Source organism: Ascaphus truei, chromosome 10 (assembly GCF_040206685.1).
Source record: "Ascaphus truei isolate aAscTru1 chromosome 10, aAscTru1.hap1, whole genome shotgun sequence".
In the NCBI taxonomy this organism is placed as follows: domain Eukaryota; kingdom Metazoa; phylum Chordata; class Amphibia; order Anura; family Ascaphidae; genus Ascaphus; species Ascaphus truei.
In genome coordinates this window covers 13,645,258-13,789,436 of record NC_134492.1, presented here as the reverse complement: position 1 = coordinate 13,789,436, position 144,179 = coordinate 13,645,258, and the positions used below count along the sequence as shown (strand labels likewise).

Here is a 144,179-nt window from a genome sequence, read left to right as displayed (position 1 = left end):
CCTATCCGCGCGACTATTCTTCCTCAAGTATTGCCCGCAAGCTCGCACTGGTAGCACCCAGTATATGGGTCCCTCCCATGCAGATTCATAATTATCCTCCTTAATGGAAGGAGAGAAGAGGCCTTTTCCATTTTCTGCCTACACTCGCGCATAATCTCTGCCTCCTGCTCAGCAGAATACTGGCCCTCTTCCCACCAGTGGCCCACCTGATTCCCCTATTCCATAACAAACCGTGCCCGGTTCAGGTGTGGCACATACCCTCTGAACAGTAGGCCCTACCAGTTAAACACTTCATTCCCCACAGATGTTACCGACATATATACATTAGCAGCATTACAATGAGGTACCATGGCCATCATAGGTGACTGGGGCAGAGGTGATAAATAACCCGTATAGGTTTCTAAGTCGGGGGTCTCGTGGCTGGTTTCTGGGAAAGCAGTAGGGTCAGAACGGAAGGGGATGGGGCACTTTAATGTCTTCTTCCTGCGGGGCCGCAGGTACCTCCGTGCTCGGAGCAATGACATTGTCCTGAGTACTTATACTTATTTGGTTAACATATTATACCTTTTTAAAGCAGCAGAGCATTTTTTCCCCCATAGGTTTGAAGCCGGGGGTCTCCGGAGCTGAAGCTTTTTAATTTCAGCTCCGGGGACCCCCTGCTTCCCTAGATACTGACCTTCATAGTGGGTGCAGGTAGCAACTTGGCAGGTTTAAATGTCCTGGTCACGTGGGCTGATGAAGCCGCAAGAGATGACGATGTGGTTTCCCGTTGGCCCGCGTGATGTGGGAGCTTTAAATCCGCCATTTCGATTGTCCAGTTGGCGCTGCTACCCACACCCCCTACGGAGGGAAGTATCTCAGGAAGCAGGGGGTTCCCGGAGCTCAAATTAACGCGGTCCAGCTTTGGAGTCCCCCTGCTCCAATCCTATAAGGCTAGAAACGAATAAAGAAAGCACGATCGCTGCTTTGAACATAGGGAGCGTATAACATCTTCAGGGGTATATTAGGCAAATTATGCTGGGGAATGAGTGCGTTGTTTTTCAGGAAGTTCTTGAAGATTTAGGGGAATGATTTTATATACACCAAAGCGGCTGCTCGAGTTATTTTCGGCTGAAGACTTCACTACGCTTCAGCGTATATAGAATCCGGTCCTTACAGGGGCTGTCACACTTGATTGAATTAGTCACCCTGTCCTAAAGAGTGGGAACCATTCTAGCTCAGAAAGCAAAGCACATTTGATACTAACGCCAACATAGTATCTGGCGTGTTCCATTTACCGGGGTGAATCTAACGAGCAATATCATACAAATGGGGCTTTAACCTTTTGGAAGAGCTGCTGAACTCCGTGGAAATGTATTGTGAATCCACGGAATCCCATGTTAGAAAGTGAGCTTCCTTCTCCTATAACAGCAATTAGGGTTTGCTCCAATAATTAGTCTAATTCATAAATGCTGATTTTATAGGGTGGCCACCTAACTCCAGATGAACCAGGGCAGATAATTAATATAGTATGTCTTCACATTATGAATTGAGGATTACAATAAAACATAACATATTTTGTAGTTGTTGTGTGTAATGTGGGTGCTGTATGTTTGAGTGTCTCCTGCCTTTTAAAGTTATAAAGTTCACTTTTTTGAGATGGAAAAATAGCTACTTATGAGAAAATGATCAGAAACATGTTTTGGTTGTACCAAGAGATGTGCAAAAGTTTGGCCTTTTTTTTTATTTTTGCTAAAATGGTGCCAAATCTCCATTTTTAATCCATTGTATTTAATTGTAAGCCTTTTTAATTAACTTCCAGACCCTGAAATAGGGCTTTTGCTGAGAGAGATTCCGTGGGAATAAACCTTTGTTCATATTTAAATTCGCTTATTTCTCAAGTCATCTCTCTCTCTCTCTCTCTCTCCCCCCCCCCCCCTACAAAATCCCTGTTTCAGGGTCTGGATTCAATACCCATTTCACTCAATATCCTGCAAAAATGCAGCATCTGCAACTCATTTTGTGAAATTATTAGATTTGTGAAGCCTGGCAACATTTTTAGTGAAACACTGACATTTGGGGATTTAAAAAATAAAAATAAAAAAAGTGTCACAAATAAAGTTAGTACGTAGAATAAAGATGCACTCACAAGACTCGACTTCCACGTCCATCACCCAGGATGTGCGTCCAATTTATTTATTTATAAAAATGTTTCACCAGGAAGTAATACATTGAGAGTTACCTCTCGTTTTCAAGTATGTCCTGGGCACAGAATTATAACAATACATGGTTACTGTAACAGAACAGGGTTACACAGTCACTTCACAGACATTTCATGGACAGATGGAGTTGGGAAATTGGGTGCAGGGGGTGAAAGGGCTGGTGAGTTTCAGATCGAAATAGAGAAGCTTTAATATCGAAGCAATAGACCCATGACAGGAGAACAGACAGCAGTCTCCGGGGAGGTCTTTGTTCAACCGCAATGTACATTTATTGTGGGTGGTGATGGGGGTCTACTGCGTTGACAAATACAGTTGGGACACTTTTGCACATGTCTAAACATAATGATACTTATTTGTAAGTCTTATGCAGTCATGTTCTTTTTTTTTTTTTATTATGAATGACATCTTTTAATTCCATGAATTGTAAGTTCTCACTTTTTTTTTTTCTCCATATAGTTTTAATATGTGACAGCGATCCATCCTTTTGTGTATTGACAATCATCCCTATTCTCTTATTGTGGGTTAATCATTGACACCAGTTTGACCTTTTTTTATTTATTTTTTTATTTATTATATAGCATTGGTGGCATTATCCTTTAGCGGTGCCATTGGTCTAACCTTTCTCATGTTGGGATGTGTCTTGGAAGGTTACAAGTAAGTATCGCTCACACAAACGAAGCAATCTATCTCCATTCATAAAGTAGAATTGTAATTCTCTGTAGTTTTATCATTAGAAGTTTTCATATAGCATAATCCCTGCTTCAGCACAGGTGTCTCAATCAGTGGCTCATCCTGTGCTGAAGCAGGGATAGCCTGAGAACCTGACCTGTTTGTGGCCCTTGAGGACTGGAGTTGGCCACCCCTGACCTAGAGGGTTGGTAAATAACTATTCATGCCTAGGGCCAACATGAACCGATGGTAGGGGCGCGTTTAAGAGGCGAAATCAGAGATATTGATGCTTTTTTTCAGTAAAATTGATATTTCGAAATGTTCGTTTTTAAATGTGGTAAACAGAGTAGTTTAACTCCCCTTTGTGTGTAATAATGTATGTCAAGCAGGATTGTGTATATGCAAAGTGTCTTCCCCTCTCTGGTTGTTAATGAAAGTTAAATCAACAATCCCCTCATATATAATTTTTAATTTTTTTACCCATATCGGGGTAATTTTAGTGGAGCTCAGCACTTGGAAGCCTCCGGGTGCGGGGGAAAAAACCTTACAGATCTGGCCACGCGTCCTCTGCTGGTGATGGGAGCAGCATAGTTGGGTTTTGCTTTGGATCCCCAGGGACTATTCCCGTATTTGCCCAATTATAGGGCGACCCTGAATATAAGGCGACACCCCCCTAATTTTAGTAGTGGTTGGGAAGAAAAAAAGTTTACTCCCACTCACTCTTCTGCCACAGGCAACATGGCTGCTTCAGGCACCCATTCGAAGCTTCCTCCATTTTACCCTCTTACCTCATACATCCGACTGCTGATTGGCTCGCAAAGTTTGCGATTTATCTACTTTTCAACTTAACTTTATTGAAAAAAATAAAACAAAACCTTACCTTCTAATTGGGCAAAACCGGTAAACCTTTTACTGCCAGAGGCAACAAAAAGAATATTAAAAAAATATATAATAATACTAATTTGACGCTCTCTTTTTTCCTCCCACAGAGTATACTGGCCCCTGTTTGTTTTGATATTTTACGTTCTTAGCCCCATTCCACATTTCATTGCCGTACGATTGAGCGAGGACTCGGATGCCGCCAGCAGCGCCTGCCGGGAATTAGCATACTTCTTCACCACTGGAATCGTGGTCTCGGCCTTCGGCTTTCCGGTTATTCTTGCCCGTGTCGCTTTGGTGAGTGTGATAGAAACGCCGCGTCGGACATGCAGTATGGAAGATAATGCTACGTTACGTTGGCGTCCTGCTACATAGTATGTATAACGTGGGCGGGAGTCATCTGAGCGCCAGAGTCGGCGATACCTGTTAGTAGTTTTAATGGCAGATATCGCCAATGCGGGGACGATGGAGCGAAATGCGCTTTGCTGACTCCCGGCCATAATCGCTACCATTTTTATTGTGCTTTGTAATTCGAGATGTGTTCATCCTCCTTCTGTCAGCGAAGGGATTCAATAACCGTGCGAAATGTGAATGAACTCTTGAAAAGCACAATAACCAATACCACAAACTATAATAGTAGTAGAGGCTGTTACTGAATATTTATTACAGGGTGCAATTCTAAGCTGCAGTTATGAAGAATTATGTGGTTCCAAAAATATATATATTTTAAGCATTCACAAGTACCAAGTACTCATTCTTGAAAGGGCACAGAAGATATTTACCCCAAACCAGTGGTCAAAGTGCTTCAAACACCATGACGCCGCTATACCTGATTTCATGATGTATTAAAGCCGTGAAATAGTCGGGCTTTTTGCGCCGTGTTGTAGATGTTACACAATATGTACGCTGTGCAACCGAAAGGGAGAAAGCGATTATTAAATAAATGACTTTTTATTTATTTTTTTTAAAAAGAAGGGAAAATGTGGGTCTGTAAGTAACAAACGGCGCTTGTGGTATCGGATCACACCAGGGGCATGGCCTGGACTGAGGTAGAGCAGTTTGGGTTGGTGGTGGCACATTACGTGGCGTGGCACATTGCGTGGCGTTGCACACTGCGTGGTATGCCGCAAGAACAACCTGGCATTGCACCCATACAAAAGAAAAAAGTTAGGCGTTCTAGTGAGGGGTGGATAATGATCAAATGATCAAATAAGTGAATATATCAGTAAAAGTGAGATACAGTGATTTAAACAACAAACAACTTAAATGAAGTGCTCTGTGATAAATTGCAGCTCAGAACCCGTGGAGGATGGTCCAATTCCTCAGTTGAATGTTGCAGCAGAAAGTTTGGGGAGCGCAGTAATCACCATATATATAAAAAAAACCAAAATGAATCATTTTCACAGACTATCATTCACGGGTGACGAAGGAGAAACAGGTGCGCAAATCACATCAGGACATGGAAAAGAAAGTGAAAACACCAAATAGTGCAATATTGGCTACTCCAACAAATAGCTTCAATGCTGGAAGTTCTATAAAATTTGCACTCGCGTGTTTAACGTGAAAGGAAAGCGTTGTGGTTATTCAAAGTTACCAACTTATGTCTCCAGACAGGTACTCCAGATCCACATAGAGGGGGGGGGGAAATCCATATACAAAAAAGGGAAAGCAAAAAATAGTGTAGTACTGTTTTTAATGTTAAAAACACAAAGTATTCCACTTACATAAGTGCCTTTGTTTGAGGGCATTCAGACCACCCTGGGTCATAAGGTCAGACAAGGTATTCACAGGAACAGCATCCGCTCCACGTCCGTCACAGCAGGTACTGGGCTGATTAAAGTTGTCCTCCACTCTGGATGTCATCAACATGGGCTCCTTAGTAATCACTGATTCACCCAACGCGCGTTTCCACTGCAGAGTCTTCATCAGGGGCTTATCTGATAAAGACTGATGAAGACTGCAGTGGAAACGCGCGTTGGGTGAATCGGTGATTACTAAGGAGCCCATGTTGATGACATCCAGAGTGGAGGACAACTTTAATCAGCCCAGTACCTGCTGTGACGGACGTGGAGCGGATGCTGTTGCTGTGAATATCCTTGTCTGACCTTATGACCCAGGGTGGTCTGAATGCCCTCAAACAAAGGCACTTATGTAAGTGGAATACTTTGTGTTTTTAACATTAAAAACAGTACTACACTATTTTTTGCTTTCCCTTTTTTGTATATGGATTTCCCCCCCCTCTATGTGGATCTGGAGTACCTGTCTGGAGACATAAGTTGGTAACTTTGAACAACCACAACACTTTCATTTCACGTTAAACACGTGAGTGCAAATTTTATAGAACTTCCAGCATTGAAGCTATTTGTTGGAGTAGCCAATATTGCACTATTTTGTGTTTTCACTTTCTTTTCCATGTCCTGATGTGATTTGCGCACCTGTTTCTCCTTCGTTTGCTGATTGAATTTGGTTTGAATTCTACGTCAGGAGCTGCACTCATTAAGTATAGTATATCATCTGTATTACCTTTGATTTATTAGTTATATTATTTGCGCTTGTTATTCTATTTCACTGTTATATCATTCACGGGTGCTATGTTGTATCATTTTGTTTTTTATATATGGTGATTACTGCGCTCTCCAAACTTTCTGCTGCAACATTGCACCCATACAATCTGGTTATACTCTGTGTGAGTGTATAGTGCAGTCAGGATATACCCACACCGACACGGAGTATAACCTGACTGCACTATACACTGACGCGGGGTATAACCTGACTGCACTATACACTGACGCGGAGTATAACCTGACTGCACTATACACTGACGCGGAGTATAACCTGACTGCACTATACACTGACGCGGAGTATAACCTGACTGCACTATACACTGACGCGGAGTATCACCTGACTGCACTATACACTGACGCGGAGTATAACCTGACTGCACTATACACTGACGCGGAGTATAACCTGACTGCACTATACACTGACGCGGAGTATAACCTGACTGCACTATACACTGACGCGGAGTATAACCTGACTGCACTATACACTGAAGCAGAGTATAACCTGACTGCACTATACACTGACACTGAGTATAACCTGACTGCACTATACACTGACACTGAATATAACCTGACTGCACTATACACTGACGCGGAGTATAACCTGACTGCACTATACACTGACGCGGAGTATAACCTGACTGCACTATACACTGGCGCGGAGTATAACCTGACTGCACTATACACTGACGCGGAGTATAACCTGACTGCACTTTACACTGACGTGGAGTATATCCTGAAATAGTAAATTCATGCAGAAACATTAACACAGAATACATTACTATAACATGCAAGTAGCACATACATGCAGAGATACCAAAAACATCATCCTTGACATGGGGGGGGGGGAGTGTAACACGTAGGGGGAAGAGGGAGAGACACGGGGGGGGGGCAGTGGGTGACAGTTATTACCTTCTCCTCCGTGCTTGCTCGCCAGCCAAGTCCTCCCTCCCTGCTCACGTGGAGCTCTCCTATATGCGGCTGCGCAGAGTGGGAGTGAGAAGCTCTGTCCTGGCTGCCCCGCCCACCCAGCTCCCATATCAGGGGCCGGCTTTAATGTTGGAGTGGGCCCTACCCTCGCTACGGCCCTACAGTACCCCTACATTACAGGCTCAGCCTAACATAGCCAGTCCGTTTCCCTGAGAAGACACCGGAGATTATGTATATTAGTAATACTGCTTTCTGCTCCTTGAGTTTAAATTCGTCATATTTTGCTCCGTTGTCGTCATTTATTATTACTTTTTTTACTTGTATGGCACCAACATATTCCGCAGTGCCGTACAATGTGGGGGAGAGGACAATAACCTTGTATGACAAAAGAGTACATGCATGTTAAGGCAAACAGGCCGTAGGAAGGTCATTGGCCCACAGAGCTTACGCTCTAGACTAGCACTTGGGCTGACCCTATAAAGACCGGGATTTCAGCCCGTACAGAAAATAATGACCATTTTTATATTGAAATCATAAACTTTCAGAATTATTTGTAGGAGGCTAGAAAACTATATCCCCATTCCCTCCCGGACTTCAAATACGTCCTGTTACATTGATGTATGTTCGCCTTTTCCCTGCCACTGTACTGTACTTTTTAATCAAGGCATCACACAGCCCCTAGATGGTGCTCAATCCATCATACATTGATCTCTTCCCTATCTGAATGGCACGGACATCCTGAGAACATACTTTAGAGAGCTCCAGATTTAGCTTTGCAGTTGTTGGAATGAACCCCCGGGGGTTTAATCTGTTTGTGATTTGTTGTATTGGCAGTGGTTCACCTTCATTGGGAACTCCATTCGTCCCAAAAACGCACCACAACAAGCCTTAAATAGACCGTGTGCGCTAGTCAGACTGACACGGCTTGATTCTTGAGGATTAAGCAATCTCTAAACTCATGAGCTGCGCCACGGGTGACCTGGCACATATTACACCCGGCACATATTACACCCGGCACATATTACACCCGGCACATATTACACCCGGCACATATTACACCCGGCACATATTACACCCGGCACATATTACACCCGGCACATATTACACCCGGCACATATTACACCCGGCACATATTACACCCGGCACATATTACACCCGGCACATATTACACCCGGCACATATTACAGCCGGCACATATTACAGCCGGCACATATTACACCCGGCACATATTACACCCGGCACATATTACACCCGGCACATATTACACCCGTGCTCACATTCTGCAAATCTTTTTCGTTTCATCTCTGATCACAGATGAAAACTTGAAGGGCATTATGAACGTTGTAAATTTAAATGTAAGCAGCTAGCTAGCCCCCCGTTAATTTTTTTTTACAGGATTGAAGAAACTGTGGGGACCCTCCGGGGCTGAACCGCGTCTTTTTTGGCGCTGGGTACCCCCAGTTGCTGAGATGCATACTGGTGAAGTGACCAGTATTACTTCCTGGTTTTTAAAGGGGGGGGGGGGTTTAAATGGCTGACCAATAGGAAGCCACAATGGATGATGTTGCAGCTTCCTATTGGCCCGAGATTTGGCAGCCAGGAGTGACATTAGCACCCAGTAACTTCACCTTTGACTGCCTCAGGAACTTCTCGGGTCCCCTTAAAAAAAAGGGGGGGAGGGAGTAAAGAGTATGGGGGGATTGCTGCTTTAACTCCTGTAGTGCAGAAAAGGCAGGTTAGTCAAACCCTCACATGCTGTATGCAATACAATCTGTGCATTGCATTAATAATTACCAATAAAATGAAAGCACTAATTAGAAAATCCAAAGTGCTGTAAGTATTTCTTTATTACCTTTGGAAGGCATAAACAAAACAGCTGGTTAAAACTATGATGGGCATAAAATTGCTTTTGCAATATTCATTTGTGTGTGCATGAATCGGTTATTAATGTATCTGCAGTATTATAGTCCCAGGGATTCAGAAGCAGTCATTTCTCCTCTTATGCACGGTGTATAGGTGTGCTGGGGATAGGTGGAATTAATAGGAATGGTTAATGTCTGTATGACTTCTACCTTTTTAAACATAACGATCTAATTTGTTCCCCACGTTTCCACGCCGAGCTGACGGTGTTCTGTTTCTTTTGTCTTTCAGATTAAATGGGGCGCCTGTGGATTGGTGCTTGCTGGCAACGCGGTTATTTTCCTTACAATAATGGGCTTTTTCATCGTATTTGGAAAAGGAGACGACTTTAGTTGGGAGCAATGGTAGAGAGGCCTTCCATAATGTGCAGACTTCCCAAACCTCTGACTTCTATCTTGTGTATGTATGTATATACATGTGTGTGTGTATGTATGTATATACATGTGTGTGTGTGTGTGTATGTATATACGTGTGTGTGTGTGTCAATCGTAGCCTATTCCAATTTATATCAGAGGCGCCTAGAAGTTTTTTAGACTGCTACTTTACGGCATATTTGTTAGAACTAATCCCAGGGCTTGTTTCCATTTTTATTTAATTTTCTCCATGTAAACAATCATTTTCTATAATAAAAAATACAATTTATTAGATCACCTGAAAGACAAACCATCCCCACATCTCGCACATGATTTCAAGGTATGTTTCAGTCTCTCAAACATCAAACATTACTCCAACTGCGTATCACAACTGGGGACAACTAGGGGTGAGCATATGCAAATAAACACCGTGGCATTTTATTTCCGCTTCGTTACCAGTTTGCAAGCATTTCCCTGAAGCTTTAGTAAGTTTCATTAGTATGAAATGAAATAAGAGCAGCAGAAAAATCAGCATGTCAGTCATGCACTTGTTGGCTATACACCTGCCCTGATGGTGGTACATTGATTCAGATAGTCCACATGCGCTGTTGATGACTTTAAGACTTACCTAATCCTTATTCACCTTTGCTTTCACCAGCCGGTTAGAAACCCCCTTGTGTGATCAGACGTGCATATTATTCGGGTTCCCCTAATGCTATTAACTCATGAGCCTTTTGGATGCAATTTTTAGGGCAAACTTCAGTATTGCTACTGGTATTTTGACGATCATTAAAGGGTAACAAGGTAGCACTAAAAGTGTAAAGTTGCCAGTTTAACTTAAGCATATTCCTTCCACCTTGATAGTGCTGTGCATAACAAGTTAAGTCCCCTGTGCTGAAGCAGGGAGATCCTGAAATACTGACCTGTTGTTGGCCACCCAAGGCCTAAGATATGTTGGCGTAGAAAGCTGGTGATGGGGAGGATACTTGCAGGGAGTTGATGCTCTTTTAACCATGTGCTTCACATGAATACTTAATGCAACGATAGACCATAGACTAATTCTAAGCAAGTTTACAGCTGCACAGAACGTCACGGTGAAGGCTCTTTGCATTGCTTTTATTGCAGATATTGTTACCAAGAAGCAGATGCTCCACAAAGTAAAACTTGCGTTGTGTAGTCTATTCATGTCTGATCAGAGCATCGCAGGAACGTCAGAGCTATATGCTCTGTATCCGTTTGCCCACCCTGCTTTGAAGAGCTGAAGCTGTAGCAGTAAAGGAGGAGCACTTTTTACATGCAACACTCTCAACACGGTTACTAAAAACGTTTTGTAAAGGCCATCTGCAAATAGAACTAGAAGCCTCGTCCAGGACTTTTTAGTGGGCTGCTTAATATTGAGGTCTCAAGGTGCAGGTAGATTAGGGATGCTCAACTCCAGTCCTCGAACAGGTCAGGGTTTCATGATATTCCAGAGTCAGTGGAGCCACCTGTGCTGAAGCAGGGATATCCTGAAGACCTGACCTGTTGGGGAGGAGGGGAGGTTTGGGGACTGGAGTTGAGCAGCCCTGAGTTACAGGATTTGTCTGACCCAATTATCCTGCAAGTTTGATTATAAGTGAAGACACTGTGATTTTAGAGGAAGAGTATGGGTATTTATTATAGCACTGGCCAAGAGGAACTAGATGTCACTTAGAATGTGCCAAGTGACTGAACTTCCGGCATTTACACAGGCGAATAGGACTGGACTAAGATGAATGGCTTGGAGTATTTCAGATAACTGCATGGTCCGGAGGCATAGTGATTAACTGCTCGATCTGCGCCAAAAAGTTTTGATGGGCAAGTGGGCATTTGATAACTTAATACCTGGTAGTTTTTTGTGCTTTTATTTGATCTAATAATACCAGTTCTGTAATATATATACGGAGGATATTAAAAGGCTACGAAAGTTTTTATAATGTAATTATTGCGCTGGTACACTGTCATTTCTTAGGCAATCCTATTCAGCAGTTATAAATATCTTTGGTAGTCATACGTTCCCTTTCCGGATTGGAGCTATTATTTCATTTTTTGGTTAGATGGAATTTTTGGGGGTTCAGCCCCTCTCGAGAGGTCCTGCCCATTAAACATGTTGTATATCTATTTGACGCACATCTCTTCTTGGTTTGAGGTCTGGAGCACAGCCAGGCTTAGCACTGCTTCATGTCAAAATACACTTGGCTAAATTGTTGGTCACACAAGCTCAGTCTTTCTGACCAATCTTTCCTGTGTCTGAGCATGTACATGCCTTGTACAGTCTGGGGTGTATTATTATTATTATTATACACAATCTGCACTTTACACCTGCACTGCTGTGCAAGCCTGACACTTGTTTCTATGTAATGCATTCATTGCCCATCCAACATTTGAAGGGTTAACCCAGTCAGTGCTGGAGGGGCAAGATGTGGTTTGCTGGTATTGCATTTCTGCACCCTACAGAAATGGGCAGGCCCTACAGCACTAACGGGCTGGAAGCGCTGTGCCTTTTTAATAAAGCCGATCCCTGCAATGTAAGCCAAGGCCAACTGGTATTCAATAGGGTTAATTATGGATTGTTAGTCCAGGGGCGGCCAACTCCAGTCCTCAAGAGCTACCAACAGGTCAAGTTTGCCGGATATCCTTGCTTCAGACTGAGCCACCTGTGCCGAAGCATGGGTAAAAGAATGGAGGAAAAAGAACCTCGCAGAAACAGAGCTCAAGAGCATGCGTGTAGGCACTACTATATATCGATATAAAAGTATGCATCAAAAGGTAAAGTAACCAATCCAGTATAGGTTCATCCAGGGTAGGATAGTCTGCATCCTATTATGCTCTGTTATAGGGTTTAACAACCAACAATGAATATGCGGATGCCTGAGAAGATCTCCAACGGGATCAACCAGACCCCCAACTAGCCGGTGAATGAGTCCCTAGAGCTGGATCATAGCTTGTAAGTGAGACAACATAGATAAATGTAAGTACAGGCATACCCCGGTTTAAGTACACTCGCGAGTAAGGACTTGTCGCCCAATAGGCAAATGGCAGCTCACGCATGCGCCTCTCAGCATGTCCTGAACAGCAATACCGGCTCCCTACCTGTACCGAAGCTGTGCGCAAGTGGGGAGACTATAGAGCCTGTTACACATGCGTTATTTACATCAGTTATGCACGTATATGACGATTGCAGTACAGTACATGCATCGATTAGTGGGGAAAAAGTAGTGCTTCACTTTAAGTACATTTTCGCTTTACATACATGCTCTGGTCCCATTGCGTACGTTAATGCGGGGTATGCCTGTACTCACTGATGTTCTCTTAGATAGGCGTGCGACAGCTTCAACGAGGACAGCAAGGTAGAGTTTCTCCCATCAAGGAAGACGTGGCCATGCACTGCATTCACTCAGGTGCCAAGAAAAAGCTGATGTCACTGGGTCACTTAAATTGTATTTATTGTAGTCTGCAATCCATAAGAACAGCTGCAAGTACCTCGAGGAGAAAGCTCTGACCCGTTTCGTGCCGACGGGCACTTTGTCAAAGAGAGCATGGGCATCCTGCAAACCTGACCTGTTGGTAGCTCTTGAGGACTGGAGTTGACCACCCATGGGTTCATCCCATTGTCTCGATAATTAGCTTATTCTCTTAACTAAACAAATCTGATATAAACAATGTAGTAATCAACCCCAACTGTTTTTCAGTCACTTCTAATGTACCTTTTTAAATTTTTAATCAAGCTAATCACTTTAGAATTGTATTTTTGATAACTAACATTTTATATAACATTTTACCGTACACAAGGTTACTTATGGTCTGACCTTTTTCATTGGTCACTAGCTGGGGTCGTCCCAGAATGCCACTGGCTGAATCCACGAGGCAGCCACTGGGATTTCAAAGTTCTCTTCATTCCTACAAACCTGTTTGAAAAAAACAATTATGTCTGCAACATATTGCTGCCCGATAGCCACTCTCCTCCCTTTTTTTTTACATTTTTTTTAATGAAATATGTACACTTTTGAAATTTCATACAGTATGTAGCACTTTGGGAATATATAACGGCGAGTTGCTCACAAGCCAAAATATTCAAGTACAGAAGTCAAACTACTGTATGTTCAAATATCATTTCGTGCACCCAATGTTAGCGGTGCAGCTATGGCATTGCGACAAAGGGCAGACAGGTGTATTTGTTTTAAAGAGAAAGTTGTTTTAAGGTTTGTCTGAAGCACAAACAAGGGTTGAGTGTAATCTCCACCAATTTAACGACACTGATCCGTTTAGATTAAAATATACTCCCCCCCCCCCCCCCCCCCGCCGCCCAGTTGGATTGATCTGCAATGCGGTGGCATCCTTTATAGCTGGGAAGGGGTTAAGACTGTATTAATACAGCGAAAATGGCAGATTTTTAGGGTTCAATCCATTTAAACCATTGCAAAATATTAATCTTTGTAAAATCTGTTTACTAGACTTTTTTTTTATTGTGCTTAAAATGTAGTATTACACTTTGTGTAAAATAAAATTGGCTAAACTGTTCTTTCTAATGTAAAATAAACTGAATTGAACGTGATTTTGTGGAGTCGCATGTTTCCATATTTCTTACAAGAGGTTAAGTGCACTTCATGTAGCACTCGCGTTCATCATCATTTTATCAAAGAAACGTTGAAGATCCGTATAGTACCGACGCAATACAACGCAAGACGGAGATTCACGAACTGCCATTGCGTGGTAATGTCCTGTGTTAACTGCCATTGATTGTGTAACATTTCTGACTGCAGAACAGGATACGGACACACAGGGCAGAGGTAGGGAGTAATACACAGACCTTGGCCTGGTATCAGAGGCCTGAGATGCAGGGGTAATCGGGTACGTTCCAGGGTCGAGGCAGGCAAGGGGTGGTCAGATTCAGTTCCAAGGTCAAGACAGGCAGCAGGCAAATCAAAGGCAACATCGAGCTCGGCCAGAGGCAGCTACAGGCAATGACAACCATAGAGGCTGATTTCCTGTCAGGGGAGTAAGGGCAGGATTTACCAGGAAGCAGGATGGCGATGGTAGCTTTGGACCAGATGATGTCACTTCCTGGATGTTCAGACATCCCTTTATAGATTGGACTAGTGGTTAACTCTACATTGAGTGGGTTAACACAACCAACCTTAGGGAAATCCCCCTCCCCGCCCCAAAAGAGAATTAACAATTTTTTGTTACGTTCTGCAAGGGTACATTATGGGCTATATTTCCTAAGTGGTGCTATTCCACAAGACCACTTGCAAAACAGAAAGATCCCTTATCACCTATTTATTGAAATGGTCCATACGGTGTCTCTTCGGATAGCACCGCTTAGTAAATATAGGCCTGTATGTCAAGGGGAACTGCATTATGGAGTTCCTGTATGTAGACCTCACCGTAGGTAAATTGGAAATCCCGGACCTCGACACATGACCGTGCACCGAAAGGTTTCAAGGCTGAAGTAGGCGAGGTCTCCAACAAGTGGAGAAAGTTGCAAAGAGCAAGAAGAAAGACTGTTCAGGGCTGGAAATAGGTATTATACAGCGAAAGGAGATGAAAGCGCTGGTATGAGAAGTGGGAACAAAACATCACAAAGTATTCTGTATGGAGATAAAAGGAGGAATGAGGGAGCTTGAGGGTTTCTAAGGACTGCATCAGCTGAACTGAAGCATTTGAATAAACTGAACTGGAGAGTAGTTTATGTGGGTGAATGATCAAAAAAGTTTTGTAGTGATGCTAAGAGCATGTAGGAAGATTTCAGCTATGGGCACTACGCTGAAAATAAAGCAAAAATCTATATTAAAAAAAATACCATGCATAGGATATCACCTAAAGGTAAGCTATTGTTGATCCATTTTATTTGAGGCGGTACAGTATAAAGAGTTCTATCATGCTTCAAGTAACGTTTTAGTAATCTATAAAGATGCGGTGCGTACCCTGAAGCAGAGACAATGGGTGGGTCTCTAGCGAACAAAGAATTCTTCCCCCCAGAGTTTAGATCATAGTTCAGATTGTTCTATGCAAACAAATGGTCAGAATGCATCATAAAAAGTGGGCTCCCCATGCAAACATCTCCCATTATAAAGTGACTTTAATATAATCTTTTATATACTGTAGTTTACTCTCCTTTCTAAGACCAAGAAACATCACAAACCTGTCCAGTTACTGGTCCTTCCATCTGTTCCCTTTGCAATGTGTGTCTGCGATGCCTCGAGATGTTCACTTATTGGTGGTAGCACGAGACCATTTACATTGTAAGGCAGAAAGGGGGGTGATAGACAGCACTCTGACCGGGAAACGAAGCAGGTTTGCAGGGTGCACGGTACAGGAGGGGACCCTTATTCCCCTCACAAGTACTAACAAACAAAAATAGTACCAACCACTCCACAGGGCACGAGGAGCAGAGGACAGAGGGTTTGCTCTAATTCATTTACTGTTTGACAACGGATGTCTGCATATACATCATGATCTTTAGTTTAGTGATTGATATCTGTTGTTTACATTTTCACTCGGTCCGCTTCACGATTCATGACATATTGTGTGCTTAGTGAGTGTGAGATTTTTGACAGTGGGGAGGGAAGGCTTAGGGAAGTACCTCTGGGACCCTTTGGGACCAGGGGGAATGGGACAGATGAAGAGGTCACCCCTCGAAACGTCGCCCCCTAGTTTGCTTTCCTTTTTCCATTTTGTGTTTTTTTTCCCTTTGGTTTCATGTGTTTTTTCCCCTTCTCCTTCTTTCCCCTTTACCCCCTACATATTGACTTTTCCCATGGCGATATTGATTTTTTCATTGACACATAGGCTACTGTTGTTAGAATTTCAGTTTATTAAAATTATTCATATTCACTCCTTTGTTTTTTTTCAGTATCATTAGCTAAGAGACAGAGAGTGCTGGTACTATTTTTGTTTGCATTTACATTGTAAGTTCCAATAATCAGGGCCTCATTTTCTTAATATTTCTGTTGGATATATATATATACACATACATACAGTACAGTAAGGTCCGGAAATAATTGGACACTGATACAAGTTTTGTTATTTTGGCTGTGTACCAAAATAAATTCAAGTTAGTTAAATAATGAATATGAGCTTAAAGTGCAGTCTATCAGCTTTAATTTGAGGGTATTCACGTCCAAATTAGAGGAAGGGTTTAGGAATTACATCTCTTTAATATGTAGCCCCCTCTTTTTCAACAGACCAAAAGTAATTGGACAATTGACTCAAGAGCTGTTTCATGGGCAGGTGTGGGCTATTCCTTCGTTATTTCATAATCAATTAAGCAGGTAAAAGGTCTTGAGTTGATTCCAGGTGTGGCATCAGCATTTGGAAGCTGTTACTGTGAGCCCTCAACATGCGGTTAAAGGAGCTCTCAATGCAAGTGGAACAGGGCATCCTAATGCTGAAAAAAAGAAAGAAAATCCATCAGAGAGATTTCAGGAACATTAGGAGTGGCCAAATCAACAGTTTGGTAGATTCTGAGAAAAAAAGAACGCACTGGTGAGCTCTGCAACACAAGAAGGCCTGGACATCCACGGAAGGCAACAGTGGTGGATGATCGTAGGATCCTTTCCATGGTAAATAAAAACCCCTTCACAACATCCAGCCAAGTGAAGAACACTCTCCAGGAGGTAGGCATATCATTATCCAAGTCTACCATAAAGAGAAGACTTCACGAGAGCAAATACAGAGGGTTCACCACAAGGTGCAAACCATTCATAAGCCTCAAGAATAGAAAGGCCAGATTAGACTTTGCCAAACAATATCTAAAAAAGCCAGCCCAGTTCTGGAACAGCATTATTTGGACAGATGAAACTAAGATCAACCTGTACCAGAATGATGGGAATAAAAAAGTATGGAGAAGGCTTGGAACGGCTCATGATCCAAAGCATACCACATCATCTGTAAAACACAGTGGAGGCAGTGTGATGGCATGGGCATGCATGGCTTACAATGGCACTGGGTCACTAGTGTTTATTGATGATGTGACAAAAGACAGAAGCAGCCGGATGAATTCTTAAGTGTATAGGGGTATATTGTCTGCTCAGATTCAGCCAAATTCAGCAAAGTTGATTTGATGGCACTTCACTTTACAGATGGACAATGACCCAAAACATACTGCGAATGAAGCCCAGAAGTTTTTTAAAGGCAAAGAAGTGCAATATTCTGCAATGGCCGAGTCAATCACCTGATCTGAACCCGATCAAGCATGCATTTCACTTGCTGAAGACAAAACGTAAGGCAGAAAGACCCACGAACAAACAACAACTGAAGACAGCTGCAGTAAAGACCTGACAAAGCATCACAAAGGAGGAAACCCAGCGTTTGGTGATGTCCATGCGTTCCAGACTTCAAGCAGTCATTGCCTGCAAAGGATTCTCGACAAAGTATTAAAAATGAACATTTTGTTTATGATTGTGTTCATTTGTCCAATTACATTTGAGTCCCTGAAATAAGGGGACTGTGTATGAAAATGGTTGCAATTCCTAAACGTTTTATACGATATTTTTGTTTAACCTCTTGAATTAAAGCTGAAAGTCTGCACTTCTATTGCATCTCAGTTGTTTCATTTCAAATCCATTGTGGTGACGTTCAGAGCCAAAATTATGAAAATTGTGTCAGTGTCCAATTATTTCAGGACCTACCTGTATACAGTATATATACTTGACACCTTGGGCAAGTCAATTTAATCTCCCATTGCTTTGGGTCTTGCTGACATCAACGTATTATACAGAACAGGGATAATCCAATCAGGAACAATGTTTGGTGGGATTCAACGTACTGCATAGAGATGTCTGCAATGTTATGCTACGCTCTGTGGCTGCATGTATAGCAAGTGCAATACAGTATATTTAGACTCCAAACGAGTGCTCCTGGGAGTGACCAATACATAACAGGAAGTAATCTTGAGGCACTGGAGATAAAGTGACTTGTAAAGTGCTAAGAACATGCCATTGGATTATAATTCTGTAAGAGAACAATGGCATTATCACTGAGCGTTATCAAAACGTGTGATAACCATACAAACAAGGCAAAGTGATGTTTGGCTGCTAAAACACTAGGTACCGCTCATCTTTTTTTTTGCATTGATTGAATCCTATTGGACGTCTTGTTAAAATTCAGATTTCTTACCTGCTGTAAAACCTCAGATGCATATATGATCACTGCATATTTGTATATTTAGAATGCTTTTGAGTGGGCCGAAATGGCGGTGACATCGGTGTGACTGCACCTAACCCCGCGCTTACAGAGGCCCTGCGCTCTTCCCCACAACATTTAAACTGTGATTGCCGTGGGGGCCTCTCTACGTGCCGGAATCTCCTCCTGGTATCATGTGACGCCGTGTCGCCATGACAGCGCGACTTTGCAGGAGTAGATGCCAGCTCCAGATAAGGTAAGAGGAACCGCCATACTCCCACTGCACAAGGTCCCACCAAACTCCCAGCAGGCCCCGCCATACTCCCACTGCACAAGGTCCCACCAAACTCCCAGCAGGCACCGTCATACTCCCACTGCACAAGGTCCCACCAAACTCCCAGCAGGCACCGCCATACTCCCACTGCACAAGGTCCCACCAAACTCCCAGCGGGCACCGCCATACTCCCACTGCACAAGGTCCCACCAAACTCCCATCAGGCACCGTCATACTCCCACTGCACAAGGTCCCGCCAAACTCCCAGCGGGCACCGCCATACTCCCACTGCACAAGGTCCCGCCAAACTCCCAGCGGGCACCGCCATACTCCCACTGCACAAGGTCCCACCAAACTCCCAGCGGCCACCGCCATACTCCCACTGCACAAGGTCCCGCCAAACTCCCAGCAGGCACCGTCATACTCCCACTGCACAAGGTCCCGCCAAACTCCCAGCAGGCACCGTCATACTCCCACTGCACAAGGTCCCACCAAACTCCCAGCAGGCACCGCCATACTCCCACTGCACAAGGTCCCACCAAACTCCCAGCGGGCACCGCCATACTCCCACTGCACAAGGTCCCACCAAACTCCCAGCGGGCACCGCCATACTCCCACTGCACAAGGTCCCGCCAAACTCCCAGCAGGCACCGCCATACTCCCACTGCACAAGGTCCCACCAAACTCCCAGCGGGCACCGCTATACTCCCACTGCACAAGGTCCCGCCAAACTCCCAGCGGGCACCGCCATACTCCCACTGCACAAGGTCCCACCAAACTCCCAGCGGGCACCGCCATACTCCCACTGCACAAGGTCCCGCCAAACTCCCAGCAGGCACCGTCATACTCCCACTGCACAAGGTCCCGCCAAACTCCCAGCGGGCACCGCCATACTCCCACTGCACAAGGTCCCACCAAACTCCCAGCGGCCACCGCCATACTCCCACTGCACAAGGTCCCACCAAACTCCCAGCGGGCACCGCCATACTCCCACTGCACAAGGTCCCACCAAACTCCCAGCGGGCACCGTCATACTCCCACTGCACAAGGACCCACCAAACTCCCAGCAGGCACCGTCATACTCCCACTGCACAAGGTCCCACCAAACTCCCAGCAGGCACCGCCATACTCCCACTGCACAAGGTCCCGCCAAACTCCCAGCAGGCACCGTCATATTCCCACTGCACAAGGTCCCGCCAAACTCCCAGCGGGCACCGCCATACTCCCACTGCACAAGGTCCCACCAAACTCCCAGCGGGCACCGCCATACTCCCACTGCACAAGGTCCCACCAAACTCCCAGCAGGCACTGTCATACTCCCACTGCACAAGGTCCCACCAAACTCCCAGCGGGCACCGCCATACTACCACTGCACAAGGACCCACCAAACTCCCAGTAGGCACTGTCATACTCCCACTGCACAAGGTCCCACCAAACTCCCAGCGGGCACCGCCATACTCCCACTGCACAAGGACCCACCAAACTCCCAGTAGGCACCGTCATACTCCCACTGCACAAGGTCCCACCAAACTCCCAGCGGGCACCGCCATACTCCCACTGCACAAGGACCCACCAAACTCCCAGCAGGCACCGTCATACTCCCACTGCACAAGGTCCCACCAAACTCCCAGCGGGCACCGCCATACTCCCACTGCACAAGGACCCACCAAACTCCCAGTAGGCACCGTCATACTCCCACTGCACAAGGTCCCACCAAACTCCCAGCGGGCACCGCCATACTCCCACTGCACAAGGTCCCACCAAACTCCCAGCGGGCACCGCCATACTCCCACTGCACAAGGTCCCGCCATACTCCCACTGCACAAGGTCCCGCCAAACTCCCAGCGGGCACCGTCATACTCCCACTGCACAAGGTCCCGCCAAACTCCCAGCAGGCACCGCCATACTCCCACTGCACAAGGTCCCGCCAAACTCCCAGCGGGCACCGTCATACTCCCACTGCAAAAGGTCCCACCAAACTCCCAGCAGGCACCGCCATACTCCCACTGCACAAGGACCCACCAAAGTCCCAGCGGGCACCGCTTCTGGGGGTACGAGTCTATGAATCCACTACACTTTTGGTGAAAAAGTACTTCTTCACTTTTGCGCTGAGCCTCCCCAGAGCATGACCTCTTATAAATATGTAGCACGCATTATCATCCCTGTTAACGCGTGAAATAACAAAAAATTGCATGCGTTAAAGAGACCATATGCATTGCCATTGTTTTCAATAGAGCCGCAGTATATTTCCTGCGATAAATATCATGTAGTGTTAGTGCAATCCATTGTGTTAATATCAAGGGTAGCACCTACCCCCGGGATACAGACCTCTGTAGGGGGTGCGGGTATATGTTTTCAGTTTAAATACCCCAGTCACGCAGGCCACTTGGAAGATGCCAAGGATGATGTCACGGCTCCGATTGGTCTGCGTAACATGGGACATTATGTCAGGCACACAGTTTCTCTGACTGCAGATAATGGCACCCCCTATGTAGGCGAGCATCTCGGGAAGCAAGGGGTCCCCAGAGCTGAAATGAACACAGCTCATTTCCCAAGACCCCCTACTACAATCCTGTAATAAAATAAATAAATAAAAAGGTGAAACCGGTATTGTTGCTTTCATTTAACAATGAAGTACGGTATGTGAGTGGAAGCACAGTATGTGAGTGGAAGCACAGTATGTGAGGGGAAGCACAGTATGTGAGGGGAAGCACAGTATGTGAGGGGAAGCACGGTATGTGAGGGGAAGCACGGTATGTGAGGGGAAGCACGGTATGTGAGGGGAAGCACAGTGTGTGAGGGGAAGCACAGTGTGTGAGGGGAAGCACGGTATGTGAGGGGAAGCACAGTGTGTGAGGGGAAGCACAGTGTGTGAGGGGAAGCACGGTATGTGAGGGGAAGCACAGTGTGAGGGGAAGCACGGTATGTGAGGGGAAGCACAGTGTGTGAGGGGAAGCACAGTGTGTGAGAGGAAGCACAGTGTGTGAGGGGAAGCACGGTATGTGAGGGGAAGCACGGTATGTGAGGGGAAGCACGGTATGTGAGGGGAAGCACGGTATGTGAGGGGAAGCACGGTATGTGAGGGGAAGCACAGTGTGTGAGAGGAAGCACAGTGTGTGAGGGGAAGCACGGTATGTGAGGGGAAGCACAGTATGTGAGGGGAAGCACGGTATGTGAGGGGAAGCACAGTGTGTGAGGGGAAGCACAGTATGTGAGGGGAAGCACGGTATGTGAGGGGAAGCACAGTGTGTGAGGGGAAGCACGGTATGTGAGGGGAAGCACAGTGTGTGAGAGGAAGCACAGTGTGTGAGAGGAAGCACGGTATGTGAGGGGAAGCAGTGTGTGAGGGGAAGCACAGTGTGTGAGAGGAAGCACAGTATGTGAGGGGAAGTACAGTATGTGAGGGGAAGCACAGTATGTGAGGGGAAGCACAGTGTGTGAGGGGAAGCACAGTGTGTGAGGGGAAGCACAGTGTGTGAGAGGAAGCACAGTATGTGAGGGGAAGCACAGTATGTGAGGGGAAGCACAGTGTGTGAGGGGAAGCACGGTATGTGAGGGGAAGCACGGTATGTGAGGGGAAGCACGGTATGTGAGGGGAAGCACGGTATTTGAGGGGAAGTACGGTATGTGAGGGGAAGCACAGTATGTGAGGGAAAGCACAGTGCGTGAGGGGAAGCACAGTGCGTGAGGGGAAGCACAGTGCGTGAGGGGAAGCACAGTGCGTGAGGGGAAGCACAGTGCGTGAGGGGAAGCACAGTGCGTGAGGGGAAGCACAGTGCGTGAGGGGAAGTACAGTATGTGAGGGGAAGTACAGTGCGTGAGGGGAAGTACGGTATGTGAGGGGAAGTACAGTGCGTGAGGGGAAGTACAGTGCGTGAGGGGAAGTACGGTATGTGAGGGGAAGTACGGTATGTGAGGGGAAGCACGGTATGTGAGGGGAAGCACGGTATGTGAGGGGAAGCACGGTATGTGAGGGGAAGCACGGGATGTGAGGGGAAGCACGGGATGTGAGGGGAAGCACGGGATGTGAGGGGAAGCACAGTGTGTGAGGGGAAGTACGGTATGTGAGGGGAAGTACGGTATGTGAGGGGAAGCACGGTATGTGAGGGGAAGCACAGGATGTGAGGGGAAGCACGGGATGTGAGGGGAAGCACGGGATGTGAGGGGAAGCACAGTATGTGAGGGGAAGTACAGTATGTGAGGGGAAGTACAGTATGTGAGGGGAAGCACAGTAGGCGAGGGGAAGCACAGTAGGAGAGGGGAAGCACAGTAGGTGAGGGGAAGCACAGTGTGTGAGGGGAAGCACAGTGTTTGAGGGGAAGCACAGTGTGTGAGGGGAAGCACAGTGTGTGAGGGGAAGCACAGTGTGTGAGGGGGAGCACAGTGTGTGAGGGGAAGCACAGTGTGTGAGGGGGAGCACAGTGTGTGAGGGGAAGCACAGTGTGTGAGGGGAAGCACAGTGTGTGAGGGGAAGCACAGTGTGTGAGGGGGAGCACAGTGTGTGAGGGGGAGCACAGTGTGTGAGGGGGAGCACAGTGTGTGAGGGGAAGTAGATGGATAAAGAATGTGAAATGCTCTCCCCTAAGCAAAATTCTTCCACTACTGAGACATGACTCTTCTCAAATCTATGCCTTTGTTATCACTGCTTTCTACACACATTCACGCACCAACACTTACCCACAACCTAGAAGTACAATTAGATATGAATAAGAAACACAATTAGCAGAAAGTAAATGAACATCTGAATTAGTCTAGTCACCAGAAACCAAATCATGGGTGTTAATGAAAAAAAGATTAAGTAGCATTTTAAATATCTAAGGGTTGCCTAACCGTAATAACATTACCGGCAGAGGCAGAATGAAACGACATTTACTGTATCTTAAAATTGCATTAGCTTGGATAGTTGAATTACGAGACACAACCCAATCAAAGAAGATGCCAGCCTTCCCAGAAGGCCCCGTGCACCCGCAAATATGTAAGCGGAAGCAATTTATAAGAATACATTTGACATGTGAAGCCAACACAGGCGAGATGTTGGAAGAAGTGAAACAGAACATTAGATGTTACTTCACTCCTCATCCCTTCTTCCCCAAACATTAACTACAACCCACAAAGTCTCACAAAACATGGGCATAAAAATGATTGCATTTTGGCGACTGTGCCAATCTTGTCTAGCCTGCATGAGGATACAAGAGCCAGTGCTAGCCACATTTAAATTAATGTATAAACGTATATTTTAATAGCGAAGCGCTCTACAATTTTTACATTACAATACTGTACCCAGAATCCCTTGGGTAGTCGGCATGCTAAAAAAACATTGATTGATCAAATCCAATGACAGCACTGGCAATATAATAACACAGATAGAATGAGTGCATCAAAACATAAATGTAACATTGGGAGTAAGGAGCTTCTTCCCTGGAGAGCTTACATTCAAATCAGCATGTGGGGCGACTAACGGGATGCAGAAAATCAGGGCTCCACGCATTTGCTCAACAAACTAATTTATTGCCAATAGACTTGACGTTTCGGCCACACAGGACTTTGGCATAATGTGCATTACAGTGAACTCAACCCTCTTATAACCCCAAAACCAGGTGTCATGAATTGTCCAATTAGTCCAATAAAGTCCCTCATCATCCAGCGCCGTCGCTCTGTTGAAAATCTCCTTCCTTATTGACATCATGTGTTGATGTGTCCTCCAATAGGAATCCTCTTCTGTGTTCTCACGAGTGTTCCTGCACCAAAGCTCCTCTTGGTAAAATGGAGTGGTGCCAGAAGGGAACCTCCTCTTCATGGGAGACTAACGGGAACAGTAGGAGTCAATTGTAGTACATTGGTTAGTGTGTAAGTACATACTGTAGTTTAGTGAGTAGTGCTCATATAGCATTGTTAATTATTGGGAGTACAGTTGAAATGGGAAGTGAATCCCAAAAGGTGCTTCCAATATCCAGGGTAACAGTCGCAATATAGCTTTTTAGAAGTCCGGGAAATGATATATCCTCTGTGAAATAGTGTATGTAATGAATAGGCATGGAGCTCATAATACAGCCATAATATGGGACTCCAATAACAGGACAAAACCCCACCGTGGATGTGTGAAATGAATTCCCAATGAAGAGAACCCACCCCACACCCACTAGTAGGAGCAATAATCCTATATCCCTAGGCTAGAGCAATAAATAGCCTAACTGCAAACAAATAAAGATCACTCACAATTTGCTGTGTCCTGGTGAGGATGGCGTGCCTCCGTCCATAGAGTCAAAGTAAATCCAAAAGAAAGGTGATGGAGCACTGCCTGTGAAATAAGGGGCTGCAGGCTGGTGGAACTAAAATTAAAATGACGGTGCATAATTGCCCTTCTATTGTTGCGCGCTGACTATGTGATCACGTCGCCGCATGGGAAGACAAAATTCAAAGGTCTTCCCTGCCAGCGTACACGTCACAGCGCTTTGCACGCCCACACACACAGCCACTGGGGATTGCCCCATAGAGGGCTGTGCTGTGGTGTGTGGTGGGTGTGCCGCAGCCGCCACTGGGGACCTGTCCTAAAGCAGGTTTTATCCCACCTCCCCAGCAGTGCAAGATCTTTGCAACACTTTCCTGTTTGTGATCATTTGATGCCAATATTCCCAGCAGTTTGAGCTGCAAACTGTAATAATAGATAATGTTACCTTAGTAATATAAGAATACATTGTAGCTGCTGAGTTACACTGACTGAAGGATTGATTGAAACTTAACGGCAGCCATTAGGTGAACCCTGGGAATGTAGGATCTTTGCTGAACGATCACGGGAGAACGAATCGATCGGCAGCTTAGGTAATTCGTTTTCAATAAAAGGTAATGAAATGCTGCATATATTTAAACAAAAAAAATATATTTTTTTTAAGTGCCATTTGGATTGCTTCTTTAAGCAGATTCATATGCACATAAGAAAATGAATACAAATGATAGCAAGACCCAATAAATGTACGCATGCTATATACACACATATCCAGAAACTCTGCTTAGTGCTCCTCTACCTACACATCCTTTTTCTTGCAAGTGGGGAAATATTAAAGCAATGTATCTTAGTGTATTGGCTTTGAGAGATGCATATTATCATTATAATGCCACAATACCAGCCTGGCTTGACACATATCCACATATATATCTCTTTATCTCGCCTTATAAAATAACTCTTTTGACAATCGAATCAAAAGCTCATTTGCCTATGTCCTTTGCAGAACTATTCACATTTGAATGTAACCCAGTGCCACCCTTGTTATGGATTCGGATTAGTGGTTGAAGAGAAGTGTATTGAGTAAGAGAAAATAAAAGGGAACACAAAATGGATTGACGGAGAGCAGAAGACTAGCTATATAATGGAAGCAAGAACCAGGACTGTATGAGGACAAATGTTTGCAGTAACATCATCACCTTTATTTTACTGTGCCAAAGTTTACAGGTATTGGGCAGGTTAATGTTCTATTAAGCCCAGAAGTCTTGAAAAAGCAGCAGACGCGAAATGATCGTCGACCAGGGCTCTTTTAACTTATGGACAGTGTCAGGTTTGCTTCTTAGGGGGTAGACTACACTTAGTTACAAGGCTGCGATTATTGAGGTGAATGGTTCAGAACGCCATCTACTTAATCTGATTACAGGCATACTATCCAGGAAAGTACACATAAAGGTTCATGCTTCCAGCTGACAATTAGCCAGCAGGGATACTTACCCCAGCATCTGTGGAACTCTGAATTTACTCTCCACAGTAACTGTTTGCATGGGGGTTGAATACAAGGGTCCACTGTAAGCAAGACAGAGCTGCACACTCCTTACAGGGGTTAGGCAAAATACCTGCAGCTGACTCACCCCAGCATCAGTGGAACTCTGAGTCTACTGCTCACAGCAACTGTCAGCATGGGGGTTTAATACAAGGTTCCACTGTAAGAAAGACAGAGCTGTACACTCCTAACAGGGGTTAGGCAGAACAGTTACAGCTGACTTGCCAATTAGCAGAGTCTTTCAAACAAAGTTACAGACCATCACCCTCCTACTATGCAGCATACTCTGCTGCTCTAGGCTATATCAAATAGCAATTCAAACGAATCCGTCTCTGTGTACACTACGTTCCTCTTCTGGCCAGGGGGAATGCAACTACTCATCTATTAGCACATCTGACACTGTCATCTCTAGACTGCTAACAGCGGTCTAATCAATGGTAGCGACCTGCTACAGCTGGTACTGTTCCAGCTATTAGACACAAGTTGTTATCACTATATGTGAAACACTCTGAGTCATCAGACAGAGTGTCCATTGATCTTTTTATTCGACTCCATGCACCAATATTTTAACATTTAATTCAATAAAGATATATTTTTAAATCAACCACACTATCCTACTACAGATAATAGAGTGCTACTTTAAACTGAGTTCTTTCTCTTCTGGTTCATTAATGTTCTATTAAGTAAACATTTTACATCCCGAAAGACTTGCGAATACTTTTTCAAACTTCCTTTCCAGTTGTTTACCAAAGCAATGACCCTGATGAAGGTGCTTGTAGGCAGCGAAACGTTGGATGCTACTAAGACTTCATCATGAAGTCATTAAAATTACTGTTATTTGACATTTTTTTTTAACGTTTATATTTTTGGGTGTGCTTGACCCCTGCTTTTTGTAGATGTATGAATGAAAATAGAAGCACTTTCCCCATTGGAGTTTTGCTTTCTATGAAGCACCGCCCTGAAACAATCTGTGAAATGGATGAGCGAGTCACTGTAAATCATTCTCACTCAGAGAGATAAGTATTAGAGGAACAGATGCATTTTCCTTACCACTCTAACCAAACAATATAATCAAAAACAGGCGCCCTCATCAACTGAAGTGTCCAAATCAAAGCGAAAAGCCCAATTGATTTAGTATACAAAATATGTTCCTTTGGGATCAGTAAGAACAAGCCCAGTGATGCATCTGCATTTTGCTTTCTAACTTAACCTCATCATATTTTCTGGTTTGCATCCACCTGAATATTTTTTACAGCAGTTACCATGTAGCTTCATACAGATGGACATTTGTTGCATAGATCTTTATCACACCTACATTTCTATTAGGAGTCAGACGAACCTGCATCAAAGGAGCTAAAAAAAATCAATGAAAATCAGACATTGCCCATCACATCAGAAGTATTGACATGAATATACAGAATAGCTGGTCAAGACATATTCTGCACTTTGATCTATGATTGCCTCTTTCAGTTGTATCAACAAAAACATGTATTTGACGAAGCCCACCTTTTCATTATGACAATGACCCTGTGCGGGGTAAAAAAAAAAAGGTATTATATTCACAATATGGCTATTATAAATAATATTAGACTAATAATGTATATTTACTGATAAGATTTATAAATAAAAAATACACATAATTCTGTTTTACTTTAACTTGTGTCAAACGGGTATTCAACATGACGTAATGCGGCAAAACACATTGCACGCCACAAACTATACGTCAGATGTCTGATGTCACACAATGACCTTCATGCACACTACACATTTTATAGTACCGTACATTAATGTTTGTACTACTTTTTAGCAACTAATGTAACTATGATCTTACACCATCAGACTGCCATTGAGTTGCCGGTTTTTAGATGCCCCCAAATTGACGATTTGCATTTAATTGTTAAGATTAACCCTTTCAGTGATTTTGAAAGGTTTCTTGCACTGAAGGGGTGTTACGGGAACAGGATATACATTAAAGTGGCAGTGCCACTTTATCAACCATATTCACCCAAGAAGATAGATTTATTAGAGACAATGACATTGTCTGAGATATATCCCCCAATTCTTCACTCCTTTCTGAGCACAGGTGTCCCTCCCTATCTTATTTCTCTCTTCCCCCATCTCTAGCGCTCACTATTGCATGTTTAATAGGGTTGCCAGACGTCCTGTATATACGGGACTTTCCCTTATATCATTGACTTGTCCCCTTGTCCCAGAAAGGTCTGTCGGGACGCATACTGTAATTGTCCTGTATTTTAGCGCCTTGCCGTGAAATGCCTGAACTGAATGGACTGTAATTAAATCCGTTACCTTTTCTGATAGATTTTGCCTAATTAAATTATTATAATAATAAAGTTAGGGCATCTCATAATACCATGACACCCTCCCCTACAGGCGTTACACAGGGCTTGTCTCTCCGCGCCTCCCAAGCGCAGACACGATAGAACCCAAAGAATATAGTGGTCACGCAGGAGATATTCAGCTCCGAGCGCTGGCAAATCCTTCATCACTCATTATGGCGTCACACTTCCACACTGGAGTTCGACGTCCCATAGTATAAAAACTTACATGCGTGAACACTAATGTCCAATCACAAGTTCTACGCTGCCTACCAAGCCCTCTTTACAGTTTTCCCTGCCCAGAGGTAACACAGCATTGCAGGGGTGTTAAAATACAATTTGGAATCCTTATTTTGATCTAAATACTGTATTACAAAGCCTTTCTATATGGATATAATACCAGAGTTGAACAATAATAACCCCTGTGCAACATGTAAAAGCCCCTATAAAGGAGAACTCATCACGTACTCTTCCATTCCTTCCCATCTACCAGGCTTGCTACCATACGGCATAGCTTAATAATACAATAAATTCATGCATAATAGACATGAATAGGGTGATTGTGTTCTGCTCTGTGTTCTCTTATATTCCAAAGAAAATGTACAAATGGCCAAATGCAGACAGCACGTTGGGACAATCATGTAATAGGATCTGTTGTTTTCAGTCCCAGTTTTTGCACAGTTTACAATGTACGATGAATTAGGGAACGCGGGGACAAGGAAGCTTCAGGAGTGGCTTTAAATGTTGCAGCTTGTAACACTGCTCATGCTGCGGGCTTGTAATAATTGCTTTATTAGTATCTGTGCTTTTTTCAAATTGTGCCAAGCCAATTCATGTCAGACAAGGGCACGGTAGAGAATAATAATCACTCCAATTAAAATGTATGTCTGAAATGTTGGTCTTTCTTTCTACAGGCTTACTAACCCAGGCGGTGGCCAACGCCAGTCATTAAGGGCCACCAACAGGTCAGGTTTTCAAGATGTCCCTGATGCAGCGCAGGTGGCTCAGTCGAAGATGATTGCAATGATTGAGCCACGTGTGCTGAAGCAGGGATATCCTGAAAACCTGACCTGTTGGTGACCCTTGAGGACAGGAGCTGGCCACCCCTGTACTAACCCCTCTGCTGACTGACGTGGCTAGACAAACATTTACCCTTCTTCTTTCTTACATGAAGCATGAGGCTGACATTAGCCATTATTGAAAATTAAATATTGGACCATGGGAAACGACTTTATTTCCTAAAAAATGTGTTTCTTTTTTAAATTTGCTTAAAGAGATGTAGCTAAGATAACTGATTTAGGTGCCGCCACCAAACGTGGTAATGAAACCGGAGTATAAGCGCAGCGGGAGGTCCCATTAGGATGCATGGACCCCCGCAGGCGCAATCTCCAGCGCTGCAGACTTTTGCTTCTTTGATTGCGACGCCAGAGAGTGTCGTAGCAATCCCACCTGCTCATTTTTAAATTGCACCGTCTTTTTAACCCCTTTCATGCCGAATAAAGTAGGCGTTCTGTCCCGCTGGGATGCTTCCACGTCAGAAATGGGGATACAGGCTCAGAATGGGGTGAAATGCTCAGAGATTAAAGGAAGGACTCTCCCCTTTTCATTGTGGGTGCTGGACCTGACAGAAGTCCATGGGGTAGGGCAGCTCCTACTGGCTGTATCTTAGTTTCATCCTCTGTAGGGAAAAACTGGAATTGGGCTTGGGGTAAGAATAGAGGTAGGGTTTTAGAATTAGGGTTAGAACTAGGAGTAATGTTAGAATGTTAGGTTTAGGGTTAGATATGGGGTTAGGGATAAAAATGGGGTCAGGGTTTGAAGTTGGTTTAGGATTAGAAATATGGTTCGGTTTTCAAGTCATGGATAGGATGAATGTTTTAGTGGATGGTTATGGATTCTGTTTTGTGGTAGGGTTTGTTTGTGTGTCGGATTAGTATTAAAGGTTTTCTGTTCACCTTTGTTTATGGATTTTGGTTCTGATTTGAGTTAGAGTTGGGACAACATACAGAATCGGCAATTAATATATCATTGGTGTGGGTTGATTGCAAGAATATTATTATTACTGGGGCTTGACCAATGTTAGCATCAAATATTCCAAAATGTCTTCAGCATTGGAAGTAACAATTTCAAACAGACCTGAAATGGTTAAATAATTTGAACCGGGGGTGGCTATGGAGCTGAAGCACGCTTTTATTCCCGAGATACTTATACAGTTTTAGTTCCCAGTGTCCTGCGCCGATTGCAGCCCCCGAAAACAGTAAGTGTCCCAACAGGATTAACGCTGTGGGGATCCCTGCTTCTGAATGGGACCCCACAGTTTTGATCCTGTTGGGCCACCAGGAGAGACCAGAAACCGATACTAACCTTGTGGAGGAGCTGCGCAGCTGTCTCCGTCTCCGCCACCATCTCCGTGTGCCGTCCCCAGGAGCTCTGAAGGTAAGGAGAAGTCTCCTGTCTGTCCCAACCCCCTGGATGACGTAGATGCCCGAATATAGATCTCTACATTATGAGGGGGAATACTATAGGGTTATATTCAGTCATCTATGTCATCAAGGGGGCAAAACAGTGTTAAATATCCTGTGCAACGCCCTTGATGACATAGATGACCGAATATGGTCCTATAGTATTCCCCGTCATGATGTAGAGACCCATATTCTGCATCTACATCATCCAGGAGGTTGGACAGACCGGAGACTTCTTCTTACCTTCAGAGCCGCTGGTGACAGCACACAGAGATAAGGATCTCCTGCCCAGCTGCCTGTTCATGAGCTGCTCCACTTCTGTTTCTGTTTGTGGGGTCAGTCTCCTTTTACTCCGCGTTTTTACTGCGCTCGTGGTGGGGCCGCTCCGGAGTTCGGTTGCCTGCGTCCGCGCCCTTTGGCGTCATATCGGAAGTCTATTTACTTCATTTCTTTTTTTTTTTTTTCAACTTTTTATTTTCATTGTTTTCCAAGCATACAGCGGTGTAAATACATTTTTTGGCCAATATTAGCTGAGGTTGCCACATAACTTGCTGATTCTCTTACACATAACACGTTGACTCAGGGGGGAAAGGGTTGCGCCACATCGGGGAAGACACATGTGGGAAATGGGGGGGGGGGGGGAAGGGGTAACACGAAGGGGGGGGCAGAGGTGGGGTAGGGGGGGATGGGGAGGGGGTGTTGACCCGTATTCCACAGCTTCTTGTAACTCCTCGGAACTCTCGGCTCACGCCGTGCAACCCAGTGTTGGGCTGTTCTTGCCACGTCCCCTCTCTGGTCTGTGTCTGGGGCTCGTACTCCCCCTATTACCGTCCGGAACACGTCGAAGGAGAACTCACCTTCCATTATTACAGCCAAATGGTGGCATTGCTCACCCCTGTGATGTCAGTCTGTACCAACCAGGGGAACCAGACTTTTTGGAAATTTGCGCCAGTGTCGTTGACCAAACTAGTCAACTTTTCCATCTGGCAAACAAACCAAATTCTATTCCGAATCTTTTCTAACGATGGAGTTGTATTTTGCTTCCACAATGCTGCTGTCTCACACCTCACCGCCGTCGCAAAATGAGCGATCAATTTGTTCCCCGCTCTTGACAGGCCCTCTAGTGGCCGATTCAGGAGAAATAGCCAGGGGTCTAGAGGAATTTCAAGGCCCAAGATCCTCTCCAGCCAATTCTGAATCTGTTCCCATATTGGGCGCAGTCGAGGGCAAGACCACAGCATGTGCAGCAGGTCTCCGGGCTCTCCACATTGTCTAGGGCACAAGGGGGAGTAACCCGCGACAAATTTTGATAATCTAACTGGGGTGAGATACCACCTCATTAACACCTTATATGAGTTCTCCTTCAATGTCGTGCAAATCGATGTTTTTGCTGTCGCCTCGAGTATGTCTGTCCAGTCTTCGTCCTCTAAAGTCTCCCCTAAGTCCCTCTCCCAGTGGGTCATGTAGTCAAGACGTGTGTTGGGGCCGGTCCCAGGATCGACTATCTCTCTGTACAACCTAGATGTAAGTCCCGAGATGTTGTGCCCTCGTGCACAGAGCGATTCAAAATTTGTCACTTTAGGACGGTTCTTGTATTTGGTGTAAAATGCCCGGATCTGGAGGTATCTAAAAAATTCTGTGTTGGGGATGCCTTTGTCAGCCTGAATTTGCGTGAATGTTTGAATAGTGCTCATGCCCTCCAGATCCCTCAACCTCCCGTAACCCTTCTGCTTCCAAACCATAAAGTGTCCCTCGTCCAGCCCTGGAGCAAAATCTGGGTTGCCGAATAGTGGTGTCATCAAGGAGTACTTCTTAGTTAAGGCGCATTTGAATTTAGTATCTTCCCAAATCGAGAGTGAGTTAGTTATTGAGGATAGCGGTCTCGAGATTTTCTTTAACCTAAATTTTGGGTACCAAATCAGATTCTGAATGTCCAATGGGGCACACAGCTCGCTCTCCAGTTTCACCCATCTACGGCGCTCCGGATCTACGTGCCATTGGATAATTTGGCTCAATTGTGCCGCTTTGTAATATGAGAACAAGCAAGGTACCGCCAATCCGCCTGCTGTTTTGGGTTTAATCAGTGTTTTTGCAGGAATCCTAGCTTTCTTATTGTGCCAAATGAATTTAAAGATCTGAGCCTGCAAGTCACTTATCTCCGCTCTATCTATGGGTATGGGGAGTGTCTGGAAAAGGTATAAGAGCCTGGGCAAAAGGTTCATCTTCACGCTATAAATTCTTCCAATCCATGAGATCCCGAATGTCGCCCATTCCTTCAGCTCTCTTCTCAAAGATTGCAAGAGTTTGGGATAATTTGCTTTATATAGTGATTTGACCTCCTTCGTGAGATTAACTCCCAGGTATTTAATCATTTTGGGTTGCCAATTCAGATTGAAGTTAATCTCTACTAGTTTTTCGGTAGTTTTGGGGAGGTTTAGGCTTAGCGCCTCTGATTTTGATTGGTTGATTTTAAACCCCGAAACTGAGTTGAATTTGTCCAGGAGGTCAAAGAGGTTTCGTAGGGAGACTAGGGGCTTTGACAGTGTCAGGATAACATCATCGGCGTATAACGCGGTTTTGTACTCCTGAGACTGAATGTGGATTCCCGTGATGTCTTTATTGCTGCGAATGTGATTTGCAAGTGGTTCCATGCATAGGGCGAACAACAGTGGCGAGAGTGGGCAGCCCTGTCTTGTACCACTTTTAATGTGCAGCGAGTCTGACGGGTACCCTTGATGGATTACCCGCGCTGTTGGATTTGTGTACAGCGCTTTGATTGCCCGTATTACCGTTTCCCCCATTCCAAATGCTGCAAGCGTGGCATCCAGGTATGGCCAGTCGATTCTGTCAAAGGCTTTTTCCGCGTCTAAGCTTACAATCATCCCCGGGATCTTGTTGGCATTTATGTAATCTATAGTATCAATTATCCTTCTAGTATTATCGGCCGCTTGCCTACCAGCGATGAAGCCAACCTGATCTGGGTGAATCAGCCTAGGCAGAATCGAACTCAATCTATTGGCCAGTAATTTGGAGTAAATTTTAATATCTGAGTTAATTAAAGATATTGGACGATAGCTTGGACAATTGGTGGGATCTTTGCCCTGTTTATGGATCACTGAGATGGACGCTTGCAACATCATGGCTGAGAAGGAGCCCCCTGTCAAAATATGGTTGAACATCCTCAGCAAGTGCGGGGACAGGATTCCTATGTATTTTTTATAATACAGGTTAGAGAATCCATCTAGGCCTGGAGCTTTAGCAGGTTTAAGATTAACAACTACCTCTTTTAGTTCCTCCGCTGTGAACTCCTTACCTAGGAACTCCCGCTCCAACCTTGTCAGTTTTGGTAGGTTTGCTTTGGCTATAAATTCGCCTAAAGCCTTATTTGTTTTAGCGTTATGCCGAACCTTCTGGCCATCGTATAGCTTTGCATAGTATGCTCTAAACTCCTCGACTATGTGTTTGGGATTGGCTGTTATCTCTCCCGTTCTAGTCTTAATCGCATGGATTGTGTAGTTGTGTTGTTTATTGCGAATTTTCCTCGCTAGCATGGTATCTGGCTTGTTCGATTTTTCAAAAAATTTCCTCTTTGTCCAACTCAGTTCTTTCTCAGCCTGGGAAGTGAGGAGGATGTTAAGCTCTATTCTAACGTCCTTCAACTCCTTCAATGTATCTGCGTTCCCGGATTGGATATGTTGTATAGAGAGCTCATGGAGCCTCTCCCGTAATAATTTTGTTTTGGCTTCCCTCACTTTTTTCTTACCCGCTGCTATGCTTATCAGGACCCCTCGCATAGTAGCCTTGTGAGCCTCCCACAAGGTGACGTGAGATTCCACACTGCCGGAGTTAGCTTTAAAAAATTGTGAGATCTCGGTTTTAATTCGTTGAGCGGTCTCTGGGATCTTTAATAAAGACTCATTTAGTTTCCAGTTTGCTCCCGGGCTGATCAGCTTAATCTGGGAGCACCTCAGCTCAATCGGTGCATGATCAGACCATGAAATATCATGTATCCCTGAGTAGGTGATCTGAGGGACCAGTCTAGCCGACACCAAAAAATAGTCGATCCTGCTGTAGCTGTCGTGTGGGTTTGAGTAGAATGTGTAACTCCGCTCCCCAGGGTGTTGTTCCCTCCAAATATCCACCAGCTGATTCTCTCTGATCCCCTGTCGGAGAGCTGTGACCCCGTCCACTCTGTCCCTATGTTTCGTCTGTGTTCTGTCCATATCTGGGTCCAACCGTTTATTAAGGTCCCCCGCGAGTACTATACTGCCCTCTGCGACCCTGCTTAGGATGGCGAAAAAGGATCTAAAGAACTGCGGGTCATTCTCGCACGGGGCATAGATTGAGGCCAATGTCAGTTTACTGTTTTGTGTCGTCCCTATCAGAATCAGATACCTGCCTCCCACATCCCTTTTAATCTTCTCTATTTTGAATGGGAAGTTATTGTGTAGGAGTATAGCCACCCCCTTCCTTTTTTCTCTTGCTGAGGCTAAGTAAAACTGTCGGTATTGGGCATCTAAATATTTGGGGTTATGTCTGGCCCGGAAGTGTGTTTCCTGTAGGAACAAAACATCTATTTTCTTTTTCTTATATTCAGAAAAGGCAACCCTCCGCTTCTGCGGACTATTAAAGCCTTTCACATTTTGGGATAACCAGGTTACAGACATTGGGGAGTGTGTATAGATCTGCTTACCCTATTCTGTGCCCTCATACGGGTGATTTTGCCGGACGATGGCTGAGATTCCTTTAGACAGCGTGACTCCGAATGCTCCTGCAGTCGCTCCATGTGGGGGGTCGGGATAGGGGGGAGGGGGATACGCACAAAAACAGACAGGGGAGACAACACAACATGTGGTATAGACAGCATCACAATAGACAACAATATAAACTGTTCTGAGCTTATGCCAGCCCTTGCTGGTTTGAGCTCATGTGCCAGGGGACCCCGTGGTCTTGCGTCCACCTCACCGTTCATCACTGCAAGGCTCCAGTTCTGGAGACAGTCCACATTCCCCGGGTCTTGCCCACCTGACCCCAATGTATCCAGGTCAGTGTGGTTGAGGCCCATGCCTACTACCAGGAGAGCGGAGCTACCTCCTACCCCCCCGCGCTGTGGAGCATTATCTGATGTGTCACTAAATACCCACATAAAGTATACCATTAAGTAACTCTACCACCCAGCTTTCCTGGGAAACCCAACTTGTTTCGAAACTTCAACTTCAACTTGAAACTTTATCTTCTTTCCCCCCCCCCCCCCCCTCCACTCCCTTGATTGGGATAATGAACCTGTTGTGCTACCCCTGTTTTAACTCATTTAGCTGCCTATCCTCTTTCCTGTGTTGTTATTTGTAATTTTGTTTTCCCTGCTTTTGTAATTTTGACTCCTCCTTTGTGCTTTCTTTACCATTCCCCTTCCACTCTCTGCCCTCAGTTCCCTCTCCTTGCCCTCTCTCCCCCCTCTTACCCTCTCCTCATCTGCCCTCCTTCTCAACCTCCATCCACCCCCCCTCCCTCCTCTCCCTCTATCTGTGGAGCCTAATGCTCCGCGTGTCAGCAGCTTCTGCCGTCTCCCCCTGCTGTGATATGGGGCTGCCTTGCCCAGTGTGTCGCCAAGCCTCTCCTCTGGCTCCCCTCCCCTTGTCTCAGCGCCCCCCTCCCGCTGGCCGACGGGACCCTCGGCTGATTAGTGCGCGTACCTCTGCCTCGGGTCCTCGGCAGTTCTCCCCTTCCCTTCCGGGTGGCGCGCCGATGACGTCATGTCCGGGCGCGCCGATGACGTCATATCCGGGCGCTCTGTTCCGGCCGACGTCAGATCCTGCTGCATGCGGATCGGGTGAGTGGGGCCTCCCTCTTCCTCTGCTCCTCCCGAAACTCCGCCCCCGCTTCCTCCCCTCCCTCCCACTTGCCTGGCAGCAGTCTGTTCGCGCCATTTGCAGGGGCGCCATGTTTCCCCGGGAGAAACTCCCGCTTCTTCCCCGGCTCCTCAGTGTAGCTGCAGAAGGCGCCATCTTGGGGGCCATTATCCCCTGACAGTAATAAGATGCTTCTTATGCTGCTAACGGGGGACCGCCATCTTTCATTACACAGGAGGATAACTTGAGAGCTGCTTCAAACTGCAGCAACAGGTTGTCTCTATAGCCAATAACTGTCACTTCTAGGGGGCAACGTGTCCTCTAGGAGAATCGGGGGTATAACTAGGGGGTAATATCCAGTCCAATCTCCCCTCCCGACCTTAGGGTTTGTTTTTATTGTTGGTCTTCCTGTTCTCGGCCGCCCTGCTCACTCGTGTCCAGGAGGTTTCTGCAATCGGGCGCTGCTCTGATTGCTGCGGGAGCTTGTCCCCAACTCCTAAGGATTGCAGGAGTGCTGCCCCCTCCTCAAGATGCCTTATGGTGCGGGCTTTGCCATCCTTAATGACGAGGAGTCCAAAGGGAAAAACCCACCTATAACGTATGCCCCTCTCTCTCAGTATTTTTGTAAGGGGCTGTAGTGCCTGTCGTCTGTGTAGAGTAGTGGGGGAGATGTCCTGGTAAACAGCCAGCTTCACTCCCTCGAATTGGAGGGTGGGGGATGCCCTTGTGATTTTACTAAGCGCCTCTTTTATTTTAAAATAGTGAATGCGCAGGATGACATCACGTGGGGGATTGTTGGGAAGAGGTTTCGCTCGCAAGGCACGGTGACATCTGTCCAGTTGGAGCTCAGAAGGGGACTTATCTGGCAGCAGGGACTCCATCCACCTCTCCACAAAGTCCTCGATGTCCGTGACCTCCTCAGGTATGCCTCTCAGCTGGAGATTGTTCCTTCTGTCCCTGTTTTCTCCGTCCTCTTGCTTCTCTTCCAGCTCGAGCAGCCTTTGTTTTATGTGATTTAATTCTTGTCCCGTGTGCTGGTGACACTCCATAGAGACATCCATCTGCTGCTCCAATCGTGGGTGCGTTCTCCTATGCCCTGTATGTCTTTGCGCAGCCCATCTATTTCACTACGGAAAAAGTCTTTTATTTCCGTTAGGAACTTAGTCATGTCCTTCCTTAGGACGGGCTGCATCCCCGCTTCCTCCTCTGGGTCTCCTCTGCCCTGCGTGGAATCTGTGTCAGAACTCCCGCCCGCAGACATGGCCATCTCGTCCCTGGCCTTTACTTGCTCTGTGTTCCAGAAATAGGATCTCAAATCCAGGGACTTTCTCTTCGTGCTTTTTGTCGTGGCCCGAGTTATGGGCATAGCCGCCGCTTCAATGCTGCTGAGGGTATATTTTGCGCTGAGTTTGGGTGGGTTTTTCTGGTATTTATTTATATAAATGCGCTGGGGATCGGAGGAGCTCTCAACTTAAGCAGCCATCTCCCAGTCCGTCGCACATGTGCCTCTATTTACTTCATTTCTATATGTTTTTTCTTCTCAAAACTATGAGTCTTTTAGTTCAATCCTTTGGCCAAAATATGTTAAGCCTGGAACCACATCAAGATTTAATCTCCCTTTCCTTCCAGAAAGTTCCTACACCCTGTGTTATTTGTATTTCACTTGTCAAAGTTTTCTAAGGTGTAGAACAGGGGCAAATTCTTTGTGCCTTCAAAATGATGTGCCCATCTCTGTGTACATTGTCAGCACTATGGGACTTATTGTATATCCACCAAAGTGACTGGTCAGGCCCTTCTCGGATGACATTCCCTATTGAAGTCAGTGGGGAATTTTGGGTTGAAAATTTCCCGATTGGCCACTATAGCAGAGAATAAGACCCCATATTTACAGCTGGGAGACTTTGATAAATCACCCGATTAATAACCTAAAGAGTTTAAACACACTCCTGTGTTTGAGACTGGGGATGCTTTGTGAAGGGTTGATGGATTTGTGTGTCTTGGATTTGTGTGTCTTGAGACAGACGATTTGAGAAGTTGCGCTGGTTATAATTAAAATAATTTGAATCACTGCAGGGACGTGCTCCTAATAGCAGTACACAGAGTAAATCAAGGTCATCTATAGAAACAAAGAACTGAATTCATATTCAAGAACAGCCTCCCACTTACTGCGACAGCTACTGGCTGCGTAATATGTCGCTCGTTAAACCTGTTCAGAAGTCTTTCCTCTGATAAATCTGGTGCAATTCTGTGTAATTGTGCACAGACTTTGCCCCAGTTTTGCATCCGGGTGTTGTATGTTATTGAAAAAAATGACTGATCAATCAAACAATCAGCTGGTGCAAATAAACAGCAAACAAACTATTACATAGTTACATATTTACATAGTTACATAGTTACATAGTAGATGAGGTTGAAAAAATACTTCCGTCCATCAAGTTCAACCTATGCTAAATTTAGACAACAGAAACTTTATCCTATATCTATACTTACTTATTGATCCAGAGGAAGGCAAACCAAAACCCCAGAGTCATATAACCCAATGATATCTCATAAGGGGAAATATAAAATCCTTCCTGACTCCACGAATTGGCAATCAGATTAATCCCTGGATCAATAGCCTTCCCATGTATACTTATTTGGCATATCCCTGTAAATCCCTATCAATATATATACACACCAAGAGGGATTAAAAGACCAAGATGATGACCACAAAATAAGATGGGAGGATGAGACCAAAAAATGTGTTTGAGCAACATGGAGGAGAAGCTTCAGCTGCAGGACCTGGGAGATCATTGGGGAGGCTTCATCCAGCAGTGGGGAGACAAGGGGGCGATTCACAAAGCAGTGATAAAATCAGTGCATTTGTGCCTGACTATGCATTTATTAAATCGCGCACTAAGACATGAAGCCAAAAATGGTATTCACTAAGAATGAACGCCATTTTTTTAAGGCCGATAAAAAAATGCACTATCACCTGACTTGTTTTTTGTATCAGTGCTATCGCGCTATAAATCCTATAGCGCAATAGCTGATAGAAAAATTTGCAGCCTGGAAGACCTGCATGGAGACGCTGCGTCTCATTGCACGGCTTTTATAGGCGATCATGCAATAAAAAAAAATTATTTTGATAATAGTGTGTGGGAGTAGGGGGTCTCCTGAGCTGAGGCTGAAATCAACGCGATTCACTTCAGAAGACCCCCTGCTCCCGCACACTAGTATCAAAACCCCCATAAAAATAAAAAATTAAATAGTTACCATAGCGGCTATCCGCTATGGTAATGAAGCTGCTTTAATGTAATTTTTATTAATAGTGTGTGGGAGCAAGGGGTCTCCTGAGATGAACCTCAGTGATTTCAGTCTCGGGGACCCCCTCCTTCCTGAGTTACAGGCCCTATTGCTTCCTTATGCTACAGGCATAAATCAAAGCGGTTCAGCTCAGGAGACCCCCTGCTCCCACACACTATTAGTAAAAATTACATTAAAGCAGCTTCATTACTTTAGCGGCAATGAAGGGGTTAAGGCACAATAGCAGGTTTATTGGGGGAAGAGGGGGTGAGTGAAGGGGGTACACATGGTCACATGGTTTCATACAACCAATCAGATTGGGGATATACATCTCACAATCTGATTGGTTGAAGTAACATGCAATGGCAGCCATCTTGGTTTTGGTGACGTCATCTTAAATGGAAAGGAAGCACAGCCTTTCTGATTGGCTGACTTCACTCCCTTTACATGACATCACCTGCTAAAAAAATAAATATCACATGGTTATCCCAGCCAATTAGATTATGTAGGAACCATTTCTCACTCAAATGTGACGTCACAGGTCTTATATAAGGCTTTTACCATCTCATTTGATGCTAAGAAGGGGACGGAACAACATCTCCTCCATATTGGATTACAATGGAAGAAGAAGAAGATGACGAAAAAGAAGACAAAGACGAAGAAGAAGCTTTTTAATTGTGGTTTATTTTTGGTGTTTTGATTTTTAATTCTGGTGCTTATTAGGTATTTGCTTACTTGATTTCTGGTATTTTTTTGTGTTTACTTTTATTGTTGTTTATTTGGTGATTGTTTTGATTCAATTTGATATCGTTGGTGGTTGTTTATTTCTAAGGTTGACCATTGACTGTGATAGTGTTAAATCATGCCCATATTATGCAAAGCCAGCAGTACAACCAACTTCACACTGATGATTCCCATTAAGGTTGAAACATGTCTGTGAATGGTTTCTCTGGCTTTGCACCTGATTCCCATGCTGTGCTTTAAAGCTGTGTTAACAGCGAGCATTAGCTTATATGGACTCCATGTAACAATGGTTTTTCGGACAAAAGGGGACACATTGTGTGCTCATTTGCATGTAATTTCCCAGAATCCCTTGCTGCAGTTGAAGCACTGTATGCTGGGGATAATGGTGAAAGGCAAAGTTACAGACCTGCCTAAGACATGTCAATGTGCTCACAAGTGATCTTTTTATTTGAGATATATATATATATTTAAATTTAATAAAGAATATCACTTTTGAGTACATTCACATGTCTTAGACAGTTTGAAACATGTCTGTGAGTGGTTTGACTTGCTTTGCTAGTCCCATGATGTGCTTAACAGCTGTGTGAATGGCGATGCCTCTGCTTATATGGGCTCCATGTGTATGGATATTCCAGGGAAAAGGTGACACATTGTGTGCTCATTTGCATGTAATTTCTGTGACGATGGAGAGGATTTGGCCCGGGATTAAAGGGTTACACCCCAATTGGCCACCCTCTAACCTCACCAGGGAGACAAGGGGTTAACTGGGCTGAGGCCCAGACGTGTGATTTAACCCTTGTCATAACCTGAAAATGTATATTCCACTGTTCCCCAGGTTTTATTGTTAATCAGTATCTGCATCACACACACACTGGGATCCATCCGGGAGCACAAGAGTTAATAGTGGTATAGTGATTATAGCCCTTTGTGTAATTTTCCCGCCTTTTCAGGCACCATTTTGCAGGTTCCCATAGGACGCCATTAGGGCTCAATGCTTTTTAATGGTGAATCTTGCTGTGGAGTCCGGTTCCTGAGAAGACCAGCAGATGGCTTCCGAGAGGGAGAGCGGTGGTTTCCCATTGAAAGTCTATGGGCTCATTGACTTCAATGGAGAAACCCTCGAAAGAGCTTTCCAGGAAAAAGTTGGCAGCCGTCCAAACCGCTTAACCGCAAAGCGGATACATTTTCAACAGGAGAGCTTTGATCACTTACAAGTCAAGTACAACGACAAGTGGCGTGGGAATAAACTGTTCTGGGGGCCCTAGAAATAAAATTCTTTCTGTCCCTAGTTCCTAGACCTCCCCCCACTCGACCACAACCGGGTCCCCGTATCCTGGACCCCTGATAAGGGCCGAACCGAGAAGAGCGGGTCGCGCCATAGGCTGCAATGGCGGCGGCAGAAACAGCTCCGAAAAATGACTAAGTGTGAAATGCTGTAATTTAGGAATCCATATCTCCGGTTCCGGAGGGACCAGAGGATCAAGGCTTGGGGTATCTGTAGTCACTGCTCCGGCATCACTGCAGAACCATCCTTGACCCTCTTGGACCAACCCGACGAGTATGGACCCCCTTGAAAGTTCAGGACTTTTACCAATGATTCTAATGGGGGAAAAGCCGCATGGTGAAAAAATGACTAAGTGTAAAATGTTGAAATGTGTAAGTCCATATCTCCGGTTCTGGAATGCCCAGAGGGGTGGGATTTGGGTGGCATGTAGCCAAGGTTCCGGCTTTAATGCATGCCCATTTCCAGCCCCCTCAGACCAACCAGACGGAGTATGGATGAAGGTAAAGATTTGTGGATTTTCTCATAGACTTCAATGGCGGCGGTTCCCCATTGAAAGTCTATGGCAGGAAACTCCATTGACTACAACGGCGGAGTTGCTCCATTGAAACCCATGGCGGCGGAGCCCGTTGTTTTCAATGGGGATTTAGTGAAAAGCTAAGATTTATTTTAGCGGAGATTTTTGTATTAAAATGAAAAATGATTTAAGGTGCATTTGTGTAACTCTGGTTCCGAAGGTCATAGCATGTTGCTTTTTGGACCATATGGTGTCCCCGTTCCGACATTGAGAACTGGGAAGTTTGGACCTGCTGGACCCAGCGGAACCGGATATTTTAATACGTTTATGTTTTAGGTTTAATACTGTGTTTCAAGGTATGGGAAAAACCCAGAGAAAATTCCTTTGCATACCAGGATAGCAGATGGCCCTACAGGCGACCCAATGTCTAGGACTTAAGTATTGTTCAAAGGATTTTGTCACCTCTACTGTTTGCATAAGGGTGGAGACTCCTCAAACCAGAGCAGTCTTCAAGTGTTCCACTTCACACCTCACAACAAAGGATTTCCTGCCAGGTACTCCATTTGGTAGACTAGCTGGCATTTCTAAGGTAGAGGAGGGGTTATAGAAATGAGATCCCAGAGCTCTACTGCGCATGTCCCAACAAGCAGGGGGGCATGGATCAAAATGTGTTCCCAGGTTAGTGAGTGGCTGGAGGTAATTGGAAACCAATCACCTGTGTTTAAGGTTAAGGATATGGCCACAAAAGGTATATAATCTGTGGTCAAACCCTTATCCAGTGTTGAGTGTTGTTCAGTCTGTTCTATACCATCTTGATTGCTGAGAGAAACGCTATGCACTGTCTTCCTGCCAGAGGTCTTTCATGTCTTTGGTGTCTTGATGACTATGAAGAGTGCTGTATGAACTGCCAGTCCACATATGACTGCTTCATCATTTCCATTTTAAGTAAGTGTTTATATTTTGCCTGTTATTTGTACATTATTGTGTGTTCACCTTTATCAAGGAAAAAATTATATTTTATCATATCTAAGTCTCGTCCCAGTTCAGACCCAGTGATAAATATATATCAACTGTTATATATATTTATGTGTGACTTATACAGCCTGCCATAATCTCACCGTGACAATTTCCCAGAATCCCTTGCTGCAGTGGGAGCACTGCATGCTAGGTGATAATGGTTGAAAGGCAGGGTTGCAGACATGTCTAAGACATGTGAATGTGCTCACAAGTGATATTCTTTGTTGGCTATATGCTAACGGTGGAGGTTTTTTGTTGCCTTTTTCACCCACCATAACTTAAAATGTAATGGTATATATATTACAATATTTAAGAAACTATTAATTTAATTATATTTTCACATTTATAATGTCCATCTAGTTATACACTCCTGCCTGCCACATCTTGGTGAAATAAAGGTCACAGCTTCAAATCCGGCCAAAGTCTGCTTGATGTTTCATGTTTCCAAGGTAGATAAGTGAGTAGCAATTATAATTGCCCAATAATGGTGTAGCTGTAGGGTTGCATTAGTTGAGGTTAAGGCAGTGCATATACAGCAGTAGGTGACTAAGGAAAGCATATTCCAAGCAAAGCATGGAGCAAGTGATCAGAGAGGTGTTTATCTTTATTAACAGATATTATTATTATTATTATACTGTCAGGAATCGGCGTTCTCCTCGCTTCCCACACAAAGCACTCCCTCTCCGCAGGGAGCCCCTGCACACATAAAACAAGCCTGCCTTACCGGCCTCCACGGCTCCTCGCCCCTGCCGCCATCGCGGGATCACTCCCCTCGGCGATTCCTCTACTCAGCGCCGGGCGCGTCCACGCCCTCCTACACGCACGCCAGCCTCAGACGTTATGTGCATGCATTCTCAGCTTACAGAGCACACGCCTAACAGAGCACTTTTAACCTCTGCTTCTGCAGTGAGGCGTCGCCCCCAAGCATCACACAGTTCCATGCAAAGCAATGATTACACTCAGCTGGGCTGTAACACCTCTCTCCTATCAGGGAGGACTCCTTGCAGTCCTCCAGGCCTGCCCCCTTTTCCCATTGGCCTGCCCAGCTTTATTATGCCTGTGCTTCCCATCACTCGTCGCTCGACATAGTTCTGTATGGAAGCATTGGACTATTCTCTCAGTGACTCCTCAGGTATTGACGCGGATTGGACGACTACCCCCTCTGGCTCTCGACTTTGGCTCTACTTGAACTTCGTGACTTCTGGCATCCCTGACCTTGGCAACGGCAATAACTACTCCTTCTCTACTACCGGTACCGGCAAGTATTGTCTTCACTACTATACCTGGCCTGGCAACAATAACACCACTCTCCGGACACGCTCCCTTTGCTGCGGGTGCGTGTATCCCTACGTCCCACCTCAGCACAGGGGACGGGTCTGGTCTGCGGGCAGCACCGGCGTAACATATACACAGTAGTGCATTTTGAAGAATCTTCCCCACTAGACACTTCTGACCCTATAAATCTCTGGTTACAAGGTAAATTGTATAGCAAAGTCACACTCAATAGACAGAGAATCTCATTTTATGGGCAAGTGATGTTTTCTACTCTGAATTCACAACAATATTTGACCACATTGTTCAGTCAGAATAACAAAGCTGTTATCGCTCACTTGTCTTTCATTAGACCGCTAACCAAATTGCATTTTGTTTTGCAACCTTGAGTGCCCTTCATCAGATGTGAAGTTTGATGGAAGATTTCAGGAAGAGATTTTTTTTTAGCACCTGTCTCCCTATTTTCCTGGGCAGCACGCTCCTTTGTGCATTTTTTTATTTTTTGTTGCTGTTCTGACTTATATTTACGGCTGCGCACGCCTTCAAAGAATTCATTCGGCTTTTGGAGTGCGTAAGATATAATGAAGATCTTTCAAGATTGACTACAAACTTTGATGAGTTCTTTGGACTTTTATTATACAAATTGTCTCCAATGAGGTGCGGCGAAGTGAGAACAACTCACCTATTAGTACACCCACTCCTTAAGGAAAGCCTTAATTCTATGATATTTTGATGGAGATTAATTGATCACAATTCCGGGACTATTGAAGCATACTCTGAATTGTCCACCTCCAAGTTAGTTTGCCATAAGAGAAAATGCAGCCAGGTCCACAAATCTGCCTTACCCACAATCGAAGATAGAACCAATGCTGTATGGTGCTCCAAAACGAAAAGCAACACTGATTAGTGATAAGGTGGCAAAGTCTTATGTGGATTACCCCTGCAGTAAACAGTGATGAGCTGGAAAAGGACTGTCCCCAAAAGATGTATGACTGGTGTGTTGAAATCCCACTTTGCAATGTAGTAAGGATAATATGTTAACCACCTGCTGGTGACCAGTACTATTGAAACATCCAATGATGGGGGTACATTGAACAGCAATTGTCCAAACATCCAAGTGATAAATATGGGACAAAGGAATAAACTCACATGGGATATGTATCCTCAGGTAAAGGTGAGTACACTGTCTCCAATGGTCCAGGGGTAATTGTGTGCCTCCGTCTGCAGAATTCAATGAACAGGAGAAGGGAGGAAATGTATTGTTTGCCATTATGATCCATTAAAATAGCTTTATTTTTTATCGTGGGAACGCACTCTTGTTGTTTTTTGGCCTACTAAGCACTGGATGTAGTGCTCCGTTTTTTCCTCCCTTCTCCTTACCCACAATCGCACAACATACCATGCTTCTACTGCAGCAAAGGTTTCTGGGTAATGGCAAACTGCTTTTTTTTTTATATACCTTATACTGTATATGCATGTCCCATTCTTTGAGAAGGTTACAGGACTTCATTACCAAACTCTCTATTCTAATTAAACCATGTCTTAGAAAGAGAAATACACTAGATGCATATGTTAATGGGCTCAACTGGTGTGTGTAACATGAACTGCTGTTTTAATAAACGTACTTCTGAGATTTATGCATGACTTTACGCCTGCTTAAATGCCACAGCCATCTCTGGCTTGTCACATTACATTGAAAATGGCCCCAATTACTTACATGATTCATAAACTCTTTAGCATATCATCTTGGGTCAGATTATAATAACTCTGTTGCTGATTGAAAAGATGTCCATGTAATACTGAGCTCTCACTGCTAAAATAATAACATTGATCGGATATTGGAAAATGAGCCTGGTGAACTTCATAAATATTTGTAAAACTGTTCAATGCAACACAATAATAAAAAAATAATTTAATAAGACATTTGTATTGGGTAAATATAATGCATTTATTGCTCATTTATATGCTAAAAGGAAGCTTTTAATGTTCCTGTTTCTGGACATAAAAAAACGATACAAACTTCAGTTAATCAATCAATGTATCAAGCCTTCTTAATTATTGATTGATTTTCTCTTGTCAAATTTTTTTTCTGCTGGGTTGAATAGAAAATACCAGTGCTTAACGAGACACTGCAAGTATTTCTGGATTGTCATATCTTCAACTGATATCTAGTTTAATTACAGATTGGACTGGTTAAGAAGGACATGTGTTCACTAAGAAAAAGGGTGCTATAGGAATCTATTGGATGTTGTTTAACAGCAAAAACATAATTATTGCCTAATAAAATATGACCTATTCATTTATAATTTCCCTCAATGGAAAGTGCCATTCAGATAAAAAAAAGTTTTTCTTAAATTGTACTGCCGCAGGTGTGAAAATGGGCAGTGTCTACTTGTCCATGAAATGTGTCTAAAAAAAATATATCACATTATTTCTCCTGACTATTAAAACTTCTGGCTAAACTAAAAGAGACAGTATTTGAGTTGGTAAATATGATTATGGCAGATAAAAAAAAGAAAAGAAGTTGTGATATAAGAGACCTAATAAAGTTTTATTATGTGCAATATTACTGTATTAATACCATCACAAACAGGGACAGATCAGAACAAATTTACTGATAAAGGAGAACCTTCCCAAAAGGCTTTGATTCAGTCTTAAAAAAAAAAAATCAAGATCACTTTACTGAATTATACCTGAATTGTAAATACTCTCTCCAGAGAGTTCATTCAGAGCCCCAAAGCATTACTTTTTAAAGAATGGTTTAATATATAAAAATACAGTGCTTTAGATTACAGAACAAAGATCATTACAAGAACATACAATTACAGTAAATGCAGGACAGTTTTTTAAAATAATAGGATAAAACATGAAACAGAAATCCCTATACAGTACCATATGTCAGGATTTCCCCCCGAGAGGTCACTAGCGTAGAAATATGAAAATTCAAGTGTTTGCTCCAAAACACACCTCTGTTGAATTCTCCTTTTCTTAATACCTTGCCAAGTCTTATGTACTATGTTTTCCCCATTTTAACAACCTAAGTCCACCCCTGTTGTAAATCAGCTGCTAAACATAACCTAACTAACAACGTTTATGTTTGTTTACTCAATATATAAACGCACTCATAACTTCCTTTCTGTAATATTTAGCCACGTGAGTCATATCAATAAAATCAGGCGATTATGATGGACACAACGAGACTAATTATGACCGTCTTGCTCCTAAATTTGAGTGACAAATTGATATCTGTCCTTGGCACCTCTTACTCATGTTGTGTGTGGCCTCATTGTATGTGGCTCTTTGCCAAGATTACAGGTATGCAACTCTTAGTATGTACAGTAGATGATGTCACATGATATTCTCATTTTTAATAAAGTCCCTCCACTAAGTTATGACCTGTAGGTCAACTCTCTCTGCGATGTACAAGTAATCCTTCAAGAATATTTCGTTTTCTTTGAGGCTGACATCTCAGGGGTCTGGCAATCGTTTATGGCCTTCTAGAAGATGCATGTCACTTTTAGTGATAGTCTCCCCATTTAAGTCCTCATTATAGGTCAGCACTGACCCAGGAAGAGTTTCGACCTATCATTAACCCTATATATTGTATTTTTTTTTAAATCAAACTGTTGCTACATTAACCCTTGAAGCACCAGATTTATTCAAATACATAATATTTCTTAATATTATTATGACAGCTGTTTTATGAGTTTTAATGTGTAGAGTGCAATTACTCCCCAATACTTTAATATTTACATAAATATAACACATTATTTCAACATTTTCATATCCACATCCAAAGTACAATGTTAGGTAAGTACACATCTTTGTAATTGCTGTATGTCATCAACAAAAAGGGACTTAATGACTGAATGCCAGGAATAAGTGGCTTGCGTGATTTACCATTAATGGATTGCAGGTGAAGCTTTCCACTGATGTAGCTGGATGCTGTCTCTTTGATATTTCATTGGGCTTTCAAATATCCGAGAATTTGTTTTTGCTTCTCCCCAACGCCGGCAGAATGGCCAAGGAACAATGGATGGAGGACGGGAACATCTGTGATGGGGCAGATAATAAGCGATTACTATTGTGCCGCAATGCAACAGGGCCACCATGTTTAAAGAGCAATGGCAGGGTTAAAATGTTCTGCTTCTGGGAAGTCATTTACCACACAGACGTCCTGTGTTTAGAACATTTAGATGCTGCTATTACATCCACTTCAAACGCCAATAATTTGTCTTCAAGTGGAAAATGCACAGTAGCTCAAGCTTTTGATGGGATAGCTTTTAGGGCTCTGTATATGGTTAGGTACAGATGATTACACTATTCTTTGGTAAACAAAGAACACGTAGGAACATTTGAAGTCAATCTTCAGTGTACCTTCATGTTTGATGTGCAATTAGGATCTCAAGAACTTAATAGCTATAAAGATCTGTTTGGTTTTGTTACACAGTCTTCCTAATTTAAAATTTGTCTCCATTACTACCAAATATATTTAACAAAGAAGTTCGATACAGATCTGGGTTTAGATCAATATGAAAACCCTTCTGTAACTGTTATCGGACTCCCTCTCACATGTAGCACTTTCACTGCCAATTTCTAAGACCAAGGTGCGAAATGTTAATAAAATGTCATTTTTGCATGCGTTTCCAAAATATTAAAATGGACCTACAGTATGTTGTCATGACAGCTCATGAACAGTGACATAGATTAATAATGTTTGTAGAGTGTGGTCTTAAGGTAAGTACACTTTAAAAAGTTAGGACCTGGTTTACATTCCAGTTTCACCTATTTGTGAGAACTTAAGGTCACGTGAGCTGCCAGTGGCACCAAACTAGACTGTACACTTATTGAGATAGGAACTCTAAAATGTTGGACATTGCTACTGTCCATTCACTGCATAAATAACTGTAATCAATGGACAGTGAATGAAATACATGCAATACATGACCTCAAGTTTCAATGTTAGTGAAAAAAGCAGTTTAGCATGCATGATAACTAAGTATAATACTGCTTCACTGAATGTGTTTATATGTATATATGTAAACAAGAGAGAAAGAAGCCCAGAAAAATAGCACTCTGGTATACCATCTGCAATATCAAAAGTACATATTTATTTATTAGATGTCACAAAACAAGATAAAAGATAGCACAGAATTTTAAAACATGGCATGGATCCCCTGGCGACGGCGTTTTTGGCGCAAATCTAATCCTTTTTAAGTGTGCATACTATCCTGCCTGCCCCACCACTCCCAGTTGAAGGCATCTGGCCGAAACGCGTAGGAGTGAGTGCTGTAGGCAGGATCCCCTGGTTTTTCCCCCTCTAGGGATACGTAAATATACCTCTTGAGCTGCTGCTCTATGCATGTTTTGTGACTCGTTTTTATGCATGTAGGACTGTGCTGAACACCATGTACATTTCAGGATTATGTACTCAATATACTTGGACCTATATCATTTGCTATTTTGTCTCTTCAATAGGACCGACTTTGTTCATAGCTATTCGTAGCGTGTTTGGGGACTATAATCCACACTTTATCAATCCTATGATATTCCATGAAGTGATTTGACCTTATTTAGAGATTTTGGTCCCAGTTTTTTCATATTTCCTGTACATATTGGTGTTGTACTCTCAGCTACTCCCTTATTGCTTTAAACTAGCACTGTCTGCTGTTTCTCCTAGAGATAGTGTATTTTTCTCTTGGGATCTTTGATTCAGCCCGGGATACTATTTGTCCATCTACCCGGTTGCTATAAGTGTCTTTATATGATGTGATCTACACGCTAGTGAGCACTTTGCTTCGGTTTACGCACAGGGGATCCATGCCATGTTTTAAAATTCTGTGCTATCTTTTATCTTGTTTTCTAACATCTAATAAATAAATATGTACTTTTGATATTGCAGACGGTATACCAGAGTGTTATTTTTCTGGGCTTTTTTTCTCTCTTATTTACATATCTATTGGCCCTTTTAGCGCCATTGACATACTTATTTAGTATATATAATTTTGTCAGTCTTTTGGTTGCCTTTATTGTGCAGTCTTGCGGATGCGGGGTCCGTTCTCGTCTTTAGTGTATATATATATATATATATATATATATATATATATATATATATATATATATATATATATATATATATATATATATATAGCAACTGTAAATATTACTGTATGTTCATTTGCATGTCTTAGACAGGTCTGCAACCCTGTCTTTCCCCATTGTCACCCAGCATACAGCACTTCCACTGCAGCAAGGGATTCTGGGAAATGACATGCAAATGAGCACTCAGTGCCACCTTTTGTCTCAAGCTCGTATTACACAAGCCAATCCTCAAGCCAATGCATGCTGTTTTAAACACAGCTTTTAAACAGAGGCTGGGATGAGATGCAAAGCCATTAGACCTACTCACATACATGTTTCAACCTTGATTGGTATCATCAGTGTGAGGCTGGTCTTAATGGCTAGCAGGTTTGAGACTAGACTAGGTAATCACCACTGTCATTAAGGTTATGGTGGGTAAAAAAAGTGACAAAAACCCTCCACAGTAAAGCATAAAGCAACTGTAAATATTACTGTATGTTCATTTGCATGTCTTAGACAGGTCTGCAACCCTGTCTTTCCCCATTGTCACCCAGCATACAGCACTTCCACTGCAGCAAGGGATTGGCTTGTGTAATACGAGCTTGAGACAAAAGGTGGCACTGAGTGCTCATTTGCATGTCATTTCCCAGAATCCCTTGCTGCAGTGGAAGTGCTGTATGCTGGGTGACAATGGGGAAAGACAGGGTTGCAGACCTGTCTAAGACATGCAAATGAACATACAGTAATATTTACAGTTGCTTTATGCTTTACTGTGGAGGGTTTTTGTCACTTTTTTTACCCACCATAACCTATATATATATATATATATATATATATATATATATAACACTGACAGAGACACAGTATGACGAGTATATCACTATCCTAAACTCTTCATAAGAAACGAATTGTGAGAAATCTATCAGCACCATGGACAGGGCTGCATACTATAATAATACAGTGTCTTTGCTTGTATAGAGCTAACAGTGTACACAGCGCTGTACATATAATATTTTTGCAGATACGAGTCCCTGCCCTTTCGAGCTTTCATTCTAATTTCTGTTGCACTTACAGGGATATAAAGTGACTTGCCCAAAGTCACAAGGAGCTGACACTGGGAATTGAACGCAGGCTCAGATGTCGTTGTTGTACAATCACCGCCTTTACTGACTGAGCCACTCCTTCAGCCCACATACATCAATGCTCCAGTAACCACATGAATACCAGTTCCTGGGTGATACTGAATTCAGTAGAAACATGATGCATCCCACTACTTCCACTCAGACACAAGCTGTTCCAGTAGTAGGAGCTGAACTACAGCTTCAAGGATCCAATGCTCACAGAGTCCGGTTGCACCATAACAGGTGCAGTTTGCAGGTGGTTGGAACCATGTACCTATCTGGTCAATGCATATTACTTTGCACTACATCAGGGGTGGCCAACTCCAGTCCTCAAGGTAAGGTAAGGTTTTCAGTATATCCCTGCTTCATCACAGGTGGCTCAATCATTGAACCAAGGATATCCTGAAAACCTGACCTGTTGGTAGCTCTTCAGTACTGGAGTTGGCCACCCCTGACCTACACAGTGAAATAGAATATAATAACCCAACATATACTTTACAATACTAGTATGTGCATAGGTCTAAGCATGATGCAATACAATGAAATCATATGAGTCAAATATACTTTCATAAACAATTACCTAAGCCCGTTCTCTGGTGAGATCTGTTGCATTATTAATATATTCATACTACTTTTCTCTGAATTAAATAGCTGGATTGAATGACCTAATTTCCATGCATGTCTTCTCGCTTAACAAAATATAAATAGCTTCTTCTGTTTTATTATACCGTTAATGAATAGTAAGAATACTTTAAACCTGCAGATTAAAAACCATACAATATGGATCTTGTTTTGTGATTATGAGGGATTAGGATGTTGTAGACATATTTTAGTTTTCACTTGCTTAGAACCATTAAAAAAAACATGTGGATGTGTGATCCACATTTGAACTGAGGAAGGGAGGTCCCTGTAAAACGTTGTGCGTCATAAACTCGCAAATAAATAGTTATTCAACTAATAATGATTTGTTTTGAGACCCTTTATGAACGGTGCGGCAATTAGAAGATTATTGTCTGCTAGTGTGGGGTGGTGGGGGGGGGGGGCGCGAGCAGGGGAGGAGAGCAGGCAGGGGGGCGCAGGGGGAAAAGATTGCACACCCCTGTCCTAGAGCTGCCATATATGACAGGACTGAGATCCGGCCATTCCTCAGAGCCAGCACCCACAGAGAAATACATTCATTTTCTACGAAACCGAGTGTGGTATCATCACAGATGACCTTCACTGATCAACATACGTAACATGCTCATGTAACTATTAACATTTTAAAGCAGAACCCACTCATCACGTACACAATTGTATGTATGTATATCTTTATTTACATAGCGCCATTAGTGTACATGGCGCTTCACAGCTGTAGTACATGTGACAATCATATAAAAAATACAAATAACACATAATGGGAAGAAGTGCTCCAGACATAAAAGTGACACAGGAAAAGTAGTCCCTGCCCCGAAAAGCTCACAATCTAATTAAAGTATAGTGGGTTCTGCATTCTGTGTGTGTGAAAGGGGTTCTCCCCAAACTGATTGCCCAGTTTGCCTCTCACCTGCCAAAGTCTTGCTCTTTAAGAGAACCTGGTCCCCCAGAACGCAACTTAGATTACAAGCTTTGGGTCATTGTCCTGTGGCACTTATCGCCATTGTTTGTACTTTATTTACCTTGTCAATGCGACATTGGGTTTTTGTTAAAGTATGTATGTATAATTGTATTTATGTAGTGCCACAGTTTAGAAAATGACCATTCATTTTGTAAAATGTTTTATAGATGCGCTATATAAATACAATTATACATACATATATTTTTCAAAAAAAGCTAATTTAACAAAACGTAATTTTTGGTAACAGGTTCAATTAGAGCTCAACGCCAGTACTAATTACATCTTGGACTTTACATAACAAAATGTGTTACTGTGGTTATACAGAAAAAAAGATGACAAAGTTACGTACTGTGCAGTAAGAATAATCTCAGACAGCTAGAATATATAAGGGAATTAAACAGGAATTTACTGTATACTTGACCAAATGAAGAAGTTGCGAACACTAGTCACCTTAAATGATTTTGAAGAGGTTACACACAAGAGGTCACGGGTCTAAGATATGAGATTGGCACACACAGTGTACCCCCTTTTGCATCTCAAGTTGTTTGTCTGAAACAAATTCTTATGCCCCACAATCTTGTGATCTCAGAGTGAGTAAATCCAGGCCTGACATAGGACACAGTTTGTCACATCACTCTTTGATAGGAACAGCTTTACAACCTGAAGTTTGGGAGAGGAGGAGTTATTTCATTTGAAATATACGTATAAAATGCTTAATAACGCTCCCCAAGAATTTAGTAGATTAATAGTACCAGCAATATGATATTCAGGGTAACCACCAAGACGTATATATATATGCAATACAATGGACCCCTTGTTAACGTTGAGGGTGAGATAGATTCTCCACTCTCTGCCATAGTGCAATTCTAATCAAGTTTACATTATAACAAGCGTGGAGCCTGGTTCTGAGGCTTCCTTTGAAGAAGACATCACTCAGAAGAGCACATCTGGGAACACGCGATATGTAATCTCGCCATAGCCGTCATTATTATATAAGAAACAGAGAAAGTTGCTTCTTGAAAAAACAACATGTATTCACTTCATTTCTTTATTAGATGGACCTGCAAATGAAACCTAAGCTTTTATGCCACAGACCCCATGCAAGGCAGAACTTAAAAACACATTGAGCAATAAGATTAACCCCCTGGTTGCCATCCTGAACACAAAAATTAACATTTACATGACTATATTGTGACACCACTGTTTGAAATTGCCACCAGTATAATACAATATACACTCTAGCCCAGGGTTTCCCAAACTTTTTTTTTCCGTGACCCGGTTATTTTTTAACTTCTTTTTCGTGACCCACTAAAAACTTTATCGCCTATAGGGCCTGCACAGACACACACACAGCCACTGATATACACACACACAGCCACTGATATACACACACACACACAGCCACTGATATACACACACACAGCCACTGATATACACACACACACACACACACACACACACACACACACACACACACACACACACACACAGCCGCTGATACACACACACAGCCACTGATACACACACACAGCCACTGATACACACATACACAGCCACTGATACACACACACACACACACACACACACACACACACACACACACACACAGCCACTGACACACGCAGCCACTGACACACACACTGATACACACACAGAGCCACTGATACACACACACACACACGCAGCCACACAGACACTGCTACACACACACACACACACACACACACACACACACTGATACACACACACACTGATACACACACAGAGACACTGCTACACACACAGAGACACTGCTACACACACAGAGACACTGCTACACACACACACACACACACACACACACAAACACAAACACTGATACACACACAGACACTGATACACACACACTTACACTGATACTGATACACACAGACACTGATTCACACACACACACACACACACACACACACACACACACACACACACACACACACACACACACACACACACACACACACACACACACACACACACACACACACACACACACACTCGCTCTCCCCTATACGCACATAGACACAAACAGTGAATTACAGGCAACGATGGATGTGAGTGACTGGAGGGGGGGGCAGGGACACTTGGGTGGGAGAGGAGGGTGGCCCAGGGACACTTTGGGGGCCCAGGGACACTTGGGTGGGTGGGAGGGAGGGGGGCCCAGGGACACTTTGGGGGCCCAGGGACACTTGGGTGGGTGGGAGGGAGGGGGCCCAGGGACACTTGGGTAGGTGGGAGGGAGGGGGCCCAGGGACACTTGTGTGGGTGGGAGGGAGGAGGCCCAGGGACACTTTGGGGGCCCAGGGACACTTGGGTGGGTGGGAGGGAGGGGGCCCAGGGACACTTGGGTGGGTGGGAGGTTTGGGGGCCCAGGGACACTTGGGTGGGTGGGAGGGGGCCCAGGGACACTTGGGTGGGTGGGAGTTAGGGGGCTCAGGGACACTTGGGTGGGTGGGAGGGGGCCCAGGGACACTTGGGTGGGTGGGAGGGGGCCCAGGGACACTTGGGTGGGTGGGAGGGAGGGGGCCCAGGGACACTTGGGTGGGTGGGAGGGGGCCCAGGGACACTTAAGTGGGTGGGAGTTAGGGGGCCCAGGGACACTTGGGTGGGTGGGAGTTAGGGGGCCCAGGGACACTTGGGTGGGTGGGAGGGGGCCCAGGGACACTTGGGTGGGTGGGAGGGAGGGGGCCCAGGGACACTTGGGTGGGTGGGAGGGGGCCCAGGGACACTTGGGTGGGAGGGAGGGGGCCCAGGGACACTTGGGTGGGAGGGAGGGGGCCCAGGGACACTTGGGTGGGTGAGAGGGGGCCCAGGGACACTTGGGTGGGTGGGAGGGGGCCCAGGGACACTTGGGTGGGTGGGAGGGGGCCCAGGGAGGGAGGCAGTGACTGGGTGGGGTGACTTACCTTGCCGCCGGATGCTTTCCCCTGCTGCCCCCGATATCCCCTGCTGCCCAGGATGGGAGGTGGGCTTGGGGGCACGGGAGGTGGGCTCGGGAGGGGGTGCCACGGGAGGTGAGCTCGGGAAGCTGGCTGCGGGGGGAAGCGGGCCGCAGTAGGAGCTTGTACTTCCACCCTCCCCCATGTAACGTGCGGGCCGCAGAGGAGCTGGTACTTCCTCCTCAGTCCCACGTTGGGAGCGGGGGGGAGGAAGGGAGCGGGGGGGGAGGAAGGGAGCGGGGGGGGAGGAAGGGAGCGGGGGGGAGGAAGGGAGCGGGCCCTGCTTGCCCTGCACAAGCGCGCGGGACCGTGGGGGGAATCGCCGCCATTATTATTTTTTTAACTTGAGCGGGGGGGACGGGAGACACCGCGCGGCCAGCCTCGCTGCGACCCAGCAATTTTGGTGCCGTGGCCCGGTGCCGGGTCGCGACCCACCATTTGGGAAACGCTGCTCTAGCCCATTTCTAACCATTTTTAGCCTTTTCTACTTAGAGAGCATGGTTCCCAAATTATTGGCTGCTTCTTTCAGTATATGTGTCACCCTCCCTGCCGGCTTCAAAGGAGTTTACATGGAGTTGGATAGACATGGCTGGGCTCAGTCTCTCATACCATGTCAGGGTGCTGGGTCGGTGCAGGCTGGGCTCAGTCTCTCATACCGTGTCAGGGTGCTGGTTCCACGCAGGCTGGGCTCAGTCTCTCACACTGTGTCAGGGTGCTGGTTCCACGCAGGCTGGGCTCAGTCTCTCACACCGTGTCAGGGTGCTGGATCCACGCAGGCTGGGCTCAGTCTCTCATACCGTGTCAGGGTGCTGGTTCCATGCAGGCTGGGCTCAGTCTCTCATACCGTGTCGGGGTGCTGGTTCCACGCAGGCTGGGCTCAGTCTCTCATACCGTGTCAGGGTGCTGGGTCCACGCAGGCTGGGCTCAGTCTCTCATAGCGTGTCAGGGTGCTGGGTCTGTGCAGGCTGGGCTCAGTCTCTCATACCATGTCAGGGTGCTGGGTCCGCGCAGGCTGGGCTCAGTCTCACATACCGTGTCGGGGTGCTGGGTCCGTGCAGGCTGGGCTCAGTCTCTCATACCGTGTCAGGGTGCTGGGTCCACGCAGGCTGGGATCAGTCTCTCATACCGTGTCAGGGTGCTGGTTCCACGCAGGCTGGGCTCAGTCTCTCATACCGTGTCAGGGTGCTGGGTCAGTGCAGGCTGGGCTCAGTCTCACATACCGTGTCGGGGTGCTGGGTCTGTGCAGGCTGGGCTCAGTCTCACATACCGTGTCAGGGTGCTGGGTCCACGCAGGCTGGGCTCAGTCTCTCATACCGTGTCAGGGTGCTGGGTCCGTGCATGCTGGGCTCAGTCTCTCATAGCGTGTCAGGGTGCTGGTTCCATGCAGGCTGGGCTCAGTCTCTCATACCGTGTCAGGGTGCTGGGTCCACGCAGGCTGGGCTCAGTCTCTCATACCGTGTCAGGGTGCTGGTTCCACGCAGGCTGGGCTCAGTCTCTCATACCGTGTCAGGGTGCTGGGTCCGCGCAGGCTGGGCTCAGTCTCTCATACCGTATCAGGGTGCTGGATCAGTGCAGGCTGGGCTCAGTCTCTCATACCGTGTCAGGGTGCTGGGTCCGTGCAGGCTGGGCTCAGTCTCACATACCGTGTCGGGGTGCTGGGTCTGTGCAGGCTGGGCTCAGTCTCACATACCGTGTCGGGGTGCTGGGTCCACGCAGGCTGGGCTCAGTCTCTCATAGCGTGTCAGGGTGCTGGGTCCGTGCAGGCTGGGCTCAGTCTCTCATAGCGTGTCAGGGTGCTGGGTCAGTGCAGGCTGGGCTCAGTCTCTCATAGCGTGTCAGGGTGCTGGGTCCGTGCAGGCTTGGCTCAGTCTCTCATACCGTGTCGGGGTGCTGGTTCCACGCAGGCTGGGCTCAGTCTCTCATACCGTGTCAGGGTGCTGGGTCCACGCAGCCTGGGCTCAGTCTCTCATAGCGTGTCAGGGTGCTGGGTCTGTGCAGGCTGGGCTCAGTCTCTCACACCGTGTCAGGGTGCTGGGTCCGCGCAGGCTGGGCTCAGTCTCACATACCGTGTCGGGGTGCTGGGTCTGTGCAGGCTGGGCTCAGTATCTCATACCATGTCAGGGTGCTGGGTCCGCGCAGGCTGGGATCAGTCTCACATACCGTGTCGGGGTGCTGGGTCCGTGCAGGCTGGGCTCAGTCTCTCATACCGTGTCAGGGTGCTGGGTCCACGCAGGCTGGGCTCAGTCTCACATACCGTGTCAGGGTGCTGGGTCCGTGCAGGCTGGGCTCAGTCTCTCATACCGTGTCAGGGTGCTGGGTCCATGCAGGCTGGGCTCAGTCTCTCATACCGTGTCAGGGTGCTGGGTCCACGCAGGCTGGGCTCAGTCTCACATACCGTGTCAGGGTTCTGGGTCCGCGCAGGCTGGGCTCAGTCTCACATACCGTGTCAGGGTGCTGGGTCAGTGCAGGCTGGGCTCAGTCTCACATACCGTGTCGGGGTGCTGGGTCTGTGCAGGCTGGGCTCAGTGTCACATACCGTGTCAGGGTGCTGGGTCCACGCAGGCTGGGCTCAGTCTCTCATACCGTGTCAGGGTGCTGGGTCCGTGCAGGCTGGGCTCAGTCTCTCACACCGTGTCAGGGTGCTGGTTCCATGCAGGCTGGGCTCAGTCTCATACCGTGTCAGGGTGCTGGGTCCGTGCAGGCTGGGCTCAGTCTCTCATAGCGTGTCAGGGTGCTGGTTGCATGCAGGCTGGGCTCAGTCTCTCATACCGTGTCAGGGTGCTGGGTCCACGCAGGCTGGGCTCAGTCTCTCATAGCGTGTCAGGGTGCTGGTTCCACGCAGGCTGGGTTCAGTCTCTCATACCGTGTCAGGGTGCTGGGTGCGCGCAGGCTGGGCTCAGTCTCTCATACCGTGTCAGGGTGCTGGTTCCATGCAGGCTGGGCTCAGTCTCTCATACCGTGTCAGGGTGCTGGGTCCGCGCAGGCTGGGCTCAGTCTCTCATACCGTGTCAGGGTGCTGGTTCCATGCAGGCTGGGCTCAGTCTCTCATACCGTGTCAGGGTGCTGGGTCGGTGCAGGCTGGGCTCAGTCTCTCATAGCGTGCCAGGGTGCTGGATCCACGCAGGCTGGGCTCAGTCTCTCATAGCGTGTCAGGGTGCTGGTTCCACGCAGGCTGGGCGTGGATATGCAGATAGAATAATGATGGGCACCAGGAACTTTTATAGCACATACAAGATTTTTATTCATAATGTCCACCATAGAACAGACAAACGTCACTTCAGACATTAACTAGTGTCAAACGATAAAGTTACTCTGTGCTTCTTGCCCGGGTAGCTCTCACTCCTACGCTGGGAAGATCTTTATGTTTGTTTCCCTTAGTATTGGTTAGATTGATACTCTCCTGCATAGCATCAATAATGCCCTATCTCAGGTAGTGTGTGGGACACACACTATTCTCTGGGATCACTATCCCACTTCGGTGCACGGAATTCTTAGTCTATAGTTGTCGGATCTGGAGTTGATTAGGACCTTCCGTTGGGGCCAATCCAATTATGCTCCGGAGCTTCCACTCTGAGAACTCCCTGCTGTGCACATGCTCACTCCTCTTCTACTGGCAAGACAACACTCTTGGGCCATTACTATGAGCTCTAACTATAAATGGCACGTTCCTTAACTGAAAACAATAAATGACGATAGCACATCCTTAATACACATAGACAGAAACCTATTTACACGACTCACGATGAGGCTTCAGTCTGAACTCTGTGGAACCTGTTTCTAGAACATCGGGCGGAGCTATATATACCCTTCCATATAGTGATATCACTGATCACAAGACATACAAAGGAGTGGCTACACCTGTCTGTATAGTCATCCGGGATCACGTGATGGGGAGTAAGTAACCTGTGATCCCACACCGTTAACCCATTAAGGCTGTTAACCCCTTATACTAACTAGTAGTCCCTAGAGGGGAACTACATACGCAAATAGTGATAATCAATATTTACCATGTAGGCATATAGCGGCATATGTACTTAATATTGCTAAATCATGAGGCTCATAATGGCCTATATACTTGAATAATCTTCTTTATAATTAAAAAAAAAAGAGAGCCTTCATTTTGGGAGACTTTGATAAACCTTTTGAGAATGAAGAAAGCGATTTTTCTATTATGAAACCTTTAACGCTCTTTGGCCTAGCTGACTGGCCTAGCTGACTGGCCTAGCTGACTGGCCTAGCTGACTGGCCTAGCTGACTGGCCTAGCTGACTGGCCTAGCTGACTGGCCTAGCTGACTGGCCTAGCTGACTGGCCTAGCTGACTAAGCTCTATTATGCTCCTTAAAGTGACATTAACCTGAGTTAATGTCATGTTAATAGTAACGTTGTATCCACTAATGACAATGTAACGGTAAGCCATGTTTTCTCCGGTAAAGAGCATACCGTTAACTACCGGTATAATGGACGTTAGTGATAACGAGATGCAAATGAGGTGCTATCATATTTCATATTACTAAAGTCTGTGTAAGTTTAAAGCGGGGCTAACATTGCATTACCTCACAGCATCATTAAAATACCGTTACGCTTTTTCCCTCTCCACCCCAGAGAAAGCCCTATTTTAGCCTGGATGGGATTAACGTCAAGACTTACATAAAGTAACGTTACTGCAAGATAACACAATGTTATCCTACAATAACGTGATGTTAACCCTATTTTAAGGGGGTGCAGAATGGCCATTGTTTTTGCAATTAGCCATAGTTCTTGTCACTTTGTGGTTAGCTTTGTGGGGATGGCGTTAACTCAAGGAACATACAGTAGCATCTGTGCCTGTTTTAGGTTCCTGTTTGCGACCCTCAGAGACTCGGCCTGTGGCCCCCCCACCCGTGGTCACTGCAGCACCCAGATCTCCCTGCGCAGTGCAGTGCAGAGGGAGTGTCGATGTTGGTATCGTAGCTTCTCCCTGCTCCCTCAGCTGCCTAATCACAGTGCAGTGATAAACACTGGGGCGCACCTCTCCTGTGCTAATCACTAGTGGCCCTTGAAGTATATCATGTTGCCTACCACTACCTAGAGGGTTGTTTATAAAAGTGTTGTGGCTGTAAAGCCAGGGCAATACCAGTACAAAAGCACTATTGGTTTAAATGGGAATATTTTTCCTTAAAGAATAATCGCTCCTGTTCTTTTGCTTTTTTAAAACTTCCATGATGAAATAAAGGATTTTCTATGCCCAGCGCAGCCTCTGTTATCTGTTGCGAGTCCGTGCCCGCTGTTTTTTCCTCCCCGGTGAAGATTCCCTGTCTGTACCTTCATACAGCTTGGCGCACGCAAGAACCAAGATAAAGCCGGATGAACTGTGAAGACAAATGTGAGTTAATTCATTTATTACTTTTGGAGCATCCCCAGGCATTGTGGGTCACATAGCAGCGGGACTTGTATGGGGTCTGGGTGGGTTTCAGGACCTTTCCCAGACAACCCTTCATAGTCACCGCCAGAACCACATTCCAACTAGGGGTTTATTTACTCATATGCTCCTGTATACAGTTGTTCTTCCGGATAAAGCAACATATATTTATTATTCAAGTGGAAATCAGCTCTGCAGCATTGGTTAATTGGGGAAGGAGCACACCCTTATGTTCTCTCTTTTGCTTTGCAGCTGGGAGACTTTGATACATAATTCTCTTAATTCTGCGGAGATGGTATCATACCGAGAAGAATAAATGGGAAGAAAATCATGCAATGATGATGGTCAATTTTCCAGCTTCTTTCTGTTAAAGCAGCAGTCCAAGCTGCCATTTTCTTTGTTTTCTTTTTAATATGTGCATTAATACAATCCAGACAATGATAAGTAATTACCTAAGTTTCCGATCGATCCGTTCTCCTGTGATCGATCAGCGAAGATTCGGCCCGGGGATTCACTAAATGACTGCAGAGGAGGATTCTGCAGTCCGTGTGACTTTGTATATGGTTGCTATAGAAACAAAAAAGTCTTGTTACATTAGAATACATTATGTAATTCAAAGTTGTTTATAAAAAATGCTACAGGTATTTTCTCATAGTACAGAACTGATTTATTTAAAAAAAAATGCACCTAGGACACGTAGGATATTGCTTGGTCTGCAGCTTTAACAATTTCAATTTACAACATTTTCCGTGGTCAGGGATGCACAATGTGCGTGTCTCATACAATAGCCCTTATTCTGTAAGGTGTGATACGTGCACTTGACATGCTATTGCATGAAAAGCCGCATTGACTTTAATTGTGTTTTCCTGCGATAGCACATGGTGTGCGCTTATCACAACTTACAGAATAAGAGCCAATGAGTGACCAGGTGCAAGGAAAACATAAAGGAGTCTGGGTATCAAGAAAGTGGTCTGTGCTGATGCCTTTTCATCAAACAATTATCACATTTTTCTGTCTGATGTGCAACATATATATTACGTTTATTAAGTGGACTTGTAGAATCTGACACGCTGCGCTAAGAAAAGGTGACAGAGAAAACCAACGTATAACACCATCACGAAAAGGCGCACATTTCATAATACTGTATGTAGACACGCAGCAGTATGCTGACTCCTCCCACTCCCACCATCAATCCCTCACCGGGTCGCAGACATACCCCAAAATGGCCATGATTACAACATACCTTTGATGCGTAGAGCCCAAAAAGTTTCAAGATTTCAAAACTTAATTACCTTCAACAAACTTGCTTTTATGGGACTCATTGAAAAAAGAAGTGTGGGTTTTCGATCAAATCAACAGCCACTAAACATCATTGATCGTTGACTTTGATGGAGAGAAAAACCACAGGAAATACTGTAGCTCGGGGGGCCAAAATACGCCTCTGGTGGTGCAGACACAATACACGTAGGCCAGATGAATATAAATCAATAGATATGTAAAACGACAAAGTAACTCAGTAGAGTGAAAAGGATTTCTGTATGTCTGTTCCCCACAAGCTGCTCATCTATTGTAGCTGCAATACACTTAGGAATATGACTCAGGAACTGAAAGAAGATTCCGGGCTCATTATGCCTCACCAACTAGAAGCAATGTGATTCATTCTTGTGTGGCCCAAGGGTGAATCACTGACTGCCAGACAAAGCCTATTCTTCCATGGAATGTAAACACATGTGCACTAAAACTAAATGTGTCGCCCAACATTGATTTTTGTGTTTGCAAATAAAGTGATAAAGTCGGACAGGCAAGGTGGGCCAAGTGACCATTATCTGGAGACAATGGCAATGTTTCTATGAAGGGACTTTGGAAACAATAATAGAAAATGAACGTCAGACCCACCTACAGTGGAGCACAAATCAGACTGGATCTATAACTTAATAGAGGATCATTAAATGAGTGCGTAGTTGCCGCAGTAAATAGAATATTAGTGCAAGATGAATAAATAATGAGTGTGCATCACATTTGCAGCTGAGACTGTGATGTGTTTTCCAATACTTTGCTGCTTAGCCGTGTGTTTATGCAGCAACATTAAAATGGTCATTAAGGTCTTCCACGCGGGTACAGGAGAAACATTATCATGCTGTCATTTTCCATGTTATTTCTAAGTGTAAAATATGTAGCCGGGTAACATGAATCTGTGACTATGTAATACACATTTTAGGAAAAATGGTGCTGGGATGCAAATGGGGGAATATCATTCCACGGTGCAGGGTCTTAGCCACGAAGACACTCATTCTCCTTAGTACCCTCTGCATATATTCATAAACAGAGCGTATGAAGCAGAGAATTCCTGAGCAACTCACAAGATCAATTTTGTTCTCCAGGCACAACTGATTGTAGCATTCTACCACATGAAAGGCCAAAATCACCCAGCCTACAGTATACCTTGGCAGAGAGTCCTGTGATTCGGGTTACAGGTGGCTTCTCCAAAAATACTGGGCACAATGGTGAAAGGGGCGACGCGCACCACACACACTGTAACAGGGACTTATCACTGTTTGAGAGAAAGTGCCTCTAAATCTTGCAGCGAGCTGGTTAATTGCACACAGGCAATCAACCAGACTCCACCTGGCCAAATTAGAGCTCTAAGAAAAGCCTCCTGGGGGAAACATGAGAGAGATTCCTTAGCTCACATTTGGGCTGGCAGAAGGAGTGCAGAGAAGCCTGCACACAGACACTGTCTTGAGCACAAAGGCTATGCTGAGATCAAGACACCAATACACCAATATTTCCTGGACGCAGGACCCTGCCAGAGACTGACATGGAGGGCCACCTGCTTAAGGTACTTCCTGAGACTTTGTGGTAATAGGCTGGTAATGGGAATATCCCTCCAGTCCTGCAGAAAGGGTTTAGGGAAGTATGTTAGCCCTTGCAAAGGGATAGGGGTTTGTTATTTTGTTGTTTTTGTATGTTTTGTCTGGATAAAGGAACAGGCTCAATAAAGCCAACATATAATTTCACCCTAAAACGGTCCCCATTTGCATACCTCTGCACACATGTCTTACACACACCCACACACACACAAACACACCTCTTAATGCTGTTTCTTCCTCTCCTTGGCCCCACCCCCAGGCTCCTGACACCTCCTCCTGATTGACTGCTGCTGGGTAATGCAGCCAATCAGGATGGAGGGAGCTGCCCAGCCCCCTAGCCACAGCTGTGCTCTCTCCCTCCTCTGGGAAATCCCGCAGCCCCCCCCAAGCCAGTAAGGTCACTACGTCCAGGGAGGTATCACCGGTATACACATACGTGTCCGGTATTACCTCTCATTTTTTACTGGACAGTGTCCAAATACAGGACAGTCCGGTTCAATACTGGACACTTGGAGCCCTATGACTGTGATAAATTGCAGATCCTCATTATTACAGCCCCTGTTCCAGCCAAAGAGTTCATTTTGCATTTTCTATTCTTTCAAATAAAAATATAGGTCATTTTGAGAAACAGGGACAACATATTAAAACTTATCTCCTTTTAGTTTTATATGGTTCACATTACCTAAGCGAAGCAGTTCTATACTTCTTGGTAAATATCACTAAGGATTCTAACAAGATATATTATCCCAGACTAGCACCATTATTTAGATGAAAAAAAAACATATGGCCCATTTCAGATAGAACAGCTAATTATAATTAGATTTAATTCATTCATGTAAATTCACTTCTCAGCTTTTGCCACATTGCTTTGTGATTCAAGGTCTTGTATTCAAACCTTTGCTATCTTCTTCACTGCTAGCGATCATCGCAAGAAGGTAAACTGCAAGTTTGCATATTGTTCTTTACAAAAACAGGATAAACCCATAAACCGTAAAGGTAAAACATAAATCTATGAACAAGCTTATGTTTTACAAATGAGATTTATCCCTGATCCAGGTGGAACACTTACCTTGCTACAATTTTACAGGTAGTCCTCGCTATCCAACGTTTCACTTTACAACGAATGGCATATCCAACGCTTTACAATGCAACCCTCAGGACCGTTTTTCGACACTTGAATGCGTTATCCAAAAGTTATAATAGGGTAATAGTTTTAGACATGAATTCACTTGTGCATACACACATGCTTGCACTCATATAAAATACATACACTGTATACACGCACACATACATAGATATATTTAAAGATGCAGAGCAAACTGAACCATATAGAGCAGGAGTGGCCAACTCCAGTCCTCAAGGGCCACCAACAGGTCAGGTTTTCAGGATATCCCTGTTTGAGCACATGTGACTCAATCAGTAGCTCAATCAAAGACTGAGCCACCTGTGCTGAAGCAGGGGTATCTTTGAACCTGACCGGTTGGTGGCCCTTGAGGATTGGAGTTGGCCACCTCTGATATAGTGACTGGCAGTACATGCATTGAGGTGCTTATTCCATATCAGCCAAAATGACCTTATTGCTGCTAAAATTCCCCATTTACTTCAATAAGGAAAGAGTCAGTTTGCTCTGTGTCTGTCAGACAGACTGAAATGGGAGATTCAGTCACTCTCCCAAGTCTACCTACAGTGATGAACTTGGCCAGTCTGAACTTGAGGGCCCACTTAATGTCAGGTTCAGACCTAAGCACACACAGGCAATTTCATTGTGTCTCTTTATGTCAACATATCAAAGTACTTTGCTCCAATTTTGCATTGGGTGCTTTAGCATGTATTTTGGGAGTATAAATAAGAGGAATTGCATCATGTTTGTATTATAATGGATTGTAGCACATTCTGCATCTGTGTGTGCCACTTTCCTCCTTATTTCCATCGATATTTTCTTTCTATTGTCTTATCCACAAGTAGTGAGGTCAATTTATTTTAGACTTTGAGAATGTTTTTTGTAAGTGTAAAACAGCCCCAGATAACAGTCTTCATGGAGGTTGTAGAGTAAAGAATGTGCAATTTACACTCCACGACTCCATTTAAAGGAGAAAAAAATATATATTTAAGTCTTGGTGGGCATCTTTTTTTAATTTATTCCTAAGAGAAGAAATGTAAATATCTCAGTGTAGTTCTTGGAGTTTACATGCACGCATACGCACATACACACACATATGCACACATGTGTACACAGACACAAACAAAGACACACTACAGCACATAAGAAGCAGCATTCACGTAACAGCAGACACTGGCCTGGGTGCACTAAACTTTTTGATTAATAATCTAGAAACTGCTCATCAGACTTTAATAAATGTAAATATAGATTTTTTTCTACAATAGAACCGAAACGTTGATGTAGTTGTAATAAATCTATATTTCCATACAATTCTATAATATGTGTATGTATGTATATATATATATATATATATATATATATATGTATATATATATATATATATATATATATATATATATATATATAGTGCAGAATAAATGAGTACTTCAGTATTAGGTGATACCTATATATAGTGATACTTATATATAGTGTACAACTGAAGATGTAAGAAAATGTAATTGTGATATGAAGAGGAAGACTATAAAAGATAACAAGTTTAGAGAAGATGAAGCAGCGACTTATGAGTGGGTGGAAACAAACAAGACGATGGATCAACAATAAGAGTTGGGGATATCTACAAGAAATTGTACAAGAACACAGATAACAAAAGCATAATTAAACAGACGAAGAGTGAGAAGAAATGACCATTGATGTACCATGCATCCTTGCAGAAGAAGTAAGTAGCAAAGTAGCAAAAGCAATAAAATCCATGAAGAATGGGGAGGCTCCCGGGGAAGATGGAATCACAACTGAAATCTTGGAAGAAGCTGGGGAAGAAGCAGAGAAAATCCTTGAAAAACTCTTTCCATGCAGCTAGAAGAACAGGAAAATTGCAGAACAATGCAGCAATGGCAGTTATCCTCACCCACAAGACAGGAGACAAACAACAAACCAATTAGTTTACTTCCAATCACTTAAGCATGTTTGACAAAGTTACTCACTTATTGACTGCAACAAACCTTGGACTTTGCTCAGCCTTGGGAATAAGTGGGAGTTGGCAGTGGATATAACACAAAGGACCACATCCAAGTTGTACAAGAAGGGATTTCCAGAAGTAATGAATAGGTCTACCACTCAGTTTAGGATTTATAGATTACAAAAAAAGTAATATATTACTTGGAGAGAAAAGACGTCCGTTTGGCTGCACTGCAGAATTGGAGTGGATATATTGTGTATCTAGACTTTATTGATATAGAATATATAAAATATTGGGTCCTAAGTAGCACGGCAAAAAGAAACAAAAATAAAAGCAATTAAATAGAGACAGGTGCGTGTTTGCGTAGAATGCTGTTGATTGTGTTGTTCGTCACTTATTTATAACTAAAACTAAAAGGTTACTATGTCTACCTGGGCCAAAAAGTATCAATGGGTGGAAACGTTGTAATTAATTTAAGAGGAGTGAGGCAGACCCAGGGGTCATTTTGATTTCTGGAAAGGGTAAAAAAAAAAAAGAAAAAAATCATAATAAAAGGTAGATTTTATGTTCACCTGGGGGTCACTGGAGTTGATGAAGCAGTTCTGGAGCCCCCCATGTCCCTAGCTCTAGTTTACATTAATGGTGATTACACTCTGAGGAAGACATTGATGTGTTATCTATTTTGTTTACCTGTTTGCTTGTGTCCCTTGTGGATGAGAAGCTCTGCCCTCCCCTACCCTCTCATTGTCAGCTCTGCCTGCTCAGAGATTACCCTTCAAAAAGCACCATGCTGTGATTCAACACTGCAGCCCTCAGTGTCAGTCCCAATGCCCTCCCCTCGGTGAGTGGGAGCTGGGCTGGCTCTACACGGGGGTGTGACCGGCTCACAGATACATAGCAGGCTCAGCAGCAGCAGCTCATACTGGTAAAGCAGCCCACAACTTCTCAGCCACGGAGTCTGCTGCTACTGCTCAAGCCCAGCACGTCCCAAAGGTATGATCCAGCCTCCAGAAAGACTTCACTGTTTGCTAAAGTGCATGCTACTGTATATTCTGTGTGTATGGGTTAAAAAAAATATATAGAGAAACTACTCATTTATAACTTTAATTATTATTAATATTATTATAATATATGTTTGTGGCAAACATGTACTTTACAGAAAATTGCAAATATTGCCCATTGATCCCCTGCGTGGATAAGAGTAACAAACTATAAAGTTAATTTACAGCAGTCAGATAAGGTGTAAGTGCTGTAGGAATCTTGCTCCAATTCTCCTCTCTCTTATTATTTTCATTATTGAGCACCAACATGCTGAACTTTACACTGACAAGCTGCTTCAGGATCTTAGTTTATATTGGATGCTTTGTACTGATTCCCATTATCAGCAGTTAGTCATGCATGCCATTTGTGGGAGATTTTGGCGACAATGACTCTAATCTGGCTTCAGAACAAGAAGCCACCTACTGTGCCCATTGCTCAGAGATGAATTAAATTATATCAGTGTTGATGGCAGAGATTACACAGTCTCAGTAATGCACCTGTTGCAATTACTCAGGATAACCAACACACCCAACGACTTCCAGCTTGGGCATTATAGCTTTAGAGGGAAAACAAGGACTTGCATTTACATTTTACAGGTTTAATACACAGCACCAGCTATGATAAACACTCATGTTTTTCCAAGAAAAAGTACTGCCATCTACAATGTATCATTCTACAGAATAGACTGGGAATGAATGACATACAGGGAACAACAGTTATTGCAATATAGTACTGTGAGAATTAGCACTACTTTAATTATACCATGTATTGCCTGAAGCATTTTGCATTTGTGGCTAGCCATTTTCATTGTGGGGGTGAGACTTTAACAGAACAGACGTTTGCATTTCTTCTCTGTCCGCAATATATTAGTGACATTTAATTATTTCAGTTCAGGTCAATATTTGAATCCGATTACGTGAAACGATGTATTGTATTTTGTGTATATTACATACAAGGAGACATGTAGCAACTGTGTTGGTGGTCATGAATATAACTAGACTTTTTGCAGATAGTGGCAACTTTTGTTTAAGGAACATGAATCATTTCTATTTGTGTTGTATGTACTGTATGTATATCTTTATTTATATAGCACCATCCATGTACAATGCGCCTCACAGCAGTGATACACTGGACATGATAGTATAACACATAATGAGAATAAGCGCTTGAGACATAAGTAAGGGCAGTTACAATGTGGAATATATTACCCATGGAGACTGTGATGGGAGATACAATAGATATCTTCAACAAAAGGTTGGACATCTTTTTTAGAAAGGGAAGGTATACAGGGATATAACTAATAAGGAAACATGGGATGCTGATCCAGTGAGAAATCTGATTGCCAATATTTGCAGACAGGAAAAAAATTATTTCCCCCCTTATGAGATCATTAGATGATATTTCACTGGGGTTTGTGTTTGCTTTCCTCTGGATGAATATACTGTAAATACAATTATAGGCTAAGTATCTAAATTTAGCATAGGTTGAACTTGATGAATGTATGTCTTTTTTCAACCTCATCTACTATGTAACTATGTATCTATGCAACTATGTAACATACAAGTAACATTAGGAAAAATAAGTCCCTGCCCTGAAGAGCTTACAATCTAAGTGGTAAGTATGATGAATGTACAGAGACAGTAGGAGGGCGTTCTGGTAAGTGCGCCAGGAAGGGGCCACGGTCGATGTATGAGGTGTATTGTATCAGCCACGCAGCTACCCATATGTTTCATTAAAGAGGAGTGTGTTAAGGTGGGTCTTAAAAGGTGGAATCGAGCGGGTTCCAGTCAGATAATGAGGAGAAGGGCATTCCAGAGGCGTGGGGCAGTGTTAGAACGTTTTTAGGCGGGAGAGGGCTTTACATACAAAGGGGGCAGACAGAAGACATCCTTTAATCATCCCAAAAGTGGCTCTTTAAGCAAAATTGTAGTCAACTCTCCCACATTGTACTACACTGTGGAATATGCTGGTGCCATACAAATAAAAGATGATGATAATTAGTAATAGCTAATCTATATACTAAACTGGGAGTCTAATTACTGTAATCTCCTGGCTGCAATAACCTAGGCAAAGTATCATATTTATCGAATTAAAGTAATCACGTTGAAAGCAATTGGAGTGTGTCCTTTGATACATCTAGGGCTATTCTTTTGCATGTTAAAGGGAGTTTAAAAAATGGGGGCTATATATCAAATGCCTGGGATACTGCGAAGAAAGTCTGCAAAGGTGCTATAAAAGATATTTATTCAACAAAGATGTAAACAAATCATCTGACTCAAGTTTGAAGTAAAACTCAGTAATCGCTGATCCTGTACGGCTGTCCCCCCTTCTTGTCTGGTTATGGGGAGCTATGATGACTGCATTTCTCCTACACTCAGTATTCCCGGGCAGAGCAGTGTCAGCGGCGTCAGTGTCTGACCGGATGATTTCCCCCCCTGTGGGTGCATCTGGAACTAGCCAATCCAACGCATTTCGCAAGTTCTCTCGCTTCTTCAAGGATGTGCGCATGCTCCCCTGTGTCCCGGGGGAGGGGCATTTTTTAAAATCTTGTTTTGCACCTGTGAGACTCTCTCTAAAGACAAAAGTGCCCATGTATAAGTGTCGCAAATTGAACTTTTGGCGCTAAATTGGTGCACGAAAATTAGGAAATACATTGCATTTGTGCATCAACTATATGTACTACATTTGTTTTCCTAGTGTGCACATCAAGCAGCAAAAATGTTTTTTTAGTCCGGTTTATTGACGCAAATAGTGTGATACCCGTCATGCACAGATGTAAATCGCATGTACCAAGTGGAGCCTAGCATAAATCCTAAAAACGCTGTTTATATTTTTGGCGCAGAATTAAAAGTGCCAAAGTTGCTATGTACCAACTATTATTTTTTGGACGCAGCGCGGATGTTTAATTATGTACATTAACATAATATTTTCATAGTACAGCTATTATAAAATATAATAAAGGAATAATTGTTTTTTAAGAATACTTGTCATAAAATGAAAAATACACATTATTCTATATTTATTTAGGTTCTCCTAAAAAAACCTGCAAACATAAATAAAAATAAATCTTAGTGTACAGAAGGCTACTATAGAATGAGCCATACCCTCATCATCTTGCTTTTCAGAGGACATCACACACATATGGTAATTAACTTTCTATTCTCTATAAATACGCTAAGTTGCTAAGGAGCAGTTATCCTGGATTTGTTCAGGTTCAGTATTATAAAGCTTTTTAAGTAAACGTGATAGCTGATAGCTAATTGCCCTTTGAAGAACACAGAGTCACATGCCATGTGCATCACAGCAGCATGATGCATAGCGCTGGGGGGGGGGGGGGGGGGAGGATTTATACCGGAATCACCAATTCATTTTTTTAAAACTTTTTTAAATATGGCAATCAGTGCATTTAAGTGATATCGTTCAAAAACAAGAGTTCATACAAGTAGTTTCTAGGGCCATACGGCGGGTCTCCATGGAAATGGTTCCCAACTTTTTTTTACATTATGCACCCCCCCTGCTAAAAAAATATTTGTTTCTCAAACTCCTTATTAATAAATCTTATTTCTAACAAAAATGTTTATTTATAAAATATTTTACCAGGAAGTAATACATTGAGAGTTACCTCTCGTTTTCAAGTATGTCCTGGGCACAGAGTAAAACAAATAATACATGGTTACAAGTACAGTTACATAAATGAGCAGGGTATACATTATATACAAGACATTGCGTGCACAGTTAAAGAAAATATATATTATGGGCGTATGAAACAGTTACAGACCAGATTACAATGTGAGACAGCCTTAGATTTGAAAGAACTTAAACTGGTGGTGGATGTGAGAGTCTCTGGTAGGTTGTTCCAGTTTTGGGGTGCACGGAAGGAGAAGGAGGAACGTCCGGATACTTTGTTGAGCCTTGGGACCATGAATAGTCTTTTGGAGTCAGATCTCAGGTGATAAGTGCTGCATGTGGTAGGGGTGAGGAGCTTGTTCATGTAGCTGTTCTCAGGCAGTATGGTGTCCTGAGCTGGTGGGGGGGGAGGGAAACATGACCCCAAACTGCACCTCCGTGTGTGCAGACAGCATTGGTGGTGTAGCTGTCAATCACTGTGGGAGCTTCCAAAGTCACGCCCCACAATGCCTTGCTGCTGTGGATGCAAACCATTATGGGAATTGAGTTTTTAGTCTCCTGTTGTAATTGACAGCTTTGCCACTCATGCTAAATGCGCAGTTCCCCCACGGGCTCAGAAACCCACGATACTGTGGGATCTATTACATACATTTTTTCCCCCCAATCCCCTCGGAGACACCTCACAAACCCCAATGGGTTCACAAACTCCCTTTTGGGAATCACTGATCTATGGGAATATTAATCCAGCCGAGGCCTTTAAACTGGGTTAATATCAAAGCCTAAGGCCCGTAATATAGTGGGTGCGCTAGCTGCGCTTGCTGCGCACGCACGGCAGTGAGCGTGGAGCCGGCCGACAGGGGGGAAGATTCAGAAAAGTATGTATTCGCGCTGCTACCGCCGCTGTAATGTATGTGTGTATACAGTGTGTGTGTATGTATTGTGTTCAACGTTGCACAATAAAAATAATTTTTATTCACACCACATGTCTTTTTTTTAAATTTAAAAATATTATTTAATAAATTATTAACTCACACAATCTATACACACACACACACACACACACACACACACACACACCTAAGTGTGTGGCACGTGCACGCGCGTTCACGCAGGGGAAGTTTCTAGCGGAAGTTACTAATGAAATTGTCCACTGAGCCATTTCATGCTTTAAAATCAGCGAACCTCAGGTCAAAACTAGTGAGTGGAATTCTTAAAAAGCCCCAGTTGCAATCTGAACATATTGCAGCAAGGCTGGAAAAGAACACAGCTTCTCTAAGCATGCTAGGATGTGGAATACTTCAAATAATTGCATCAGTAACTGTTTACAAGAACAGGCACTAATCTAGTTTTTTGCGACAGCTACATTGCAAATTAGATTTAGCTTTTAAATGATATCTTCTGCTCATGGAGTTTCATAATAATACCGGACTAGAAGGGATATCATATCACTAAGTCTAAATTCGTTTTTTTTTTTATTGTTCCAATTGATTTAGCTTTTTTTAAATGTGGGACCAAGGGAGCAAGTCGTGTTTCCTACATATGAATTAGACCAGGGGTGCGCAAACTGCGGGGCGCTGGATTTTTTTTGGGGGGGGCGTGGCGGTTGCAGAGGCCCCTCGCTCTTCCCCGAGGCATTTAAATTAAATGCAGGGGGACCGCGTGAGGCCTCTGCAACCTCAAAATTACCGGGATTCAGCCGGCATCTGTGCATGTCACCATAACAACGCGGCATCAAATGACGCCGCTGGGTCATGTGACGTGACGCGTCGACATGGTAATGCGCGTCAAATGGCGGTGTGGGCTCACGTGACCTGTGGCTTCATTTGACGCGCAGTCACAGGAGAGGGGGGAGTGAGCGCTGTCTGTGATTAGGGTTACTGGCTCTGCACTTCGTTAGCCCAGGCTGTGCTGAAAAGCTGTGTAATGCAGCAGGCGGAAGTTTATATGGGTCCGTATTAGGCCGCGCTTATAGTGCCGTCGACAGCGACGCGACGTCGCATCAAAACAAATGCATTGAATCCGTCGCGTGCGCTTATAGTAGGAGCGACGGGGCGATGCTTGGTCGCGATCGCTGGAAGTCTGCTCCATGTACCCTCTTCAACATACTAATTGAGAAAGCGCTGAAAGCATGAAACGCGTGGGAGGAGAACTCCTTTGTTTTGTCCCCAGTATGTCTCTTGTTTTTAATCATGTTATTATTTCTTTTTGCCATTACCCGGTGAGCTGTGAGTGCTTTTCCCGTGTTCAAGTTGTCAGCCAATCCCCTGCAGTCTTTCTATAATCTGATAAGGGGTCTTTAAAGAATCAATGCCAATCAGTCGGACAGTTGCATTTCTAAGGGAATAGGGAAGTGTTTGTCAATAAAGTGTTTTCTTTCCCCTTATCCCACCCTGTTCTTATCAGAGGCCTATTAAGATAAGGGGGGGGGGGGCGGGGACGCTGGCTGTACACGCGCTTGCTACTCACAGTGACATCACACAGTGACATCACACAGAAGGGAGCAACCAAACAAAATCAAATCCCTCCCAAGTGTAACTTTAGTGTCATTCAGATGTAGCAGTAAAGCATGAGGTTGATTCATTTTTATTCAAGTCACTATTCTATATGTGGCATAGGTTCCCCCCCTGGGCTTCTATCGGTACCTGCACCTCCCGATCAGTTGCAGAGGGGTGCGTGTACCCAGCATCACCGGTAGTGTGGGGAGGGTTGCGAGCAGTTATGGCGGGCGACTGCGTCGCCGTTGGTCCCCGGCAGCTCCCTCTGCAGGGCACTGTATGAGTATGATCGAACATGCGCAGTGAGTTGCGCATGCGCAGATAGCTCCCTGGTGCGGTGGCCAATAGGAAGGGAGTCACACATGCGCAGAGAGAGCTGCAGGGTGGCCATTAGCCAGAGAGGGTTCCGCGGGGACTACAGCCTCCAGAATGCAGCAGGGCTGATAGTCACATGGCGCAAACCAGCCAATAGGGCTACAGCTTTCCCCCTGGGCAGAATTAGATAAATTTTGCAGGAAAAGACACGCCAGTCAGTCAGAGCTGGGACAAAAAGAGGGTAGGGTGTGTGTGCAGGGTGTCTGTGAGCCCTGCACTAGGCCAGAGACCCCCTTAGGCCCTGACTCCCCTCAGCTTGTGGTTGCTGCAGGGACAGGCCCATGAGATAGGGACACTGCCCTGTAGCATTAGAGTGAGGGACGCAGCTGAAGCCTGGCCTCAGGTTATCTGGGACTAGACACCTGCTACCATTGCAAGACTGTTAAAGGTGGTACAATCCACGCGGGACCCACCCAACGTAGAGGCGGAGGCTCCGCGGATACCATCGCTGGATCCGTGGATCCCATCTTCTTCATCTGTCGCTCGGGTGTGGACACACCCGGCAGGTACCTCACCTCATCAAGTGCACCAACAATACACCGGCTAGTGGGGCAGCGCTGTCTCACACACTTGGGTGGGTGTTTGACTCTGTGGACACCAGGGTGGTTGGGTGCCCAGGGGCACCTCAGTACAAGGGGACAAACCTCGCAGGGGTGTGGACACGGTGTTGTGGAAGCACGGTGAGGGGTTACAGCCCTGTGAGGCCTGAGAGTTTATGTAGTGTTAGTAGTATTATATCCTGTTCAGTAAAACCTGTGATATTCTACTGGTGTGTGTTTATTATATTGTCCTGCACGGGGTTTTTCCACATTGTTAGGATCCCGCGCAGGTGGAGGCGCTGTCGTCAACCGGATCAGGTACACCCCAGGCTCCCAGTAGTGGAGCTTCAGGCCTCCTATCAGCCGTAGGTAACGCGCCACATACACCATAGCCGCTATATCTCCCAGGGGGTGGGGGAAAGTGCGCTACATATATTTTGTGTTTGCGTTATATAAATTACCGTATTACAGGTCTTTATAATAAACTTCCACCCATTTGTACAGAGTCTGAGCATGCATACTCATTGTTGGTACAAAGCCTGGGTAATCCCTTTAAAGCAGCAGTCCAAGCTGCCGGTTTTTTTTTTTTTTCTCCTTAAATATGTGCGTCAATACAATCCACACAATGATAAGTAATTAGCTAAGATGCCGATCGATCCGTTCTCCTGTGATCGATCAGCGAAGATTCGGCTCGGGGGGGTTCACAAAATGACTGCAGAGGAGGATTCTGCAGTCAGGGTGACTTTGTAAATGGTTGCTATAGAAACAAAAAAGCTTGTTACATGATAATACATTAAAAATGTAATTCAGAGTTGTTGTTTTTTTTAATGTTACAAGTATTTTCTCATAGTACAGAACTGATTTATAAAAAAACAAAAGAACCCAGACATGTAGGAAATGACTTGTTCTGCAGCTTTAAGGCTCTCTCAGTGCGAATGAAGGATTTCCCGGTCTGCCCTCAGCATGGAACTATTATTTGGCCTCACAGACCATTATGGAAAAACAGATCTACATAATGATGTAATAAGTAAAGTATGAATATGTTGTAACACTTTTGCTGCAGCACAATGCATTGCTCGCCCTTCTGCTGAATGGATCATAGTAGCTTTTATGTGTTTTATACCAATGGCACTTCTGACAGCATGTAGTGTTAAATGAATTCCTGCCATGCGAAATGAGAATACTGTAATCACTTTCTGTGGAAGGATGATTAAGAGTATTTTACAACAATGTTGAGTTGTGTATAAAAGATTCTAATTAGTGCTTTGTTATTTTGCAGATACATTGTTTCAAACAAGATATGTTTTGGCATAAGATTTTGGCAGCTTTTCTACACTGGGGTAAGTCCTGCACATCCCATCGTCATCGTACGCTACATCAGGGGGCTCAACTCCAGTCCGCAAGACCCCCCCCCCCCAACACGTCAGATTTTAAGGATATCCCAGCTTCAGCAAAGGTGGCTCAATCAAAGACTGAGCCACTGATTGAGCCACCTGTGCTGAAGCAGGGACATCCTTAAAACTTGACCTCTTGGTGGGTCTTGAGGACTGGAGTTGAGCCCCCTGCACTACATGATGTTTAAACTCTTTAAGTCTGGAAGGATTTCTGCTTCTTCTTTAAAGGGGTAACCCTGGCCACAGTGGCCCCGACATGTCAGTAAATCCCCTTCATTGCTCCACAATGCTTTGAAAGCATGTCTGGCAGTGGAGAGGTTAATTTGAGCAAATAACCTCACACTAACTCCAGCCAAAGCATATTAATAAATAGAAATAACCAAAGTAATGACTGATCTCTTCGTGGGCAGATGAGACACGGACATCTATGGTAGGAAATGGGTTATTCCACAGCCAGTGACCCCCCCTCCCCCCCTCCCCAGTATAAGAAACTACAGCAGGGGTGGCCAACTCCAGTCCTCAAGAACCACCAACAGGTCAGGTTTTCAGGAAATCCCTGCTTCAGCGCAGGTGGCTCACTCAGTGGATCAGTTGTTGACTGAGCCACTGATTGAGCCACCTGTGCTGAAGCAGGGATATCCCTAATACTTGGCCCGTTGCTGGCCCTTGAGAAGTGGAGTTGGCCACCTCCTAACTAGAATATCCATCCTATTTCACTCCAAATTCTTTTGTGTACAAACAAGTCTTACATCACGCTCCACATTTCCCTTGCACTTAAATCAGTTTCCAAGGCTCGTGTCGTATGTTTCATGCTGCAAAGTCCCGGCTAATTACATGTATTATTCACTCAACCTTCCATTATCTTGCTTCTGGAGTGACTACTCCGTCCAGCCTATTAGTAGAGAGTCGTGACATAGCAGCAATGTGCTGCGTTCCCTCTGCCGAGCACACAGCACTTCGAGAGCTTTTTCCGGCATTACTGTGGATTGATATTTTGCTCAGCCAGCTGTATCCCCGTTCTCTCTGACATGCCTAATAGGATGGATCTGTCAGAACGCAGGACGCGCCTGGAGACACAGAAAAGACGCGATAACATATATTGTGCTCGGACAGACAACTTTCCAGGGATCATTTTAATTGTGTGGATCTATTTCAAAAGGCTATTGCAGTCAGATTTATCAAGCGCCTCATTAGCAAAGCGAGGCAAGGGGCCCCAGGTGAACCATTAGCAACACTTTGCCAGGTGTATGACCGTTTGCAAGGGATGTTGTATCTTCCTCCACCTAGTGTGAGCCATAAATCAATGCGTGTTACCGATCCATAGTATTAACATATGAGTCATGCCGTTTGCAGGATTTATTCATTTTCCCAGAGTTCCTGGTGTTAGATTCCTTGTGAGATGTGACAGTGTATACTACTGGACAAACATACAGTAAGAGAAAAGAATGGTGCTCTTACTAATGGAGTTTTCAACGCTGCAAACGCAAACTTCTTGCTGCTATACCAGTGGTAGGCAACTCCAGAGCCACCAACAGGTCAGCTTTTCAGGATATCCCTGCTTCAGCACAGTTGGCTCAATCAGTGGCTCAGACTGAGCCACCTGTGCTGAAGCTGGGACTGATTGAGCCACCTGTGCTGAAGCAGGGATATCCTGGAAACCTGACCTGTTGGTAGCCCTTGAGGACTGGAGTTGCCCACCCCTGTGCTATACCATTGATATAAACTGAACTGATACTATACGCTCACAGCATTCCTTGTGCATGCTAACACAATTGTTATGTCTGAAAATTGCTATTAGTGAAGATTTTTTAAGTAAATGTTCCATTGTAAACATTCTTTTTTGGATACCCGTGTGTGTGAGATGAGAATAGTGAATTGAAGTTTAGGATACATGTTGATTCCTTGCTGTGCATCCCGAGCCATTGCAAGTATATTATTTTCCAAGTTTGCCTTCATTTGGATAACACTGGGGGAGGGGGGGGGGGGATTGTTTACTACAGTCTCTTGGCTGTAGAACTGTACCAGAAGGAAAACTCAAATAGCTCCAATTGGGTTTCTTCTTCCTGATAAATGTTCTGTTTATCCGGAGGGGGGGTTTGCACTGATTTTGCTCTAGTTTTGTACCTGGGAGATTTCAATAGTAAATATTTTTCACGTGCAGGCATGTGTGATTTTTTTGTGCCAGGAGAGTACCTCTATAATTCCCTTATTAAAGCAGCAAAACATGTGAAAGCTCACGTGTTGTTTTGTTTCTTTTAAATAAATCAGTTCTGTAGTATTAGGTAATACATGTTTAATGAGTTTGAAAGCACCCTGTGATTTCTATAGCAGGCTTTAGCCCACCTCCCCAGCAGTGCAAGATATTTGCAACACTTTCCTGTTTGTGATCATTTGTTGCCAACATTCCCAGCACTTTAAGCTGCAAACTGTAAGAAAAGATAATGTTACCTTAGCAGCTACAATATATCCATATACTGTATTACTGAGTTACATTGACTGAAGCAGCCATTATGTTAGGCCGCGCATATACTTATCACGCGTGATCAAACACATTCGTCTATGCAAACGTCCATAGTGCGAGAGCGCACGTGAGCGACAGCACGGCTGCTTTTTCGCGAGACAAAATGTTTTGATTTTGTCTCGCGACGGCCGGGTCACGTGAGTGGTTCGCCCAATGAGGGCGAGCCAGCTCCGTGATGTCATCCGACACGCCTCCGACACGCCTCCCCATCGCGAGGATCTGTAGGCCACAGATCGCTTGGCTGACGAGCGCGCTCCGGCGTGTGCGCCTGCACCTGAACTCGACCTTACTCACACACTTTCTATATGCAGACAGCGGTGTGGTACTGTAGGTGCAGTTGTCAGCCACGTATGAAATATAGTATTTGTTTATTTGCCAAAACATCCTTTCTGGAACTATTATACAACCTTAATAATAATGCGTATTGGACACGTGCCTTTATTTGCGAATAATTATCCGATATGGCTCATTTACGTAGAATGTTATATGCTTTAAGCCAGGGGCTCTCAACTCCAATCCTCTAGATTCCCCCACGCCCCCAACAGGTCAGGTTTTCAGGATATCCCTGCTTCAGCACAGGTGGCTCAGTCGTAGACTGATTGAGCCACCTGTGCTGAAGCAGGCACTTCAACTGAGCCACCAATTGAGCCACCTGTGCTGATGCAGGGATATCCTTAAAACCTGACCTATTTGGGGGACTGGAGTTGGGAACCCCTGCTTTAAGCCCACGGAGCACTTGCTTGTACTGTTAGAAGGTTACCAGTCTTCTTACATTATAACTGGTGTCCCATTTTGGGGAGCGCTTTAGTGCAGGAGGTAACACATTAAAATACACAGAATGGATTAGAGGTGTCTAATGAAATGATTACTACCGTAAATAATGATACGGAAATGAAACCAGTAACTGAAACACAGGAAACGTCAGCGGGTAGGTAAGAGTGGGTGGATAATCTGAGGAACAAGATGCTTTGTTGTTAGCAATTATTTTTCCCAGATGTAGCCTTTTATTTCCACTCCTCCACCCTGCGTACAGCTTATTGTCCCTTTTTCATTACGGTGGACCCTTTTGTGATCAGTATTGTACCCGCCACAATTTCTTTTCGCACAGGCAGGCCCTGAAAGATGAGGCATTCCTCTTGCACGTGTGCAGTACAGCTGTTACCGAAGCTGGCCCATCAGGCCCATAAAAAGGACAGGTTTTCTAAACGGCCACATCCTTTGAGCACTGCCAATGTTTGTACGCGGTTCTTAAAACTGGATCCGTGTGCTTGGAATGGCTTGAATTATAATATTGATTTTTTTTTTTTTTTTTTTACTTTTTATTTTGAAAATAGTTTGAGGGGTTTTGGCTACAGGAAAGAGAAGGGAAGGACATACATTCACATTTCAGTTAAATAGGAATATTTGTATACAAGCAAACACGAACATAACATTTCAAGCGAGGCACACGACCCTGCCAACACATCTCGGAGAAGGAAAATACAGGATATTTCTAACCGAGCAGTAGCAAGGATGAGACACTCATCAGCATACTTCTATGTCACTCAAAACTGCTTAATTCACCCCATTTTACATGTCATACCTGTATAGTGATTATACCACAGACAAATATTATGGCACAGAAATGTGCACACTTTGTATCAATTTTTAGCTTCAAATCCTTTTTAAACATGGATATTTCTCTATTATTTTTTTGCCTTCATTGTGAACAGTTACAAATATAAATATGACCTGACTGCTGGCATTGTACCCTCCAACTTCCCAAAGACACCTCCTAAACTTGCCTGGTCCCTCTGATGTGTTTATCTCAGAGTTGTTTTGGGGACAGGATTGCACATTGAAACTGCTAGGGGTTGCAAACCAGACAAAATAACATTATTGTGGGTAAAAAAAAAGAAAAAGAAGAAAAGTGATTAAATTCCTCCTGTATAAAATTGTACAAGTAGAGAAACAAAAGGACATAAATGAGTGCTTGCAAATGCATGCATTACCCAGAACCCATGTCTGCAGCTCAACCATTGTCTTTGACATGACAATAGGGTGATGTGGGTCTGATGGATCCATTGAAGACATACAAATGCACTCAAGAGTTATTTGTCTGTGCTGTACTGTGTATGGAGTCTAACTTAACAATAAGAATCATGTGATCACAGAGGCAAATCTCTGCATTGCCCAACAGCCATGTTAGATGTTCTTTTGTCATTCTAACAAGTGCTACTCATCATTTGTAGATACAATACTGGTTAATACTGTCATTGGGACAATGGATCAGGTGAAATAAATATATGTTGGGTCAATCAAAAATTACAACTTCCTATGTCTCCACAGTGTGCACAGGGGCACAATTTCTACTTAATAAGCCTGATTGCATCATATTTAAAGTGACAACATTGCAGCAAATTAAAAAAAAAACCACGTAGCATAAAGTGTATATATAGGATGTACAAACGAAAGAAGGCAAATCTGTGTAGTGACACAAGTCTCATTTTATATCTTGAAGAGTGAGTGTCATAACCTTCCCCAAAGATTTAACATGTATGTGCACTTCTTGATTTGATAGACTATATAGTACATTACTAGGTCTTTCAGACGTTATCTTCCAATTTGTTAAATGCTCTGCTTTGTATTTTAGAATTTATTCAAATAACAGCAACGTATTCTTCCGAGGCACATGGGATTCCTCCAGCGGATCTCTTTCTGTCGTGCATGCTGCCAAATAAGTCCTCTAATTATCCATCAGCGGCTGGAATTTTACAAAACATGGCAGATTTCAATGAGGATTATGATTTTCTGGGCCCCAAGTGGAATTTCAGATGTACCTATTCAGCAGAATTGGGAGACGGAGATCGTCTCTCTTGTTGCCTTTGGGATGATATCAATAGAAACTGCTCCAGTGAGGATGGATATGTGGAATTACAGAAGACTGTTTTATCGGTCCTTGCCTCCGATTTTCAACTAGTAGGCGAGTATTTTGTTTTGCAATTGAATCTCGGTAAAACCGATCATAAGTCAGGGGGGCTCATCTCCAGTCCTCAAACCCCGCCTCCCCCCAACAGGTCAGGTTTTCAGGATATCCCTGCTTCAGCACAGGTGGCCCAGTCAAAGACTGAGCCACCTGTGTTGAAGCTGGGACTGATTGAGCCACCTGTGCTGAAGTAGGGATATCCTAAAAACCTGACCTGTTGGGTGGGTCTTGAGGATTGGAGTTGAGAATCCCTGCCCTAAGTGTTTGATAATGATATTTAAGCTGAAACAAAGGTAGAGTAAACCCTTACCATGATGCAATTGCTGGTAGATTTATGCTTGCCCCATCACAATATCAATAGGATGAAATGTTCTTATGTGTACTTTTTAAAGCTGATCACTGCTATACATCTAAGAAGTGCTAAAACAATACTTCACATTTTGAGATGTGTGTTTTAGCAGTCCAACTGTATTTTGGTAAGAGATGAGAATACATTGCCTGTGAGGTGAGCTAATCAATCAATAGGACGTCTTACGAGTCTTTAGCAAAATGAAGCAGTTACTTAGACCAGAAAAAACCCGAGATGCAGAGGTAATGTGAGAGAGCATGGGTGGGCAACTCCAGTCCTCAAGGACCACCAAACAGGTCAGGCTTTCTGGATATCCTAGTCTATGACTGAGCCACTGCTTGAGCCACCTGTGCTGAAGCAGGAATATCCTGAACACCTGACCTGTTAGTGGCCCGTGAGGCCTGGAGTTGGCCACTCCCTGAGATAGAGGAATAGGATTCCACAGGCCATTGAGATGTATATGTTAAGTTCCTTGCAACATTGGGCTTCTTTTTCAGATTTTACCTGGAAAATACCCTGCTGGATTGAAGGGAGCGCCGGCCAGCTACCTTGTGACATCAAATTATTATCTGAGAGGACTCACATAAATAATGAGTACATAGTTAGCCTCTACTACGCAATGTAAGTGCACATTTTCTGCTAAATAAATACAGGAACCTACTATGAATTAAGTAGAATGCTCACTGGGATCCTGAAACTGCACCCTAAAGAGGGCTAGAAACCTTCTACAGTATAAAACGCTCCTACAGATCTGCCACTTTCAAGCAGTGTGCTTACATTATGCATGTATTGTGAGCACAGCTGTATCCAAAACAGCTGGCGCAGTAGAAGACTTGTCAGCAAACTACTATAAGGCAAAATTACACATGGTATCTGATTACAATCAAGTGTTCACAAATGTATCCCGCTTTTAAAATGTGTTTATTGCACTGCTCCATAATTATACTACGTAACGCATAGCTGATCAAGCCATGCTCTTTCCAGCCCTGAATACGGGGTTTTTAAATTGGATTATAGTTAGAAAGAGGACCAACCTAAGGCTGAGTCCCCAGTGTAGGCTGCGGTGCATGCCATACACCACAGCACAGCCCTCTATGAGGCAGGCCCCAGTGGCTGTGTGTGTGTGGGCGCACAAAGCGCGATGACGCTTACGCTGGCAGGGAAGACAAGAATTTTGTCCTCCCGTGCCATGACGAGATCACGTGTCGGCGCCCAGCCAATGGAAGGGCAGATATGCCCCGATATGGTCCCGCCCCCCACGCATCCTATCACTCCCCTACAGACCGCACAACGTGGCTTTCAACTGTGCACGCGCCACCAGGCGCGCGTGTAGCAGGTAAGACTGGGGCCGTAGCCTTAGTTAGAATAAAGCTGAAGTACCCAAGGACTGGAATAAGTCATCTTGAATATGTAGACTGTAGGTAGAGCTTCCCAGACAGATATATGCATCTTAACCGATGATCTACCGCAGGGGTGGCGAACTTCAGTCCTCAAGGGCCACCAACCGTTAAGGTTTTAAGGATATCCCTGCTTCAGGGCAGGTGGCTCAATCAAAGAAAATGTCGTTTAAAAATGTTACTAAATACAGAAGAATTTACAATGCATCTGATCTCAGACGCGCTATTAGAGAGGGTTGGGGTTCCTTACAATGCATCTGATCTCAGACGTGCTATTAGAGAGGGTTGGGTTTCCTTACAATGCATCTGATCTCAGACGCGCTATTAGAGAGGGTTGGGGTTCCTTACAATGCATCTGATCTCAGACGTGCTATTAGAGAGGGTTGGGGTTCCTTACAATGCATCTGATCTCAGATGCGATATTAGAGAGGGTTGGGGTTCCTTACAATGCATCTGATCTCAGACGCGCTATTAGAGAGAGTTGGGGTTCCTTACAATGCATCTGATCTCAGATGCGATATTAGAGAGGGTTGGGGTTCCTTACAATGCATCTGATCTCAGACACGCTATTAGAGAGGGTTGAGGTTCCTCAGAATTTCACATAGGGTTCTGTAACCAAATAAAAGTAGGAAACCCCTGGTGTTTACCATAGTCCGTAGTAATATATTGGAGCAGAGTCCAATACTATTTGGGGTTTTAGCTTTGTAATTAGGAAATAAGTATTCTTACCAATGTGTGAAAACCCCAAACATGGAAGGGATTGGGAGTCAAATATTAAAAGACTAAATGAGGCATCATTATTTCTCAAATCTTAATTCTGGCATTTTACACAAATCCTGATTAATGTAACATTTTTTATTCTGATTTTCACTGCCAGTAATGGGTAACCCGCTGGTCTCCCCAATAAAAGATTTGAGTGCAGTTACTAACTTGTATTTTATTCTTCATGTAGAACTACCATTAGACGGCTGAAACCCTCATTAGAAAAGATTTTCTGTTCAAACTTGAATATAATCCACAGTGGTCTGAAAACAATCAATTTAGGTTGTTGTTTTTTTCTGCATATACACAAATGTGAGCCATAACTAGAATTGCTTCAATATGTGAAATGCATGAGAACAAAAGTTAAAGAGTTCAGCCAAAAGGAACATTGTGTTTTTGTGTAAGGATTGAGAAATATTCCAAACAGAGCACTACATTTGACAACCCTTGAGCATTCGCTTTACGCGTTGTACTGCTAGATGTTCATACAGTAGTAAACATGTCAGGATCATATCAAATGTGCTTTTCCAAGAAAACGACCCATACTGTAAGTTAAAATGTAATGTTCTCTGTCATATGTGCAGGGGGAGGTAAAGGATCCGTGCCTGGGAGCATTGAGAGAAAATACCTTAGATGGAATGATTTTTATGCACTATATATGTCATTGCAGCAAAACGTGACATCTTATGTTTTTTTTTTTTTTTTTTTTTGTTTGTTTTTTAAATAAACCAGTTTGGTAGTATTTCATCATACTGCATTTGTTCTTTTAATTCAACTGTTAATGCCCTATTTAACAAGTTTTAAAGCATCCTGTGATTTCTATAGCAGGTTTAGCCCACCCCCCCCCCCCAGCAGTGCAAGATATTTGCAACACTTTCCTGTTTGTGATAATTTGTTGCCAATATTCCCAGCAGTTTGAGCTGCAAACTGTAATAATAGCTAATGTTATCTTAGTAATATAAGGATACATTGTAGCTGCTGAGTTATACCGACTGAAGGATTGCTTGAAACTAAAAGGCGGCCATTATGTTAGGCACACAATCAGGCTTTGTACAAATTTATATGGGGATAATAGGGGAGCCCCTGCTGCAGCCACAAATGAATGAATGGTATTGTGAACGGTGCTTTGGGTGTATACAGTAGTAGATAGGTGAGAGAAAGAACCCAATTTAGCACTCAGGTTCACTCTCTGAAGATAAGTGAATGGTTTAAAACATAATCTTTATTAATAACGGCATATATTAAAAAATGGTTGATAGAACGACGTACTGAAGGTAGGTAGATCCTGAATAAAATAGCCGTGTTGGCTCCGGATCAGACTTATAAGTGTACCAGAGTGTTTTAATAAACTGCTGGTAACATATTAGCACAGAATTCCTGATGTGGACCTGTGTGGTGAGTGAATACTCCAGGTGTGTCCGGGTATGTGCTGAGACTATAAGTCACAACGCTGGTATTTATATCCTAGTAGGTAATAGTATATGTGACTTATAGCAACTAACATACATAAGGAGCAAATAAACTATGTACATCAGTTGTAATAAATTCAATCAGTTAAGCTCCCCTGTGTAGGTCTGTATACCCATATAAGTGTCAGGATGACCTTAGGTAACCCACTGAGTATAATGTCCAGGGGTGTGTTGACCTATAGTAACCTGCGTTATGCTTGTCAGAGGTAGGTATCCTGACTATATAGCCTGGGGGGGTCGATGAGGTCCCAGTGAGGGAGACACTAATAATGGGAGACAGACTTATACCATGAGCTTATATCAGAGGGCTAGATACTGGCAAAAACTGAATGATAAACCTCATTGATGCTGTGCAGAGTGACAAACACAGCAAGGCAGCTGCAGTATTGCTGCAAGTGAGGTTCCTCAGGACACTGAGTGATACTTACCATTCGCCTTGAGAAAGCCTCTCGCGAAACGCGCGCGTCGGCTCCTTCCATACACGTGCACGCGCAGATCAGTCACTGCCTCCGCATGATTTACTAACACCGCGAGTTGATGCGGCAGTCTGTTCGTGCAGATATACATAGGATATAAGTGCCCCGATGGTCACTCTTAGCCTCGTTCAGCAGTGTATACAGGGACAGTGCCCCGATATGATTATGTCCTGAGGAACCTCACTTGCAGCAATACTGCAGCTGCCTTGCTGTGTTTGTCACTCTGCACAGCATCAATGAGGTTTATCATTCAGTTTTTGCCAGTATCTAGCCCTCTGATATAAGCTCATGGTATAAGTCTGTCTCCCATTATTAGTGTCTCCCTCACTGGGACCTCATCGACCCCCCAGGCTATATAGTCAGGATACCTACCTCTGACAAGCATAACGCAGGTTACTATAGGTCAACACACCCCTGGACATTATACTCAGTGGGTTACCTAAGGTCATCCTGACACTTATATGGGTATACAGACCTACACAGGGGAGCTTAACTGATTGAATTTATTACAACTGATGTACATAGTTTATTTGCTCCTTATGTATGTTAGTTGCTATAAGTCACATATACTATTACCTACTAGGATATAAATACCAGCGTTGTGACTTATAGTCTCAGCACATACCCGGACACACCTGGAGTATTCACTCACCACACAGGTCCACATCAGGAATTCTGTGCTAATATGTTACCAGCAGTTTATTAAAACACTCTGGTACACTTATAAGTCTGATCCGGAGCCAACACGGCTATTTTATTCAGGATCTACCTACCTTCAGTACGTCGTTCTATCAACCATTTTTTAATATATACCGTTATTAATAAAGATTATGTTTTAAACCATTCACTTATCTTCAGAGAGTGAACCTGAGTGCTAAATTGGGTTCTTTCTCTCACCTATCTACTTTTGTACAAATTTATAACAGGAGCACTAGACGATTGCCAGTTTAGGTAAGAATGTGGAATTATACATTGTCACATGTATTACGTATACAAATAAGAAAAGGAAACGGGGAATGTAGTATTACTGCTTTAACTATTTCACAGCACTTAAAAAATCTTCTGATACAGCCATTTATCTATGAGGTTTGCTGCTGTTTTAGTGTTTTGCTTTAGTTTTACCTTATAATGCAATTTTTCCATGTTCATGCCTTTTTGTATTTTGTGTGTTTAACTGTAGAGCAAATACATCATTTCGAGGCACGGCTAGATGCAAATGCTATGGATATGCAAAATGTGAGTGCTTCGTACCATCTGTGAAACTCAATGACTCCTATGTCCTGTGGGTAGAAATCGTGAATGATATGGCACATCTCCAGTCCCCTTTAACGTCAGTCAAAACTTCATATATAGGTAAGTGAAAGTCGTGTTACAGACAATATTTTGGGTGCCATCACCATTTTCAAAACCAGAACAAGCTTAGAAAAATGTGGTGGGTCTTTTTGATCTAGTATTCCTTTTCCTATTGTTACTTTTCTGTTTGAAGCACTTATTTCCGTTATGTGTTATACTATTATGTCACGTGTATTGTAAAGCGCTATATTCCTGGATAGCGCTATATAAGTAAAGATACATACATACAGCAAAACTGGTGTATATAGCAGAACGTGAATCGCCAATGGTAATATCCCCCTCTCCCCAGCAAAAAAGCAATGCTACATATTATTATTATGACTGTTGTCATGGAGGTCCAGGACTATTCCACCGGATCAAGCTGTCACGCTGTTCTGCCCGCAGACCAGACAAACCCCCAATACTGAGGTGGAAAGTGAGTAACCACGCACCCGCAGTAGTGAGAGCGTGCCCGGAGTGTGGATTGGTTGTGTGGACAAGGTCAGGGGTACCAGGGTAAGTAAAGTACTTGCCAGATCCCGGCATAGAGAAGGTGCCGTAGTAAGGTCCGAAGCCAGAGGTCGAGGATAACAGAGTTCCGGGAAGTGGAGGTCCAAGTGCCGAGTTCAAGGGATCCGAGAGGTAAGCATGGTCGAGTGGAAGCCGGGGTCGTAGAGCCAGAGAGGGAAGGAAGACAAGCCGATTCGGTAACGAAGCTGAAACTGAGAGCTAGGCACAGTGAGCAACAGCACAAGGCAGACAAACTATGCAGAGCGAGGTTGGAGAGGAAACACGGGAGTTATAAAGTGAGGAGGGCCAATGGGAGGAAGGGGCAGAGCAGAGGCGCGCCCAGGAGCCCTTTGTGATAGGGCAGGGGTTAATGGCCTGGTTTGTTGCCGGAGGATGGTGGGAGGAGCTGAGCCTGAGAGTGGAGCTGACCGGGGGTGGAGTTACCCGGCCGGTGCAGTGCATAAATTAAGTTGCGCGGCGTGCGCCCTGTAAGCGGAGCAACCACGAGTCTGGCGTCGGTGGCGTGCATGCAAGCCGCAGGGCGCGAAGGAGCGGGCTGAGGCGCCAAGCAGGGACGGAGGAGACCGCAGCCAGCGGTACAGGTAAGGAAGGGCAGAGCCGAGGGCAGCGTGTGCCCCGAGTCCTGACAATACCCCCCCTCGAGGATCGGCCTCAGGACGATCCATCGAAGGCTTGTGGGGAAACTTGAGATGACAGCGTCTAAGCAACACTGGAGCATGAATCTGATCCAAAGGAACCCAGGTTCGTTCTTCCAGACCATACCCCTTCCAATGAATCAGGAACTGTAACCGACCTCTGGAAAAACGAGAATCCAGGATGACTAGGACCTCGAACTCAGGTTGTCCCTGTATGGAGAAGGGTTTAGGTCTTGGGTCTTTGGACGGGAAGCGAGTGCTCTGGATGTAGGGTTTGAGCAAGGAAACATGGAAAGCCGTGGGAATTCTCATGGTCGGAGGAAGTTGTAACCGGTAAGTGACTGGATTAATGCGCTCGAGAACCTCGAAGGGTCCCAGGAATTTTGGGGACAGTTTCGGGGTAGGAGTCTTCAGGTGGATGTTTTTGGCAGAGAGCCACACCTTGCTCCCTCCCTGGCTTGTATTCAGGTGCCTCCTGACGATGTCGATTGGCTTGAAGTTTGTACCTCTGGGAAGCACCAGTGAGTGCCGATTGAATCCTCCTCCAGGAGTGTTGAAGGATGGATATCCGCATATCGGCTGCTGGTACCCCTGAATGACTACTGGAGATGGGAAGACGAGCGGGGTGGAAACCATAATTTGCAAAAAATGGAAATTCTTGGTGTAACAGGGGACTTATCCCTGTTCAGGTAATGTGCCTCTAATCCAGCAGTGTGGTGGTTAACTGCTCTTAGTCAATTGGGGTTCTAGCAAATACAGTGGCAACAGTGGCAACAGCTCCTCCTGAGGTCAGGAAGAAAATTACACCCGATAGCCTAAAAATGGAGGACAAGATGCAGCGTTCCTGTAATGAACCCTACCCCACTGAAGAGTGGCCCTTCCAGTCCAATAAAGAGGAAGACATCTCTAACGGGGAACCCGAACCGAGTCACACCCACAAAACAACCCAAGAATGGTGGGGGTGCCTGAACTCGGCACGAACAGAAAAGACCGCTCCCTTTGACGACGAATATGATCAGCAGGAGACAGAGCGGGAGCAGTGGATCACCGAATATTTCCGTCAGCTATTACAGTTGCAAGAAAAGCTGGGTGGATCCAGTAACGCTGCTAAAATTTCAAATGAAGATGGAGACCCCAGTATCCCTGAAGGGACGGTGTCATCCAAATCAAAAAGGAAGAAAAAGAAAAGCGGTTCTTCACTTACCGTGGAAGTAACAGACACGTCCGCAGATCCTGTGGAGAAAAAGGGGGACCGAGATGCCCTGCAGGCTAGAGAAAATGGAGAATTCGTCCCGTGTATAACCGAATATCCAGATTCTTTTGATCCAGAGGGCCCAAGGCAGAAGTCGTGTACCCCAAAGAAGTGTCTGTCCCGTGAATTGTTCACGGAGTAAATCACAGTCACGCCTGGCAATTTTCAGGGCGTCTTCAGGGCTGGTCAAGGGATCGTCACTCACTGGTTCTGGCTCCACTTCCCTGGGATGACTGGTTGAGGGTTCCTCACTGTTGGCACCGGACAGTCTGTCCGAATTCCGCCCAGGGTAGTAAATCCGTCCAATCATCGAGAGCCTCAGATACAAAACATCTTAGATATTGTTCAAGATTTTGGTTCATCCTCTCAGTCTGCCCATTGGTGTGAGGGTGGTAGCCAGAGGAGAAGAAGAGGGTGATACGAGTGATTTAGAGATGGAGCGCCAGAATTTGGAAATAAATTGAGAACCCCTGTCGGACACAATGGATGTGGGAATACCGTGGAGTCTAAAGACCTCTTTGGAGAAAATGTCCGCCAGAACTGGAGAAGAAGGAAGAGCCTTGAGCAGGATGAAGTGTGCTTGTTTCGTGAAGCGATCCACGACGACGAGTATGGTGGTCATACCCTTGGAGGGTGGAAGTTCAACAATGAAATCCATGGAGATGTGTGTCCATGGACGTTCAGGGATGGGTAAGGGAAGCAATAGACCCGGAGGTTTGTGCCGAGTAGTCTTATTTTGGGCGCAGGTGAAGTCCTGAACCTCACTTGGTGAAGTCCTGAACCTCACTACCCATCTTGGGCCACCAGAAAGTCCTTCCAACAAGATCCAGGGTTTTCTTAAAACCGGGGTGACCCGCTGTCCTTGAGGAATGACCCCATTCCAGAATCTTCTGCCTGAATTGTGGCGGTACGTACAAAGTACCCTCTGGAACTTCTACGCCTCTGGGAATCTGAGTGTGAGCTTTGATGATTTTGTCCAAAATATCAAATGAATTAGCCGAAATGATTAATTTGGCCGGTAGAATGGTTTCAGGGATTTCTTCCGACCTCTCCTCTGGGGAGAATTGCCGAGACAAGGCATCGACCTTAACATTCTTGGTCCCAGGTATATAGGATAGAACATAATTGAACCTCGAGAAGAATAGTGCCCACCGGGCCTGCCGCGACCCCAAACGGTGAGCCCCTTCAATATATAACAAGTTTTTATGGTCCTTAAGGATGGAAATGGGTACCCTGGTACCCTCGAGAAGGTGTCTCCATTCTAGAAGAGCCATCTTGATGGCCAAAAGCTCTCTGTTACGACATCATAGTTTCTCTTGGCCGGAGAAAATGTTTTTGGGAGAGTACTGCACCGGCTCCTGACTACGAAGCATCCACTTCGAGTATAAAGGGTAGAGAAGTGTCCGGATGGCGAAGGATAGGTGCGGAAACGAAGGTGCGTTTGAAGGTCTCGAAAGCAGTGGAAGCCTTGGGCGGCTAAGTGGAGGGGTTAGCTCCTTTTTTTAGTGAGATCAGTGATGGGAGCCACAATGGAGGAAAAATCCTGAATGAACTTTCTGTAATAATTGGCGAATCCGTACTGGGCTGGGGCCAATCCAGTATGGCCTTAAGTTTCTCTAGATCCATGCTGAAGCCTTTGTCGGAGATAATGTAACCAAGGAAGGCTGTGGACCTCTGGTGGAAAAGACATTTCTCAAGTTTGGCATAGAGATGATTGAGACGAAGGCGGGTAAGCACGCACCTAGTGTGTATTACATGTTCTTGGAGGGTCTTGGAAAAGATCAGTATGTCGTCCAAGTAGATGATCACAAAAACATTAAGTACATCCCGGAAGACCTCGTTCATAAAGTCCTAGAAGACAGCTGGGGCATTGCAAAGGCCGAAGGGCATAACCAGGTACTCATAGTGCCCGCTGCGGGTGTTAAATGCGGTCTTCCACTCGTCTCCCTCACGAATGCGGATGAGGTTGTAAGCCCCTCTCAGATCAAGCTTGGAAGGATGGTGGATCCTTGTGGTCTGTCAAACAGCTCAGAGAGAAGTAGGAGCGGGTATCGATTTTTAACTGTAATGCGGGTTAAGACCTCTGTAATCAATACACGGTCTAAGCGTGCCGTCCTTCTTTTTCACGAAGAAGAACCCCGCGCCGGCGGGGGAGGTAGAGTGCCATATAAAACTTTTCTGGAGATTCTCCTGAATGTAGTCCACCATGGCGGTGGTTTCAGGAACGGACAGGGGATAAGTCTTGGATTTGGGCAAGATCGCCCCATGAACCAGCTCAATGGGCAGTCGTATGGGTGATGCGGGGGTAAGAGATCGGAGTAGGTCTTGCTGAAAACATCCCGGAAATCCGTGTATGCCTCCGGAAGAGTAGAGGGAAGAGGAGGAGGTATTTCCAAGCCGGCAAGAAGGGTAGTGGGAATGCCTTGTTCCGGGGAGGCTTGCCACTGGATAGGAACCCGGTCCGTCCAATCGATGCGCGGGTTGTTCTTCTGGAGCCAGGGCAGACCGAGGATCACTTGGACCATGGGGGAGTGGAAAACATCGAACGAGAGGCGTTTGCTATGGCCGTCCTTCGTGGACAAGTTAAGTAGAGGGGTCTCCAGCGAGATGAAGGCTGGCTGTAGAGGACGTCCACCGATGGCTTCCAAGCCTATGGGTGACTTCTTCTGGATCATGGGAATGTTATTCAAGGTGGTGAACCTCTGGTCAATGAAATTCCCTCCAGATCCCGAATCGAGGAAGGCCGAGGTGGAAACCAGGAAATCGGCACCCTCCAGGGTAATCGGTAACATAATCCTTTTAGGGAATTCTTCCTTGGAAAGGGGGCGAGAAGTGATCGTACCCAGGGAGAGCCCCACATTACTCACTGGGTATCTTCGTTTCCCGGCCTCAGCGGACAAGCGCGTACCTGATGCTCTGGGGATCCACAGTAAAAGCAGAGGCCCTCATTCCTACGATGAATCCTCTCCGCACCCCGAAGTTGCTGACTGCCAATCTGCATTGGTTCGGATGTGTCCGGAGGTGGTAGGATGGCAGGAGGATTCCTGAAAGATATGGGAGGAACCGGGAAGGATACAGGAGTAACTAACTACAGGAGTAGCCCAGGAGCCCTTTGTGATGATAGGGCAGGGGTTAATGGCCTGGTTTGTTGCCGGAGGATGGTGGGAGGAGCTGAGCCTGAGAGCGGAGCTGACCGGGGGGCGGAGTTACCCGGCCGGTGCAGTGCATAAATTAAGTTGCGCGGCGTGCGCCCTGTAAGCGGAGCAACCACGAGTCTGGCATCGGTGGCGTGCGTGCAAGCCGCGGGGGGGGGGGGGGAGGGCGGAGGAGCGGACTGAGGCGCCAAGCAGGGATGGAGGAGACCGCAGCCAGCGGTACAGGTAAGGAAGGGCAGCGCCGAGGGCAGCGTGTGCCCCGAGTCCTGACACAAGCATCAGGCAGGACACAGAAGTCAAATAAAAGTATATTTATTCTGGCCAGAGCAAGCAGACCCAACACAATATCTTAGCAGAGCTATACTCACAATCCCTCGCTGTATACAGGGGGGATCCTAGTCGGTCTAGGTGCCCGGTGTCACCACAATGACTTCCCGGGTGCAGCTTCCACTCCTGTGAGGGTTCGGAGTCTGTGGGTGTCGCTGGATACAACTCACCAAGCAGCACTTTTAAATCTCCCACAGTAGAAGAGCGCCACTTTGGGGTCGTTCCGGCACAACCTTGGAGAGCCCCGCATAGCTCATCCACACGCTAGAGTTGGCAACCACACTAGTTCTAAAATCAACTGCAACTCTTATAGCTTTCCCATCTCATAGACAAACATGGAACGTGGACCAGCGACCAGTCACCACACGGACGCTGTGTGGTGGGCCAATCACAAGACGAGGGCTCGTCTGTGTTGGCTAATCTGGACATGAGGCATGACAGAGGGCGAAGTTACGAACCGGCCAATGAGAACAGTGCCTAGCTCCTCCGGTTCCCAGTGCCAGCTCACTATCTCTTGATGAGATAGGCACCTCTCTGTCTGGGCAGACAATGGCTCTGCTTATCGGACCAACAGCTCCCAGATACGAGGACCGCCCATGCCCACCCTCCATTGTCCACAACCCACTCGTGGGACCAGCTGAACCCGGATCCCTGGGCGTGCAGACTGAGTAAGTGTTTTACCAACCTAGCATGCCCAGGGGCCAAAGAATACAACGTTTATACATCAACTCACCCATTTCAACAATAATACAAGTTACAACCATTTTATACAAGCATAATCGGCTAGATGAGCCACAATAGGATCTATATACAGGGCCCCCTGTATATTCATCCAGATGATACGGCAATGGCTGGGCATTTCCTTTATTATAAGAGCACATAGCCCTTATCGTCACAACCATGTATACAGGCGGAGGAGTCTAGAGGGGTTGCAGCTCTTGTGCATCCCTGTCTCATTGCCCCAGTCCTGGTGGTCTAACGTGGAGTCCCTTGGAGAGTGTACTGCGGAGGCTGTGCAACTTTGAAGCTGTGTGAGTTGTGTGAAATTCGGCTCTCAGCCCCTGTGTGCTGCGGCAGCTCCAGGCACAGCCGGGAAGGGTTGGTGCGTCACGTCCGGCCGTGACGTCATACCCGGAAACCCGGCGCCCTGTGAGTAGTTCCATCCTTGGTGTGCAAGCCCAGGAGAGCTGTGCAGCGGAGTTTCTGCAGCGAGGCTGTGAAGGAGGAAACAAAAGGAGCCACCAGCGCAAAGAGTTTGAAGTCTGGGTGAGCTTTTTCCATATTTGATGCCTACGGCACCTTCCCATTTCTACACACTTCATTACCTGCACAGTTGGTAGCGCTTTCCATCCCAGCTACCACTCTGGATTTATACCTCTCAAAGGTCACTCTTGCCCGAGTCTGTCACATCAGACAGGGGCATTAACTAGCACTTACATCACCTGGACAATCTCCAACTGGCAGAGACTTGTGTTACTCATTTTATATATATTTTTGTGTATTCATTCATGCTATTTTATGCTATTGTTTTATATGTGGTTTATACATAAAATTGGCTGCTGAGCCTGATCCCAACTAATATAGCGCTTCCCTGGTTGTTTTCTTTATTGTCCTTATTCAGCAAGGTTTGGGTACCTTGCATTGGAAGCTGCTTATGTGTTTGGATCATTTTGGTTCCGTCTGCCATTTTTTGTGCTATAACCACAATTAACCCCTCTCATGCGCCTGTCAGCACGTCCTGAACAGCAATACCGGCTCCCTACTTGTACCGAAGCTGTGCCCAAGCGGGGAAACTATAGAGCCTGCTACACATGCGTTATTTACATCAGTTATGCACGTATATAATGATTGCAGTACAGTACAAGCATCGATAAGTGGAAAAGGTAGTGCTTCACTTTAAGTACCTTTTCGCTTTACATACATGCTCCGGTCCTATTGCGTACGTTAATGCGGGGTATGCCTGTATACAGTTTTGGTAAAAGTATTGTAAAGAAATGTAATAGCTGGTGCTCTCCTACAGTAAAAAAAAGTCGTTAATCTTATAGAAAAATACCGTAGGTGCGAATCCCCCATGTGGTGCCCCAACAAGATCACAAAAAATAAACATTTTAAACATATAGCAGAATAGGGGAAAGAAACGCAACAAAACAGACGTCTGCACGCGTTCAACAGAAAAAAAATAGAATTTTTTTTTTTTTAGTATAGATTCAGAGTAAAGTACATATACAAATAACATAGACAATTAGATAGGGCAGGGGTGCGCAAACTTTTTTGTCTGCGCCCCCTGCCTGAACTCCACCCCTGCTCGCGTCCCCCCTTACGTTTTCTCTGGTGTTTTCTGATGTCATGTGACGTTCCAGCGTCATTTGATGCTGCGTTGCCATGGCGACACATCGCCAGAAGCCGCCGGAGACAAGAAAAGGGACTTACAGAGGCCTCGCGCGCTCCCCCGGCATTTAATTTAAATGTGGAGAAAAGTGCGGGGTCTCTGTAAGCGCCGCACCCTCCCACCTCTGGGTAATGACATGTAAAAGTGTGACACACTATGCTCATCTATCCCTTATTGTAATCAGCTTCTTTAAAATCAGATTCAATCCCCCTTAAAGTAAAAATTTCACTTATTTGCATCCTGTTAAAAATGTATATTCTTTATTTCCCCCTCAGCCTCTGAATATAAGCATGCCCACTGTCCGTTTATCTGTTTGACCAATAATTGCATCATAATTACTATACAAACAGTAAACTAATACAAAAAATCAAGTCACCTCTAGTTTTTGAGGACTGACAAACAGTCTGATCACCAAAAGACATTAGATACAATTTGTAACAATCCTCCATCCAGACAGACTGCAACACAAACACAGCGTGCATTGCAAAGAGTGAACTGGAGTATAGATACATCAGCCATCTCCCCCTGTTTTTTGTTGCAATCCTATTCCATGCAATGGGATAATTTTCTTTGAATGTGACACACTGTTATTGCACCAGTGTTCAGCAAGGAGACATTGAGAAATATCCCCATTGGTATTAATGGCTCTGTTGCGTTAAAGATTTGGACCAGGAGGTTAAAGAATTGAACAGTATCTTCAATGGATTCAGTGAATTATCGCTAAGCGCCGAGCGGGAGGAATTGATCAATCAATCCTCGGAGAGAACACAATGATCATTTATCATTACAATATCGTCTGATAATCTATGTAAAACATTTCGCATTTTAACCCTACGGTGCTGGAGGTCCATTAGAGTAATGTTTAGCCTTTTCCCCCCATCTCAGAAGGGGGATAACAAAATGTTGTTTCCCCATAGTAAAGCCGGATCCTCCTGGCAAACTGCAAGCGGAAATAACACAACATGGGAAACTAAAGGTTTTCTGGTCCAATCCAAGCTCCGCACCATACACGCTTCAGTATCAAGTGAAACATCATTTGAAAGCAGCTGGAAATGGTTCACAGGTAATAACAGCATTTATGCTCTACTGAAGATTCATTAAAATAGTGCTGGGATTTTTCAGATAGCTAATTTATGGACGGTTGCCAGCTACATAATAGCAACGTTTTTGAAAGGGGCATCACGTACTGTATGCCACATGAAATTCCAATTACCAAGACAATTAACCAAGTAAAATTGATATCTGAGTACAGTAGTAATTTGTACAAGGCTGGTTCTGTGTTAAAAAAAAATGGAGGCCGTAATAATAAAGGAGACAATTGTTTTTTTTGGGGGTAGTGCTTTGGTGCTCGCTCCCTGGTTCCTGTGAAGCTAGTTCATGTCAAATGGGAAGAGCCAGCAATAGTCTATGAAATATAATGCTCTCAAAACTTCAAATATAAGGATCCCATACAACAGCATGTAAAATTTACATTTACATTGTAAATGGTCAACTTTACAGGGGCTATAACAAAGCATTAGTCTTCTGCATCCAACAATTTGGCACAAGCAAGAAAGAGAAAACAAAGTGCAATACGAAAACAGATCACATTTTGGTATTTATAAGAACTTTAAGTGAAACAAGGACTAGCTTTTAATCAATACTAACAGGCTTTTTTGTTACTTTAAACCCACTATACACTTACTGTGCTGCATAATTAAAGTACTGGAGATGCTTCAACATACATTCATTATTTGTAGCAATGCTCAAAATAAGCATGCATCAATCAATATACCTTTAGAATGATCTGCATTTTAATTAACATTATATTGCTGATAAAATATTCTGCATTTCAGAATAATACAATTGGAAGCCTAACATGTCTTTCTCCAGGTTTATCATCTTGTCAAAGAAACATCAATGATCATAGATAACATTCAGCCTTGTACACCACTTCTAGTGCAAGTTCGTTGCAAAAACCTTCATGGACCAGGTGTGTGGAGTGAATGGAGTAATCCCTGGGTCTTTAATTCACAAGGTTTGTGCTATACCTTACACTGGAGCCTTTTCGTGTTTCTTTTCTTATTGGGGAGGGAATGGCTACATAGGGATGATCTGGATTAATAGTTATGAGAATGTCTTTGAAACAGGAAAACCAGGATGAGCGCCCTTGTATGGTAGCTTATTGTAATCATGGTCAAGTCGTTTTATAGCCTTGTTTCTTAGACACAAAAACTTCGTTTGTAAGAAGGATAGGAATATTAAGCACTAAATAAACATCCATTTATATCAAGATATACCCAGGAGCATCAACCTGACTACAGTACCCTAATTTGTTATTTGTTCTTGTTACATAGTAGATGAGGTTGAAAAAATACATATGTCCATCAAGTTCAACGTGTGCTAAATTTAGATGACAGATACTTTATCCTTTATCTGTACTTACAGTATATTGATCCAGAGGAAGGCAAACAAAAACTCCAGTGATATATCATCTAATGATATGTCATAAGGGGAAAAATAAATTCCTTCCTGACTCCAAATATTGGCAATCAGATTATTCCCTGGATCAACATCCTTCCCATGTTTATTTATTTGGTATATCCTTTTATACCTTTTCTTTCTAAAAAGATGTCCAACCTTTTTTTGAAGATATCTATTGTATCTGCCATCACAGTCTCCATGGGTAAGGAATTCCACATTTTAACTGCCTTTACTGTAAAGAACCCTTTCTTTTGTTGCTGGTAAAATCTCCTTCAACCTTAAGGGATGACCCAATGTCGTTAGTACTGCCCTTGGGATGAATAGTTCTTTTGAAAGCTCTTTGTATTGTCCCAGAATATATTTTTATCATATCCCTCTTAGACAACTTTTTCTAGTGTAAATAAATCTAATTTAGCTTGCCTCTACTCATAAATCAGATTATCCTTTATTAATTTGGTGGCTCTTCTCCGCACTCTCTAGTTCCATAATGTCTTTTCTATGGAGTGGTGTCCAAAATTGTACTCCATATTTAAGGTGTGGTCTTACTAATGCCTTATAAAGGGGCATCATTATGTTTACTTCCCTTCCATCCATTCCTGTTTAATGCAAGATAAGATCTTGTTTGCCTTTGCAGCTACTGCATGACTTTGGGCACTATTGCTAAGCCTTCTCTCTACAAGCACTCCTAAATCCTTCTCCATCAAGGACTCTCCTAATATATCTCCATTTAATTTGTAAGTCGCCTGTTTATTCTTGTTTCCCAAATGCATAACCTTACATTTATCTGTATTAAACCTCATCTGCCATTTACCTGCCCACGTTTCCAGTCTCTCCAAGTCCTTCTGGAGGGAAATTATATCCTGCTCAGATTCTACTACTTTACACAATTAGTGTCCTCAGCAAACATGGAACATTTGCTCTGTATGCCAACCTCAAGGTCATTAATAAACAAGTTAAAAATGTCTTCTTCTATCTTCTGTTTCCTCAACACAGATGTTTTCTACGTTCCGCATAAAGTTCTGGCTAGCACTGGTTCCAGTGCTTCCGTCTATTGCTTCTACTGTGACAAGGGCAAGAAGGTCGCATCAAAGGATCTAACCTGGCGGCTAAATTTAGCTGAGAAAATCCCACAGCACCAATATACAGTTATCAATGACTATGTTGGGAAAGTAACACTAGTGAAGCTAAATACAACAAAGTCGAAGGCAAGGTTTCACTATGATGTGTTACAATGTTGTATGAAGACTGACGAATGTCATCATCGTTACGCAGAACTTTATGTTCTAGGTACCACTTTCTTTTTTTTTATTACAGTTTTTGTGCTGCAGCGAATATACAGTATATGCAAATTTTTACAGAAATTGCAAAATTGTGGTGTTGTACAGAAAAAAAACTTTTAAATGTATCGGTGTATTTAGGGCAGGGGTTCTCAACTCCAGTCCTCATGACCCCTCCCCCCACAGGTCAGGTTTTCAGGATATCCCTGCTTCAGCACAGGTGGCTCAATCAGTGGCTCAGTCAAAGAGTCTCCTTCAAAGACTGAGCCACTGATTTATCCACATGTGCTGAAGCAGGAATATCTTGAAAACCTGACCTGTTTGGGGGGTCTTGAGGACTGGAGTTGTCTCACTCTTGAAATCCCAATCAAACAAAAAATAAAGGTCACTTAATTACATGGTAAAACAGGAAACCGCTCTGTGATAGGATAGGTGATAGGATAGGTGGTAGGATAGGTGGTAGGATAGGTGATAGGATAGGTGATAGGATAGGTGATAGGATAGGTGGTAGGATAGGTGATAGGATAGGTGATAGGATAGGTGGTAGGATAGGTGATAGGATAGGTGGTAGGATAGGTGGTAGGATAGGTGATAGGATAGGTGGTAGGATAGGTGATAGGATAGGTGGTAGGATAGGTGAGGGGATAGGTGAGGGGATAGGTGAGGGGATAGGTGATGGGATAGGTGATGGGATAGGTGATGGGATAGGTGATGGGATAGGTGATGGGATAGGTGATGGGATAGGTGATGGGATAGGTGATGGGATAGGTGATAGGATAGCATTATTGAATGACAAAAGATATACATTTAGTTGGAAGCTGTCACACATGGAGGCGAGTTTTCCTCGGAAGTTTGCCTGAAGCTGGTACCACCCCTGAGTTTCGCAGGCCGTAGGCATAATTTTTGTGACACCAGGTTTCTTAGCAACCCTTGAAATGTGATTCTCCCGTCACAGTATTGGAATCCCTAGCCCACATGACAAGGTATAAAAAGTAGGGGCAAGATAAATACTGGAAGCAGTTGTGTCAAACTGTGATGGCAGTAAGGGGCTTATTCGATATAGGAATGTTTTGGGATGAAATTCCCCTCTGAAATCAGTGGGGAATTTTGCAGAAGATGGTCCAATTGGGCAATTTTACGGATATAGAATAAATCCCTGAGTCAGTGCTTCTCAAACTTTTTTCTCACGGGGCACAGCTGCTGAGGCACCCCTACCACAAGACAGGGTCACGGAAAACACAGGACAGAGAGACCGTCACAGGAGACAGACGGACAGTCAGAGGGGGCAGGGGAGTCAGAGGGCACAGACTCACAGAAAAAACACACAACAGGACAATTACAGAAAACACACAAACACGCACGCATACACACATCAGGGTAATCACGGAACCCCCCTCCCCCCCACCACACACACACGCACCCCCTGTGACAGAACAAATACACACAGGACAGAGACACACAGCCTCACCTCTACTACCCATGCTGTTTCCTCCTCTGCTTGGCCACACCCTGCAGGCTCCTGACACCTCCTCCTGATTGGCTGCTGCTGGGTAATGCAGCCAATCAGAGGATAGAGGAAACTGACCTGCGCTCTCCCTGTTCTAGGAGATTGGGGAAATCCCGCGGCACCCTTTTGATCCTCTCACGGGACCCCAGGGTGCCGCGGAACCTCGGTTGGGAAACGCTACAGTAAGGCCTGATATATGTATTGTATTGTATGTCTTTATTTATATAGCGCCATTAATGTACATAGCTCTTCACAGCAGTAATACATGTGGTAATCAAATAAATAACAGATAATATAAATAACAGATCATGGGAATAAGTGCTTTAGACATAAAAGTAACATTAATGAAGAGGAGTCCCTGCCCCGAGGGACCCTATATCTGCTTTGTTTTTTTATTTTTAAGTTTATGAAAACTAAAATGGTTTGTTTTTTTGTTTTTTTCCCCCCCCCTTAAAGATGTCAATATCAGCATCTCATGTGAAACCAATGGAAATCTAACTATAATGACCTGCAGATGGAGCACATTACTTGAACCAAGTTCTTTGCAGTTCAAATATCATAGGTGAGTATGTACTTTAGAGATGACCTTACCTATGGCGGGGCCCAAGGCGGCATGCCAGACGCGGGGACCCTCCTCCTGCAGTGTCATTAGATCACGGTGTAACTTGACATTGTGCTGTTATGGCAACGCACTGCGTCGCCATGATAATGCGACGCTGCAAAAGGTAGGCCGCTCCGCATAAGGTAAGACCCACCCCCCTGCACACACACACCCACGCACCTCTCTCAGCTACACACACCCCCCCTAGCTACACACACGCATCAGCGTTAAATATCTTGTTAACCGGATGACTCAATTTAGAAAATGTAATTACCGTATTTCCTCGATTGTAAGACGCATTCGATTGTAAGACGCACCATCGATTTGGCCCTTACAATCGAGGAAAATTACTTTTTCACTTACCATGTTTCAGGAGAGGTCCCATGTCAGTGGAGGATGAAGCGGGCGGCGGCGGCAGGAGAGGTTCCACGTCTGCAGATAGTTGAAGATGGACAGCGGGTGGGTGTGCGGCAGCAGAACAGGTCCAAAGTCTGCAGGTGAATGAAGATAAGAAGACAGCGGGCGTGCGGTGGGGTGTGGAGGCAGGAGATCATAATAGCAGGAGAGCTGAGCAGGAGAAGAGCGGCATAGGGGAACGGCTTGGGAGGTGCACACTGTAACCGGATGTCAACTTCCGGTGTTAGTGTACACTTCCCAAGCTGTTCCCCTACGCCACTGCACGCCCGCTGTTTTATCTTCATTCACCTGCAGACTTGGGACCTGTCCTGCTGCTACCAACGCACTCCGCCCGCTGTCCTTTGTCCTCCACTGTCATGGAACCTCTCCTGAAACATGTTAATAAAAAATAATACATCGATTCTAAGACGCACCCCGATTTCGGACATGTGAAAATCGAAAAAAAGGTGCGTCTTAGAATTGAGGAAATAGGGTATTAGTGATGTACCGGGTACCTGGAAATTACCCGGTACCCAACATACCCGGCCATATTTTAGCTACCCGAAAATTACCCGGAACCGGCCCAGGGTGCTGGGTATTTCCGTCCTGCTCTGCTCCCTCGGTCCTCCTCCTGGAGAACGGCAGGAGCAGAGCAGCAGAAGAGAAGTACCTGCAGCCGGCGCCATGTGGGAGAAGAGGGCCATGTGAGCGGAGCAGGAGCGGCACAGCATGACGGCTGAGGAGGAGCTGCACTGTAGCATCAGCACACACCGGAAGTCAGAAGACATCCGGGTCAGACCACTGGGGCGGCTCCTCCCCAGCCGTCCTCCGGTGCCACTCCTGCTCTGCTCACATTGTCCTCTTCTCCTACTGCAGGATGCGATCCTCCACTCCCTCCGCCTGCAGGTAACTTCAACCCTACTCGGCTGGGTACCCGGCTGCCTGACCGGGTAATTTTTTGGACCCGGTCCATCACTAGTAATTATTATTGGTAATAAAAATAAGAGCAATATACTGAAATGGGGAGAATATTTAATTTAAATGATAAACCATGTTACAGATTGTGGATATAACGAATATTCCCACCTCTACTTATATCAGTTAATCAATTCTTCTGCATTTCCTTGCACTTTACAAATCCTTTTGATGGGCAATAATAACTTTATTTTCTACAGCGCTTCTCTCCCAATGGGAATCAGCGCGTCACAATTACAGTATAGTGCAGTACGCAGCACATAGGAATGTTACAGACACAGTCCCTGCCCAGGTGAGCTTATACACTATGATTTTGGTGCCTGAGGCACAGGGAGATAAAGTGACTTGCCCAAGGTCACAAGGAGCAGACACCAGGAATTGAACCAGATTCCCCTGCTCCAAACTCTGTGTCAGTGTCTCACTGAGCCACTCCTTCCTTCTCCCTTCTGCCCCCTGCCCTCTCCTATCTCTCTTCTCCCTTCTGCCCTCTCCCTTCAATAGCATACAGAGACCATTTAAAATATACACATATGTATAGCTGATGCCACTAACCTCTGCATCGATATGTTGAGATACAGCAACAATACCATTTATTCCATCGGAATTGATGGCCTGTGATATATAATGTTTGTGTTGTATTGTGTTATCCTTCATCACTCTACATCAAACGTGAACACAGCGGAACAAACAGGTGCACCGGAAAACTCCACACAATTATCCTCTTAACATCTTTATGTTCAATAACAAGCCACAGCACATCATCAGGTACTACACACAGACGCGCACAGCGGCAATATAAATAGATAGCACAACACCTGACTTTTGTACCCACGTGGAGGCGGGACACTGAGTCACAGCGTGAGACCGCGTGTGCAATCCTCTGGTGGCTGGTAATGGGCACTTCTTTGTGTGATGCTGGATGAGAAAATTCAATGCACTAAAAAGATAATTGATGTTATGATAATAGCTTTTTTTCTTTTATAGTACTGACAGTGTGCGCAGTGCTGTATATAGAATTGTTGCAGGCACAGTGATTCCTTGCCTTGTAAAAAAAAAAAAAAAGCTTACAATCTCATTTTTGGAGGCACAGGGAGATAAAGTGACTCGCCCAAAGTCACAAGGAGCGGACAGTGGGAATTGAACCAGGTCATCGTCACTGTTCTCGAAGTCCCTGAGCCGCTCCTTTCTAAATTGGCAATAACATGATTAAATCAAATATTTAAGAAAATAAATTGTATTATATTTAGAGAAGAAATAGTTAAAAACAGAAGTTCCACAACATAAAGTGCTTCGTATTTTGAGATGACAAATCTGCTTAGAAAATCAAAATCATATGGAGTCCTAAAATGTCCCAGAAAAATTCAACATGACCAACAAAAGGAAATAGGTCATTGAAGTAATTCGTTATTTGCATCCCCATGGTCCCAAAAGATGGCATTACATTTAAAGAAAGTGCTTCCTTCCCCCATTACATTAAATATTAACTTGTTAACAATATGAAGTGAAGTAGCAATACTATTTTAGCTTACGTTTAAACGAAGCATACAAACTGCTCATGATGTCTGAAGATGTGGTTTGTACAGCAGATTCTTCATAGCTAATATGCAACCGGCGATATATAGTAACTATACATACAGGTATGCTCCATATATGGACAAATAATATAGCTCAATACATGTTGTGAGAACATTCTTAGCTATAGAAGTATGAAAAACACCCAAAAAATGGCATTATTAACCAAAGGAAAACAGTTCCCAATTAAGTTTATTACTTCTGCATGATGCCCCATGTATTAATATTTTGTAATAAAAATTAAGCTCATTTACTGGGGGAGTAAATAGGGGGTAATTTGGGCCATCTCCCGTTGAATCAGGTCACACGCCATTTAATGAGGCAATCAGACATGTCATGTAACCCAAGTAGTTCATATGAATGTATGTGTCATAATAATGATATAGGGGTTACAATGTTTTCAGCAATGTACATCATGAATTAGCCAGTACTGCAGAAGGGCAGAAATTACTATAGAATAGTTAATTAGACATATTAATTAAATGCATGCTCAGCAGAGCTGAAATAGGCAGTGTCTCTTGTAATGATGCAATTCTGCATCTATTGAGGTGATTTCGCCAACCTTCGAGGTGGCGACAAAATAATTTGCGCGTTATTTGACGCTGTTTTATCTTTTTGAGTTAACGAAGTTACTAGAATTCCAGCGAATTTGCAAAATTTGAGCATTGTTGTCAGCCTGATCGGATTCGCAGGGCCGAAATGAAACCGCTTCTAAAAAATGTACCATCCCACGTTTTGGCTTTCAGAATAAAGGCACATGCACATTACTGCGAAAACGGTTTCTTTTCGCTCAGATATGAACTTCTATTATAATTCTTAATAGGTTATTAACCGCTTAGGTGAGAGGCCATTAGACTGTATTTTTTCATGTAGTCTTGCTGGCAACGGAGGACATGGACCTGCAGTATGCTGACGAGGACGCCCTTCATGATGGCAGGAGTAAGAAGAAAGTTTTATTTACTTTATGCTGGTTGGCTAATGTTTGATTTTATAATGGGCAAAAGCACTATTATCCATATGTGGATAACAGTAATTGTGCCCACTAATGTACTGTATGTGTTGGGGGGGTGAGGGGGGGGGGGGTAGAGGAGGTGGGTATTAGTGTTGTTGTGTTTTTGAATGTTTATTGTGGGTAGCGAGGATGGGTGAAGTTGGTATTTGGCCCTTGGTGGGTGTTTATAGCTACCGGGTGGGTAGCAGGAGGGTTAACCCCTTCATTACCTTAGCGGTATTAATCACTAAGGTAATCAAGGGATTAACTCCACCTGCAACCCCCCCCTCCCAAGACCTAAACACCCACCACGGGCCAAATACCCCCTTCACCTACACCCACTACCCACAATAAACATGGCACCGGCAGTTAACACCTTCATTGCCTTAGCAGTAAGCCGCTAAGGTAACGAAGTTGCCTGTAAATGCATTTTTATTGCATCTGATTCATGCCGGGGGTCTCCGGTGCTGATATTAATGTGTTTCAGCTCCGGAGACACCCGGTGCTGATATTAATGTGTTTCAGCTCCGGAGACCCCTGGTATCAATCCGAGGTAGGAAAAATGCATTTTTGTTTCTAAGTCCTGTCTCGCCGCCTTCTCAGTAGGTTCTCCCCAGCTTCACGCCAACTTTTCCTGGTGTGAGAATTGTGGGAGAAACTCGCCCTTCTAGAGCCGCGCTTAGCCTCGATAAGCTAATCGATGCTACTAGAATTGCACGAGTTTCAGAACCTGCCGATATGTGGCTTATCGCCGCTCACCCGGCGATGTGTTTTTTGGACGAGAGCTGAAATTGGCGATTCATGCCTTTATCGCCCACTTATCGAGGCTTACTGAATAGCAGTAGGCATTTTGGCCGAAAAGGCCACGATATGTGGCTTATCAAGGCTTATAGAATAGGCCGCACTGACTGATAACAATGACACTGAGTTTGGAGCAGGGGAACCAGGTTCAATTCCTGGTGACAGCGCCTTGCGACCTTGGGGAAGTCACTTTATCTCCCTGTGCCTCAGGCACCAAAAACATAGAGTGTAAGCTCTACGGGGCAGGGACCTGTGCCTGTAACATTCCTATGTGCTGCGTACCGCGCGCTATACTGACATTGTGACGCTCTTTGGGAGAAAAGAGCTGCTGTATATGAAATAAAGTTATTATTATTATTAGTTGATGCCAGAAGGAACACGAGTATATTATTCTCTATTCTTTATTCTTTTTTCTATCACTGAGTACTGATCCAACCAGGTATTTAGACAATTATTCAAGTAGTAGTAGTGAAGTAATACTATGTAACATGTTGTATTTTTTTTTTCTTTCTTGAAGGAACAGCCTTTATTGTCCAGAGCCGGACATCATCTCTAATGCATCAATCCAAAAGGAGTGCCGGTTTGCAAATAATGATTTTTATGAATGCAGTTTCCAGCCTATCTTTCTTCTGTCTGGTTATACCATGTGGATAGACATAAACCACCAATTAGGAACGCTTCACTCTCCACCAGTGTGTGTTATTCCTATAGATGTAGGCAAGTACATTAACAAATGATATAAATAAATGTGTTACAAGAACCAGCCTTCTAACAGCCACTGAACCTATTGTATTGGGATAGTCAGTCTGTAAAAATGTATCTTTCCTTTTTGATTTCCTTCCATTTGTTCCTACTTTTGAAACAGATGATCTTAAGATCTTAGATTTAACCAAAGTGCTATATGGCATAGCAATGTCTTGCAAATATATCCCAAAGTATTTTTGGTCTAAATATTAATCCCAGATCCACCAAAGGCTGGTAAGCTTTAGCACGCTTTTACACCCCTTTATATTAACGGGAGCCGAGGAGGGCTAAAGCAGAGCACCTTTTGTGGATCTGGACCTAAAATGTAATGTAATTGTAAGGTACAGTTCTGCTTTGGATCACCTTTGAACGCACTGCCCCCCCGTGTTTGTATGAGCGATGCAGCATACTCACACACTCTACTTCATACAGCAAACAGACTGTAGATGGCAACACAGTATTAATTGTGGATTAGCCCTTTCCAGGGACTGGGACAGAGAGCGGCTATGCAATCTCTGCAAACAGGTGTTTTCATGGTATTATTAATGCAAAGAGAGTCATTGGGGAAATGTATCATTTAACCCCTTCAGTGCCCTAGTGACATAGGATGTACATCAATCAAAGTGTCACACTGGGGCATGTCTTACGTACACAGTTACGTCATTGCCCTTTGATTGTTTTTTCGGTGTGCCGATCGCGTGCCAAGCAGAAGGGCCCCCCCCCCCCCCGTCACATCCACCCCGACGGCCGGAACCCAGAACCGATCATGGGATTGCTCCAAACAGCAGTCACGTGATCCAGAAGTGCCAGAGGGACCGTGGCCAAGCAGGTGCCACGACCTTCCTGCACTGAATGTGTTCATTCTTTGCTACGGTACTGTATGTACATATGTACAGTATATATCTATTTATATAGCTCCATCCAGGTACATAGCGCATCACCGCAGTAATACACGTGTTAAGTCGGGCAGCAATAATTTGATGTGCATTAAATGCACTCTTGCAAGCAGCTGCTGTAATAAAGTTTTTCAACAGATTGTTTTTGCCTAAAAAGAATGTGTGGGACCGAGTTTTTTTTCCACAACAGTTGCTCAATCAGTCTCAGCTTCAGCACAGGTGATGCAGTCTTTGACTGAGCCACTGACTGAACCACCTGTGCTGAAGCAGGGATATCATGAAAACTTCACCTGCTGGTGGCCCTTCAGGACTGGAGTTGGCCACCCCTGGAATAGATAGTTCTTTTTATATGGACTGTGAGTGCTACATCATACCATTTTGGAAAGTAAAAATCGAAGAAAGCGGATGGTGGAAATTTTGAATTCATTGAAACTATAATACAAATCTGTAACTCAACAGAATGCGTTGTGTGAAAAAGTTTGCAATCACATACAGTATGATTTAGTCTTATAGAGCAAGATTTTAGTTAGTTTGATTTTTAGTTGAGTGTCACAGACGATCTGTTCTTAGGAGCATAGTACATTTTGCAGGCTTGCTATTTATTTTAAAACTGGAATAAGGTTTGGATGGTGCAAAACAGTTTATTTTAGGACATTGCATTTTTGTTCCTTGTGATTTTTCTACCAACCTGTAGGAAATACATCAGCGTATTGTATGCAAATCCCATTTTCTGTCTGTGTTTAGTAAAGCCATTTGCTCCGTCAAGAATCGCAGCCGAGATTACAGAGGGTGCTGGACATTTAAATGTGAGTTGGAAGAGGCCAGCCCTTCCAGTGTACCAAATCCAGTCCCAGCTCCAGTATTGTATGAAAGGGCACGAGGCAAGATGCAAGGTATCTATCAACTTTTCCTTTCTGCCAGTGTGACTGCAGAAAATCACATTTATTATCGTGCTGCTGTGTGGTAGCAGTAGTTTATTTAGTACTAAAAATGTAATAATTACAATGTTTATCCATACAGTAGTTTATAATGTCCCTGTTCAAAACAATGCTCAGTGCTAAGACTCGGAGGGCAGGGAAAGAGCAAACTGGGTTTGGGGCGATGTACTTTGATTTTGATTTGGTCTTGTACCGTGTATTAACAAGCTTTAATTCCATGTAAAAGTGCAGTCTGTGCTTTGGCTTAGAAAGGAAGTTAGGTTTCATTGTCAATGTGCTACAGAATGGCGGCCATTTCTGAGGGAAAGGTCTGACGCCACAGAGTCACAAAGCTCTGCTTAAGTGACTTAACGCAGGCATGCTCAACTCCAGTCCTCAAGCCCCCTCAACAGGTTACGTTTTCAGGATATCCCTGCTTCAGCACAGGTGACTAGCCTGAACACTTGACCTGCTTGTGGGGGGCTTGAGGACTGGAATTGAGCGCCCGTGATTTAACGTAACATTAACCTAACCTACTCATGTTAAGCCTACCCGCGTATCTTCAAAGCACAATAACCTAATGTTAGGCAATGTTTGCTTCCTTAACGAGCATAGCGTTGGGTATAATGGGCGTTAGTGATAATGATATGCAAATTATATGCATATGACATACAAAATGTATGCAAATGATGCAGTACCATATGATCGCATATCCACAAAAATACGTTAAGGCTAACGCGGTGACTTCATTTTACATTAGTTAGGTCATACCTTAACTTGGCGTTACTCACTTCCAGACCCTGAAATAAGGATTTTACATGGTCTGGATGGGTGTAACTCCACAGCTAAGCATAGTACTATTTCCCTCTCCTCTCCTCCCTCTCTCAACTTAAGTTAGACACCTATTTCAGGGTCTGGATTGGAGTAACCCCAAAACAGGTATAATGTGATGTTATTGGAAGATAACTTAACAGTACAGGCGGTCCTCGGTTATCCAACGGAACCTGTTCTGGAAGTAGCGTTGGATAGTGAAACCGTTGTCAAGTGAGTCCCATGTTAATCAGTGGCGGTGAGCGTTGGATAACGCATTCCGGCGTCGATAAATGGCCCGTAGTGTTGCATTGTAAAGCCTTGGATATGCCATTCGTTGTAAAGTGAAACGTTGGATAACGAGGACTACCTGTATGCTACAATAATGTGACATGGCGCCTGTGCAGGAAACGTAATGTCCGTTCGGAATTTACAGTAGGTAACATAAGGGTCGGCCTTAGGGCAAGGCGAGCAAGGTGTTTGAATAGTGACCCGCACCTTCGGGGGGCCCCGCGCTCCCTCCTCTCCCTCCTCCTGTTGGCACCGGGATCCAAATTCCACCGGCAACAGAGGAAAGATCTGAGGAGTCCCTGAACCGGCGCAGGACAGCACCGCTACTCACCCCAAGGTAGAGACAGGGAAGGGGGGAGGGTGTGTGTGTGTGAGTGTGTGTGTGTCTGTGGGCGCAGGGAAGTCTTGCTTTATGCGGAGAGACCTTCCTTCTCCTGCATTGTATTGTCATGGTGACATGATGTGTTGCCATGAAAACGCAACATCACGTTACGCCGTGACGTCATGACGCTGCAGGAGGAGGGGCACCACTGCCGGCATGTCGCCATTGGCCCCACCAAAGATAAGGCCGGCCCTATGATCCCTGACATAACAGAGCTTTGTGGATCTGCGCCTACCTTTCCAAAAAGCCACACCAACATGGTGAATAACAGGCATATCGCGGTATTGGTTGTGTTATTTTAGAATTTTTTAAGTTCTGGTTTTCACAGCTCAGAATAATATTATATGTGTACCTGTGAAATGTACATTAATTATATTCGTTGTACAGTGTATCCAGTTTAAAACATGAGCCACGATTTGGAAGGGCACAGTGCTGACATGTGGTGTTTGGGTTGTTACAGACGCTTGATGTTTCTGAAGGCGAGTGTGCGAGCGCACAAGTTCCAGATGTCTGCGTTTCGTACACCGTTCAAGTCCGTTGCCGTAGAAAAGATGGTGCAGGATACTGGAGCGATTGGAGCAGACCTGTCCATACAGTTTTAAAAGACATTAGGGGTATGAACATTTCTTAAAAGCCCCTATAAATATATTGTCTAAATATCAAAAAAGTTATTTCAGAAAACTAAAATGAAACCTTTCTCAGCTCCACTAAAAGGACCAGATTTCTGGAGAATTGTCGAGGATGATCCCATTCACAAAAGGAAAAATGTTACCCTAATTTGGCAGGTAAATCATATAGTGATTACTTTTTTATTTTATTTTATTTCAGTTACTGCTTTTGAACAGAAATGTCACTGGGTTACAGGCCGCTTTTGATGCAATTTATCATTACAATGTTATATATATGTATTCTTTGGAAAGGATAAGACTTGGCTGGCAAATGCGGCGCTCGCTATGGCGGGCGGTGTTGGGACAAGAGGTGCCCCTCAATGGGGCCGGGCCCACTGCGAGGGGTGGCCGCCGCGCCGCGCGTTTTTCAGGCAGACGCGAAAATTGTGAGTACAGCTAGTGGCAGAGTGCTAGGCCACGCCCCTCTGTGGTTCAGCCAATGAGGGCGAACCTGCCGGGTGATGTCATGGTCGAGCCCCCATCACGCCCACCCACCCCCCTGTCTTTCCCCTGCAGCTCATTGCAGACCGGGGAACTCAATTGCACGCGCCGCCAGCCTCGCAGGCACGCGTGCAGCGCAGGCACTGGGGACGTAGCCTAAGTCCAGTGCCAAAGATATGAGAGAGCGGAAATAAATAGCTCAGGTGTATGCAGAGTAGGGCCTTGTACATAGTACAGGCGCGCGAACGGAGCGCCTGACGTCACGCACTTCTGAACTACAAGCGATCCATGGCCTGTAGGATCGCGTGATGGCTGGCGTTCCCGTGATATCATTGGGCGAACCGCTCACGTGACCCGGGAGTCGCGCGGCAAAGACAAACAAGTTTGTCTCGCCACGAATTGGTCGCCTCACCGCCATCATGCATGTGTGCATTGCCCTTCATTGATTTGTATACGGCGCGAGTGACATCGCTCGCCCCGTACGAACCACTATAGACTCAGCCTAATGCTGTAGATTAGCACAGGGGACTTTAGTCAGTAGTAGAGACATAGTATTACAATATTGATACATTTGGACACATTCTATTACTTTTGGCCCTTGTTTCTGACAACAATTAGGCGGGGGCACGGTGCTTTCGCCCACAAGGAGGCGTGCGGAGGCTGTGAAGTGACCCGCGTGAAACAGGTGCTTTCCCTGGCAATGGTGGACGGGCCGTGGGGGTGTGTCTAGCGGCATCACGGAGCTGCTTCGCCCTCATTGGGCGAACCGCTCACGTGACCGGCCTGTGCACGGTCTGCGGCACCATGGCCCCAGCCTTAGCCCTAAATTATTCTGACATTTGTATAAATAGATTCTCAACAATGTTTCAATATCATATGTAGTATGGACACTGGCAGATGGAGCTCAATCCGAATTATTAGTGCTTAAAGGAGCAATTCATGACGTTTTGATTTTTTTTTAACCTAGGTCTGATGCAGGGGGTCTCTGAACACTATTACTTTCAGTGTTGGGACCCCCTACTCCCGGAGATATTAACCTCTATAGTAGGTACTGGTAGTGCCTCTGGCTGAGCTTGTTGGAATTTCAAGTTTAAAGCTCCCGCGTCCCTTGGCCCAATAGGAAGTCGAACCGGATGGCGTTCCAGCTTTCTATTGGTCTACAAGGCATTGGAGCTTTGAAACTCTGCCATAATGTGAACCCTGCTAGCCGAGGGGATCGGCTGCCAGCACCTCCTGCGGAGGTAAGTATCTCTAGAAACAAGGGGTCCCCAGAGCTGAAAGGAATGGGGTTCAGTGCTGGAGACCATCTGCTTCAATCCTATGTAAACAATTTAAAAAAATGAAGAAAAATGCTTGGATTGTCGCTTTAAATGATTGTACAGTATGTACATATTATTCTACCTAGTGCCAAAGATGTTCTGAAGTGCTAAAATTCCCTGGTCTTTAATCCTGATGGAAAAGTGGCTCAACATTTCAAAAAGGTCCTTTCAATTATTATTCTTTAAGTTTTTGTCCTGCAGCTATCATTCAGCCACCTTTAAGTCATATAAACTCAAACCTTTTGTCCACTAGAATCTCTACAATATATATCTTTGTCCTATATTCTCCATAACTTGTATCTTGTTAAACCTATTCAAAGCAACTTAAATCCCTCTACATCATCTTTGCAATAGTGTCAGCAACGGAAACCTAATAGTGTTTACACAACTGTATGCCTGTTTTTCATTTACCGCAGCCATTAACGAAGGAGCGCTCGTTATGCAGTGTAAGAGGATATGAAATCCACCGTCAGATTTCCAAAAATGTGAGCTGGTCGGAATATATAGGGAACACAACGAAATATACGTTTACTTTGCCGGAAGATGTGCTCACTGTCACTGTTCTAGCAATCAACTCCCTTGGATATTCTCTGGTGAACAACAATTTAACATTATCACATGGAATGAGTACAGGTAATGAGCTTGACCTACTAATACTTCATTGTCCCTGATAAAGTGAGTGCAGACACTTTGATGGAAAAGATTGCTGTGCTTGTTAAATGTCGTTAGTTAATGTCTCTTCAAACCATGTTATTCTTTATGTTCAGCATTGCCACAAATGACAAAGTAACACATTTTACTGCTCTAATTATTGTTGTTTTCTACTTCTTACCAAAAATAGCTGCCGGCAGCTTCCATATAATAATATCTCCTCTTACGTGTGGGTTAAATTACACTTATATGCACTGTAATATTTCAGACAACGTGTAACTATGTTATGTACTAGCTATGATGTTGCTCATGAAATAACAGCTTTGGCTTTACTTTCTCCCCGTATTATGCGTGAGGCTGGGTTGTAGTTAAACACAAGCAGCCGATTGGGGGCCCACTAGCAGTGAAAGGGTTAAGGTGAAAAAAAAACCAAAACAAGTGTCAAAAGGTGAGTATGGAATAAGTAGGCAGGGATGGCCAACTGCAGCTACCAACAGGTCAGGTTTTCAGGATAACCCTGCTTCCCTTGTATATGTGTGTAATATGTATGTATGTATGTATGTATGTATGTATGTATGTATGTATGTATGTATGTATGTAAAATAAAACATGAAAATAGCCTGCAACAGACCTGAAATAATTAGTGCCTAATGTGTATTGCCCACTCAGGTTATTTTCAGAGGGTTACCCCCATGTTGGCTTTATTTTTGTTAAATAAATGATGACAAGTGTAATATGTCACGTATTGTTGTTCAGCTGAGGTTGTATTTACCTAATTTTAAGACCAGCTAAGGAACAGATGATTGTTATTACAGTATGTCCTGATATGTGAAACCATAGAATTCAAAGAGGGTGTACTTTCTTTTTCACACAACTGTGTGTGTGTGTGTGTGTGTGTGTGTTTGTGTGTGTGTCTGAATGTATATATAATATATGTATATATGTAGTTACGATTGTGCAGAATAAATTAGTACTACCTGAGAGGGAAAAACTTGTCTTACTACATGAAATGTTAGTCCAAATAAAAAAGGTATCACCTAATGCTGAAGTACTCATTTATTCTGCACTATATATATATATATATATATATATATATATATATATATATATACAGCTCAACCCCGTTATAGCGCGGTCCTCGGGGGCCACCCGATCCGACCACGCTAGAACCGGGGTCGCGCTGATTTTTTTTTTAAATGGCCACCGCGCGCCCGATCGGGAGGAGGGAGGGAGGAAGGAGGTGGCCGGAAGCCCTACATGTCCCCCAGCAGCCACCAGGCCCGCCAACAGCGGCCCTCCGAGTCCAGCCGCAGCCTGCTCCTTACCTCCCCCCCCCACCACCGGCATCCACCTCCTCCACCGGCATCCACCTCCTCCCCCCCTCCGAGGCCCCCACACCTACCGGCCCATCGCCCGGCATCCAGAGACCCTCCGCTCCCACCCTCAGTCTGTGTGTCTCTGACACACCACTCCTACGCGGCACAACCAGTTTTGGGCCTAGCACACGCGGCCCTCCGAGTCCCAGCCTGATCCTCACTCACCCCCCCTACCGGCATCCACACCACCCCCCCTCCTCCTCCCAATGCCAGCTCCGCTCCGATCTCAGCAGCCGACACCAAAGGTAGGGCGGGGGAGTGGGAGGGGTGTGTGAGTGTGGCGTGCTGTGAGTGTGGCATGCTGTGAGTGTGGTGTGGTGTGCTGTGAGTGTGGTGTGCTGTGAGTGTGGTGTGCTGTGAGTGCTGGTAGTGTGTGTAGTGGGCTGTGCTGTGCTGTATGCAGTGTAGTAGACTGTGCAGTGTGCAGTGAGTGCTGGTAGTGTGTGTAGTGGGCTGTGCAGTGTGCAGTGAGTGCTGGTAGTGTGTGTAGTGGGCTGTGCAGTGTAGTGTGCTGTGAGTGTGCTGGTAGTGTGTGTAGTGGGCTGTGCAGTGTGCAGTGTAGTGGACTGTGCAGTGTGCAGTGTGCTGGTAGTGTGTGTAGTGTGCAGTGTAGTGGAGTGTGCAGTGTGCAGTGAGTGCTGGTAGTGTGTGTAGTGGGCTGTGTGTGCAGTGTGCAGTGTAGTGGACTGTGCAGTGAGTGCGTGTGTAGTGGGATTCCGGCGGATCACCGAAGATCGCCTGTAACAGGATTCTCTGGTTATAAACCACCACATATATGTCCTGTGCGTAGCCTTACATTTAGGAATGTATGTGGAGATAATTATTTTAATTGTGGAATTACAGCGGTTTGCTCTCATCATAGAGGATTTACAATTTGTCATAGTGTAATCTGGTTTAGTGTACATATCGTGGCAGACTCTTAATGAAACATTGTACCTTTCTGTTGAAGTCAGCACCGTGCAGTCACTCCGTGTGGCTCTCATAAACAGCAGCTGTGCAGTAGTTGTGTGGAGTTTGCTGCCAATGGTTTATGGTCCAACTGAATTGGTTGTTGAATGGAAGAACCTTAGGGAAGAGCAAGTAAAATGGATATTTACTCCTTCTAACATTAGCAGATACTACATTGAAGGTAAGTTGTTTTTGATATAAACATACAGTATTTGTCTTTGTTTTAAAATGTTTTTTTGTTCAGTTTTAGCCTAAGCCAGGGGTGGCCAACTCCAGTCGTCAAGGGCCACCAACAGGTCCGGGTTTCAGGATATCCCTGCTTCAGCACAGGTGGCTCAAACAGTGGATAAGTCGAAGACTGTGCTGAAGCAGGGATATCATTAAAACTTGACTTTGAGGACTGGGGTTGGGGACAGGAGGTGGTTTAATCAGTGGCTCCTTGCTTCAACACAGGTGGCTCAATCAGTAGCTCAGTCTTCGACTGAGCCGCCTGTGCTGAAGAAGGGATATCCTGAAACCCTGACCTGTTGGTGGCCCTTGAGAACTGGACTTGGCCATCCCTGGTTTAAACATTCAAACAAGTCTGTTGGTTTTGGAGACATCTTGCGTTTTGGTTGATGCAGAGTACCACATTTTCTTTAATCAGTTTTCCATCTGAAATACGAAGACTCTCCACTCATCACAATGAATATTTTCATCTCATAATTGTAGTTTTCTCAACGTAGATGCATTTTTGTTGCCATTCCTACTTCAGGAGATATTCCTTATTCTTTCGCACGTTTTAACTCCCACACAATGCTCAGACCACTGAAAATATAAACTTTCAAAGAACAGTAAGAACATAAAGATTCTATTTAATAGATATATTAACCATAGACAATGCCCATATTTACTAAGCACTGCTCTTCCGTAAGACACCTTTTGGCACTAGAAAACAAAGTTAATAGGCAGGAAGCTGTCTACCTGTGCTGGAAGATGTCTTAGGCCTCGTCCAGGGTGATGCTGAGCGGGCGCGCGCTGGCCGCGATGAAACACGTTGCTGCTATTTGTGTGGTAAGCGTGAGCAAGCGCATGCACGGCACTTAGCGGCTTGCAGAGGCAAGCAAATTTGATTATGCCGCTCGCTGACGCGTCACGTGAGCGGTTCGCCCAATGAGGGCGAACCAGGTCTGTGACATCATGACCGCGCCCCCAACACGCCTCACCCCCCGCGCGCAACTAGCAGGCCATAAATCGCCCGGCCCAGCAGAGCGCGTGATGTCACCGCGCACGTGCGCCAGCGCACTCGTTCCCTGCCTGGCTGCAGCCTTATGGAATGCCAACGCTTAGGGAATATGGGCCAGTATGTTGCTTGGTTACGCAGTTTTTAAACAATGCTGATTTCTCATTATTCAACCACAATAAGAAAGGTATGCTGTATTTCCAACCCAACATTGTCCTTCACCAGTTATCTCCGTCATCAATTTCATCCATCCCCGTATAATCACGCGGTGATGATATCACTTGCATCTTGACTGTGCAGGAAATTTGCGTTTGGACAACTGCAAGACAGGAAGGGAGCCTACGTTTTCATTGCTTTCCATTTTTCTAAAGATAATGATCAGTATAGTTTTTATTCCATTACATTTGGTTGGGCCTAAGGCAAAAGAATAAATGAATTTAGAACGAGAGTTCTATTTATAGACTGTGCAGGTTTTATTAAGAGAATGGTGGGAAATGTTACACAACACAAGTAGTAAAATACATCACTATGATGCCAGCTGTTTATATAGCACAGTCCACTTGTGGTATCTGGCTCCTAATATATTTTGTTTACTCTTTGTCCCACACAGACACACATGGAGTCATGAAATGCATCAGAGGAAAGCTTGTAATCTTTAAAAAAAAATTATTTTTTATTTTAATTCTGTTTAAGTGCTCCCACTTTATCCAGAATGCTGGGCGGGCCACCTACCCATTAGGTTTGTGTGCTTTCTCCAGTCCTCAAGCCCCTTCTACAGGTTGGGTTTACAGGATATCGAAGCATGGACTAATTAAAGCTGCAGTTCAGTCAATATCCTGCATGTGTTTTTTTTTTTAATAAATCAGTTCTGTAGTAAGAAAAAATACTTTTAGCATTTTCTGTTTTTAAAAAAACAACTTTGAAAGACCAATTTTCTTGTACTCTATTTTAACAGCCATTTGCTAAGGCACAGCTCCTTCATGTCCTGTCACAAGCCCTGGCACACCCCTTTGTCAGCCCTGCCCTCCCTCTAGCACTTGTCAGTGCAGGAGTGCTCATGAATATTCATGAGCTTCCACTGACAGACAGAAGCAGAATATAAACAGATCCCTTCACTAATTATGTCACCAAATTTCGACCTATCAATACATGGAGAACGAATTGACTGACAGCTATACAGTTCTTTAGGTAATTAGAGATTGCCCACATAAAACTATTGAAGTAAAAAAAAAAAAAAAAAAAAAAAGACTGAACTGCAGCTTTAAGCCACTTGTGCAGAAGCTGAGACTGATTGAGCCACCTGTGCTGAAGCTTGGATAGTCTGACCTGTTGGCGGGGGCTTGAGTACTGGAGTTGAGCACCCCTGTTCTATCCTATCTAAATATTAATAGCCAGGAGTGTTCATTGATGTCTACGGGCTGTGACCCAACTGTGTTTTTCACGCTCTAGTGGCTAGAGCTGGAAGCGATCTATTACTGAACAGAGAACATTAGCCAAAATGCTGCACAGTTAATAATTATTTGCTAAGGAAACAAATCTGCATATTAATATTGGCTTCTAATTTCAATGTATGTTTTGTAGACCATTTTGTGGCTATTGAAAAATACCAGTTTGGCCTGTACCCAATATTTCCTCAAGGAATTGGCAGTCCCGAAGTTACGTATGAGTTCACCAAAGGTAAACAAGACCGTTGAAAGTATTGGGAACGTATTGAAACGTATGGATGTATAAAAGAGAGTGAAGTCCTTTTCCCCATTGCTGGAGAAAAGTTTAGCTAAATTCAAACCAGTGGGACTACAATCCTTTCCAGCACTGTGAGGACGGCATTTAAACATTTTTATAAGGAGTCCCTGTGCCTGCATAATTCTAATTCTAGTTATTACCCTGTTACCCAATATTCTGCAGTGATCAGCTATAGCTTCCTAGAAATAAACTGACCACCGTTTTTGAAGATTTCTATTCTCCGACTAATGACAAACTGCATATTCCATGATTTCTTATTTTCTTAATTAATAGGAATTAAAGAAAGCAAAGAATTCGGGTTACTTTTCTGTTTTTTCCATGTCGACATAATTCCCACATACTATAGTAATGCGCGCTGTGCCCACAAGGGATTGGGATACATGGGGGGGGGGGGGGGGAGGGGTGTTTGGGAACCTTTCCCTGTTATTTGACACACTAGTTTTTTTTATATAAACTTACATTTGATTGGCATTTTCCATAAAGAGAAAGGGATGGGTAGGGGATACAAAGTAGAAAAGGATGGGAATAGGGCATGCACATTGTCCAGCAGATAGTATCTGGTCTTGGTCATGGTTTGTGGGGAGATGGGACTCTCCATAGTGAGGTTACATATCTTAGTGGGATGAGGCCTGTTACAAATTCTTAGCAGTATGTATTGGATGTGTAGAAAGAAGGCACAGAAGCGCACCAAGGGTCAAGATACATGTATTAAACACATAAAACAATTGCAAGTAGTAACTTACATGTATAATAAAATTAGTCCAGTAGAAGACAGTGCACGGACATCTGGCACAAGTAGGTGGTAGACACAGGGGTAAACGCCGAGGCTTACGGATCAGTCCCGCGCACTGGGACCAACTGGCTCGGCAGTACTCAGAGTGGTACTTCCGGGTTGCGTTCTCTCGCGATACCCATATGGAGTAGTCCACCGCTATTGCCGTGTCTCTACAGCTACAGCACTACTCCCATTTGGAGTTACCCGGATGGAAATGGCTCAGAGCTCCGTGGGGAGGCTGAGTGTCTGGATGTCTGTCTTTGCACTGAGTGAACTCCGCAACGCGTTTCACACACTCCAGGGGTTCATCAGGCGGTAGCTTGGAACACCTATAGGGGGCCTTAAGTACTATCACTCCACAGTAATTAGAAATTAGATAAATTGCCAATATACACTATGTGTGTGATTGGCAACAAAAAGGTGAGAGCATGTAAGCACTCGACTACTTGAAATTTAATATAGTATAAAAATGATTAAAATATAGGTAGAGATTTAAAATAAGCACTAAGAAAGGCCACCTATATCAGGTGATACAAACTTACATATTCATTAATAATCAATAAAACAATCAAGCACAAATACAAAAAATCAATCACAAAAAGAAACAAGTGATAGACAAAAATGGGAGAAAAAGGGGGGAGACGGTAGGAAAAGGAAGGGGGAGGGAGGGGAAGGGGTTCGCGGGGGGGGGGAGGCAGATTGGTAGGGAATGGATGGGAAGGGAAAAGAGGGGAAAAGGAATAGAGTATGTTATAACTTCACAATATTAACATTGAACCAGTACCCATCTATCTCAGGAAAGGGGTGAGCTCAATATAGTCATTGAGACCTCCCGGGTATTTGGATTGCAAGGTGTAAATCCAAAATTGCTCTCTCTTGGCAATTTGGAGGTCCCAGTCTCCTGCTATATAATTCTCCATATTCCCATATACTGTATTCCTACTGTGTTACATTCATGTACATTTTAAAAATAAGCAAGTAGATGAGTAAGTGGTTTAGAGGTTCCTTCCAATTTGGGAATATTAACGGTATTGCGTAAATGCTCCATAATGCGCAATTTAAGATGTTGCTTAGTTCTGCCCACGTATTGTAGACCGCAGCTACACTGCAGTACGTAAACTACATACGTGGACAGACAATCAATATAATTCGAGATCTTATACTCAAGCCCAGTAACATATGATGTAAAGGTTTTGTGTGTTAACATCTTGGGGCAATTCTTGCATCTAGCGCATCTATGGTTGCCCACCACTCCCAGTGTATCCCTCAAATCTTTTTTAGCAGGTTTATTAGTACCCTTTAATAGACTTGGGGCAAGGATTGTTTTTAGAGTCTGGGATTTTCTAAAAACAATGGGTGGTTTCTTTGAAAGGAAGTTTTTTAGAATGGGATCCATAAGTAGGATGTGCCAGTGTTTTGACAGAATCCTCTTAATGAAATTGTGTGACTTATTAAACTGAGTAACAAAATAAGGTGTCTCTTGTTTTGAGGTGGTAGCACTTCCAAAAGAATTGGGCTCAACTGCAAGATTGTTATTTGCCTGATACCCATTATAAATACCCTGTTTTTGTATGACATTTTGGTGTTTTTTATTTTCCTTTTTGAGTAATGATTCCCTATTTTTATTTAATGCTCTTAGGTAGGAATCAATAATAAGCTCCTCTCGATATCCCTTTTGCCTAAAACGTTCAATAAGAACTTTTGACTGTTCCTTATAAATATCAATATTTACACAATTTCGTCTAATACGAAGAAATTGGCTATAGGGGATATTGTCAATGCATTTCCTCTCATGTCCACTTTTAGGTTGCAGATAGGAATTGACATTAGTTTTTTTGAAAAAAGTTTTTGTTAGAAGTCCCCCTGGATGTAAATGACCAGATCCAGAAATGTAATATGAACTTTCTGGATGTCACTTGTAAAAAGTGAGATTAAGTGATTAAATTCGATAATATTAATCTGGTTAACAAAGCTGTCAAAAGACGCCTTGTCACCATCCCAAATGACCAAAATATCGTCTAAGTATCTCCTCCACAGTATTGGCTGTGGAGGAGACACACCAGAACCCCAAATGTGCATTGACTCCCACCATCCCATATAAAGATTGGCAAAAGATGGTGCAAAACGTGTCCCCATAGCAGTGCCACAGTGTTTGAGAATAAAATCAATAGAATCGTGAATAAAGTGACGTTGAATAAGTGGGAGTGTGTCTTTAAGTGCTAAACAAAAATCTATGGCATCCAATCCACCCTTGTGCGGTATGGAGGTATAGAGTGCTTGTACATCTAAGGTAGCTAACTGATAAGTGTTGACCCAAGGAAATTCAGTGAGCAAAGTAAGAACTGAAGTAGTGTCAATAAATGTGACGGAAGTGTGGGCAGTAGTGCTTGTAAAAATGTGTCAACATATTGTGAAAGGTTGGCTGTGAGGCATTAATACCAGAAATAATAGGTCTCCCAGGTGGATCCATAAGTGACTTGTGAATTTTAGGTAAGTGATATAGAATAGGGATGGTGGGAGCCGCGCAGTAGAGATAATCAAACTCCACCCTGGTCAGTACACCCAGGTGACGTGCCCCCTCCAACAATATTTTTAAGTCCACTTGATACTGAGTAGTTGGATCCTCAAGATAGTTTACAATATGAATTTTGGTCAGATTACAATCTCATTGCTTCCCTACAATAATCTGTTCTGTTTTGAAGGACTATTGCCCCGCCTTTGTCTGCCTCACGTACAATGACATCTTGGTTAGTATTTCATTTCCGTAATGCCAGCTTTTCTTGGGTAGTTCAATTGTTTATAGATTTGTAATTCCCTTCTTGTGATTGACAGAGTTCCCAAGAATGGTCTATCTGGACCTGGGGATTTTTTGTTCCTGATTGTTTTAATTACCAGTTTTACTTCCTCTGGGTCTATTGGGCTCTCTAGTGTTAATATAGCTTTGGGGGGTGAGCTTTTGTAAGCCGCTTTCATTAATATATTCCAATAGGGGGGGGGGGGTTCCTTTCTGTGGGTTAGGGTGCTTTTATATTGTACCAGTATAGTGAAATCTTTTGCACATCTCCTTTGGCTCGGATATTAAGGAATGGTTTCTAATCTTTTTTTTTATAGTCTTCCATTTTTGACGATTGTTCAGTTTGGCTGCTAGTAGGGAGTCTGCTTTATTGGCCTTACAGAAGTAGCATTGCTTGAGCCTCCCCAGTGCTTGTTCGGTCTTATCTTGGAGTACAGGCATTCCCCGCATTAGCGTACGCAATGGGACCGGAGCATGTATGTAAAGCGAAAATGTACTTAAAGTGAAGCACTACCTTTTTCCCCACTTATCGATGCATGTACTGTGCTGCAATCGTCATATACGTGCATAACTGATGTAAATAACACATGTGTAACACGCTCTATAGTCTCCCCGCTTGCGCTCAGCTTCGGTACAGGTAGGGAGCCGGATTTGCTGTTCAGGACTTGCTGACAGGCGCATGCACGAGCTGCTGTTTGCCTATTGGGCGATATGTCCTTACTCGTGAGTGTCCTTAAACCGGGGTATGCCTGTAGTAAGTTCAGCGCCAAGTTTAGGATTTGAGACCACATTTGCCTTTCTGTTTTTTTCTTATGGGTCTCCAGTTATTTTCTGGGTTAGCTCATTAATTTGCCTTATCTTCATTTTTTTTGTTGTTGTTATGTTAGGCTATACCTATGTGTTTCCCTAACTACAGCTTCCCATATAGTGTATGTGGAATTTTTGGGGTATTATTTATGTTAAAATAGTTTGTACATCAGATAAGATGGGAGGTGACAGTGCCTGTATTGCATAGCAATGCCTCATAAAGTCTCCAATACTTTTGAGGTTGTGGTTGTCTACAAAGGTCCAGATGTAGTACTAGGTGGGCGTGGTCAGACCATGTGATTGCATGGTATTTAGCGTAATTAGTCTTGGGAATTACCGATTTACCAAATAGTATGTAGTCCAATCTGGAGTACGTATGGTGTACTTGAGAGTAGAAAGACAAGTCTCGTGTGGTTGGATTCTGAATTCTCCAGGCATCATTTGACACTCTTGTATTTTGCATACTGTGCTTTGCAAGAAGTGAATACTGACAATGAAATGTAAACTGCAGAACAGATATTAGAATGCGCACAGTACAAAGAATTTACCATCTACCGGTTATGAGCGTAAATGTCAATGTTAATCTGTAACTGTAGCACAGACTGATAACTCCTAGATTTTAAATTGTTTTTAATAGAGGGGTTTTCCAAAGATCATGTTAAGGGTATAGTCTATTACAGAGGGTGGCCAACTCCAGTCCTCAAGGGCTACCAACAGGGCAGGTTTTCAGGCTATCCCTCCTTCAGCACAGGTGGCTCAGTGTCAGTCAAAGACTGAGCCACTGATTGAGCCACCTGTGCTGAAGCAGGGATATCCTGAAAACCTGACCTGTCAGTGGCCCTTGAGGACTGGAGTTGGCCACTCGTGCTCCATCAGTATATATCAAAAACACACAAACGGATATTGTACTCTGACACACACGCATACACACCAGAGGTTGAAGTGTAAGAGCCTTATTGGTAACAAAGTGGCGGTATCGTTTTTATTTGTACATTGGACATTGTAGCTTTTGTTATAAGAAGTAGAAATATAGAATGTGACAGCAGATAAGCCACTTGCACAGAGCCTGCCCATTCTCTGTGTATATACAATGAAACACTTTGAGGTAGATAACCATGATGGTTCTTTGTGAATATATTAAAATGTCCATGATATTGTAATTAACACTTTCATTTCTTTTTTCTTGTAACACACATTGTATTTATGTTCTTTTTTTTTTTTTTTACAGTGGATTTGCTTGAAGAGCAAAATGATGCCGGGTTGTATGTTATTTTACCAATCATTATTCTATCGTCCCTTCTGCTGGTGGGAACATTAGTGATATCACATCAAAGGTATTGTGTTTACATTTTAAGAATGTATATGTTTAAATAACTTTGTTGTCTTCGTTGCTTGAAGGTCTACTACACAGAGGCTGTTATTCACTAAAGTGCAGTATGTTATCATTCCCTGAAACGTTCATACAGTCAGAAAGTTTGGACCAATATAGTTATTCCTCACCAGCTTCTCCCACATGCTCCCCACTTTCTCTCCCACATGCTCCCCTCACAGCTGCTCCCCACCTCCTCACCAGCTTCTCCCCACATGCTCCCCACCTCCCCCCTCCTCACCAGCTTCTCCCCACCTCCCCCCTCCTCACCAGCTTCTCCCCACCTCCCCCCTCCTCACCAGCTTCTCCCCACATGCTCCCCTCCTTATCAGCTTCTCCCCCACACGCTCCCTTCCTTACGAGCGTCTCTCCCACATTCTCCCCTCCTCACCAGCTTCTCTCCCACATTCTCCCCTCCTCACCAGCTTCCCTCCCACATGCTCCTTCCTCACCAGTACCTCTCCCACATGCTCCCTCCTCTCCAGCTTCTCCCCATAAGCTCCACTCCTCACCTGATTCTTCCCACATTGTTCTCCTCTACATCTCCCCTCCTCTCCAGTTTCTCCCCACATCCTCCCCTCCTCACCAGCTTCTCCCCCACATGCTCCCTCCTCACTAGCTTCTCCTCACACGCCCCCTTCCTCTCTAGCTTCTCTCCACATGCTCCCCTCCTCATCAGCTTCTCCCTAACATTCTCCCATCCTCACCAGCTTCTTCCTCACCAGCTTCTCTCCCAAATGCTCCCTCCTCAAAAGCTTCTCCCCATACTCTCCCCTCCTCACCAGCTTCTCCCCACATGCTCCCCTCCTCTCCATCTTCTCCTGCACAGGCTCCCCTCCTCACCAACTTCTCCCCACATGTTCACCTCCTCACCAGCTTCTTCCCCACATGCTCCCTTCCTCACCAGCTTCTTCCCCACATGCTCCCCTCCTCTCCATCTTCTCCCGCACAGGCTCCCCTCCTCACTAACTTCGCCCCACATGCTCCCCTCCTAACCAGCTTCTCCTGCACAGGCTCCCCTCCTCACTAACTTCGCCCCACATGCTCCCCTCCTCACCAGATTCTCTGCACATACTCCCCTCCTCTCTCTTCTCCCTTCTCCCCCTCCCTCTCTTCCTACCCTTCCCTCTCTCCCCATTCCCCCTTCCCAATTCTCTCTCTCTCCCCCATGGCCCTACCTGGAGAACATGGATGCGGAGTTCGGCCCAATGCCGGTCCTTATGCGATGGCGGTAGCAGGAGCCCACCCAGGCAGTGATTCTAGTCGATCCTTACTTCCGTGTAAGGACCACCTGAATGATCTCCCACTGCTACCACCGCCGGGTAAGGCCTCGGACCACAGGTAGGGCCTTGGGAGGTGGTTCCTACCTATAGCGGGCTGCATATAATGACAGGGGAAGGAGCGGCTCAGTCAGTAAAGACACTGACTCTGTGCACAATGACACTGAGTTTGACCAGGGGAGCCTGGTTCACACCCCGGTGTCAGCTCCTTGTGACCTTGGGCAGTCACTTTATCTCCCTGTGTCTACAGCGCCCTGGATAAGGTGCTATAAACACAAAATAAAGACACTTGGAGGGCTGTATTTTGCCCCCCACCACCTGGTTTTAAACCTATGCTAAGAAAACAATTAGCTTTGAGGATGCACCTCTGGGAAGTTATGGTTTTAGGTAATGTTAAATTATGATCCTTGATTTAAAGGATCTAGCCCTAGAAGTGTCTCGTTTTGTGCTGTGATGTCTCTATCAGGGATAAACTCCATCAGATACAATCACACCGTAAACTTTTTAAAATGCAAATTGGGAATTGCACCAGTTAGGAAGCACATAGGGCAGGAGTTCTCAACTCCCGTTCTCAAAACTCCTAACAGGCCAGGTTTTCAGGATACCCCTGCTTCAGCACAGCTGGCTCAATCAGTGGTTCAATCTTCGACTGAGCCATTGATTGAGCCACCTCTGCTGAAGCAGGGATATCCTAAAACCTGACCTGTTGGGGGGGGAGGGTGGGGTCTTGAGGACTGGAGTTGAGAACCCCTGATATAGGGAATAGGTTTGATTTATAAGGGGTTTAACACGGTGAGCAATGTATCTAAATATTTCTTTTAGAATGAAAAAGATGTTCTGGAAAGATGTACCAAACCCCAAACACTGTTCCTGGGCACAAGGAGTTAATTTTCAAAAGGTTCGTTTCTACTAAATTTATTCTGCTTTTTTTTTTTAAGTGCTCCATTGTATCCAAATGTAGATCTCACAAATGACAGCCTGAAAATGTATTAAAACGTAGCAATACTGTATCTGTGAACACAATCAGGATATGGTGGTTAAAAAAAAAAAAAAAGACCTAAAGCCCATCCCAGATTAAACATCCATATTTCATGTTTCCAAGCCTGTCGCAATCTTTTAAACATCATACAGCATTTAAACATCAACTATCAATTGTCTGGCACAAGTGATCTCACTAAGAGTAAGTAATTGCTTTGTGTCCAGCCAGATACCCTGGAAAAGCTTTTCACCAAGCATGATGGACATCTGGCATTTGGTCCTCCATTCCTCTTGGAGCCCGAAGCCGTTTTCGAAGACTTGAGTATCGACAAAGCATCGCAAAAAGAAGACAGAGATGACATTTCACTAGTTAACAGCCTGGTCGCCATGACTGACGATCCTAACCATGACTCAGCTTGCGTTACTAGCAGTAGCAGCGGTATCTATGAGGACGAACATGACGAAAACGCTTACCATGGTAGTATGTCCCAAACCAGTATTAAATATGCAACAATTCTTAATAACCCTCAACAAAGCAGGCAATACAGCAGTGAAAGGAAAGCCAGCTGCAGCTCGTTTGACGGATGTTTGTTGGGTAACAATGCTATAGTCATTGGGAACCGCGAAGAGGAAAAAGAAGCATTTCTTATCATTGCAGGATTACAAATGAAGCAGCCCAGTAAGGCGTCTTCCAATTCTACTGTGTCTTCCGAAGGCTTTTCAGAACCATCAAGCCACGATGAACACTTTCTGGAGAGGAACCTGTATTATATGGGACTGGCATCAATCAAACAAACTGATCACGAAAGCTATTTCTCAGAAAATCCTCTGGTGACTTATCCGTTCCAGGACAATATTTCATATCCAGAGACTGATTTTATGAAAGACAAGTCTTCAAAATGTATAGATAATAACTACGATATTATAAATTCGGTTAAGAAAGCCTTCTTGTCCTATATGCCCCAATTTCAGACACATTCCACCAAGCTACAAGGACCAAAAGAAACAGAAATTTATAATCTATGTACATGAAATATTTATTGTATGCTTATTGGAAAACAATCACTGTATTAAAAAGAAAGTACAACTGTCAAAGTGCCATAAATACATAACGTAACGTATGCCATAAGAATGGGTATATGTCGAATCCTTTCCTAAATTAATAGTCTGGTATAAAACTGGCAAATCGCACCTGGTGCAATTTTGGAAAACAAAGGTTTATTTTTTAAGAAATAGCACATTCAGATAACTTTCAAATGTACCGTTTGCATTTTATGGTTATTACGTACAGGCATACCCCGCATTAACATACGCAATGGGACCGGAGCATGTATGTAAAGCGAAAATGTACTTAAAGTGAAGCACTCCCTTTTTCCCACTTATCGATGCATGTACTGTGCTGCAATCATCATAAATGTGCATAACTGATGTAAATAACACATGTGTAACAGGCTCTATAGTCTCCCCGCTTGCGCACAGCTTCGGTACAGGTAGGGAGCCGGTATTGCTGTTCAGGACGTGCTGACAGGCGCATGCGTGAGCTGCCATTTGCCTATTGAGCGATATGTACTTACTCGCGAGTGTACATAAAGTGAGTGTCCTTAAACCGGGGTATGCCTGTATTCCTGCTATAAGCACAAGCAGTGGGGCTGTTGTTGATGATTGAATTAATGGGAACTTTTGCAATTTACATATAGAGCTTTCATTGGGCTCACATCCTCTGTAACATCTGGTGTTCAATCCAGTACTAACTCAGTAGTTACATAGTAGATGAGGTTGAAAAAGACATATGTCCATCAAGTACAACCTAAGCTAAGTTGAGACGTCAGATGCTTATCCTATATTGGTATTTACAGTATTTTGATCCAGAGGAAGGTAAAAAATAAAAAATAAACCCTAGTAAAACATCATCCAATAATGTCTCATGAGGGGAAAAATAAATTCCAACCTGACTCTAAATAATGATTTCTCCCTTGATCAACATCCTTCCCATATATACTTTTTTGGTATATCCCCGTATACCCTTTTTTTTTTCTTCCAAAAATGATGTCCAACCTTTTTTTGAAGATATCTATTGTATCTGCCATCAGAGTCTGTCTTCTTATTAGAGATAAGATAAATGGGATATGAACCCCAAACTAGTGCTTAAGTACTGCTGGAACAATTAGAGCCTTGAAAAGTCAATTGAATAAGGTAGGACAGAAGAGCTGTATATTTGAATGAATAACCAAGTCCCATATGTTGGTGTGGACATGCATACAGGCTGGGGGGAGGGGTAATGAATGAAGGAGGGAAACGGAGCTACTGAAGTACCCACCGTGAGGTGAGAAGCCCAGTAAATACCATCCCTCCCTGCAATCCCACAACCCCACTATACCTGGTCTCACACAGAGACTGGAAACCTATGCACTGTGTAGATCCTCGTGAATAAGGTGCCGACAGGAGAGAAAACAGCTGTGAGTCCGTCCGTGGTGTAAGCGTGCTCCAGCCAAGGTAAGTAATGCAGAAAAGATGGTCGGAAGGCGGTGCACTGCTAATTCAAACTACCAAACGCAACTTGATGAAAAAAGCCAATTTAATGAGCAAAAACGGAGCTATACATGAAGACGCGCAACTCTGACGCGTTTCGTTCCGGTAGGAACTTTGGCAAAGAGTGTTATGTCTAAGTGCTCAGCCGATCCTATAAATAGCGCATCTTATTCTCTGATAGGGTCAAGTCTGATCGGTGTGTGCTCTGACACACACCTGATGCTTTATATGTTTGTTGTGCTCTCTACGATCCTCTGGGTATTACATCCTCCCTCTCTTAGCTCTTAGCAGCAGTGCCTTAATATATTAAGCATCAGGTCAGTGTGTGTTAGAGCAGCTGTGCGCAAACTGGGGGAGCGGGAGTTTTTTGTGGGGGGCGCGGTGGTTGCACAGGCCCTGTGCTCTTCCCCACGACATTTAAATTAAATGCCGGGGGATCGCGTCAGGCCTCTGCAACCTATTACTTACTGAGATTCAGATGGCTGCTAACGCGTCGCCATGGTAACGCGGTGTCAAAATACGCTGCGGGGTCATGTGACGTCGCATCATTTGACGCAGGCAACGGAGGTAAGGGGGGCGCGAGCACCGAGGGCAGGGGGGGGGGCGCAGCTGCAAAAGATTGCGCTCCCCTGTGTCAGAGCACACACCTATCACATTTGACCCTATCAGAGAATAGGTTTCGCTATTTAGAGGATTGGCTGAGCACTTAGCCATAACACACTCTGCCAAAGTTCCTTCCGGAGCGAAACGCGTCAGAGTTGCGCTTGCTCATGTATATCTCCATTTTTGCTCATTAAATTGTCTTTTTTCATCAAGTTGCGTTTGGTAGTTTGAATTAGCAGTGCACCGCCTTCCAACCATTTATTCTTATTAGCAGTGGTCGACAAATCACCCAAAAATCTACTTCCCCCTAGCCCCGCCCCATTGCAAATTTAATAAATTCTTAGTAAGAACTAATAAGATTAGTTTTTGACATAAGTTTATTTTTTGTATAACATTTTTACTTTACTATTACTCCTTGTTGCATAGCTCCTCACCCCTACCACCTGCAGCACTTATCACCTGAGATCAGACTCCAAAAGACTATTCATGGTCCCAAGGCTCAACAAAGTATCCGGACGTTCCTCCTTCTCCTTCCGTGCACCCCAAAACTGGAACAACCTACCAGAGACTCTCACATCCACCACCAGTTTAAGTTCTTTCAAATCTAAGGCTGTCTCACACTTTAATCTGGTCTGTAACTGTTACATACGCTCATAATATATATTTTCTTTAACTGTGCACGCAATGTCCTGTATATAATGTATACCTTGTTCATTTATGTAACTGTACTTGTAACCATGTATTATTTGTTTTACTCTGTGCCCAGGACATACTTGAAAACGAGAGGTAACTCTCAATGTATTACTTCCTGGTAAAATATTTTATAAATAAATAAATAAATAGTAACATAGTACACGAGATTAGGAAATTACATGCATACATAAAGTTTAACCAATGACAAATTAATTTTTGTACAGCCAACGTAAATTAAGTTGCGCTACTTGCATGGCCCATCACATGACGCATTTTGCTTGAAAAATACCAGTTATCAATGGCACATTGTGGTTGGAACAAATCAATTGGTGGTCCATTAATTGATATTGTCAAGAGATCATCTAAACTGGAAGTCTGTAGTTTGGATCTTTTTTTTTAGATTTAATTGAATTCATGACGCTGAAACCCCTTTCGCATGATGCTGTTGATGTGGGAAGGACTGCAATAATAGAAAGCAACTTGATGAATAACGGAAACCTGTCTCTTTGTGATTGTGTTGATTTCAGAATATCCTCTAGCTTCAAATGCTTACATAAAACTTTAATTTCATACCATTCAGGAAGAATAGCTTCTGTAACATTTGCTAGAGGATCTTCAGATATCAAATGATGAAAGTGACTAGTGAGCACCCTCGTCTCAGAATCACCATAATGTATTAGGTCACTACCAGACGGCCACGAAACCGTATCAAAAAGGGAACAGGCACCATATACGTCGCAGCGATTGTCAAAAAATCTTTCATTTAAACATTTAATTCCTGATTTAATTAATGCATTTCTGTCTTGTTCATACTCCAATTTTCCCTGCGGTAGGTCAGATAATTCAACTTCTTGAAATTTTCCATAGATGTATTGTCTAGAAATGTTTTCTCTACCTCCCCTTCCGTATGTCCCAATTTCTCCAGTAAAAACAATGCTTGCTCTATATGCAATTTAACATTGCTCAGTAGCACCCCCTCTCCCCCCCTCCCATCTCCCGCAACCCAGACGGTTTACCCATGGGAGGCAGGGGATCACCGGGACACTAGGGAGCACCGGAGCGCAAGGAGGGAGCACCAGGACGCGCACCCCCCCTTTCCCCCCTCTCCAGCGGCCGCACCCCCGCTACCACCTCTCGCTCCGGCGGGCGCACTCCTGTCCAGGCAGGAGCACCCCCGCTTTCACCTCCCGCCTGGCGTGTGCCCCCCCCCCCGCTACCTTCTCCGGCGATCGAGGCAAGCCCCGCGCAAGCCGCCGAACTGTCTTCGCCGCAGCCCCACCCCCTTCAAACCCAACCAAGGGGAAACGTGGCCGGAGGGGGACGCGCTGGATCCAGCAACCACCCACCAACCTTGCCCCCCCCTGCGTACGCCCGTCTCCCGTGCGCCACCCTCCCTACCGGGCTGCAGCCATGGGGACAGGAGACTAAGAGGTGCCAGCTGGACCGTTCTTCCCTGCTCCCATTACCATGCTCGCGCGGGCGCAAAGGGAACGTGGGAGGGGAAGCGCCTGACTGCACCCGCCTACCTTGCTCCTCCATTCCCGTGCAGCAGCCGTGGGGACTCCCGCCCCGGGCAGCGATCGGGGTGATCGAGGGGCAGGAGATGGGGAAGGGGAGTGCCAACGCGCCTTAGGGATGGCGTACAGGCGCCAGCGGGAAGGAGCAGAGGGGCCGCGGGTTGAGTACGGGAGCCATGTGGGGACCAGGGGGATCGCGCGGGTGGGCTTGCAGGAGGCAGCGGGAAGGAGCAGAGGGGCCGCTGGGGTGATTTTGGGAGCCATTTGGGGACCAGGGGGATCGCGCACAGGAGGCAGCGGGATGGAGGCACAAAGAGTACTTACTCTCCAACAGATCTCTGGGCAAACAGAATGGCCGCTCGTTAGGGGCAGGCTCATATAGAGCCTGGCCGCGCACCCACAAAGCCTGAGAGCGCGCGCCAATAAGCAGTCAGGTAGGGGGAGTTTATTTTTTTCAGCGCAAGCAGGGAAAATTAAAAAAAAAAAACACGTGTGCTGCTTGGGCCAATAGGAGCTCGCCCGATGTTAAATCCACTCGCCCCAGGCGTGCAGGTGTATAGGTTTGTCGAACACTGCTTATTAGGGATGGCAGCATATATTCGGACACATTTATACTGTAGGTACAGGTTTATTCAACTGGGCTAACCTTTGAGAGATCCTTATGGTTCATTTACTTGAGTAAGCCACACGGTGTCCACTGCAAAATCATAGTTTACTAAATCTGGACCGTAGTCAAACATCATGACATTCCCCATTGTGATTGCCAGTAGTGGAATCAATGTCTACCATGTGTAACTAATAATACTAAAGACTTATTAGAAAACATATTAAGTGTGACATCAATTCATTTTTGCAGTGGAAAGAGAAATCACAATACAGCTGTGTCACTATATAGATTCCCATTAACCTTATGGTAAGAGCCACGCTTCATGGGCACATATAGTAGGTATTTTTTAAGGTGCATTTTAAGGTAAGCACCATCTTCCTTTTTCTTCTTTGTGAAGAGTCATGTCTTATCTCAATGTTTCTTCTTGTACCCGTGTGTTTCTTAGACAATATGATGATCCCATATAAAGGGCAGAAAACAAGTCAACAAGGAAGACATCAGCTCCACATATATCTATGACTACAAGTCATGTATGCTTAAGTGCCAGCCACTGAATGCGGTGGCCCATATTTTACCTAGCAGTGTCATTCCATAAGGGACCTCATGTCCCGGGAAGATGGGCAGCAAGATATCTTTGCACGCAGGAATAGCTCTGCTTCGTAAATATGGCTCTGTCCATGCAGTATACTTCTTACAAATACCATGTAAAGAACATATGACATATGTAGCATATTGATGAATACCCCTGTTCTGATCATGACGTTTCAAGACCTTTTTACCTTGAAAACTGTTATTCCAGCTGGGAAAGAAGGATCCTGCAGAGAACATTGCACGAGTGTTAAATATGAATGTCATAACTAGAGACAGTAAATAAAAATACCACTTGTGGTGCATTTGCATTTCTCAGATAGGTCTGCAACCCTGTCTTTCCCCATTATCTCTCAGCAAACAGTGCTTCCACTGCAGCTAGGGATTCTGGGTAATGACATGCAAAAAACTAGTGACAAAAGCATTCAGCATTTGGAATGTAATTATGTACTGAATGATATCAGAACATAATATATACATATTGAAACTATTTTTGTAAATGTGCAATTAATATGCAGTTTATTGATGATATATATTATATGTTATTTTTCTGTGACAAAAAATTATGATGATATTAAGATGGTCATTTAATAAAATCCTCAGATGTATTTTTATGCTTGTAAATTGTTAATACCCGTTTCATTGTTGTGAATAAAATAGAATAGTGAAATGAATATAGTAAATGTAGTTTTAATACATATGAATCTTAAAGAGCATTAAACCCATTGTAATACTCAACCATTGTGTATTTTATTGTAATATGAAGGAAAAAAATATGTAGATTAATTTTGGTACCTATATATATTTTTTAATGGTAAAGTCATGTTTGTAATTACAGACTGAAGATTAACTTTTCTATATTGTTTTTAAAATGATACAAAATGTATTGACATCAGTCAAGAAAACTATATGGACCACTGTTGTGTACATGTAATAATTGTTGAAGTAGTGTAATAATGCGTGTTACACCACTATATCTGCAATGTCCTAACGGTTGAAAATTGTATTTTGTTATTTTTATTTTCTTTATTTCTGCAAATTAAGATTAGTGAACAACAATTAATTTCAGTGAGAAAATACATCTGATGTTACCACTGTTTAGTAAAATTATTACTTCCTGTGAGTTAATTACATCTAGGTACTAACCCTAGCAAATAAATACAAGAAGATATCTTGTGCAATAGTCTCCCCCCCCCCCACTCACACTTTTTTTTAGGGTAAACTCGACATAAGATAAAAATGCCTTTGTTAAAGCTACAGTTCATGCTGCCATTTAAAAAAAAAAATTCCATTCACTATGTGCATCAATACAATCTGCACCCTGACAAGTGATTAGCTAAGTTGCTGATCGATCTGTTCTTCTGTAATCAATCGCTGATTCAGGGGTTATTTAACTCACTGTTAGGGCTGCACAAGAGTACCCAGGATGCACAGTTCTGTGGGGAAGATCATGTGACCAGGCAGGCACTAGATACAATTGGTGCACTGCTAGAGAGAGGGCAGGGCTCAAGAGCCAGAGGCTGTCTCAGAGTCTCAGAAGAGGAAGAGGGTGTGACTTTGTAAATGGTTTCTATAGAAACAAAAATGCTTGTTACGTTAGAATACACTTTTTTTTTAAAATGCTACAAGTATTTTCTCATAGTACAGAACTGATTTATAAAAAAAAACACATGTAGGATTTTGCTTGAATTGCTTTAAAAGGTTTTTATTTAAGTAGACCGTATTATGGATTTTAATCATTACACTATTAAAAGGTAGAGGACAGCGTGATGTTATTGTGTTCGGTTGTCCACTCGCCTTCCATGGACAAAGTACCATCCCACTTCCTATGTTTGGTCAGGAGGGAAGATTTCTGGTGAGCTTATAACAGAAATGGGTTTGGTTGGAGCAGAAGTGGCCAACTCCAGTCCTAAGGGGCCACCAACAGGACAGGTTTTAAGGATAACCCTGCTTCAGCACAGGTGGCTCAATTAGTTGCTCAGCCACTTGTGCTGAAGCAGGTATATCCTTAAAACCAGACCTGTTGGCGGCCCATGAGGAATGGAGTTGGCCACTGCTGGATTGGAGCAAGCAAAAGTAAAAACATTTCACAGGAAGAGCAATGAAGAAAAATTCTGGTCCAAATGCCATTCTGGTGCCATCCTCAATACATTTCTCTAGAAAGAGTACCAGCATTTAGAGCACGAGGCTGGGGGTGTGTGATTGTTGCTTTTCTGCTATAGAAATAGTACTTTAAAATGACACTGATGATCTCTTATATTACAAGGGAGATAGCTGGACATTGCAGATGCAAATGGACTTTATACTGTAAGTACAGTTACATAGAAAGCAAGAAAACACGGATTTGTGTTTATACTTTACCAAAATGTCAACCCTTCATTTTCTGGCCTCCTACTCAAAACAGCAGGCTTCGTATGTCCTCATAATCATTGTGCTGACGTTCTCAATTACTGCCTAATACCAGAAGAAATAATAGTCATTCTGATGTTTTGCCTTACTCCCCAGCAGCGGATAAAATCTCTTATTAACATTTTCTCACCTAAACAGCCTGCAAAAAAAAAGGACTTGGCCTTGTAATTATGAGGACATAATTATCCAAACAGATAAACACAGCATTTCGGAGGACACACATGGGTATTCTTTTCTTGGCCACTACGTGAAAGGGTTTTTTGGACAAAGTTCCAATTCGTGGATCCAGGGGTTCTGACCAAAAACGGTGTGGATTCGATTTGTGTTCATTGCATTGTTGTGTTCATTGTATTATTATAGGATCACATGATTTTAGTGAAAAAAGGCTGCACATAGGAGCCAAGAATTCTACAGGGTTTATTTACTTTATTTAATTGTCTGCACTTAGATTGTTGTGCTTTGTCTTGTTTCCCTTTATGCTCCCCCTGGACTGCGAATACATATCCACGATTTGGGGATCAGAGAAAACAGGCCCTACCAGATGGGTCTGAGCAGGGGGTTATAATTCATATATATATTTATTTTTTTCACGTATTTGCACCATTATTATTCACTGTTCACTATTGAGTTATTTATTATCACTTTATTTTAAGTGGTCACTAATAGTGTTAGCGCCTGTTTTTTCACCGTCACATATCACATTGTATTATTATAGTCATGGTTATTCACACTGATTTACTCTTTTTTTGTCATGATTGTGTCATGACATCGTTGGATGTTCTGCTTTGAGGTGAGTTGTGCAAATTCTAAAAAAACCTTTAATTCTACCGATGACATTGTGGAAACTAATACAATCCCTTGTGCCCTTAACAAAAAGAAAATTTTTGTTTTTTAAACTGTACGAAGAGGTCAGTTTCTGAAGCACAACTCCCTTCTTATCTGAATATAACTGTTGGTTTTGGTTTAAGAAACATTCTCTTCTACTCAAGGCCAAACTTTGACCTTCTGAGGCCCTAAGCTATGTCAAGTTTAAGAGGCCCCAAAAAATAGATTCATTATTCTGACTGAAGGGACAATTGAAAATATAATGAATGAAAGCATTATACTAGCGTTGTTATATACAGAGATGACGGTGTAAAGATAAAATTAAGTGTTTGCACTTAACATTTTTTTTAAAATCTGAAATGTCAGTGTTAGGTGTGGTGAGGGGGGGCGCAGGGCTAAAAGTTCGACTAGGTTGCCAAATACCTTTGCACCGACCCCAAATGTATACAAACATATACAATGTGATGTGAAGACGTCTTCCCTCTTATGAATGGGGCTGGACTCTTCCCCAGCACCAGGAAGACATCTTCCGACCATATTGAATGGCGGTCTTACAGATTTCAGCACCATGTAAGGAAACAGAAAATGATTATTTGGGCATATTGGAGATGTTGTTTATGTAGAACCTGAGAACTGCCATTTTGTTTATCTGTTTGGATAATTATGTCCTCATAATTACAAGGCCAAGTCCTTTTTTTTTTTGCAGGCTGTTTAGGTGAGAAAATGTTAATAAGAGATTTTATCCGCTGCTGGGGAGTAAGGCAAAACATCAGAATGATGTTCTGCTTTGAGGTGAGTTGTGCAAATTCTAAAAAACCTTTAATTCTACCGATGACATTGTGGAAACTAATACAATCCCTTGTGCCCTTAACAAAAAGAACATTTCTGTTTTTTAAACTGTACGAAGAGGTCAGTTTCTGAAGCACAACTCCCTTCTTATCTGAATATAACTGTTGGTTTTGGTTTAAGAAACATTCTCTTCTACTCAAGGCCAAACTTTGACCTTCTGAGGCCCTAAGCTATGTCAAGTTTAAGAGGCCCCAAAAAATAGATTCATTATTCTGACTGAAGGGACAATTGAAAATATAATGAATGAAAGCATTATACTAGCGTTGTTATATACAGAGATGACGGTGTAAAGATAAAATTAAGTGTTTGCACTTAACATTTTTTTTTTAAATCTGAAATGTCAGTGTTTGGTGTGGTGAGGGGGGGCGCAGGGCTGAAAGTTCGACTAGGTTGCCAAATACCTTTGCACCGACCCCAAATGCATACAAACATATACAATGTGATGTGAAGACGTCTTCCCTCTTATGAATGGGGCTGGACTCTTCCCCAGCACCAGGAAGACATCTTCCGACCATATTGAACGGCGGTCTTACAGATTTCAGCACCATGTAAGGAAACAGAAAATGATTATTTGGGCATATTGGAGATGTTGTTTATGTAGAACCTGAGAACTAAAAAGTAAGTGTGAGCTCAATTTAAGCGTATGTTAAGACAACTACATATTTTAGGCCGCGGCCACCGTCTGCGCGACACGAACAAAAAACAGTGTGGCAATGAGTCCGGCTGTAGTGCACACGATGTGGCGCGTGCAGAAGCGCAATGGTGCGGCAGGACTTTGAGGAGACAAACAAATTAGATTTTACACGCGATGGACGCGTCAAGCGGGCGTTTCAATCAACAAGGTTGAACCATCCTGGTGACGTCATTTCCACGCCTCCCCATCATGCCACAGCCTGAGACCACGTATCGATCAGGCTACAGGCGCACGTGCGTATCTGCTTGCGCTGTCACGCGCGCACTACGGCCGCAGCCTAAGTCAGCAGCTGATAAAATGTATTTAAACAACATAGAAATATGCAAAATAAAGAGTATTTGATACCTCCAGATTTTGCAGCTTTGGCAGGCACGACACAAATGTTCTCCAACCTCTGTCAAAATCGTAGTTTCACTTGAGTTCCTCAGACAGAAATAAACAATAACATCCCCACGTCACCTCAGCTGCCATTCTCAGAGGCAAAACAACGAAACAAGGATGAGAAATGAACTTCACGCGCATAAATCCTTTGGGAGGAAAGTGTAAGAAACAATAAAGATTGCTGCTACGAATGTGAGAATTCCAGCTTGCTTTTCTTTAAACCCGCAGTAAAACCATAGAAGATTTCACTGTTCCCCACACTTCATAATATAGTCAATTGCTCATAAAAGGGCCAAGAAAAACACGGGGATACAGTTAAAATATATTGAATGTTATCCATTCCAGTGTATTACAGGCTACAAGTAAAATAACCTTTAGCATATTGATCCTCAGAGGGATTTAGTGGAGGGTAGGACACTACACTAGTGATTCTACACCCACTCCTCAGGGACCCCCCGGCAGATCAGATTTGAGGAAGGATTAATGAATTAGCAAGCACATAGGAAGGCACTTATTTGACATGGGATTGGAATATGGGCTGCTTAACCTCAAAATGTGACTTGGGAAAGGTTTCAGAAACAGAAGGGCGTCAGGAAACTTGTTACATATGGATGCTTGTTTCACAACTGCTCTTTAACTGAAGTACGTATCACTGAGCAGTCTGTCTGTGCGCTGGAACACTGGCTTTTTGTAAAGCAATGGCAATTATTCAGGTACTATGGGTCTCCCATAGCAGGTGTGCTCAACTCCAGTCCCCCCCCCTCCCCCAGACATGGTTTCAAAGAGAGCAGGGACTGATTGAGCCATCTGTGCTGAAGCTGAGATATCATGAAAACCTGACCTGTTGAGGGGAGGGGGATTGAAGACTAGAGTTGAGCACCCCTGCCATACACGAAATTTTTTTTAAGGTCAATTATAAAACACTTTATTTATCAATTGATGATCCCAGGAGGAGGGCGAAGAACGGAGCACAGCCGTGCAATGAACAAGGCAGAATCGGGGCTACAGCAAGGGACTTAATGAAAAAATCCTTTAATAAATCGACAGACAACATGGTACAGAAAAAATAAAAAGCACTCCTACGCGTTTCACGCTGATCACCGCGCTGCGGCAGAGAGTATGCTCTCTGCCTTGTTCATTGCACATCTGTGCTCCGTTCTTCGCTCTCCTCCTGGGATCATCAATCTATTACACCACGTGATGCACGCCATAAGAGGAACTACACCAACGACTACATGTGAGTAATACCCTTCTGTTGTGGCTCATATGTATGTGGGACTTTGCTGGGACTGCACACACAGGGATTAGTATACTCTAGGGAGGCTGTCCACACAGGAGGATATACAGAGGAGTGTTGATATATTCCCCATCTGTACCACTTACCAGGACACTGATGCATACCTCCCTTCAATGAGTTTCTACCCTGGCCGTACCAGCATTCATGTATCCCCTGTCGTTTGATATTATTGCAATTCTTCAAGCAAGTTTATTTGACTTATTTCTTTTATACATTGGTTACCTAAGTCATTAGTAGCACCGCTATATGGAACTGTGTTCTATGCTCTCTACCACTTTATTTATCACCATGCATTTATGTCAGTTCTTTACTGTTCTTCTGATATGTGGAAGCCAAGCTTTTGCAACCTTTTAGGGACGACAATGCCAACTTTATTTCAGATAGCGCTTTTCTCCTAATGGGATTCAACGCGCTTCGGAATTACAGTATAGTGCACAGTATGGAGCACATAGGGTGCCTGAGGCACAGGGAAATAAAGTGACTTGCCCAAGGTCACAAGGAGCAGGCACCAGGAATTGAACCAGGTTCCCCTGCTTCACACTCATTGTTTACAAAGTCAGCGCCGTTACTCACTGAGCCGCTCCTTCAGTTAAGCAGGTTCAAATTGATACATAATTGTGGCAGGAATGAAGACCTCGCTGCTCCTGTGCACCATATTCAAACTGTTATGCATCATCATATCACACATAATATCAAATAAGAATGGCTGTAGTGATGATAAAGGTAAGAATATCATACTCTCCCGTCTCAATTACTGTAACCTCCTTCTGTCTGGCCTTCCTGCCTCTCACCTGTCTCCCCTACAATCTATCCTAAACGCTGCTGCCAGAATCACTCTACTCTTTCCTAGATCTATCTCAGCATCTACCCTCATGAAATCCCTCTCCTGGCTTCCTATCAAATCCCGCATCTCACACTCAATTCTCCTCCTCACTTTTAAAGCTTAAGGCCTGGGACATAGTAATTGGAAGCTTGCTGAGCCGTGCTCCTGCTCTGTCTCGCCTGCTGAAAATGGGGCTTTTTTCTGTCCTTGCAGGCGAGGCAGTGAGCGCGCTCTGGGGGTGGGGGAGGCGGAGCAGAGGCAGAGCGGAGGCGTGTCAGGAGGCGGAGCGGGAGGCGGGGCAAGTCCCCCGCTCCCATTGGATGGGAGCGGTCACGTGACCGCTCCTCCGCTTCCCCGAGCGGCAAATTTCAAACTTCCCTGTCTGTTCCAAGTTTCTCAGCCTCCGCATGCATCAGCGCGCATGCGGAGGGGGAAACTATAGCCGCGCTGATGACAGATGCAGGGGCTTTGTGCATCTGCTCAGCGCGGCTCAGCCCGCCTCAGCGAGCTTAAACTTACTTTGTCCCAGGCCTTACACTCGTCTGCCCCTCCTTACATCTCAGCCCTAATTTCTCGCTATGCACCATCCCGACTCTTGCGTTCTGCTCAAAGATGTCTTCTCTCTACCCCCTTTGTATCTAAAGCCCTCTCCCGCCTTAAACCTTTCTCACTGACTGCCCCACACCTCTGGAATGCCCTTCCCCTCAATACCCGACTAGCACCCTCTCTATCCACCGTTAAGACACACTTGCTTAAAGAAGCATATGAGTAGCACCGTGGCTAATAATATACACATGATACATAAAGCTTGGCCCCCTGCAGACGCACTTACCAGAACGCCCTCCTACAGTCTCTGTATGTTCTCCCTACCGACCAATTAGATTGTAAGCTCTTCGGAGCAGGAACTCCTCTTCTGAAATGTTACTTTTATGTCTGAAGCACTTATTCCCATGATCTGTTATTTGTATTATTTGTTTTTTTATATGATTATGTCACGTGTATTACTGCTGTTAAGCGCTATGTACATTAATGGCGCTATATAAATAAAGAAATACAATACAATATATACAGGGAGGTATTTAAAGCCGCAGTACTACTTTCCAACTTTTTTCTCCCCACCTTGTTTTCTTATTTGTATATGGAAAGCGTGTGACAATGTATAATTCTACATTCTTACCTAAGCTGGCAATTGTCTGGTGTTCCTGTTATAAATCTGTAAAAATCCTGATTGTGTGCCTAACATAATGGCTGCCTTTCAGTTTCAATCAATTCTTCAGTCAGTGTAATACAGCAGCTACAATGTATTCTTATATTACTAAGGTAACAACAAAGATCTTGCACTGCTGGGGAGATGGGCTAAAACCTGTTATAGAAATTAAATAATGCTCAGTATATTAAAACTCATTAAAAATGACATTATGAGTTGGAAAAAAAAAATCACTATTATCTAATACTACAGAACTGATTTATTAAAAAAAAAAAAAAAAATAAGGTTTCACATGTTATGCTGCTTTTTAATGGCTTTTTGTTGGAAACTTACTGATGAGCATTGCAAATGTGCAGTCTTCCAACGTTTTTATCTATAATGATAAAGGAAACCACTCCGGCTCCTCAGATTACTAAACCAGATTCAACTTTTCTCATGTTGCAATATATTTGGCCCCCAGGGAAGGCCCTCTTTTGAGGTCCCGGAACACAGGCTTTCCCAGGTATGGTTCCCACACAGAGCCGTGCTCTTCAACTCATTTTCCAGAGGGCCGAATA

General features: G+C 44.2%; 2 protein-coding genes across 2 annotated transcripts in view; both read left to right on the top strand.

The window, feature by feature from the left end:
* Positions 1–9,823, top strand: part of LEPROT (leptin receptor overlapping transcript) — a 12,635-nt gene extending 2,812 nt beyond the window's left edge. The window contains exons 2-4 of the mRNA XM_075615896.1: positions 2,780–2,855; positions 3,860–4,046; positions 9,392–9,823. Coding sequence (XP_075472011.1) covers positions 2,780–2,855; positions 3,860–4,046; positions 9,392–9,508 — 380 coding nt within the window. The 3' untranslated portion in view covers positions 9,509–9,823. The remainder of the gene's footprint in view (positions 1–2,779; positions 2,856–3,859; positions 4,047–9,391) is intronic.
* Positions 9,824–69,496: 59,673 nt separating this feature from the next.
* LEPR (leptin receptor) lies at positions 69,497–129,695 on the top strand. The gene is made up of 19 exons (XM_075615895.1): positions 69,497–69,568; positions 77,932–77,992; positions 83,200–83,529; positions 84,379–84,502; positions 89,166–89,338; positions 98,524–98,669; positions 99,479–99,623; positions 101,063–101,356; positions 103,310–103,415; positions 108,707–108,906; positions 110,574–110,722; positions 112,690–112,843; positions 112,932–113,014; positions 115,074–115,290; positions 117,634–117,813; positions 120,436–120,531; positions 126,202–126,307; positions 128,445–128,520; positions 128,826–129,695. The coding sequence occupies exons 2-19, from the start codon at positions 77,953–77,955 to the stop codon at positions 129,630–129,632; spliced, it is 3,426 nt and encodes a 1,141-aa protein (XP_075472010.1). The 5' UTR covers positions 69,497–69,568; positions 77,932–77,952; the 3' UTR covers positions 129,633–129,695.
* The last annotated feature ends 14,484 nt before the right edge of the window (positions 129,696–144,179 follow it).

Bases quoted from the DNA above. Each gene is read 5' to 3' on its own strand.
- LEPR (XM_075615895.1), top strand. From the start codon at position 77,953: ATGTTTTGGCATAAGATTTTGGCAGCTTTTCTACACTGGG. The intron at 98,670-99,478 runs GTAATAACAGCA...GTCTTTCTCCAG, and splicing joins CAGCTGGAAATGGTTCACAG to GTTTATCATCTTGTCAAAGA. The intron at 112,844-112,931 runs GTATGAACATTT...AACCTTTCTCAG, and splicing joins AGTTTTAAAAGACATTAGGG to CTCCACTAAAAGGACCAGAT.